The sequence below is a fragment of the Eurosta solidaginis genome, chromosome 3, assembly GCF_040869045.1.
Source record: "Eurosta solidaginis isolate ZX-2024a chromosome 3, ASM4086904v1, whole genome shotgun sequence".
Taxonomy (NCBI): Eukaryota; Metazoa; Arthropoda; class Insecta; order Diptera; family Tephritidae; genus Eurosta; species Eurosta solidaginis.
This window is the reverse complement of record NC_090321.1, coordinates 90,581,345-90,725,523: the sequence shown is the minus strand read 5'-3', so window position 1 is coordinate 90,725,523 and position 144,179 is coordinate 90,581,345. Positions and strand designations below refer to the sequence as shown.

General features: G+C 39.2%; 5 protein-coding genes and 3 long non-coding RNA genes across 8 annotated transcripts; 2 read left to right on the top strand and 6 right to left on the bottom strand.

Moving 5' to 3' along the window:
* Positions 1–8,513: 8,513 nt before the first annotated feature.
* Positions 8,514–14,209, bottom strand: LOC137244152 (ubiquitin-protein ligase E3C). Its single transcript, XM_067772741.1, has 8 exons — positions 13,581–14,209; positions 11,734–12,457; positions 11,268–11,673; positions 11,077–11,198; positions 10,223–11,005; positions 9,983–10,127; positions 9,220–9,919; positions 8,514–9,159 (listed from the first exon to the last, which is right to left on the bottom strand). Exons 1-8 carry the CDS (start codon positions 13,914–13,916, stop codon positions 8,992–8,994), a joined length of 3,384 nt encoding a protein of 1,127 aa, XP_067628842.1. The 5' UTR covers positions 13,917–14,209; the 3' UTR covers positions 8,514–8,991.
* Positions 14,210–51,406: 37,197 nt separating this feature from the next.
* Positions 51,407–52,334, bottom strand: LOC137246530 (uncharacterized). Its single transcript, XR_010951538.1, has 3 exons — positions 52,071–52,334; positions 51,677–51,901; positions 51,407–51,622 (listed from the first exon to the last, which is right to left on the bottom strand). It is a non-coding gene; the product is annotated as an uncharacterized lncRNA (long non-coding RNA).
* Positions 52,335–53,229: 895 nt separating this feature from the next.
* LOC137246529 (uncharacterized) lies at positions 53,230–53,734 on the bottom strand. Its single transcript, XR_010951537.1, has 2 exons — positions 53,489–53,734; positions 53,230–53,425 (listed from the first exon to the last, which is right to left on the bottom strand). It is a non-coding gene; the product is annotated as an uncharacterized lncRNA (long non-coding RNA).
* A 5,653-nt stretch (positions 53,735–59,387) lies between these two features.
* Positions 59,388–105,049, bottom strand: cN-IIIB (cytosolic 5'-nucleotidase IIIB). The gene is made up of 3 exons (XM_067772739.1): positions 104,396–105,049; positions 59,754–60,177; positions 59,388–59,685 (listed from the first exon to the last, which is right to left on the bottom strand). Exons 1-3 carry the CDS (start codon positions 104,788–104,790, stop codon positions 59,563–59,565), a joined length of 942 nt encoding a protein of 313 aa, XP_067628840.1. The 5' UTR covers positions 104,791–105,049; the 3' UTR covers positions 59,388–59,562.
* Positions 67,716–74,802, bottom strand: LOC137244151 (uncharacterized). The gene is made up of 2 exons (XM_067772740.1): positions 71,357–74,802; positions 67,716–68,865 (listed from the first exon to the last, which is right to left on the bottom strand). Exon 2 carries the CDS (start codon positions 68,857–68,859, stop codon positions 68,185–68,187), a length of 675 nt encoding a protein of 224 aa, XP_067628841.1. The 5' UTR covers positions 68,860–68,865; positions 71,357–74,802; the 3' UTR covers positions 67,716–68,184.
* An 18,345-nt stretch (positions 105,050–123,394) lies between the features above and the next one.
* LOC137245928 (uncharacterized) lies at positions 123,395–125,105 on the top strand. Its single transcript, XM_067777110.1, has 5 exons — positions 123,395–123,520; positions 123,603–123,864; positions 124,210–124,347; positions 124,747–125,025; positions 125,076–125,105. Exons 2-5 carry the CDS (start codon positions 123,607–123,609, stop codon positions 125,103–125,105), a joined length of 705 nt encoding a protein of 234 aa, XP_067633211.1. The 5' UTR covers positions 123,395–123,520; positions 123,603–123,606.
* A 2,262-nt stretch (positions 125,106–127,367) lies between these two features.
* Positions 127,368–128,691, bottom strand: LOC137245927 (uncharacterized). The gene is made up of 3 exons (XM_067777109.1): positions 128,328–128,691; positions 128,010–128,263; positions 127,368–127,956 (listed from the first exon to the last, which is right to left on the bottom strand). Exons 1-3 carry the CDS (start codon positions 128,571–128,573, stop codon positions 127,368–127,370), a joined length of 1,089 nt encoding a protein of 362 aa, XP_067633210.1. The 5' UTR covers positions 128,574–128,691.
* A 625-nt stretch (positions 128,692–129,316) lies between these two features.
* On the top strand, positions 129,317–134,171 carry LOC137246528 (uncharacterized). Its single transcript, XR_010951536.1, has 3 exons — positions 129,317–129,394; positions 133,437–133,821; positions 133,881–134,171. It is a non-coding gene; the product is annotated as an uncharacterized lncRNA (long non-coding RNA).
* The last annotated feature ends 10,008 nt before the right edge of the window (positions 134,172–144,179 follow it).

Below are 144,179 nucleotides of genomic sequence, written 5' to 3'. Positions count from 1 at the left end.
AATATTTTGGCAGGCCTGTAGCTTCTTCCAGTGAGTAGTTTTTAGGCTTGGCGACCAATTGCTTTGTATGTGGAAATGAGCGTTTCTTTTTCTCTTCCCCAAGTACTGCCAGCAAGGGATTTGAGGATTTTAGTACGGCTCTGGATTTTAGGTACAATTGCAGCTGCATGATCACCAAAATATAGATCCTGATCAAACGTCACACCCAAGATTTTGGGGTGTAGGACAGTCGGTAGCGTAGTGCCATCGACGTGGATGTTCAAAATGGTCGACATTTGGGACGTCCATGTTGTAAATCAGGTCGCGGAGGATTTAGTCGGTGATAATGCCAGGGTTCGCGAGGCGAAAAAACTGGAGAGTTCAGGGAGGTAGCCGTTTATTCTGTTGCAAAGCTCATCGATCTGTGGGCCTGGGCCTGTGGCTCTTATTGTGCAGTCATCGGCGCAGGAAACGACAGTAACTCCTTATGGTGGCGAAGGTAGCTTAGTTATGTAGAAATTAAACAAAAGTGGGTATAGGACACCACCCTGTGGCACCCCTTGTTTAATTCTTCTTGGTTTTGATGTTTCGTTTCTAAATTGCACCGATGCCTGCCGACTACCCAGATAATTTGCGGTCCACCTTTTAAGACATGGGGGAAGGGTAGACCCTTCCAGGTCTTGCAGTAACGTGCCATGGTTGACCGTATCAAAAGCTTTTGATAGGTCTAGCGCGACGAGTACTGTTCTATGGTGGGGGTATTGATTCAAACCCCAATTTATCTGGGTGCTAATGACATTTAGCGCGGAGGTAGTGCTATGGAGTTTTCTGAAGCCATGCTGATGACAGGCTAGCTGCAAATTTGCTTTGAAGTAGGGGAGCAAAATGGCTCAAGCGTCTTGGCTACTGGCGATAGGAGAGATATCGGGTGATATGACTCTCCTATGTTAGCTGGTTTCCCAGGCTTTAGTAGCGGGACCACCTTGGCCATTTTCCATTTTTCGGGAATGACAAAGGTGGAAAGATACAGGTTGAAGACATTTGCTAAATATTTGAAACCCTCTTTCCCTAGGCTTTTAAGCATCGGCATGGCTATGCCGTCTGGGCCCACTGCTTTGGATGGTTTAGCATGACCGATGGCATCCTCAACCTCTTTGGCGGTGATGGTAATTGGTGGCGCACTGAATTTATGTTTATGTGCGTGTCTGTTGGTCATCCGTCTATCTTTGTCGACCGTAGAATGCATTATATATTGTCGGCAGAAAGCGCTGGGGAATTTTTCGCAACCGACAGCACTTTATCGCCAAAGGCGATGGAAACTTTGTCATTGTGCCCAGACGGATTCCATAGGGACTTTACGGTGGGCCAAAGTTTACCTACACCGACAGAGAGGTTACAACCGCTTAGGTGCTCCTCCCATTTCGCCCGCTTGTGTTCGTCCACTAGCAATCTGATGCGTTGGTTTATATCCCTTATTTGGGCGTCACCCGGATCGAGCTGTCTTATAAGGTCACGTTCTCTTGCTAAATTTGCGGCCTCCGCCGGTAAGTGGGGACGGATTTCCGGAATTCTACCGGCGGGAATGAAGCGAACCGAGGCAGTCGGTTCTATGTACCGGAGCGACTCGGGATTTTTCCCGACCAAGGACTGTCATTTCAGTGTGACCCCATTTAATTTGTTTCGTCCCTCCCACAAATTGTCATCCTCCCAGCAGCTCCTTGCAGCAGGACTGCTACATATTCTCTTACTCCGGGAAGGTATCGAACCCAATCCGGGTCCGTCTCCTGGCCCCGGTCCTGAGAAATGGTTTTGCTGCATTTGCCAGAAAAGAATCTTTTTAGGACGGTCATACTCTGTTCAGTGTGTCTCGTGCAAGGGATGGTTGCATCGGACAGGTTGTTCTGGGCTTGATCCCAAAACCCGACGTCCACGTAACTTTTATAAATATTTTGTGGCTCCTTGCTGCTCACGCCCAAGGGCGTCCCGTAGTCTACGCCTAAGCGTATCCCCACTACCTTCCAGCAGCTTCGCTGCTCAGCAAGCCACAACAAGTACCCGCGGCTGCTCGCGCCCCACGGCGCCAACAACTCAAACAGCTGATACCACTCATAACTACTACCTTCGTAGTAGAGCTGGTAGCAATGCTGAGCATCAGCCCCTGCCCCCGTCTTCTTCTCCCCCCCCCCCTCTTTTCTGGCAGCAATCGTGCAGGTCAGGGAAACGGACTCTTAGTCCCTGCCTCCGTTTGCACCGTCTGCCAGCACAGAATATATAGGTTTGCGACATCCGCTCAATGCAGCTCCTGCCTTGGGTGGTGCCACTTTCCTAGATGTTCTGGTCTCCGCGACGGCAACCCCTCGACGGGTTTCATCGCGCCATGTTGCCAGGTCGCAAACCCAAATCATCCGGGTACCCCAATGCTTGCCCAAGGGCGCCCAGTCCCAAGGCCACAACAGCAATTGCGTCCTGGCCTTCCACAACCTAGGCGTAGTCACCCCTCACTTACCCCTAAAGTGGCGGCGTCACCCCTCATGCACTTCAGGATTCTGCAGTTCAACTGTAATGGACTAACTGGGAAGATTACGGAGATAGTCGGTTTCTTGAAGCGGCACAACATCCGCATTGCTGCGATTCAAGAGACTAAACTCACAGCAAGATCTGCATTGCAGACCTGCTCTGGTTATAATGTCCACAGGAAAGACCGCGAGAGCGGAAATGGAGGCGGCCTCGCGTTTATTATACACCACTCTGTGCAATATCATATATTTGATCCTGGCATCGACCGCAGTGACAATGTCTTAGAACGTCAAGGCCTATCTGTCCGGTCAGGCGATGCAAATCTAGAAATCATCAACATCTACATCCCTCCTGTCACCTGTTGCCCCAGTGGATACCGCCCTAATATCGAGGCCTTACTCACTGGCAACAATCGCATTATCTTAGGCGATTTCAATGCCCATCACGACCTATGGCATTCAAACTTGCGGGCGGACAGTAGGGGTGAGATTTTGGCGGATCAAATAGACGAAACGACGTTCTGCACAATAAACGGAGACGCCCCCACTCGTATGGTAGGAAGCTGTCATAGCTCGCCAGATATCTCAATCGTGAGCGCAGAACTCGTAAACTGCGTCAACTGGCAGCCGATGGTAACATTGGCATCCGACCACCTGCCCATACTTATTTCGTTCGAGCGTACCGCCGACTTCATCGTCACCGAAAAACGCACTTTCATAAACTTCAAAAAAGGAAAGTGGGAAGAATATAAATCTGCAACAGACAGCAGCTTTGCTGCCCTTCCTATCCCGACTGATGCCCGCCAAGGGGAGCGTGCCTTCCGTAAGGTCATTGAATCCGCCTCGGCACATTTCATTCCCGCCGGGAGAATTCCCGAAATCCGGCCCCACTTCCCGGCGGAGGCCGCGAGCTTAGCGAGGGAACGCGACCTTATAAGACAGCTTGATCCAGGCGACCCCCAAATAAGGGATATAAACCAACGCATCAGATTGCTTGTGGACGAACACAAGCGGGCGAAATGGGAAGAGCACCTAAGAGGTTGTAACCTCTCTACCGGTGTAGGTAAACTTTGGTCCACCGTAAAGTCCCTATCGAATCCGACTAAGCACAAAGACAAAGTTTCCATCGCCTTTGGCGATAAGGTGCTGTCGGATGCGAAAAAATGCGCGAGCGCTTTCTGCCGACAATATATAATGCATCCTACGGTCGACAAAGATAGACGGAGAGCCAATAGACACGCACATAAACACAAACTCAGCGCGTCACCAATTACCATCACCGCTAGAGAGGTTGAGGACGCCATTGGTCGCGCTAAACCATCCAAAGCAGTGGGCCCAGACGGCATAGCCATGCCGATGCTTAAAACCTAGGGAAAGAGGGTTTCAAATATTTAGCGCATGTCTTCAACCAGTCTCTTTCCACCTTTGTCATACCCGAGAAATGGAAAATGGCCAAGGTGGTCCCGCTACTAAAGCCTGGGAAACCAGCTAACGTAGGTGAGTCATATCGTCCGATATCTCTCCTATCGCCAGTGGCAAAGACGCTTGAAGCCATTTTGCTCCCTTATTTCCAAGCACATTTGCAGCTAGCCCCTCATCAGCATGGCTTCAGAAAACTTCATAGCACTACCTCCGCGCACCCAGATAAATTGCGGTTTGAATCAATATCCCCACCATAGAACAGTACTCGTAGCGTTAGACCTATCAAAAGCTTTTGATACGGTCAACCATGGCTCGTTACTGCAAGACCTGGAAGGGTCTACCCTTCCCCCATGTCTTAAAAGGTGGGCCGCAAATTATCTGGGTGGTCGGCAGGCATCGGTGCAATTCAGGAACGAAACATCAAAACAAAGGAGAATTAAACAAGGGGTGCCACAGGGTGGTGTCCTATCCCCGCTTTTGTTTAATTTCTACATATCTAAGCTACCTTCACCACCGGAAGGAGTCACAATCGTTTCCTACGCCGATGACTGCACAATAATGGCCACAGGCCCAGGCCCAAAGATCGATGATCTATGCAATAAAATAAACGGCTATCTCCCTGATCTCTCCAGTTTTTTCGCCTCGCGAAACCTGGCATTGTCACCGACTAAATCTTCCGCGACCTTATTTACAACATGGACGCCCCAAATGTCGACCATATTGAACATCCACGTCGATGGCACTACGCTACCGACTGTCCTACACCCCAAAATCTTGGGTGTGACGTTTGATCAGGATCTACATTTTGGTGCGCACGCAACCGCAATTGTTCCAAGAATTCAGAGCCGTAATAAAATCCTCAAATCCCTTGCTGGCAGTACCTGGGGAAAAGATAAAGAAACGCTCTTGACCACATACAAAGCAATTAGCCAGCCGATTACGTGCTACGCGTCACCCATATGGTCGCCAAGCCTAAAAACCACCCACTGGAAGAAACTACAGGCCTCCCAAAATACTGCTCTCAGAATCGCCACGGGCTGTCTTCTTATGTCCCGAGAACACCATCTGCATAATGAGGCGAGAATACTCCCCATCAGGGAGAGAAATGAGATGCTGACCAAACAGTTTCTGTTGAATACCCAGAAACCTGGGCATCCCAACAGACATCTGATTGACGAACCAGCACCGCCTAGGGGCCTAAGGAGTCATCTCCGTAAGCATTTTGAGGAAATACGGCACCTGAGAACCCAGCCGTATGAAGCGGAAAAACACAAGCAGGTCCTTGGTGAACTCCATAGACAGGCGTCGGACCTTTATGTCGGGAATTGCCCGGTGAATCCAGTACTTGAAGAAAAATATCCAGAACTCGCAGAAGAGGAACGCATACTCCCCAGGGAAACGCGTGTCACTCTTGCTCAACTTCGTTCTGGATACTGTAACAGGTTAAACTCTTACCTATCCAGAATCAACCCCGACATACAAAATGTATGCCCTGCTTGCAATGTGTCCCCACATGACACCAACCATCTCTTTAATTGTAATGTGGAACCAACGCCTCTAACACCCCTTTCCTTATGGTCCACCCCTGTTGAAACGGCAAGTTTCCTTGGAATCCCGTTAGAGGATATTGATGACAATTTGTGATCGGTCGCGGCTATTAGGTGGGGCGAGCATTGCTACAACAACAACAACAACAACAAGCGAACCGAGGCGGATTCAATGACCTTGCGGAAAGCACGCTCCCCTTGGCGGGCATCAGTCGGGATAGGGAGGACAGCAAAACGGTTGTCTGCAAAGGGAAGTTTATGAAAGTGCGTTTATCTGTTACAATCGGTACGCTCGAGGGAAATAAGTATAGGCAGGTTGTCGGATGCCAATGTTACCATCGGCTGCCAGTTGACGCAGCTTACGAGTTCTGCGCTCACGATTGATATATCCGGCGAACTGTGACAGTTTCCTACCATACGAGTGGGAGCGTCTCCGTTTATTGTGCACAACGTCTTTTCTTCTATTTGATCCGCCAACATCTCACCCCTACTGTCCGCCCGCAAGTTTGAGTGCCATAGATCGTGATGGGCGTTGAAATCGCCTAAGATAATGCGATTGTTGCCAGTGAGTAAGCCTCGATATTAGGGCGGTATCCACTGGGGCAACAGGTGGCAGGAGGGATATAGATGTTGATGATTTCTAGATTTGCATCGCCTGACCGGACAGATAGGCCTTGACGTTCTAAGACATTGTCCCTGCGGTCGATGCCAGGATCAAATATATAATATTGCACAGAGTGGTGTATAATAAACGCGTGGCCGCCTCCATTTCCGCTCTCGCGGTCTTTCCTGTGGAAATTATAACCAGAGCAGTTCTGCAGAGCATATCTTGCTGTGAGTTTAGTCTGTTGAATCGCAGTAATGCGGATGTTGTGCCGTTCCATGGAATCAACTATCTCCGTGATCTTCCCAGTTAATCCATTCCAGTTTAACTGTAAAATTCTGAAATGCATAGGGGGAGACGTCTTCACTCTGGGAGTAAATGACGGGTGACTACGCCTGGGTTGTGGAAGGCTAGGACGCAACTGCTGTTGTGGCCCTGGGACTGGACGTCCTTGGGTAAGCATTGGGGTACCCGGTGTATTTGGGTATGCGGCCTGGCAACATGGCGCAATGAAACCCGTTGGGGGGTTGCCGTCGCAGAGACCAGAACATCTAGGAAAGTGGCACCATCTATGGCAGGAGCTGCATTGGGCGGATGTCGCAAACATATATATTCTGTGCTGGCAAACGGTGCAAAGGGAGGTAGGGACTAAGAGTCTGTTTCCCAGACCTACACAATTGCTGTCGGAAAAGAGGGGGGGGGGGGGGGGAGAAGACGGGGGCAGGGGCTTATGCTCGGCATTGCTCCCGACTCTACTACGGAGATTGTAGCAGCCGTATGAGTATGATCGTCCTAAAAATATTCTTTTCCGCCAAACGCAGCAAAACCATTTCTCAGGACCGGGGTCAGGAGGACCCGGATTGCGTTCGATACCTTCCCGGAGCAAGAGAATATGGAGCAGTCCCTCTGCAAGGAGCTGCTGGGAGGATGACAATTTGTGGGAGGGACGCACAAATTAAATGGGGTTACACTGAAACGACAGTCCTTGTTCGGGATAAATCCAGAGTCGCTCCGGTACATAGAACCGACTGCCTTGGGGTCCTCCCGGCCTTTTGGGGTGCATTCCAGGGGCTCCCTCGCGGGCCTCCGGGGGTTTTGGTGTAATTTCGGGATTGTTTTTGAGACTCCCTCGGGGTCCTCCCGTGGTATTTTGGTGGTCATTTCGGGATAGTTTCGATACTTCGTCGGAGTCATTTGGGGTCAATTTGGATGGTTTTGGGGACTCCCTCGGAGTGGGTTAGAGTGGCCGTGCTAGCTGGAGGCGCTGTTTGGCACGAGCAGCAGCGGGAAGCTGATGCGTTGCTGTTAGGTGACGGAGATACGCTTGTGCGTGAACCGTGAGACGTCCTTGGACGCGAGCAGTAGGGAGCCACAAAGCTTGGTAGAAATTTCAGGGTCGACGAATGTTGGGTTCTAGCTCAGAGAATGGCTCAGTAAATGGGGTTACACTGAAATGACAGCGAGTGGTATTTACTGGAAATATCTTTCGCCTTCGGTAAGGCTGCCGAAACACTGAAGCGTGTTTCAGGTAGAACTAACGGCCATAAGAGGCTGGTCGATGGGTACTATCTATTAATTTACTTAGACATTCAATCACCGATCAAAGTTCTTGATGGCACCTCTTAGAAGGTAGCAATTCAATCACCGATCAAAGTTCTTGATGGCACCTCTTAAAAGGTAGCAATAGACAGTCGCTAGACAAACTAGCCATGTCACAGTGGTGTACATGGGAGCTGTCTTGCTGACGAACTAGCGAGAAAAGCTACTTATTAAATGGAGAAAATTCAGTTAAGTTCACAACACTCCTCCTCTTGCCACATGGAAAACTTCCATATGACTTTATTTACCGAGAAATATGTCAGATGGGCAATGGAACCCACCTGAGCTGTCTCGAAAAACCTAGCCTCGCCCAAATCTGAATCGGACTATGTTCCTTACCAAACTCAATTATCCCTCCTTAGGTCCATTAATCTGGATATTACGGGAACACTGTCAGATGAGATTACACGGCCAACGCATGGGAGCCCCAACGAAGGACTTCTGCCGAAGCTGTAGGGGAACATAGAGACTGGTGAACATTTCTTCTGCAGATGCCTTTCTTTAACCAAAACAGACACGTAATGTCGGAGCAAGGCCTCGGCTATTTAACGGCTATTTAACGGAGCTTGGCTCAGGTGAAATTTAAGGTATCCTGAGCTACATTAGCCATACAAATTGGTTCAACTGTTTACAAATATAAAGAAGGGGGGCGTTGGCTCATTCAGTGGTATGCCTCACGCCCTTCTGGGGGCAACCATCATAACTTTGAGTCTAGTCCCATGAAGGGCCTCTTTTATTTTGTAAGCCAGTGTAATGGACACTCTAATGCACATTTCTAGGTATGTATTTATGCACGGATTTTTTATAAACTTGGTTTTAATTTATACTGCAATAGTTTTGTTTCGATATAAACATTACTTTATTTAAATAATTTCCTGTGTCCAGTTTTGTAACTAATTATTACAAAACAATGATACATATGAAATAGTATTTATCAATGGGAGTTTTTTAATCGATCAGTTATTTGTGGTAATAATTTATTAGTAAATATTTTAATCTACCTCTATTATGTCCCTCAGAATTTTAAATATATGTATGTATATGTTTACCAACCTGCACTTCCAAGACAGAAAAGTGGTGAATACATATATAAGACGTATATTGGGTTCAAGCCACTGGACTCTGTTTGCAGCTCTCCATATATTGCTACCTTTGTCCAACTAAAATTCATTTTATTTATTAGCATAAATTGTTTAACCCATAACACCTATCCATTCATTGAAAGCCGTCAGACGGCTGTCATTAAACGCTTTTTAATATGATTCATACTCCATTAATCATGATAAAAAAAAGATTAACGCTTAACAACTAAAAGGAGAGAAGCTTAACTCAACTCGAAACCCACCCCTGATTGTATAGCATACAATAGCTTTTCACGCATTTGCTCTTCCGTCTTGAATGGTGGTAGCTTTAACAGATTTGTACAGGTACTCGCAGTTGGTAACCTCTCCATGTCACCCGCATTTTGTATAAAAAACGGCGGATCAAGATCCTATTAAAGTAATAAATTAATCTTATTTTCTTTAATTATATTTCAAATGTATGAACATACTTTGAAACCTAAGAGTGGTGGTCTAGAACAACTAGTCACAAATTTAAGCAACTGCCTCCGTTGCAGATCATTGAAACTCTCCAATACCGACCAGAAAACTATAATTGACGGATGCTCGTTACTGTATTCACCACCATATTTGCAGTGCTTTTTTAAATCCTCCAGATCAATAGGTATTTCAGCACCAGATATAAGAATTTGTAATTCTTTATTACTAAACATATACAGCCATTCGACAGGTAATACATTTGATAGGCCCCGCCTAAATGCCACACAATGTTTACGTATCTGAACATTCAATTTGTAATCAGCCATAAGTTGTAGATATTCAATACGATTAGATGTAGTAACAGGTATGCTCTGTCCGTTAGGTTTTAGTTCAACCACTTGTGTATGGCCCAACGAATTGCTGGCCACAGTAAAATCCAAATTCAATTCGGTCACATCACCATCGTAATCTTTTAGGTATAGCAAATTTTTATAAAGTTCCGGATCGAGTGAAGCCAACTGATGGATATCTACATCAGCATATTTCCCAGCTAACTTTGTTAGAAAAAATTCAGCCAATGGTAGTTCTACAAGCAAATTTTCATAAATCGCTTTACCAAGAATTCGACCAATGAAGTAATAATGTTTCTCATAATCAGGCTCTATATCGGCAGCATCTGGATTCGGATACAATTTATTATCTGTTGTTACCCTATATGAAAAGTTTTGTTTATATAAGTGTAGGCATTAATTTTTTCAAATAAATTTTATTTACATGAAGAATCCCCGATTCGGATCAAATGCAGTCTTAATAAGTTCAGAAAGAAATTCACGAAAGACGCCGCCGCCGTCTATACCAGCTTCCTCTAAACCAAGTGATGAAATAAACTGTACACGAAATTTTAAACGTAAATCTGGTTCTGAAAAGCATGTAAAAACGTCAATTATTTAATAGGAAAACTAAACTCAATGTTGTTCCAAATTGGTTTTCGGTCGAAATTTGAACAAAACATACCATTTTCCGGTCGAAGTCGATCGTAAGCATCCTCATACAGATGTGAACGTCTAACCTTGAGAATAATAGATGGGCCCTGCAGAAAGGCTTGGTAATTACCCTGAACGCGCATTTTATCTGCAGCCACGAGACCTTGCAATATTCCCACACGCTTGCTAAAAGGCACAACGAATGGTATCTCTCTCAATATTGTAATTGAACGTATTTGTTTGGTAGACATTGGTGGACCATTTTCAAAATCTTCACGTGTGAAGTCTCGAATTGGTTGGAATGGGCGAATACCACGTGTACGATTGCCACGTGTCAATGGCAAATCAGTAGGACGATCAAGTGGCAAATCTAAACGACTTACTGTCCAGTGTGATTCCGGACAAAAACCAAGTCGTAAATCACGGGTGTGAATTTGGTTCAAAACAAACACAACCACTTTTAACAAATTCGCCCAAATCTGTTTTTGTTGCCACATCTTTTTATCATCAGATTCTGAACGTCCCAAAACAAATCGATAATGTTCATTTAGATTTGAACGCGTCTCAGGAAAAGCCAAATCAACTAGTCCCAAAGAAATTTCCTTTAGTGTCTTTGACAATTGAACAATTTCAGCTAGGGAGAATGGCATAAGACGTATATGTGTTGGAGCGGTCAATGATGACTGCAGCGATTTGGCTAACAGAAGTTTTTCATCACAGAATTCCGCGTCATGTAATGTTGGCAATAGACGTCCAAAGAGCATACAAAAAGTTGCCAACAAAGGAATTGTCTGTTCAACACCGCTCTGTTTCGCTATGAGAGAGTAAAAATACTAGTCAAATTATATATTTTAAAGCAAAAGCAAAAAAGAAAACTTTACTTACGTACGACACCTTTAGATATCAAGGATAAAGGTGCATTAAATCCAAGTTGGCTAGACTGCGCTGTCAAAGTAAACCAAATAGTACGTACAATATTTGGCATGAAGGCTAGGGTATATAGCAATCTATAAAGTAAATTACTCATGTTAATTAAAATGTGATATATTAAAAAATATTAAATATATAAAACGTACTTATATTCGAATATTGCCTGCTTATTATATATCATAAGATTGTGACAAACTTCACACAAGGCGTACAAAACTCGTAAATCATTAAGATATATATCTGTTAGTTCTGTCAGTATACGCACACGCTGTGAATCATTCAACAAATTGATACACTCTAAAAGTACCGCTTTCTCGTCGCTACTCAGCGGAGGTGGCCCAAGATCTAAGTCAAAATTTGATTTTTGCCTATGGGAGCGTCTTATTATCTCATCTTCTTCATCATCATCATCACTAGATTCATCCGCATCCATGCGTTGGTGATGTGCTGTCGACAATTTTAATGTTGATTTTGGTAGTTGTAATATTTTCCCTGAAATCTCTGCAATAATTTTTATATAATCGCCGACTAGATTATGTTCAAGTATAGAATCTGTAAAATAAAACATTAAATTAGTATGTTCAATAAGTGGTTGAATTACTTTTTGCTTACCCAAGTGTTTGCGGTCAAGTATTAAAATTGCATTAAGAAGATAGCTGCTAAATATACCAGATTGTTCATTGTATACATTTTTCGCTGTCAGCGCAGTTTGTTTGTTTGAAGAGGGTACCCCAGTGAAAGTGGTGGGATGCGATGACGTGCAATCAGAAGGTAAGTCCACTTGCATTTGCTCTGTTTGGTTAGCAGTAGCTAGTTGTTGTATTAGTTGAGAAAATGGAAAATCAGGACACTCCGCCAACGAAGGTAATACATAATTTCTTATGGAATCACTGAAGGGCTTTGCAAGTATATGTTTACAAAAATCTTCATAGATGCCGGATATTTTGCTTTTTAGCAACAAAGGTCGTAGCATAAGTTGAAATAAAGCTTCAGCGAATGGACTTGGCGCATGTAAGGTCTCACCATCCAATGGCGGACATTTTGCTTCCATGAGCTGTCGCAGACGCCCAAAGTACTCATGTCTCATTAAAAAACTGAAAACTACTCCCAAATAGGCCTGCACCCGTGCCTCATCTTCCATATATTGTTCTAAAACAGTTGCTGATGTGAATATTTCAAGCATACGCAGTGGTATGGCGGGTGAAGTCTGTGGTAATGTCATTTGTGTAATACAAATGTCAAGCAGTTTTTTTAGACGATGCAACCAGATGAATTCAGTACTAGAGTTTCGTAGTAGCCGTTCAGGGTGCCGCAATAGTTGTTGGCAAACTTCAATCTAAAGAACAGGAATTTAAAAAATATGATTCATTTATGTAATGGAATACGCACACAAATAATTGTTCAATTTGCTGATCTATTGCTAAAAATCAAACCGGAATTCCACAGTAAACAATTCTACAGCAAGCTATTCGACCCCCAGCTGGTTAGGGGCCTTAGAATATACCCGCGGCAGGAATGCCTGTCGTAATAAACTAACTAAAATACCAAATTGAGTCAAGGGGTTGTGCAGGGCAACTCTTTCAAGGTGTTGCCAGCGCAAAATATAGCTTCTCCAAACCAATTGCCAACCTCACCAACCCGTGGCGAATCGTGTTACTTTTACAGGCGAGGCTCGTCGATCTAGGAAGTGGGAGGGCGGGATGGCCTAGAAGGTCGCATGTGGTCATAACAAATCGTTCCCGAGATGGTCGGGCTTCCTACCGGAACGTACCAGATCTGCATCCGGCAAAGGACCATCAATATCGATAACACTCTCCAAGGCCTTCGGGGAAATGTCCTTATCGATGCAACAAGTCTGGAGGTACCCAACCCTCGAGATTTAAAGGGGGAAATCATCTCTGCCTCACTTGAAACAATAAATAATTAGTTTAGTTAGCAAGAATTATGTGTCCTATCCCAGGCAGTTCTTTCAGTTCAAGATAACCATGAGCAGTATCCTAAGAGACGGCATCATATGTATAAGATCTACACCTTCTTCCTGTAGCCACACATACACTCCCCGTAGTTTTTGGGGAGTTAACGATATTTTGGGGGTTATGATGTTGATGCTTCCAATAGTGTACTGGCCTGACCATCCATGGAACATTCCAATACGACCACATTGAACTTTCAGCCCAACCCCTCTCCCAGTGCCAGTATGAGGAACTTGGGTTCGCCGGAGCCTTACCTGCTAAATATGTGTAAGATACAGGATTCACCTCGTATTCAAGAGATTGGGAATTGGATTCAAGAACCTGAGTAGCTCTGTTTAAACCTATATTAAAAATGACAGTCATACTTAAAGCATTATCATTGAATAATGTTTATTGCATCGGATTGGCTAGGTAAAGTGCTTCTTCAAACACAACCCAGTTTCTCCGGAATGGATTTCAAGTTTTATTAACATAAGCCATACTTACTAATCGTTCACCGTCTTTACTTTCTCTGTTGCTATAGAAAAATATGAGACGTCTCAATAAATATCCCAAACATTCATCTTCAACAACACGCTCACGGTGCGTGCGCAAGTAATCATCGAACGCCTCACGCTCCATGCGTTTTCGTCGTTGTCTATGTATAAAAGATCGTGTGTATGATTGAAGGACGAGGGCTCCATTGTTTTGTAGCCGCAGTTCGTTACGTTTCTGTCGTTCCTGTTGTGCCTTACGTATAATAGTGTCCCGATCGCATGTTTGTGAAGCTCCGCCTAAACTTTGTACCGGTCGCCGGCGGTAATCTCCATCGAAGCCAAACATGACTTGTGTGAAAAAAGTATTCTTGCCTGATATGTATGTCCGACTTTCTGTGTATGTTTTTTCTTATGCAGCCAATTGGATCAGTCACTGACGAAGCAGTTTGTTCTAGACTATTACCAGCAATTTTTCACAATTATGCTCCACGCAAGAATAACCCTTATGTAGAGCCTTTTTCAGTCTCAGTGTTCATCTCCGATCTCGAGTTCCTAATTACGGTATAAAAATTATCTAATGCGTTTTACCTTAATTGATATTACAATTTTCAAGTATTCTTATTGCTCTAATGAATGACATTAAAAAATTTAAGTGATGTTTTCTGACATTTACCAAATGTCAACAACCATCTGTTCGGGACAGTGCAGTTAAGTGTTATCAATGGGGTGCTCAAAAAGTCTATCGATCCACCTAGTTGAACATACATACATATGTATTGGTATTTAATAAATAACCGTTTTTTTTACACGCGTATGCGTTTCGTTTGCGTGCGAAAAACGCCTATCCTCGCTTAGATAATGCTTAGGAGATCCATCTAGCGGCAGTGGTTAAACAACTAGCTACAGCACAGGTTGTACCGAAAAGCGGAGACACAACCCTCTGTTGTATTTCTGTGTATAACATATAGCTGAATCAGTTGTCATAAATAAATAGTGTACGCGCATAGAATTAGTGCAGAGGGCGACACATAGACACATATTTCAGTTACATCTGAGTATAATGCGTATTGAAATTTAGTAGTACTAATTTTATGCGTAGCAATTTCAGAGGTGTATTCAAAGTTTGTCGCCTAGCAGACCATATAAAGTTTAAGCGTAAACGTATATAGATGTGACAAAAAACACAGCTAATATTAATTTTCGTAGCACAATTTAACAAAATTATTCCATAACGACAGTCAGGGGTAGACAGCTCACACGCGTTCAAAAATTTGTACCCGCACAGCGCTGAACCCAGGGTGGGTAGTGCTGTTCCGCTACGAATAAACACAAGTATATACTCGAGTGCCGAGTATTTTGCATAGTCGATTAAATCGTACAAGTAAGGTTGGTGATGAGATTTACTTAAATTTTTCCTACAAATCGACGGAACGGGACCTACACTTGTACTTTTTATAGCGACTATGAAAGGAATTTTCATCGAGAAGCTTTTCATGGCAGTAATACACTTGTAGTTGACGCCTAAGGTCTGCCGAGGAGCGTTTTGAAAAGTGTTTGATATTGTTTTTTCCATTAAATAAGCACAGACCTTCGCTGTGTGCCAAATTAGCCGCAAAATGAAATTGTTCCAGAAAGGCTAAGCTTTGACATAGACCGACGAAATACGCTTCCGAGGACAGCCGATTCTATGTACCGCAGCGACTCGGGACTTTTCCCGACCAAGGGCTGTCATTTCAGTGTAACCCTATTTAATTTGTTGCGTCCCTCCCACAAATTTTCATCCTCCCAGCAGATCCTTGCAGCGGGACTGCGCCATACTCTCCAGCTCCGGGAAAGGGCCAAGAGATACGCACATAAACATAAATTCAGCGCGTCCCCAATTACCATCACCGCCAAAGAGGTTGAGGATGCCATCGGTCAAGCTAAACCGTCTGAAGCAGTGGGCCCAGACCGCATAGGCATACCGATGCTTAAAAGCCTAGGAAAAGAGGGTTTCAAATATTTAGCACATGGACAGGTCTCTAAAACACTTAATTCACCAGCCTAACCTTGCTTACTCACGACGGAAAAGATATAAAACCCTGGAGGCTCACAACTGCTTCAAAGCAGCTAGGATCGCTGCAAACAAAGCCACTAGGTCAGCTAAGCAGATATTTTATAATAACAAGTTTAGTTCTGCTTTGAGTTCGAAGGAAACTTGGAAGTCGATTAAAGATATTGGTATCGGAAAATCCAAATGTGATATTTCTGTCCTCCTTGATGTAGACATTAACGAGATAAATACAAAGTTTGTAAATCTGCCAATCTCAACTGACAATATATGTGCTGACAATTATTTTATTCGTGCTAATTTGGATTTTGGTCCTCTTGAGTTTGTTACTGTCGATGATTGTGATGTCGTTCAAGCCATTCTTTCTGTAAAGTCTAATGCTAGGGGGTTTGATGGTATATGTCCGAAATTTTTAAAAATAATTCTTCCTAAAATCCTTCCTCACTTAACCTACTTGGTTACTCAGTGCTGACGTCCTGTGTATTTCCCAAATGTTGGAAAGTTGCTAAGGTAATCCCAATCCCCAAGCAAAACAAGGAGTATAGACCTATAGCTATTCTGCCTTTCCTTTCCAAGGTCGTCGAACGAATTTTGCACTGCCAGATAAATACTTATGTGCAGGATAATAAACTTCTCACAGATTCCCAGTCTAGATTCAGGTCAAATCGTAGCAGTAAAACGGCGCTCCTATCGGTGATAGGGAATATTCGAGAACAAGTTGACAACAATTTTACTGCTTTCCTAACTCTTCTCGACCATTCAAAAGCGTTTGACTCTGTCGACCACACCGTTCTCTGCAAGAAGCTGGACAACCTATTTAATTTCTCCAACTGTGCAACAGCCCTCATCATATCGTATTTGGCCGACCGAACTCAGGCAGTAAGTGTTGGTAGCAGAAAATCTGACTTCATCAATGTTTTAAGATGCGTCCCACAAGGCTCAATCCTTAGACCCCTGCTATTTGTTTTGTACATAAACGATTTTCCTGGTGTTCTCAAGTATTGTAATATTCACATTTATGCTGACGACGTACAATTGTATATGTGCTGTCCTATAGATCGTACCAGTTCGTGTATTAATAACTTAAATTACGATTTGTGTCAAATTGGTACGTGGGCTTCTATGAACGGCTTATGTCTTAACCCTAAGAATTCGAAATGTATAGTCATTCATAGGAAGTCACTAGATAAAAGTGGAATGGAAAATTTAATTTTACGCAACACTATTATAGAATACGTTGAAACGGCTAAAAATCTAGGTGTAGTTTTTAACAAAATCTTGACGTGGAAAGATTACATCTTCCGCACAGTGGGAAAAGTGAATGAGATGCTTCGTACACTATGGCTTACACAATATTTTACTCCGTTACATATTAGTATACTAAAAGCAAAAGCGTACTTAATACCTACGCTCCTTTTGGTTGTGAGATTTACTCTAATTGTGACTATGTATGCAATAGGAAAGTTAATGTTGTTTATAACAATATTGCTAGATACGTCTATGGGTTGAAAAGACTTGACCACGTCTCTCATCATGCTGACAGGTTGCTAAACATTTCTTTCGATAACATTATTAAACTTAAAACGCTCACTACGCTACATAAATTAATACATATGAAGGAACCTGACTATCTGTATCGGAGGCTAAATTTTCTCCAGTCGTCTAGATCTGTTCTCCTTACCCACTTCAGACATCGTATGCTAATATCTGATCACCAGTTCTTCATTACTTCCATACGTCTTTGGAACTCGCTCCCTTCTAGAATTAGGCTTATAAGCAATGCTCTGCTGTTCAATAAAGAATTAACAGGTTTCTAAACTAACCTAGACAATTAAGATACTGATTTCTGACTAAGTAAATTTACTCTATCATTCGTTTATTTATTTATTTATTATTTATTAAATATATTATTTATTGTAACCTTTTCTTAGTCATAGTCATTAGCTTTAAGTTTCAAGTTTAAATTGTTCCTATTTTATGCCTTTTACCGACTAGCACTATAAAATAATTTTTGCCAAATTGTTGTACTAGGAAGAATTGCCTAATAAATACAAATACAAATATCTTCAACCTGTCTCTGTCCACCTTTGTCATCCCCGAAAAATGGCCAAGGTGGTCTCGCTGCTAAACGCTGGGAAACCAGCTATCATAGGAGAGTCATATCGCCCGATATCTCTCCTATTTCCAGTAGCCAAGACGCTTGAAGCCATTTTGCTCACCTATTTCAAACAAATTTGCAGCTAGCCTATCATCAGCATGGCTGTAGAAAACTCCATAGCACCACCACCGCGCTAAATGCCATTAGGACCCAGATAAATTGCGGTTTAAATCAAACCCCCCACCATAGAATAGTACTCGTTGCGCTAGACCTATCCAAAGCTTTTGATACGGGCAACCATGGCACGTTACTGCAAGACCTGGAAGGGTCTACCTTTCCCCCATATCTTAAAAGGTGGCCCCACTTTTTTTTAACTTCCACATATCAAAGCTACCTTCGCCACCAGAAGGATGACTGCACAATAATGGCCACAGGCCCAGGTCCACAGATCGATAAGCTTTGCAACAAAATAAACGGCTACCTCCCTGATCTCTCCAGTTTTTTCGCCCCGCGAAACCTGACATTATCACCGACTAAATCCTCCGCGACCTCATTTACAACATGGGCATCCCAAATGTTGACCATTTTCAACATTCACGTCAATGGCACTACGCTACCGACTGTCTCTCACCTCAAAATCTTGGATGTGACGTTTGATCAGGATCTACATTTTGGTGAGCATGCAGCCGCAATTGTACCAAAAATTCAGAGCCGCAATAAAATCCTCGAATCTCTTGCTAGCAGAGAAACCTGGGCATCCCAACAGACATCTGATTGATGAGCCAACACCGCCCAGGGGCGTAAGGAGTCATCTCCGTAAGCATTATGAGGAAATACGGCACCTGAAAGCTCAGCCGTATGAAGCAAAATAACACAAGCAGGTCCTCAGCGAACTCCACAAACAGGCTTCGGACCTTTATCCAGGAATTGCCCAAAACTTGCGGAAGAGGAACACACACTCCCCAGGGAAACGCGAGTCACTCTAGCTCAACTTCGATCTGGATACTGTAACAGGTTGAACTCTTACCTATCCAGAATCAACCCCGTCATACAAAATGTATGCCCTGCTTGCAATGTGTCCCCATATGACACCAACCATCTCTTCAATTGTAATGTGGAACCAACGCCTCCAACACCCCTCACATTATGGTCCACCCTGTTGAAACAGCAAGTTTCGTTGGACTCCCTTTAGAGGATATTGATGACAATTTGTGATCGATCGCACCTACAAAAGCACTGCTTCAAAAACAACAACAGTGCTGTCGGAATGGACCTGATTTCAGCAGCTGATATATATTTAACACACACTAAGTAGGGCTGCGAAGTGTGGGAGGTTGGAAAGGACGTGATTCCAAGCCACCCGCCCAAAGTAACTGGAGCTGGTAACAGATTTATTTTAACATGCTAATTTTGAAACAGTTATGAGTTCAAGGCAGTGAGTATATCAGGGCTGTCATGGAATCCAAGTCGGTTTTGCGTTTTGTCGGAATTGCAAACCAATATTGATTTAAATTGGTGTCATAAAACCATATTGGTTTTGCTGTTTTCGAATGTAAATAAATGCGATGTTCGAATCAGCTGTTTTGCAGTCTCTGCACCGGCAATTTTGATGTAAATTTTTTTGGCAAAATTTTATAAAATAATTGTTTTGTGCATCTAACAGAAATAAACAAATTTAGTGATATTAAAATGGCATCAGCAGTTGTAGCATTTATGTTATTTGAAGAAGAAAGTTGCGAGAAGGTCAAAAGCAAAATTGTGAGAGATCGCAGCAATCCATTTGAGTTGCCAGAGACAGCGTAATTAAAAATCTTCTTAAAAGAAATAAACAAATTTATTGACATTAAAATGGCATCAGCTGTTGTAGCATTTATATTATTTGAAGAAGAAAGTTGCGAGAAGGTCAAAAGCAAAATTGTGAGAGATCGCAGCAATCCATTTGAGTTGCCAGAGACAGCGTAATTAAAAATATTTCTTAATGTGGGTTTCTAAATATTTATACAGCCCAATTCTAAACGAAAATTCCGTGCGAGTTTTTTCCCTTCTCCCATTCCTCGTATTCTAAATAAAAATTCCTTGTGAGTTTTTTCACTTCTCCCTTTCCTCCTATTCAGAACAATGTTCGAAAAATAGGAAACCGGTTATGGGAGAAAAGTAGGTATTATGAATGTGAGGGAGAGGGAGATTTCTTTGCCATTTCATAGGAGTTTTTTCACTAGTTAAATTAAAGGGAATGCATCTAAACAGTTAAAGGAAATTGGTTCTTTTAAGAAAGAACACTTATTTTTACAAATTTGTACTAAAATATGTATTTACATTCTACCGCAATATTCTCACTGTTAATACAACAACAACCACAATATTCTTTATTCTAAGTCGAAAAGTATATCATAACCAACGGAAGAGCTCTTTTTGTATATTTGATGCAGCCATCCAGAAATTGCGCAAGAATTTTTTAAGAAGGCTTAATTAGATTTTGGCATATGGCGAAAGGCGAATTCAACTCGACTTGGCCGCCAGAAAATTGCTTTGCAGAATTAAAGCAGGCAACTCCGGCGGATTTGTGTTATCCCGCCGTCTTCTTCTTATGCTCCTCTGTTGATGTTGCTGTGGCACCAATTCATTACTCATTTCAGTGAATACCACATGAAATGCAATAATGTGCATTGTCTATACCTTATTTCTTAATTTCAAACAAATTCGCAACAATAATTAAACTTTTAAATTTTTTAAACAAAATAAGAAATGCGCAACGAAATTTCAATTGACAAAACAGCTGACTTCGAAAATTCGATATTCCTATTCCCCAATTTTTTTTCTCCCTAGGAGAAAAGAATTGGAGGAATTTTTCCGCGGGAATAAAAAAATCCGCGAGAACAAAATTCGGCGAGAATATTTAGAATTGGTCTGATAGTGTATTTGCAGTTGCATTGAATAATATCGCATATACAAAGATGCTTTCCGAATGGTATTGGACACCATTGAAGGAGGCTTAACCCGCTCGAAAGTTCTGCCAGTGCTGCAACTAGCTGCTACCTTACGATTTTTAGTTGAAGGGTCCTATCCAAGATTAGTTGGCAAGGATTCTAGTATGAGTGTGGGAAGAAGCATGGTGTTAACGATTTTAGATGATGTGCTTCTTGAAGCTCTTCGCAATATCTGGATGTTTCTCCATAAACTCAATCAAAATACTATTTTGCATTGAATTTTTATGCTTTCCCCTATTAAGAGTGAAAATATATGAAAATTTACATTTATTTTTATAAAATAAACCTTTATTTACTTACATTTTTAGAAAATATTCAACTGCAAGAGAAAAACAACTATGAACAAGTAAGGAAGGCTAAGTTCGGGTGTAACCGAACATTGCATACTCAGTTGAGAGCTGTGGAGACAAATTAAGGGAAAATCACCATGTTGTAAAAAGAGCCTAGGGTAACCCTGGAATGTGTTTGTATGACATGTGTATCAAATGGAAGGTATTAAAGAGTATTTTAAGAGGAAGTGGGCCATAGTTCTATAGATGGACGCCATTTAGGGATATCACCATAAAGGTGGACCAGGCCTGACTCTAGAATTTGTTTGTACGATATGGGTATCAAATGAAATGTGTTAATGATAATTTTAAAAGGGAGTAGGCCTAAGTTCTATAGGTGGACGCCTTTTCGAGATATCGCCATAAAGGTGGACCAGGGGTGACTCTAGAATTTGTTTGTACTATATGGGTATCAAATGAAAGGTGTTAATGAGTATTTTAAAAGGGAGTGGGCCTTAGTTCTATAGGTGGACGCCTTTTCGGAATATCGTTATAAAAATGGACCAGGGTTGACTCTATAATGCGTTTGTACAATATGGGTATCAAACGAAAGGTGTTAATAAGTGTTTTAAAAGGGAGTGGGCCTTAGTTCTATGGGTGGACGCCTTTTCGGGATATCGCCATAAACGTGGACCAGGGGTGACTCTAGAATGCGTTTGTACAATATGGGTATCAAATGAAAGGTGTTAATGAGTATTTTAAAAGGGCGTGGGCCTTAGTTCTACAGGTGGACGCCTTTTCGAGATATTGCCATAAAGGTGGACCAGGGGTGACGCTAGCATTTGTTTGTACGATATGGGTATCAAGATAGATAGATAGATTGATATTTATTATTAATATGTTTACATATTTTTTGATTTCACAATAAATTTTAAATATCACAAATTCATTTTCAATTCACAGACGTGTATGATATATATATATATTAAGTAATAAAAAGTAAAGAGTAATAAAAAGTATTTTAGCCTCGAATAAGATCTATACATAGCCGTTTAAAATTCATAATATTATTCTCTCGTTTGATATAATCAGGTAACGAGTTAAATATGTTAAGGCCCTTATATAATAATGTGTTTTGGGCTGCAGTAGTCCGCTGTAATCCTAGTCGAAAGTCATTCGCATTCCGCACAGCATATTGGTGTGTATCTCTAACATACTGAATGCAACTTGTTAAATACATCGGCGCCCTGTTCTGTTTAATTTTAAAAATCATTATTAGTGTATTGAGCATCAGTTTTTGCTCAATATTTAGCCATTTCAATGTATTAATGAGGGTTTTAAAAGGGAGTGACCCTTAGTTGTATATGTGAAGGCGTTTTCGATATATCGACCAAAATATGGACCAGGGTGATCCAGAACATCATCTGTCGGGTACCGCTAATTTATTTATATATGTAATACCACGAACAGTATTCCTTCCAAGATTCCAAGGGCTTTTGATTTCGCCCTGCAAAACTTTTTCATTTTCTTCTACTTAATATGGTAGGTGTCACACCCATTTTACCAAGTTTTTTTCTAAAGTTATATTTTGCGTCAATAGACCAATACAATTACCATGTTTCATCCCTTTTTTCGTATTTGGTATATAATTATGGCATTTTTTTCATTTTTCGTAATTTTCGATATCGAAAAAGTGGGCGTGGTCATAGTCGGATTTCGGCCATTTTTTACACCAATACAAAGTGAGTTCAGATAAATACGTGAACTGAGTTTAGTAAAGATATATCGATTTTTGCTCAAGTTATCGTGTTAACGGCCGAGCGGAAGGACAGACGGTCGACTGTGTATAAAAACTGGGCGTGGCTTCAACCGATTTCGCCCTTTTTCACAGAAAACAGTTATCGTCCTAGAGTCCAAGCCTCTACCAAATTTCACAAGGATTGGTAAATTTTTGTTCGGCTTATGGCATTAAAAGTATCCTAGACAAATTAAATGAAAAAGGGCGTAGCCACGCCCATTTTGAAATTTTCTTTTATTTTTGTATTTTGTTGCAACATATCATTACTGGAGTTGAATTTTGACTTAATTTACTTATATACAGTAAAGATATTAAATTTTTTGTTAGAATTTTGACATAATTTACATGTTGACATAATTTACTTATATAATGTAAAGATATTAACTTTTCTTTTAAAATTTGAATTAAAAAATAATAATTTTTAAAAAGTGGGCGTGGTCGTTCTCCGATTTTGCTAATTTTTATTAAGCAGACATATAGTAATAAGTGTAACGTTCCTGCCAAATTTCATCATGATATCTTCAACGACTGCCAAATTACAGCTTGCAAAACTTCTAAATTACCTTCTTTTAAAATTGGGCAGTGCCACGCCCATTGTCCAAAATTTTACTAGTTTTCTATTCTGCGTCATAAGTTCAACTCACCTACCAAGTTTCATCGCTTAATCCGTATTTGGTAATGAATTATCGCACTTTTTCGATTTTTCGATATCGAAAAAGTGGGCGTGGTTATTGTCCGATATCGTTCATTTTAAATAGCGATCTGAGATGAGTGCCCAGGAACCTACATACCAAATTTCATCAAGATACCTCAAAATTTACTCAAGTTATCGTGTTAACGGACAGACGGACGGACGGACAGACGGACATGGCTCAATCGAATTTTTTTTCGATACTGATGATTTTGATATATGGAAGTCTATATCTATATCGATTCCTTTATACCTGTACAACCAACCGTTATTCAATCAAAGTTAATATACTCTGTGAGCTCTGCTCAACTGAATATAAAAAATGAAATCCAACAGCATTTAACTGATTGGTTTGTTTCCGATAGCAAAATCGATATTATCCGATTCTGTGACACCTAAAACCGACACTACTTCCAATTCGAACATTAAACCGATAACATTGGATTTCATGATACCAAAGTAATTTTTTTTGTCGTTTTTAAATCCGATTCTCACAACAATTGGATTCCATGACAGCCCTGTATATTTTTTTATACTTTAAGGTGTGCCACAAGCAAATATTATTGCAGTGATTATTGAAATCTTTACACAGCCAACGAAGAGGTTCATGCATTTGAAAATTCGATCTACATGTAATTAAATATAGCGGTTGGAAATACCGAGAGGGCCTAAAAGGGAAATTAAGCATAGGGAAATAAGCAAGCAGAAATGGACGGTTTATCATCCCTCTTAATAGTTTTACCATGAATAAAACGCCAAGCATCTCCCTACGGCTCTGTAGTGAAGGCAGCTGTAAAAGTTTTAACCGGCTGCAGTAGGGCGGTACATTCCTTGATGGATCCCAGGGCAAATGATTTAAAGCAAAAAGCAAAAATTGCTTTTGGACCGATTCCAATTTTTCGCTATGAATCTGATAACGCGGGTTCCAGATAATGGAAGCATATTCCAATATAGGTCTTACTAACGATATAAAAGAGTTTTAGTGATATAGGGGTCATTGAATTCCTTTGACCACCTTTTTACGATAGCCAAAGTCCCTCTAGCCCTATTCACACACGATTCGATATGTAATTTGAAGTCCAGTTTAGGGCCCATTATAACGCCAAGATCAGTAAAGTTTGTGAGTTGCTTAATGATATAATCGCCTATCAAGTTCTGATGGAATTTAAAAGATTTCCTCGTAAAACACATAAACTTGCACTTCGGTAAGTTTAGTGACGTGAAGTTCACATCACACCACTCAACTAGGTTATTCAGATCCAGTTGAAGTGACCTATCTTGAGGTGAGCGAATGGGCATAACGAGTTTGACATCATCAGCGGCATGCAGCGCTTCAAAGCATTTGGGAGGTCATTAATGAAGAGCAGGAAGAACACTGGACCCTTACTTACTTAATTGGCGCTTAACCGTCTAAACGGTTATGACCGTCCAACAAGGCAAGCCAGTCGCTCCTTCGCTCCGCCAACCGGCGCCAATTGGTCACACCAAGGGAGTTTAAATCGTTTTCCACCTGGTCCTTCCAACGGAGTGGGGGCCGCCCTCTACCTCTGCTTCCATAGGCGGGTTCCGATAGAAACACTTTCTTGGCCGGAGCATCATCTTTCATTCGCATAACATGGCCTAGCCAGCGCAGCCGCTGCGTTTTAATTCGCTGGACTATGTTGATGTCTGCGTATAGCTCGTACAGCTCATAATTAAATCTTCTACCGGTACTCGCCATCGCCAACGCGATTGATGAATTCAGACAAGCAATTGTTAAATACAACGTGTTGCTTTCTTCCTTCCAAGTACGAAGAAACCCAAGAGAGAAGCCGTGATGGGAAACCCAATCGATCGAGTTTTAGCAGGAGTAAGGAATGTGAAACTTTGTCAAACGCCTTACTGAAATCACTGTAAATGAACTTTTTTCCTACTTACTTACTTCGCAGTTCGTCCTAAAGTTATTGGATACAAGGGTTGTGAACTCCAGCAAATTATACAAAGTGGACTTACCCTTGCAAAAGCCATATTGTGACAGGTCCACTGCTGAAGATACTATAAAGGCCAGTTGCTTTGTGATAATTGATTCAAATAGTTTTGGAATAGCACAAAGTTTGGCAATTCCTCTATAGTTTGTGACACAAGATATACTCCCACTTTGATAAAGTGATATTATAAATGACTCCTTCCACTTCTTACGGAATATCCCTTGCCTCAAAGAGGCATTAAATAAGCAAGTAAGGGTTTGACGAAGAAATTGGGCGCAAGTTCTTAGCACAACAGATTGTATTTCATCACGTCCACTGGAGTAGGAAATTTTCAGACTTCCCAGATGCCTTAGTACCTCATCTGTATGAATATATGGGATAACTACTGAGTTAGCGAAGGTAACATATGTAGTGACTACCCAAATCTAACCCTGCCCCAATATGTGGCAACATCATAGAACAGCTGAGTTTTAGCAACTACAGCCAACGTCTAGTAATACTTTGAATTTCAACGCATATATAATTTGGCACTTTCCCTTTTAAGATAAGACATCGTTCTTTTTAGTTTTAGTTTTATTTGAGTTAATAAATATAGAATAATACAACCAACAGAATAGTACAACCAAGCATTGCTGAGGCATTTTCCACATCATGGCCAACGAGAACGAAGAAACATTTCACGAGGCAGTAGCTCCATTTCACGGTTGGCAGTAAAACCGCCACTGTTTTGGAAACCAGATCCGCGTTTATGGTTTGCGCAGGTGGAGGCTCAATTTGCACGAGCGGGAATTACTACAGACGATACCAAATATTTTACGGTCGTTGCCGAAATCGATTCAGCTGTACTGGCACATGCCAGCGACATTATTTCCTCGCCACCCACTGCAAACAAGTACGACATATTGAAAGAGCGATTGATCGAAGAATTTAGCGAATCAAAAGAAAAAAGTTTAGGCGATTATTTGAGTTGGGCGAATCGGGCCAGAGGAAGCCTACAGTTTTGTTACGAGAGATGAAAGACCTGGCGGATCACGAGCTAGGTAAAGAATTGTTGAAATCCTTATGGCTTCGACGACTGCCCTTCCATGTGCAGCAAATTTTAGTAACGATGGAGGGTGAAGTAGAAGAGTTGGGAAAAAAAGCTGATGACATAGTGGCAATTCCAACTATGAGTGGTAGCGTCGATGCTATTTGCAAACCAAGTGACGATGTATCAGCAGCCATTTCAGAGTTGGTGGATAGGCTAGATCGTTTAGAGAAGCGGGAGGTAACGTATAAACAGCAACGGATCGGCGCGCCTCGGCAACAAGCACGACCGACCAGCTCACGCAGTGAGGACACACGGGGTACAAACCGCAATATCTGTTGGTATCATCATATTTTCGGCAAGAACGCAACACGGTGTCGGCCACCATGCGCTTTCACACCAAAGCTTTCGGAAAACTAGTCAGCCCTCCGTACAAAGCGGCTACGTCGGAGGAGGATATGAACTCCAGCCGCCTTTACATTCGAGACAGAACGTCCTCAATGAAATTTCTCATCGACACGGGCGCCGAAGTTTCGGTTGTACCCAAATGCCACGGTGAGAGTATGCAACCAAACGCAATGAAACTGGTTGCTGCGAACAATACTACAATTAATACATTTGGCAAACGAGAGATAACATTAGATCTCGGCCTACGACGGCCATTTAAGTGGTGTTTCATAATCGCCGACGTTGCGCATCCTATAATAGGTGCGGATTTCCTAAGACACTACGACGTGTTGGTGGATTTAAAAACAAAGCTATCATCGATCAAGCAACGCATACTCGGGCGTTTTGCCAAATCATACTGCCGCCACATAGTGTACTCTCTTTAAGGGAGCTAATCCCGCTAATCATGCGATCTTATCACGTTATCCTGATCTTACTAATGACTTACCCAAGGCCAATAGACCCACGACAGCAGTCCAACAGCATATAGAGACACGAGGGGCACCGGTAGCGCAAAGGGTGCGACGACTTTCTCCCGAAAAACTGGAATGTGCGAAGAAAGAGTTTGAGTACCTAACCGAACGCGGGATTTGTCAGCGCTCAAGTAGTCAATGCACATGGTGCAGAAATCAAACCGGACGTGGCGGCCTTGCGGCGATTATAGGAGATTGAACGCGAAAACAGTGACAGATAGCTATCCAATTCGGCATATACAGGACTTAAGTGGTGAATTGTCCGGGAAAAAAAATGTTCGGTAATAGATTGCAAGAAGGCATACCACCAGATCCCAGTGCACCCGGAAGACGTACCAAAGACAGCTATTCTAACGCCGTTCGGACTATTTGAGTTTAAATATATGACTTTCGGCTTAAGGAATGCTGCCCAAACGTTCCAACGCTAGAAAAAGTGGAGTTTTTAGGACACTTAGTCTCGGCGGATGGTATCAGACCGCTGCCACAGAAGGTCAAAGGTATTCTACAGTGCAAAAAGCCGAAGGGAGTGCACGAGTTGAGAAGGTTTCTGGGGACAGTAAATTTTTATAGGCGATTTTTGCCCCATGCTGCGGCCACCGAGGCACCTTTACAGAAATTAATGGGACCATGTAAGAAAAGAGATAAAAATGAGATCCGTTGGACGAGAGAAACAACAGAAGCGTTCGAGAGACTGAAACAAAAATTAGCAGAAGCGGCCCTTCTTGCGTTCCCCATGAAAGATGCCACAATAGCTTTAATGACTGACGCCTCCGACGTCGCAGTCGGTGCCGTGCTACAGCAATTAGTTAAGGGTAAGTGGATGCCATTAGGGTTTTTCTCACAGAAGTTTACCCAAACAGAACAACGCTATAGTGCAAATGATCGTGAACTAACAGCAATTTACAAGGCAATACGGCATTTCCGTTATCATTTAGAGGGAACAGCTTTCATTGTTTTCATGGATCACGAACCGTTGGCACATGCATTGGAACAGAAGTGGGAGAAACTTTCACCATGCCAGACCTTCGGCTAGAACAATTCGAAGTTCCAAAAGGAAGATTTGAGCACGTCAACGTAGACATAGTTCGACCCTTAACTCCGTCAAGAGGTTTCACATGTGTGGACCGGTTTTCAAGGTGGTTGGAAGTGATTCCTTTGACGGGCATGACAGCGGAGACGATTGCCAGAGAGTTTCTCAACGGTTGGATAAGCCGGTTCAGTACACCGGAGTTTCTTACCACAGACCAGGGACGTAAATTTGAAAGCGCTTTGTTTAGGGAGTTGACCAAACTTTTAGGAGTCAAGCATATACATACCACCACCTACCATCCACAAGCAAACGGTATGGTGAAAAGATGGCACCGAGTTGTAAAGGCAGCCCTTAGATGTCATGCAGCGGATGCAAACTGGATGGAAGTCCTGGTCTCGTCCTTCTGGGGTTAAGGTCAGCTGTTAAGAAAGACTTGGGAGTATCTGTGGCAGAGATGATTTGTGGCCACCCTATCCGGCTTCCTAGTGACATAATGGACTCTGAGGAGGAGGGTCCCGTGGATCAATATAATTTTTACGAGAACTACGACGGCATTTCGAGACCGTTCGACCAATACAAACGTCACAGCATGGTAAACCTGCGGTATTTCTTCCCAAGGATCTGCGCTTTTGTAGTCATGTTTTTCCACGCGACGATACAATTAAAAAGCCGTTGAAAGCACCTTACGACGGGCCATATCTGGTTGTTAACAGATACCCCAAGACATACACGATAATGATTGGTTCGAGGCCGGTAACCGTATCCATCAATAGACTTAAACAAGGTTATTTCCCTAGAGAAGAATTAGCAGCAATAACACAAGCCACAAGTATTGATGCCAGCACATCGGCGGATTTTCTGGAAAGGGGGTGGTGTAGTGACTACCCAAATCGAACCCTGCCGCAATATGTGGCAACATCATAGAACACCTGAGTTTTAGCAACTACAGCCAACGTCTAGTAATACTTTGAATTTCAACGCAAATATAATTTGGGACTTTCCCTTTTAAGATACCGCATTGTTCTTTTTAGTTTTAGTTTTAGTTTAAGTTTTATTTGAGCTAATAAATATAAACATAAAGAGCTAATAAATATAAATATAAACATAACATTCTATAAGTGGTGACCCCGACGACAACAGAATAGTACAACCAAATATTTTACGGTCGTTGCCGAAATCGATTCAGCTGTACTGGCACATGCCAGCGACATTATTTCCTCGCCACCCATTGCAAATCAAGTGACGATGTAACAGCAGCCATGTCAGAGTTGGTGGATAGGCTAGATCGTTTAGAGAAGCGGGAAGTAACGTATAAACAGCAACGGATTGGAGCGCCTTAGCAACAAGCACGACCGACCAGCTCACGCAGTGAGGACGCACGGGATACAAACTGCAGTATCTGTTGGTATCATCATATTTTCGGCAAGAACGCAACACGGTGTCGGCCACCATGCGCTTTCACACCAAAGCTTTCGGAAAACTAGTCAACCCTCCGTACAAAGCGGCTACGTCGGAGGAGGATATGAAATCCAGCCGCCTTTACATTCGAGACAGAACGTCCTCAATGAAATTTCTCATCGACACGGGCGCCGAAGTTTCGGTTGTACCCAAACGTCACGGTGAGAGTATGCAACCAAACGCAATGAAACTGGTTGCTGCGAACAATACTACAATTAATACATTTGGCAAACGACAGATAACATTAGATCTCGGTCTACGACGGCCATTTAAGTGGTGTTTCATAATCGCCGACGCTGCGCATCCTATAATAGGTGCGGATTTCCTAAGACACTACGACGTGTTGGTGGATTCAAAAAACAAAGCTATCTTCGATCAAGCAACTCATACTCGGGCGCTTTGCCAAATCATACTGCCGCCACATAGTGTACTCTCTTTAAAGGGAGCTAATCCCTATCATGCGATCTTATCACGTTATCCTGATCTTACTAATGACTTGCCCAAGGCCAATAGACCCACGACAGCAGTCCAACAGCATATAGAGACACGAGGGGCACCGGTAGCGCAAAGGGTGCGACGACTTTCTCCCGAAAAACTGGAATGTGCGAAGAAAGAGTTTAAGTACCTAACCGAACGCGGGATTTGTCAGCGCTCAATTAGTCAATGGGCGAGCCCGTTGCCCATGGTGCAGAAATCAAACCGGACGTGGCGGCCTTGCGGCGATTATAGGAGATTGAACGCGAAAACAGTGACAGATAGCTATCCAATTCGGCATATACAGGACTTAAGTGGTGAATTGTTCGGGAAAAAAAATTTTCGGTAATAGATTGCAAGAAGGCATACCACCAGATCCCAGTGCACCCGGCAGACGTGCCAAAGACAGCTATTCTAACGCCGTTCGGACTATTTGAGTTTAAATATATGACTTTCGGCTTAAGGAATGCTGCCCAAACGTTCCAACGCTACATTGACGAAACAGTAAAAGGTTTATCTTTTGTATTCCATATCTAGATGATGTACTCGTAGCTTCCACGTCGCCAGAGGAACATTTGGAGCATCTCAAACAGCTTTTTATCGTTACCGCGAGAGGGGGTTAGTTATCGACGGTGAAAAATGTCAACTGGGTTTAGAAAAAGTGGAGTTTTTAGGACAATTAGTCTCGCCGGATGGTATCAGACCGCTGCCACAGAAGTTCAAAAGTATTATACAGTGCAAAAAGCCGAAGGGAGTGCACGAGTTGAGAAGGTTTCTGGGGACAGTAAATTTTTATAGGCGATTTTTGCCCCATGCTGCGGCCACCGAGGCACCTTTACAGAAATTAATGGGACCATGTAAGAAAAGAGATAAAAATGAGATCCGTTGGACGAGAGAAACAACAGAAGCGTTCGAGAGACTGAAACAAAAATTGGCAGAAGCGGCCCTTCTTGCGTTCCCCATGAAAGATGCCACAATAGCTTTAATGACTGACGCCTCCGACGTCGCAGTCGGTGCCGTGCTACAGCAATTAGTTAAGGGTAAGTGGATGCCATTAGGGTTTTTCTCACAGAAGTTTACCCCAACAGAACAACGCTATAGTGCAAATGATCGTGAACTAACAGCAATTTACAAGGCAATACGGCATTTTCGTTATCATTTAGAGGGAACAGCTTTCATTTTTTCATGGATCACGAACCGTTGGCACATGCAGAAGTGGGAGAAACTTTCACCACGCCAGACACGACAGCTTAATTTCATTAGTCAGTTTTCTTCGGCTAGAACAATTCGCAGTTCCAAAAGGAAGATTTGAGCATGTCAACGTGGACATAGTTCGACCCTTAACTCCGTCAAGAGGTTTCACATACTGTCTCACATGTGTGGACCGGTTTTCAAGGTGGTTGGAAATGATTTCTTTGACGGGCATGACAGCGGAGATGGTTGCCAGAGAGTTTCTCAACGGTTGGATAAGCCGGTTCGGTACACCGGAGTTTATTACCACAGACCAGGGACGTAAATTTGAAAGCGCTTTGTTTAGGGAGTTGACCAAACTTTTAGGAGTCAAGCATATACATACCACCAGCTACCATCCACAAGCAAACGGTATGGTGAAAAGATGCCACCGAGTTGTAAAGGCAGCCCTTATAACTCATGCAGCGGATGCAAACTGGGTGGAAGTCCTGCCTCTCGTCCTTCTGGGGTTAAGGTCAGCTGTTAAGGAAGACTTGGGAGTATCTGTGGCAGAGATGATTTATGGCCAACCTATTCGGCTTCCTAGTGACATAGTGGACTCGGTGGAGGAGGGTCCCGTGGATTAACATAATTTTTACGAGAACTACGACGGCATTTTGAGACCGTTCGACCAATACAAACGTCACAGCATGGTAAACCTGTGGTATTTGTTCCCAAGGATCTGCGCTTTTGTAGTCATGTTTTTCTACGCGACGATACAATTAAAAAGCCGTTGAAAGCACCTTACGACGGGCCATATCTGGTTGTTAACAGATACCCCAAGACATACACGATAATTATTGGTTCGAGGCCGGTAACCGTATCCATCAATAGACTTAAACAAGCTTATTTCCCTAGAGATGAATTAGCAGCAATAACACAAGCCACAAGTATTGATGCCAGCACATCGGCGGATTTTCTGAAAAGGGGGTGGTGTAGTGACTACCCAAATCGAACCCTGCCGCAATATGTGGCAACATCATAGAACAGCTGAGTTTTAGCAACTACAGCCAACGTCTAGTAATACTTTGAATTTCAACGCAAATATAATTTGGACTTTCCCTTTTAAGATACTGCATTGTTCTTTTTAGTTTTAGTTTTAGTTTAAGTTTTATTTGAGCTAATAAATATAGAATAATAAACATAACATTCTATAAGTGGTGACCCCGACGACAATAGAATAGTACAACCAAATATTTTACGGTCGTTGCCGAAATCGATTCAGCTGTACTGGCACATGCCAGCGACATTATTTCCTCGCCACCCATTGCAAACCAAGTGACGATGTAACAGCAGCCATGTCAGAGTTGGTGGATAGGCTACATCGTTTAGAGAAGCGGGAGGTAACGTATAGACAGCAACGGATCGGAGCGCCTCGGCAACAGGCACGACCGACCAGCTCACGCAATGAGGTCACACGGGGTACAAACCGCAATATATGTTGGTATCATCATATTTTCGGCAAGAACGCAACACGGTGTCGGCCACCATGCGCTTTCACACCAAAGCTTTCGGAAAACTAGTCAACCCTCCGTACAAAGCGGCTACTTCGGAGGAGGATATGAAATCCAGCCGCCTTTACATTCGAGACAGAACGTCCTCAATGAAATTTCTCATCGACACGGGCGCCGAAGTTTCGGTTGTACCCAAACGTCACGGTGAGAGTATGCAGCCAAACGCAATGAAACTGGTTGCTGCAAACAATACTACAATTAATACATTCGGCAAACGACAGATAACATTAGCTCTCGGCCTACGACGCACAGTGGCGCCTCTTGAGTTTTTTCTTTGCAAAAATCATAACTTTTGAACCAATGAAGATATTTTAAAAATTTAAAATGCAAATGAAAGCTAATTATTTGAAGTTTTATTGTGTGAAAGCTCAGAATGTCACATATACAGGGTGCTTCAAAAAAATTCGTCGTGTTTAGTAAAAAATAAAAAAAAATTAAAAGAGATTTATCTTATAATGAGGTATTTAAGCATTAAATAAGATAAACTAATGATTTTGATAAGATAGCGTGGCACTGCACACTTATGATAAAAAGTTGTATCTAAGTATTCACGTAATCAATAACTACCAAAATCGATAGACGTATGTTTTTTTTTTTTAATGGCAATACTCTTATAAAACTCAAATGTCCGTTCTTGGTGCCACAATAACAAGGTGCTTCAAAATTCATCGTAAATTTTACATGTTTTTTTTTTTAATTTACAGGCCAAATATGTATTTTATTAATAACTAAAAGTTATTGAAAGTGGTTCAATGAAATTTTATTTAAGCTAAAGAGTAAACAGCCAACGAATTTTGGAAAGGGGGAGTGGCACTGCCCATTTATGCTAAACAGTTTGATCTTAGTAGCCGCTTTACCAATTTTTACCAAACTCGATAGACGTATTGATTTCTATAAAAATTTAATACTCGTTTGAAGGCGAAATGCCTAAGCTTTAAAATAAATTTGATAAACTTTAGAGAAATGCAATAACGAAAAGTATATATTTATAAATTACTAAATTAATTAATTCTTTTATTTGAAATAAAAAATTAAGTTGTACATAGATATCTTATTTTTCAATAAAGTAACAAAATTGATTAGTAAATCTCTTTTTCATTGTTGTGATAAGAAGTGAGAAACTTATTTTATCTTAACATAGTCATCGTCACTGGAACATATATCTAACAAGGCAACCATTTCTGAGCTATACGCATCTGTAAGATCTTTTTGTGTTCTTACATACCTCATAGATGATATGACTGGATCAGAGATAGCTAACATGTTGAAAAGGTCTTCGTTTTGTCTAACTCGTGATACTTTGCAGGTGTTCATACATCTATGTCCTTGTTCTTAGATTCTTGAGATTCTTCAGACAATTCTCCTAATGGTAAGCACTGGTACTCTATTAAATCTTTTCCATGTGCTAAAATTTTGTGTACCGTTGGTGTAAGTTTCTTCTCAGGATACTTTTGATGCAGCAACTCTGTAGTATTAGATGCATATTCCGCAAATTTGGGTCCATTTACTGGTTCATGCGGCCACCGTGGTGTGATGGTAGCATGCTCCGCCTATCACACCGTATTCCCTGGGTTCGCACCCCGGGCAAAGCAACATCAAAATTTTAGAAATGAGGTTTTTCAGTTAGAAGAAAATTTTTCTAAGCGGGGTCGCCCCTCGGCAGTGTTTGGCAAGTGCTCCGGGTGCATTTCTGCCATGAAAAGCTCTCAGTGAAAACTCATCTGCCTTGCAGATGCCCTTTCGGAGTCGGCATAAAACATGTAGGTCCCGTCCGGCCAATTTGTAGGGAAAATTAAGAGGAGCACGACGCAAATTGGAAGAGAAGCTCGGCCTTAGATCTCTTCGGAGGATATCGCGCCTTACATTTATTTATTTATAACTGGTTCATGGCAGTTTAAAATATTTAAAATTACTCCCAATCTTTTCACAATATCTCTATCAACTCCTTTTATGCGAGCAGTCACTTCATCGTTTTCAAAAAATCTTCTTGAGGAGTTACCATCATTTGTATTTCCGTATTCATACTTTGGACAGTCAACTCTAAGGCCAATCTCTTTATAGAATGCATCCTGAATTATTTTTTTTCTCCTGTTTTGTTTCTCCTTATATGATGTATTGTCGCCGAAAACTTCTCCTTGTTGTGGTAGTGTATAAGCCAGCTTCAAAACAAATCCCATACATCTTATCCTAGCATGCAAAGGAGAAATTCCATACTCATAATTTAGTTCGTCAGTTATTGAATCAAGATTTTCAAAGTCCTTTTGGCTCTTCTTACAAATTGGACATTTCATTGTAGATGTTCTGTTATTAAGTCCAAAACTTTTCCATCGACCATTGTTAGAAGAAAATCATGCTTTATTGTAATGTTGTTGTTGTTGTAGCAATGTAAACATTGCTTTATTGTAATGACATTCCCCTCTTCAATTTCAGTTATTGTTGGTTCTAATTTGGCAATTGGTTTTTTCTATCACTCGATGTAGCTTTTATGAGTTCCGAAGACTCCTTCTCGTATTTAAATAATATCGGGCGGCACAATATAGTTGATGACGGACGTGGATATTTCCAATATTCTGAAGCTTCATCTTTTAGTCGTAATAGAACAATAGAAGCCATAAACATATTACTATCTGTAATTGTTTCATCGTCTACATTTATTCTTTGTTTATATGAGCTTTGTCCTGATGATCCATCACAGCCCCACTTAGTTATCAATGCTAGCTCCTTTGCCAGTGACTTCAACTTTTCTTCAGTAAAACTTTGAAGGAGTCGTGTAGACGTATGTACCATTAGGTTTTGTAGCTCAATTTTAGCTGATACTTCGGTTATTTTGCGACTTAGAGGAACTGCTTCTTTCTTGGCTTGAGTAATTTTTTTGTATCCAGGTAAAATACCGGCATTACGTTGCAATAATGACTTACGCAATATATTTTTTTTTTCGTTAAACCGATATCTATAAACAGCGTCAAAGCTTCTTCGGGAGTGTATTTCCTAGGTAGCGCATTTGGTGGTGTGGGAATGCTGTTTTTGATCCTCATCAGTCGCACTGGACTTGCTACCGCAACTGCTTCTTTTATATGAAACTTCACGTTTTCTTCGTCTTTTTTATATTTAATAGCCAGTGCTTCTGAAAGATGAGTCGTGGCCATAGCTTTTGTGGTATCAGACAGCTTCCTTTTCCTTGTGTAGGTAGAACACTCTTCTATGGGTTTTGTTGGTCTCCCTCTAGTTGGATTGGTTGACGTGCTAGGCGTTTCTTCGTTCAAAAAAGTTTTGTCAGCTAGAACAGGTAGAACACTCTTCTATGGGTTTTGTTGGTCTCCCTCTAGTTGGATTGGTTGACGTGCTAGGCGTTTCTTCGTTCAAAAAAGTTTTGTCAGCTTTTCATGCATACTTAGAAATTTTGAATTGTTACGATAGACGTCCTTCCATTTTCTTTCTATCATAATGTATTGTAAACCAATTTTTTCTTCCAGGCCTTCCTTTTCTTTAATGCTTGTTTCACCCGCTAATTCTCTCATAATAGCCTCAACGAAGTCCCGTCTTGACATTGTAGATTTAAACACCGCAAATAGTTTCGAGTTTTCTAGATACATATTAGAATTGGCTTCGAGTGTATCTGACTAAATATTAAACTGTGAACTATATTTAAAAATACTATTCACTTTATTTAAGTAAACATTGTATGATGGATAGCTTTATATACCTACTCAAATTATTAAAATGAATTTCAGGTATACAGTTTGTAACTAAAAAAATGTATGTTATTAACAAGTTCCAATAACAAAAACGACCTTACGGCCGTACTGAATTATATATACCTGCTCAGGCGCGTAGTTATGCCCATGGTTGTTTAACTTTATTTGATGTAAAAAGTGAAGTTGCAGCTGGACGCAGGTAGACTTTATGAATTTAGGTTACTGAATATTTCACAAATAACTACTGTTAATTTGACGGAGCACATTTTTTTTCCATCAAAGTTTTAAAAAGGGCCTAAAAATAGGCATTTCGAAAAACAGGTACGTCCGCCAACTTTTAACAAAAAAAAAACAATTTTTTTTTGTTTCAATCCTAAATTAAATTATCTTTAATTGCTATACAAGAAAACGACAACCGGACGCCTTATTTACTCACAAAACCATTTTAAATACAACGAAAAAAGAAAAATTTCAAATTTTTCCCAATGTTGAAAATTGGTCAACTTTGAGCGGCTCTACCGCTATTAGAAACATGTATTAGATTTAGCGAACGCTTTCATGTTTTTTTGATTTTTGCCATGCTTTAACCACTTTAGCCACTGTGGGACGGCCATTTAAGTGGTGTTTCATAATCGCCGACGTTGCGCATCCTATAATAGGTGCGGATTTCCTAAGACACTACGACGTGGTGGATTTAAAAACAAAGCAAAGAATCGATAACGCATACGCAAACGCATACGCAAACGCAAACGCAATTCTAAACACAAACCAAGGAATTATTTCCAAATAACCAACATAATTTTTACGAGAACTACTACACTACGACGGCATTTCGAGACCGTTCGGCCAATACACACGTCACACCATGGTAAACCTGCGGTATTTGTTCCCAAGGATCTGCGCTTATGCAGCCATGTTTTTCTACGCGACGATACAATTAAAAAGCCGTTGAAAGCACCTTACGACGGGCCATACCTGGTTGTTAACAAATACCCCAAGACATACACGATAATGATTGGTTCGAGGCCGGTAACCGTATTCATCAATAGACTTAAACAAGCTTATTTCCCTAGAGATGAATTAGCAGCAATAACAAAAGCCACAAGTATTTATGCCAGCACATCGGCGGATTTTCTGGAAAGGGGGTGGTGTAGTGACTACCCAAATCGAACCCTGCCGCAATATGTGGCAACATCATAGAAAAGCTGAGTTTTAGCAACTACAGCCAACGTCTAGTAATACTTTGAATTTCAACGCAAATATAATTTGGGACTTTCCCTTTTAAGATACCGCATTGTTCTTTTTAGTTTTAGTTTTAGTTTAAGTTTTATTTGAGCTAATAAATATAAACATAAAGAGCTAATAAATATAAATATAAACATAACATTCTATAAGTGGTGACCCCGACGACAACAGAATAGTACAACCAAATATTTTACGATCGTTGCCGAAATCGATTCAGCTATACTGGCACATGCCAGCGACATTATTTCCTCGCCACCCATTGCAAACCAAGTGACGATGTAACAGCAGCCATGTCAGAGTTGGTGGATAGGCTAGATCGTTTAGAGAAGCGGGAAGTAACGTATAAACAGCAACGGATTGGAGCGCCTTGGCAACAAGCACGACCGACCAGCTCACGCAGTGAGGAAGCACGGGATACAAACTGCAATATCTGTTGGTATCATTATATTTTCGTACAAAGCAGCTATATACTCCAGCCGCCTTTACAGAACGTCTTCAATGAAATTTCTCATCGACACGGGCGCCGAAGTTTCGGTACTATCCAAACGTCACGGTGAGAGTATGCAACCAAACGCAATGAAACTGGTTACTGCAAACAATACTACAATTAATACATTCGAGACAGAACGTCTTCAATGAAATTCGTCATCGACACGGGCGCCGAAGTTTCGGTGGTACCCAAACGTCACGGTGAGAGTATGCAACCAAACGCAATGAAACTGGGTTACTGCAAACAATACTACAATTAATACATTCGGCAAACGACAGATAACATTAGCTCTCGGCCTACGACGCACAGTGGCGCCTTTTGAGTTTTTTCTTTGCAAAAATCATAACTTTTGAACAAATGAAGATATTTTGAAAATTAAAATGCAAATGAAAGCTAATTATTTGAAGTTTTATTGTGTGAAAGCTCAGTTGGTGGATAGGCTACATCGTTTAGAGAAGCGGGAGGTAACGTATAAACAGCAACGGATCGCAGCGCCTCGGCAACAAGCACGACCGACCAGCTCACGCAGTGAGAACACACGGGGTACAAACCGCAATATCTGTTGGTATCATCATATTTTCGGCAAGAACGCAACACGGTGTCGGCCACCATGCGCTTTCACACCAAAGCTTTCGGAAAACTAGTCAACCCTCCGTACAAAGCGACTACGTCGGAGGAGGATATGAAATCCAGCCGCCTTTACATTCGAGACAGAACGTCCTCAATGAAATTTGTCATCGACACGGGCGCCGAAGTTTCGGTTGTACCCAAACGTCACGGTGAGAGTATGCAACCAAACGCAATGAAACTGGTTGCTGCGAACAATACTACAATTAATACATTTGGCAAACGACAGATAACATTAAATCTCGGTCTACGACGGCCATTTAAGTGGTGTTTCATAATCGCCGACGCTGCGCATCCTATAATAGGTGCGGATTTCCTAAGACACTACGACGTGTTGGTGGATTTAAAAAACAAAGCTATCATAGATCAAGCAACGCATACTCGGGCACTTTGCCAAATCATACTGCCGCCACATAGTGTACTCTCTTTAAAGGGAGCTAATCCCTATCATGCGATCTTATCACGTTATCCTGATCTTACTAATGACTTGCCCAAGGCCAATAGACCCACGACAGCAGTCCAACAGCATATAGAGACACGAGGGGCACCGGTAGCGCAAAGGGTGCGACGACTTTCTCCCGAAAAACTGGAATGTGCGAAGAAAGAGTTTGAGTACCTAACCGAACGCGGGATTTGTCAGCGCTCAAGTAGTCAATGGACGAGCCCGTTGCACATGGTGCAGAAATCAAACCGGACGTGGCGGCCTTGCGGCGATTATAGGAGATTGAACGCGAAAACATTGTCAGATAGCTATCCAATTCGGCATATACAGGACTTAAGTGGTGAATTGTTCGGGAAAAAATGTTCGTTAATATATTGCAAGAAGGCATACCACCAGATCCCAGTACACGAGGCAGACGTGCCAAAGAGAGCTATTCTAACGCCGTTCGGACTATTTGAGTTTAAATATATGACTTTCGGCTTAAGGAATGCTGCCCAAACGTTCCAACGCTACATTGACGAAACAGTAAAAGGTTTATCTTTTGTATTCCATATCTAGATGATGTACTCGTAGCTTCCACGTCGCCAGAGGAACATTTGGAGCATCTAAAACAGCTTTTTATCGTTACCGCGAGAGGGGGTTAGTTATCGACGGCGAAAAATGTCAACTGGGTTTAGAAAAAGTGGAGTTTTTAGGACACTTAGTCTTGGCGGATGGTATCAGACCGCTGCCACAGAAGGTCAAAGGTATTCTACAGTGCAAAAAGCCGAAGGGAGTGCACGAGTTGAGAAGGTTTCTGGGGACAGTAAATTTTTATAGGCGATTTTTGCCCCATGCTGCGGCCACCGAGGCACCTTTACAGAAATTAATGGGACCATGTAAGAAAAGAGATAAAACCAAGATCCTTTGGACGAGAGAAACAACAGAAGCGTTCGAGAGACTGAAACAACAATTAGCAGAAGCGGCCCTTCTTGCGTTCCCCATGAAAGATGCCACAATAGCTTTAATGACTGACGCCTCCGACGTCGCAGTCGGTGCCGTGCTGCAGCAATTAGTTAAGGGTAAGTGGATGCCATTAGGGTTTTTCTCACAGAAGTTTACCCCAACAGAACAACGCTATAGTGCAAATGATCGTGAACTAACAGCAATTTACAAGGCAATACGGCATTTCCGTTATCATTTAGAGGGAACAGCTTTCATTTTTTTCATGGATCACGAACCGTTGGCACATGCATTGGAACAGAAGTGGGAGAAACTTTCACCACGCCAGACACGACAGCTTAATTTCATTAGTCTGTTTTCTTCAGCTAGAACAATTCGCAGTTCCAAAAAGAAGATTTGAGCATGTCAACGTGGACATAGTTCGACCCTTAACTCCGTCAAGAGGTTTCACATACTGTCTCACATGTGTGGACCGGTTTTCAAGGTGGTTGGAAATGATTCCTTTGACGTGCATGACAGCGAAACGGTTGCCAGATAATTTCTCAACGGCTGGATAAGCCGGTTCGGTACACCGGAGTTTATTACCACAGACCAGGGACGTAAATTTGAAAGCGCTTTGTTTAGGGAGTTGACCAAACTTTTAGGAGTCAAGCATATACATACCACCAGCTACCATCCACAAGCAAACGGTATGGTGAAAAGATGGCACCGAGTTGTAAAGGCAGCCCTTAGATGTCATCCAGCGGATGCAAACTGGGTGGAAGTCCTGCCTCTCGTCCTTCTGGGGTTAAGGTCAGCTGTTAAGGAAGACTTGGGAGTATCTGTGGCAGAGATGATTTATGGCCAACCTATTCGGCTTCCTAGTGACATAATGGACTCGGAGGAGGAGGGTCCCGTGGATTACATAATTTTTACGAGAACTACGACGGCATTTCGAGACCGTTCGACCAATACAAACGTCACAGCATGGTAAACCTGCGGTATTTGTTCCCAAGGATCTGCGCTTTTGTAGTCATGTCTTTCTACGCGACGATAGAGATGAATTAGCAGCAATAACACAAGCCACAAGTATTGATGCCAGCACATCGCCGGATTTTCTGGAAAGGGGGTGGTGTAGTGACTACCCAAATCGAACCCTGCCGCAATATGTGGCAACATCATAGAACAGCTGAGTTTTAGCAACTACAGCCAACGTCTAGTAATACTTTGAATTTCAACGCAAATATAATTTGGGACTTTCCGTTTTAAGATACCGCATTGTTCTTTTTAGTTTTAGTTTTAGTTTAAGTTTTATTTGAGCTAATAAATATAGAATAATAAACATAACATTCTATAAGTGGTGACCCCGACGACAACAGAATAGTACAACCAAATATTTTACGGTCGTTGCCGAAATCGATTCAGCTGTACTGGCACATGCCAGCGACATTATTTCCTCGCCACCCATTGCAAACCAAGTGACGATGTAACAGCAGCCATGTTAGAGTTGGTGGATATGCTAGATCGTTTAGACAAGCGGGAAGTAACGTATAAACAGCAACGGATCGGAGCACCTTGGCAACAAGCACGATCGACTAGCTCACGCAGTGAGGACGCACGGGATACAAACTGCAATATCTGTTGGTATCATTATATTTTCGTACAAAGCAGCTATATACTCCAGCCGCCTTTACATTCGACCGTCTTTACATTTGAGACAGAACGTCTTCAATGAAATCTCTCATCGACACGGGCGCCAAAATTTCGGTTGTACTCAAACGTCATGGTGAGAGTATGCAACCAAACGCAATGAAACTGGTTGCTGCAAACAATACTACAATTAATACATTCGAGACAGAACGTCTTCAATGAAATTTGTCATCGACACGGGCGCCGAATTTCGGTGGTACCCAAACGTCACGGTGAGAGTATGCAACCAAACGCAATGAAACTGGTTGCTGCAAACAATACTACAATTAATACATTCGGCAAACGACAGATAACATTAGCTCTCGGCCTACGACGCACAGTGGCGCCTCTTGAGTTTTTTCTTTGCAAAAATCATAACTTTTGAACCAATGAAGATATTTTAAAAATTTAAAATGCAAATGAAAGCTAATTATTTGAAGTTATTGTGTGAAAGCTCAGAATGTCACATATACAGGGTGCTTCAAAAAAATTCGTCGTGTTTAGTAAAAAATAAAAAAAAATTAAAAGAGATTTATCTTATAATGAGGTATTTAAGCATTAAATAAGATAAACTAATGATTTTGATAAGATACCGAGGCACTGCCCACTTATGATAAAAAGTTGTATCTAAGTATTCACGTAATCAATAACTACCAAAATCGATAGACGTATGTTTTTTTTTTTAAATGGCAATACTCTTATAAAACTCAAATGTCCTTTCTTTGTGCCCCAATAACAAGGTGCTTCAAAATTCATCGTAAAAGTTTACATGTTTTTTTTTTTAATTTACAGGCCAAATATGTATTTTATTAATAACTAAAAGTTATCGAAAGTGGTTCAATGAAATTGTATTTAAGCTAAAGATTAAACAGCCAACGAATTTTTGAAAGGGGGAGTGGCACTGCCCATTTATGCTAAACAGTTTGATCTTAGTAACCGATTTACCAATTTGTACCAAACTCGATAGACGTATTGATTTCTATAAAAATTTAATACTCCTTTGAAGGCGAAATGCCTAAGATTTAAAATAAATTTGATAAAATTTAGAGAAATGCAATAACGAAAAGTATATATTTATAAATTACTAAATTAATAAATTCTTTTATTTGAAATAAAAAATTAAGTTGTACATAGATATCTTATTTTTCAATAAAGTAACAAAATTGATTAGTAAATCTCTTTTTCATTGTTGTGATAAGAAGTGAGAAACTTATTTTATCTTAACATAGTCATCGTCACTGGAACATATATCTAACAAAGCAACCATTTCTGAGTTATACGCATCTGTAAGATCTTTTTGTGTTCTTACATACCTCATAGATGATATGACTGGATCAGAAGAGATAGCTAACATGATGAAAAGGTCTTCGTTTTGTCTAACTCGTGATACTTTGCAGGTGTTCATACATCTATATCCTTGTTCTTAGATTATTGAGCTTCTTCAGACAATTCTCCTAATGGTAAGCACTGGTACTCTATTAAATCTTTTCCATGTGCTAAAATTTTGTGTACCGTTGGTGTAAGTTTCTTCTCAGGATACTTTTGATGCAGCAACTCTGTAGTATTAGATGCATATTCTCCAAATTTGGGTCCATTTACTGGTTCATGCGGCCACCGTGGTGTGATGGTAGCGTGCTCCGCCTATCACACCGTATGCCCTGAGTTCGCACCCCGGGCAAAGCAACATCAAAATTTTAGAAATGAGGTTTTTCAATTAGAAGAAAATTTTTCTAAGCGGGGTCGCCATTCGGCAGTGTTTGGCAAGTGCTCCGGGTGTATTTCTGCCATGAAAAGCTCTCAGTGAAAACTCGTCTGCCTTGCAGATGCCCTTTCGGAGTCGGCATAAAACATGTAGGTCCCGTCCGGCCAATTTGTAGGGAAAATCAAGAGGAGCACGACGCAAATTGGAAGAGAAACTCGGCCTTAGATCTCTTCGGAGGTTATCGCGCCTTAAATTTATTTATTTATAACTGGTTCATGGCAGTTTAAAATATTTAAAATTACTCCTAATCTTTTCACAATACTCTCTATCAACTCCTTTTATGCGAGCAGTCACTTCATCGTTTTCAAAAAATCTTCTTGAGGATTTACCATCATTTGTATTTCCGTATTCATACTTTGGACAGTCAACTCTAAGGCCAATCTCTTTATAGAATGCATCCTGAATTATTTTTTTTCTCCTGTTTTGTTTCTCCTTATATGTTGTATTGTTGTCGAAAACTTCTCCTTGTTATGGTAGTGTATAAGCCAGCTTCAACACAAATTCCATACATCTTATCCTAGCATGCAAAGGAGATATTCCATACTCATAATTTAGTTCGTCAGTTATTGAATCATCAAGATTTTCAAAGTCCTTTTGGCTCTTCTTACAAATTGGACATTTCATTGTAGATGTTCTGTTATTAAGTTCAAAACTTTTCCATCGACCATTGTTAGAAGAAAATCATGCTTTATTGTAATGTTGTTGTTGTTGTTGTAGCAATGTAAGCATTGCTTTATTGTAACGACATTCCCCTCTTCAATTTCAATTATTGTTGGTTCTAATTTGGCAATTGGTTTTTTCTATCACTCGATGTAGCTTTTATGAGTTGCGAAGACTCCTTCTCGTATTTAAATAATATCGGGCGGCACAATATAGTTGATGACGGACGTGGATTTTTCCAATATTCTGAAGCTTCATCTTTTAGTCGTAATAGAACAATAGAAGCCATAAACATATTACTATCTGTAATTGTTTCATCGTCTACATTTATGCTTTGTTTATATGAGCTTTGTCCTGATGATCCATCACAGCCCCACTTAGTTATCAATGCTAGCTCCTTTGGCAGTGACTTCAACTTTTCTTCAGTAAAACTTTAAAGGAGTCGTGTAGACGTATGTGTTATGCTCTTAGTATAACCAATTAATATAAATTTATTCCAGTAATAATAATATAATTTATTGAAAATAAGTTTAAGGAAAAATGATGTTTTAAAATTGATAGAAAATTGATATATGAAAATTTTTAACATTCATTGAAATCAAAAGAAAATATAACTAATAAATTTAATTTTTCGTATAACATATCTAAGTGGTACAATAAACAAGTACCACTACATTTACTCCCCCTCCAGTGAAACATATAAATAAGTATTAAGTATATTCTTTAAACAAAAGCAACAAAACTAATTAATATTAAAAGTAACCTTTTTAATTGTTTGTGCAGGTTCAGTTGAAAAATTAGATGATATATGAGCAGGTTTTAAATGATTTATTGACACAGCTTTAATAACATTAGCTTTCTGAATTCTAAAGGTATTTTTATGTTTCGATACGACTTTATAAGGTCCTTCATAAGGCGGATTAAGTCCTGAAGTCTGATTAACTTTTACAAAAACATATTCACATTCCTCAAGAGATTTTGGAACATAACTCACATCTTTATTATGATGTAAAATTTTTGTTCTAACTCTTGAAAAATGATCTCTTAATTTTTTAATAGTATTATGTACGGAATTTTCATCATTTCTAGAAACGACTAATTCTCCAGGAACTCGAATAGTTTGTCCATAAACTAACTCAGCAGGGGACGATTTTAAATCCTCTTTCACTGCAGTACGTAACCCTAATAAAATAATAGGTAATATTTCTGTCCAATGAATTGAATCTCCTGAAGCTATAATTGAAGTTTTGAGTTGACGATGGAATCGTTCTATCATTCCATTAGCTTGTGGATGATAAGCAGACGTTTGAATTTTATGTGAACCAAGAATTTGAGTGAGTTCATTGAATAATTCAGATGAAAATTGTGCACCTTGATCAACAGTAATTTTAAGAGGAACACCAAATCTAGAAATATAATTTTGCACGAATGCTTTTACCACCGTATGTGCAGTTATATTTCTAAGAGGATAAGCCTCTGGCCATCTTGAATGTCTATCAATAATCGTCAGAATATATCTATAACCATCAGATGGTGGAAGTGGTCCAACTAAATCTAAATGGATATGTTCAAATCGGTTATTGGGTATATCAATTTTCTGTATAGGAGGCTTAGTATATCTTGAAATTTTCGATTGTTGACAAGAAATACATTTTGAGACCCATTCATTTATATCCTTCCGCATATTAGGCCAAAAATATTTTGATTGAATTAAACGCCTGGTCGCACGAACCCCTGGATGTGCCAAAGAGTGTAATTTTGAAAAAATTATTTCTCTCATGGAATTCGGAACAAAAGGACGTGGTATTGAACCCGAAATATCACACCAAATTTTAAAATTATGGATTGGAATTAAAATTTGTTTTAAATTATTCTTCGATAGTGGAGAAGACACTTGAGTTTTAAGAATCTCATCAGTTTGTTGTTCAACAAACAAAGTATCAAAATGAATATCTTTTGCTGAAAGTGAATCTATGTATTTCTGGAAACCTTGATAATGCATCCGCTACAATATTATTCTTTCCAGATATATGTTGTATATCATTCGTGAATTCTGCTATATATTCTAGATGTCGCGTTTGTCTGGGAGATCTTTCAGTCTTTGAATTTAACACATATGTCAATGGCTTATGATCTGTATATACTGTAAATACTTGACCTTCTAAAAAATGTTTAAAATGTTTAATAGCTCTATATATTCCTAAAAGTTCCCTATCAAAAGTTGAATATTTACATTCTGCAGGACTCAGCTTCTTAGAAAAATAAGCCAAAGGTTCCAAAATATTATTTTTTAATTGTTGTAAAACTCCTCCAATTGCAACATTTGAAGCATCAACAGATAAAGATAATTTTGAATGCCCATCAAAATGATTTAATAATGTATTTTGAGCAAAAAGATTTTTCACTTTATTAAATGCTTTAATTGATTCATTAGTCCAGTTAAAAGTTTTACTCTTATTTTTATTTGCTATAGTTAAAATTTGATGTAAAGGAATAAGATCTTCTGCAATCTTTGGAATATAGCGATGGTAATAATTAACCATTCCAATGAATTTCTGAAGTTTATTAATATAGTTAGGTTTCTCAAAATTTGTAATTGTTTCTATTCTTTCAGTTGATGGTTTAATACCATTTTCTGAAATTTCATAACTTAAAAAATTGATAACAGGAGAACCAAAAACACACTTTGTTGGTTTAATATTCAATCCATACTTTTCCAAACGTTTAAAAACAATCTTTAAATGTTCAAAATGTTGTTCCTCATTTTCACTCGCTATTAATATATCATCAACATAAGCAAAAACAAAATCTAGTCCAAAAAGAGTTTCATTTATAAACCTTTGAAAGGTTTGGGCGCTATTTCGTGTTGTAATAGCCGTTTTATGCACGTCTTCAGGTGCCACTGGTATTTGATGATACGCACGAACCAAATCTAACTTTGAAAATATAGTTTTGTTTTTGAAATCTATGCTCAAATCGTGTATATGTGGAAGTGGATAGCGATCTGGTACTGTAACAATATTCAGCCCTATTCTGCATTTCGACTTGGATTGGAATTTTTTCGATTTGGCAATTTTGGTATTCTGTGTTCCAATCTCTTTCGATCCAACTTCGAATCGTTCGATTTTTTGTATTCTGCATTTCGATCGTAGTTCCGTTGCTTCCCAAGGCAGTCGGTTCTATGTACCGGAGCGACTCGGGATTTTTCCCGACCAAGGACTGTCATTTCAGTGTGACCCCATTTAATTTGTTTCGTCCCTCCCACAAATTGTCATCCTCCCAGCAGCTCCTTGCAGCAGGACTGCTACATATTCTCTTACTCCGGGAAGGTATCGAACCCAATCCGGGTCCGTCTCCTGACCCCGGTCCTGAGAAATGGTTTTGCTGCATTTGCCAGAAAAGAATCTTTTTAGGACGGTCATACTCTGTTCAGTGTGTCTCGTGCAAGGGATGGTTGCATCGGACAGGTTGTTCTGGGCTTGATCCCAAAACCCGACGTCCACGTAACTTTTATAAATCTTTTGTGGCTCCTTGCTGCTCACGCACAAGGGCGTCCCGTAGGCTACGCCTAAGCGTATCCCCACTACCTTCCAGCAGCTTCCCTGCTCAGCAAGCCACAACAAGTACCCGCTGCTGCTCGCGCCCCACGGCGCCAACAACTCAAACAGCTGATACCACTCATAACTACTACCTTCGTAGTAGAGCTGGTAGCAATGCTGAGCATCAGCCCCTGCCCCCGTCTTCTTCTCCCCCCCCCCTCTTTTCTGGCAGCAATCGTGCAGGTCAGGGAAACAGACTCTTAGTCCCTGCCTCCGTTTGCACCGTCTGCCAGCACAGAATATATAGGTTTGCGACATTCGCTCAATGCAGCTCCTGCCTTGGGTGGTGCCACTTTCCTAGATGTTCTGGTCTCCGCGACGGCAACCCCTCGACGGGTTTCATCGCGCCATGTTGCCAGGTCGCAAACCCAAATCATCCGGGTACCCCAATGCTTGCCCAAGGGCGCTCAGTCCCAAGGCCACAACAGCAATTGCGTCCTGGCCTTCCACAACCTAGGCGTAGTCACCCGTCACTTACCCCTAGAGTGGCGGCGTCACCCCTCATGCACTTCAGAATTCTGCAGTTCAACTGTAATGGACTAACTGGGAAGATTACGGAGATAGTCGATTTCACGAAGCGGCACAACATCCGCATTGCTGCGATTCAAGAGACTAAACTCACAGCAAGATCTGCATTGCAGACCTGCTCTGGTTATAATTTCCACAGGAAAGACCGCGAGAGCGGAAATGGAGGCGGCCACGCGTTTATTATACACCACTCTGTGCAATATTATATATTTGATCCTGGCATCGACCGCAGGGACAATGTCTTAGAACGTCAAGGCCTATCTGTCCGGTCAGGCGATGCAAATCTAGAAATCATCAACATCTACATCCCTCCTGTCACCTGTTGCCCCAGTGGATACCGCCCTAATATCGAGGCCTTACTCACTGGCAACAATCGCATTATCTTAGGCGATTTCAATGCCCATCACGACCTATGGCATTCAAACTTGCGGGCGGACAGTAGGGGTGAGATGTTGGCGGATCAAATAGACGAAACGACGTTCTGCACAATAAACGGAGACGCCCCCACACGTATGGTAGGAAGCTGTCATAGCTCGCCAGATATCTCAATCGTGAGCGCAGAACTCGTAAACTGCGTCAACTGGCAGCCGATGGTAACATTGGCATCCGACCACCTGCCCATACTTATTTCGTTCGAGCGTACCGCCGACTTCATCGTCACCGAAAACGCACTTTCATAAACTTCAAAAAAGGAAAGTGGGAAGAATATAAATCTGCAACAGACAGCAGCTTTGCTGCCCTCCCTATCCCGACTGATGCCCGCCAAGGGGAGCGTGCCTTCCGTAAGGTCATTGAATCCGCCTCGGCACATTTCATTCCCGCCGGGAGAATTCCCGAAATCCGGCCCCACTTCCCGGCGGAGGCCGCGAGCTTAGCGAGGGAACGCTACCTTATAAGACAGCTTGATCCAGGCGACCCCCAAATAAGGGATATAAACCAACGCATCAGATTGCTTGTGGACGAACACAAGCGGGCGAAATGGGAAGAGCACCTAAGAGGTTGTAACCTCTCTACCGGTGTAGGTAAACTTTGGTCCACCGTAAAGTCCCTGTCGAATCCGACTAAGCACAAAGACAAAGTTTCCATCGCCTTTGGCGATAAGGTGCTGTCGGATGCGAAAAAATGCGCGAGCGCTTTCTGCCGACAATATATAATGCATCCTACGGTCGACAAAGATAGACGGAGAGCCAATAGACACGCACATAAACACAAACTCAGCGCGTCACCAATTACCATCACCGCTAGAGAGGTTGAGGACGCCATTGGTCGCGCTAAACCATCCAAAGCAGTGGGCCCAGGCGGCATAGCCATGCCGATGCTTAAAAACCTAGGGAAAGAGGGTTTCAAATATTTAGCGCATGTCTTCAACCTGTCTCTTTCCACCTTTGTCATACCCGAGAAATGGAAAATGGCCAAGGTGGTCCCGCTACTAAAGCCTGGGAAACCAGCTAACGTAGGTGAGTCATATCGTCCGATATCTCTCCTATCGCCAGTGGCAAAGACGCTTGAAGCCATTTTGCTCCCTTATTTCCAAGCACATTTGCAGCTAGCCCCTCATCAGCATGGCTTCAGAAAACTCCATAGCACTACCTCCGCGCTAAATGTCATTAGCACCCAGATAAATTGCGGTTTGAATCAATACCCCCACCATAGAACAGTACTCGTAGCGTTAGACCTATCAAAAGCTTTTGATACGGCCAACCATGGCTCGTTACTGCAAGACCTGGAAGGGTCTACCCTTCCCCCATGTCTTAAAAGGTGGACCGCAAATTATCTGGGTGGTCGGCAGGCATCGGTGCAATTCAGAAACGAAACATCAAAACAAAGGAGAATTAAACAAGGGGTGCCACAGGGTGGTGTCCTATCCCCGCTTTTGTTTAATTTCTACATATCTAAGCTACCTTCACCACCGGAAGGAGTCACAATCGTTTCCTACGCCAATGACTGCGCAATAATGGCCACAGGCCCAGGCCCAGAGATCGATGAGCTATGCAATAAAATAAACGGCTATCTCCCTGATCTATCCAGTTTTTTCGCCTCGCGAAACCTGGCATTGTCACCGACTAAATCTTCCGCGACCTTATTTACAACATGGACGCCCCAAATGTCGACCATATTGAACATCCACGTCGATGGCACTACGCTACCGACTGTCCTACACCCCAAAATCTTGGGTGTGACGTTTGATCAGGATCTACATTTTGGTGCGCACGCAACCGCAATTGTTCCAAGAATTCAGAGCCGTAATAAAATCCTCAAATCCCTTGCTGGCAGTACCTGGGGAAAAGATAAAGAAACGCTCTTGACCACATACAAAGCAATTAGCCAGCCGATTACGTGCTACCAAACAGTTTCTGTTGAATACCCCTAAACTCTTACCTATACAGAATCAGCCCCGACATACAAAATGTATGCTCCGCTTGCAATGTGTCCCCACATGACACCAACCATCTCTTTAATTGTAATGTGGAACCAACGCCTCTAACACCCCTTTCCTTATGGTCCACCCCTGTTGAAACGGCAAGTTTCCTTGGACTCCCGTTAGAGGATATTGATGACAATTTGTGATCGGTCGCGGCTATTAGGTGGGGCGAGCATTGCTACAACAACAACAACATCGTAGTTCAGTTTTTCTAAGTTGCAAAGTAGTTGGCGGAAAAATATTTTCTTTTTATTTTTTTATTAATTTATAACAGAATTTTAACAAAAATGTAAGTAAAACTTGTTAAGAAACGTAGAAGGCTTGATGATGATTGTTTTTTATATGTTTCCAAGTCAAAAACAACATGTTGATGTCGAAGTCCTTGGACGTATTTGCCCCGCAAAAGTATCTAACACATACTTAAAAGCATCCTTATTAAGTCGAAAGTTTTTTTTGAACCTAAATAAGATAATAAGTCATTAAACTTTACCACTTTTAAGTTCAATTTCTTACAATTCGTCACTCATCTCAAATGGATTACACAAATCTCGCTATATTTGCCTTTCCATTCTCGCCTGGCAATTTTCGTATGCGTTGCTTTCCAACTCCATAAATAATGCCGCGACTATTGATTCCATTATAATAGACAGCTGTAATTTGTGTCTGTTCGTTGGGTCCAGTTATATGCCAAAGCAAGCTGCCGGCGTAGAGGAAGGTGAAGCGAAAACGTAAACAATCCTTGGGGAAAGAATAAATAATCCTTTATAAAGTACTTTAGGCCAGTGCAATGAAATTAGCATCCTTAAAATTCAGAAAATGTCAACTATATTCGTGCAGGAATCCGTTTTAACAAAACTTGGTGGCCACGGCAGGGAATTGGCCAAAAGAACGACAAAAACACACTTACAATTATGAAAGCAGTTCACTCAAAAAAATATAACACTGTGGCAATATATTCTATTGCTTTTTTTATACAAAATGGCGTGGATAATAAAATATAAACGTTTTTCAGTGTTTTTTACAAATTTTCTTTAATTTATTTTGTTCCAATGTTCACACATTCCGTACAAACAGCTGATTTCGAAAAATCATTTGCTCTTCCTCTTCTCTTTACGATTCCGTCGTAATGCAGAATACTAAACTTCGATTAAAGCGGAGCGTAGAACGGGAACGTAATCGAAATGCGGAATAGGGGTGATTAAGTCTTCTATAATCTCCACAAGGTCGCCAATCATCAATTTCTTTTTTAGGAACCAAATGCAAAGGTGAAGCAACAGAAGAACTTGAAGGTCTACAAACACCAATTTTGACTAAATATTCAAATTCTGTTCTGGCCACTTTAAGTTTAATTGGATCCAAACGACGTGGTCTTGAAAATGGTAAAACTCCTTTGGTTTCGATTCTATGAACAGCATTCACCCCTATTCTGCATTTCGATTACGTTCCCGTTCTACGCTCCGCTTTAATCGAAGTTTGGTATTCTGCATTACGACGGAATCGTAAAGAGAAGAGGAAGAGCAAATGATTTTTCGAAATCAGCTGTTGGTACGGAATGTGTGAACATTGGAACAAAATAAATTAATGAAAATTTGTAAAAAACACTGAAAAACGTTTATATTTTATTATCCACGCCATTTTGTACAAAAAAAAAGCAATAGAATATATTGCCGCAGTGTTATATTTTTTTGAGTGAAGTGCTTTCATAATTGTAAGTGCGTTTTTGTCGTTCTTTTGGTCAATTCCCTGCCGTGGCCACCAAGTTTTGTTACAACGGATTCCTGCACGAATATAGTTGCCATTTTTGAATCTTAAGGATGCTAGTTTCATTGCACTGGCCTAAAATACTTTATAAAGGTTTATTTATTCTTTCCGCAAGGATTGTTTACGTTTTCGCTTCACCTTCCTCTACGCCGGCAACTTGCTTTGGCATATAATTGGACTCAACGAACAGACACAGATTATAGCTGTCTATTATAATGGAATCAATAGCCGCGGCATTATTTTTGGAGTTGGAAAGCAACGCATACGAAAATTGCCAGGCGAGAATGGAAAGGCAAATATTGCGAAATTTGTGTAATCCATTTGAGATGAGTGACGAATTGTAAGAAATTGAACTTAAAAGTGGTAAAGTTTAATGACTTATTTTCTTATTTAGGTTCAAAAAAAACTTTCGACTTAACAAGGATGCTTTCAAGTATGTGATAGATACTTTTGCGGGGCAAATACGTCCAAGGACTTCGACATCGACATGTTGTTTTTGACCTGGAAACATATAAAAAACAATCATCATCAAGCCTTCTACGTTTCTTAACAAGTTTTACTTACATTTTTGTTAAAATTCTGTTATAAATTAATAAAAAAATAAAAAGAAAATATTTTTCCGCCAACTAATTTGCAACTTAGAAAAACGGAACTACGATCGAAATGCAGAATACAAAAAATCGAACGATTCGAAGTTGGATCGAAAGAGATTGGAACACAGAATACCAAAATTGCCAAATCGAAAAAATTCCAATCCAAGTCGAAATGCAGAATAGGGCTGATTATGTTTAACTAGTTTAGTATAATTTGGTTCGGTTGTAATTTCAGGAAATTGTTTGAACAATTCAGAAAATTTGTTAATTTTCAATGGTAATTTAAGCTCGAAAATTTCACAGAATCCAAAAGAACCTACTACTTTTAATTTTGTTTCTGAATCTATAACCAATTTATTTTTAATGTCCACTAAAAGTCCAAATCTTTCAAAAAAATTTGGAGTTTTAATATCTGCCAAAATGAAAGGAAAATGAAATTCACGCCTTAGTCCTATATCTATTTTGAGTAATTTTGAACCAAAAGTGTGGATAATTGCTCCGTTTGTTGCTGATAAACTTAAATCGGACTTTCTCTTAAATTGTTTAAATTTTGAAAGAGGAATGACTGAAACAACAGCTCCTGTATCTATTAAAAAATTAAGTTTGTTTTGCTTATCAAAAATAAAAAGGCGGCTAGATGGTTTGACAGTTCTTCTATCATCAGCCACCGGCATGATAGAACGATTCAATTTAAATGATTTGGTTTTATATCAAAAAATTTACATGGTTTAATACACTTAACTGCATTATTCCCAAATTTCAAGTGGTACCAGCAAATATTGTTTGGAGAATTTGATCGTTTCCTTAAAATTCTTTTATTTAATTTGTTAAAATTATTTCGTTCATTAGATCTCGATCTTGTTTGTAATTCACTTACATCAAGAGTTAATTTATTTAAATTTTCACAAAGTACAGAAGTTAAATGAGTTAAATTTTGAATAGTTTGTTCCAAAGAAGAGTTTTGAGAAATTGAGGAAACCTGAGGTTTAATATAAAGAGTATAAATTTTGTCAGCAATAATAATTTTATTGTCTATGGTTTCTTTTTCACAAGACATTAAATGTGCTTGAACTTGTTGTGGTAATTTACGTAACCAAAGCTTAAAAAGTAGTTCTTGTCCAACAATGGAGCTAGAACCGACTAAACATTTCATCAAGCTGAGTATCAGAGAATAGTCGTTCTAGTCGACTATCTTCAGATTTAGTTAATCTCTCACACAATATCCTTTTAATTGTTTTATATTTGTTTGTCATTGGTGGAGGATTAATGACATCTAGTATTTTAGAAACAATTTCTTGAGGAAGAGAAATTAAAACATTATGAAATTTTACTGAATCTTCAAGTATATTATTTATAGAAAATTGTGCTTCTGCATGGATAAACCATACTTCAGGATTTTCATACCAAAATTGTGGTAATTTTAACAACCTGTTAGCTTGTTGATTGTTTGAAAAAGATTGAACTGAACTTATAGGAACTGATTGGAAATTTGCGACAGTTGGTGTTGTAAGTGTATTTTGTGTTATTAGAGATGTCGTAATTGTTGGAAAGTTAGAAATAGCGGTTGTTTGCGTTGCCATTGATGTGACTATTTGACTATTAGTGATTGAAGTATTTGATTGTAAGCGGCATACTTTCTATAAAAGTAAGTAGATTTTCTTGAGATCTGGTCAGAACCATAATATTTAAAAATGAAATAAAATAAAAACCACTGTTAAAATAAATTCACTGGAGATGGATTTACAATGAATAATATATATACAATATAATATTGTAGAGAAATTACATATTTGTATAGTCCAAATGACTTAAACTAATTATTGAATTTTTTTCAATTATGTAAATATAAAGACAATAATTGAAATCACTTTCTTTGTAATTCTTTTAAATTTTTTTAAAATGATGAAACGTTTGTATTAGTTAGAATATTAGAAATATGCCTTTAATTATTATAAAATTTTTCTGTTGATTTGCTGATGAGATTTGCAATCAATATAGTATGTATATAAATTTTATTTTTTAAATATTTTTTAAAAAATGTGTTTTGTTTACTAGTATCTAGGGATACCTGGACAAGTCCAATTGATGTATTTTACAGCGCTGTTGTAGTTTGTCCACTAATAGTGTTTGTTTAAATTCCTGTAGTTCCGCAAATATTAACACCACAATAGCCAGGTTCCATTGCTTCAAAATTGGTAACAAAAACATAACCAGTATAATATTGACTTTTATCGCTGATATCAGCGCGTGTTTAGTAGAAATTTAATAAAAGAATATCCTTTATAATGTCACTTGAACCGACACAACTAATACCGCCAATTATTTAAAATAATTGTTATATTGTTCGTAATAAGCTGGTTCGCCATATTTTATGCTCTTAGTATAACCAATTAATATAAATTTATTCCAGTAATAATAATATAATTTATTGAAAATAAGTTTAAGGAAAATGATGTTTTAAAATTGATAGAAAATTGATATATGAAAATGTTTAACACTCGATGAAATCAAAAGAAAATATAACTAATAAATTTAATTTTTCGTATAACATATCTAAGTGGTACAATAAACAAGTACCACTACAGTATGTACCATTAGGTTTTGTAGCTCAATTTCAGCTGATACTTCGGTTATTTTGGGACTTAGAGGAACTGCTTCTTTCTTGGCTTGAGTAATTTTTTTGTATCCAGGTAAAATATCGGCATTACGTTGCAATAATGACTTACGCAATATATTTTTTCTTCGTTAAACCGAGATCTATAAACAGCGCCAAAGCTTCTTCGGGAGTGTATTTCCTATGTAGCGCATTTGGTGGTGTGGGAATGCTGTTTTTGATCCTCATCAGTCGCACTGGACTTGCTACCGCAACTGCTTCTGTTATATGAGACTTCACGTTTTCTTCGTCTTTTTTATATTTAATAGCCAGTGCTTCTGAAAGATGAGTCGTGGCCATAGGTTTTTTGGTATCAGACAGCTTCCTTTTCCTTGTGTAGGTAGAAAACTCATCTATGGGTTTTGTTGGTCTCCCTCTAGTTGGATTGGTTGACGTGCTAGGCGTTTCTTCGTTCAAAAAAGTTTTGTCAGCTAGCCACTTTTCATGCTTACTTAGAAGTTTTGAATTGTTACGATAGACGTCCTTCCATTTTCTTTCTATCATAATGTATTGTAAACCAATTTTTTCTTCCAGTCCTTCCTTTTCTTTAATGCTTGTTTCACCCGCTAATTCTCTCATAATAGCCTCAACGAAGTCCCGTCTTGACATTGTAGATTTAAACACCGCAAATAGTTTCGAGTTTTCTAGATACATATTAGAATTGGCTTCGAGTGTATCTGACTAAATATTAAACTGTGAACTATATTTAAAAATACTATTCACTTTATTTAAGTAAACATTGTATGATGGATAGCTTTATATACCTACTCAAATTATTAAAATGAATTTCAGGTATACAGTTTGTAACTAAAAAAATGTATGTTATTAACAAGTTCCAATAACAAAAACGACCTTACGGCCGTACTGAATTATATATACCTGCTCAGGCGCGTAGTTATGCCCATGGTTGTTTAACTTTATTTGATGTAAAAAGTGAAGTTGCAGCTGGACGCAGGTAGACTTTATGAATTTAGGTTACTGAATATTTCACAAATAACTACTGTTAATTTGACGGAGCACATTTTTTTTCCATCAAAGTTTTAAAAAGGGCCTAAAAATAGGCATTTCGAAAAACAGGTACGTCCGCCAACTTTTAACAAAAAAAAAACAATTTTTTTTTGTTTCAATCCTAAATTAAATTATCTTTAATTGCTATACAAGAAAACGACAACCGGCCGCCTTATTTACTCACAAAACCATTTTAAATACAACGAAAAAAGAAAAATTTCAAATTTTTCCCAATGTTGAAAATTGGTCAACTTTGAGCGGCTCTACCGCTATTAGAAACATGTATTAGATTTAGCGAACGCTTTCATGATTTTTTTGATTTTTGCCATGCTTTAACCACTTTAGCCACTGTGGGACGGCCATTTAAGTGGTGTTTCATAATCGCCGACGTTGCGCATCCTATAATAGGTGCGGATTTCCTAAGACACTACGACGTGGTGGATTTAAAAACAAAGCAAAGAATCGATAACGCATACGCAAACGCAAACGCAATTCCAAACACAAACCAAGGAATTATTTCCAAATAACCAACATAATTTTTACGAGAACTACTACACTACGACGGCATTTCGAGACCGTTCGGCCAATACAAACGTCACAGCATGGTAAACCTGCGGTGTTTGTTCCCAAGGATCTGCGCTTATGCAGCCATGTTTTTCTACGCGACGATACAATTAAAACGCCGCTGAGAGACCTTACGACGGGCCATACCTGGTTGTTAACAAATACCCCAAGACATACACGATAATGATTGAGACGAATTAACAGCAATAACACAAGCCACAAGTATTGATGCCAGCAAATCGGCGAATTTTCTGGAAAGGGGGTGGTGTAGTGACTACCCAAATCGAACCCTGAAGTAATATGTGGCAACATCATAGAACAGCTGAGTTTTAGCAACTACAGGAATTGGAATTGGATTGGAAGAGATCCGATGCTTAATCTTCCTCAGATAATTCTTATAACATCTTATCTGTAGCCTGTTGTACTTAAGGCGCAAGATGGAATATGCAGCATAATCACTATTAGAAGCAGATAATTTGAAACGCTTGAAGAATCGTGTTTTTTTTTTTTTTTTTGTTTTTTAGATAATTAAGTTCTCTAGAGCTCCAAGCAGTAGCTGGAGGTGTTGAAGAGGTTTTGGAAAAAGGAACACATTTGAGAAATATTGCATGTAAAACCGTTGGTGAAATGAATGGAGCAGAACCGTTGAAAGGATAAGCAATGCCAATTTGGTTTTCGCTACAACCGATAAAAGTGAAAGCTTCTATTCTATTTTAATATGTGGTGGCATATGAATGGCATCGAATATAAAAAACGAAAGCAGTTATCACCTATATAAAACGAAATGTATCTAGTATTTACGTGACCCAGCTTAACTTATTTTATACATTTTTAATTCGTCATTCACGCCCGGGCGAAGCAACATCAAAATTTTAGAACAAGTTTTTTTAAATTCGAAGAAAATTTTTCCAAGCGAGGTCGACCCTCGGCAGCGTTTGGCAAGCACTCCGAGTGTATTTCTGCCATAAATCACTTCTCAGTGAAAAATCATCTGCCTTGTAGATGCCATCCCGCCAGACGATTTAATTCAATACAATAAAAATATCTTATTTCTATTATAATCACCTCTAACCAGGCATGCTTAACCAACGAACCGATATCATTTCGTTACGATAATTAACGTTAATAAACGAAACAAAGTCGTTTTCTGCCATATCAAAACGAAATCAAATCGTTTATGTTGATTATTAATTTCAAACTATGCCGGCAAAGCTGATTGATGGCGGAGTCATTAAAGGTGAAAGCATTACCCAAGCTGATTGCAACTTTTCTCACGAATTTTGACAGTACGAACATTTCTCAGAGTATTTTTGACATTTCCACCAACGAATTACACAAACAAATTACATGGAGTTTGTGTGTGTATGTGCGCTCGCTGTTACCACCTTACGGCTTCACCATGGCTATAGCATTGCCAGCACAATTCAAACATAAAGTATCACGTTTTTGTTAACGTTTTTAACGTTAACGAAAGCTTTTCGTTTCGGTTAAAAACGAGATACAATTTATCTTCATAATTTCTTTATCGATAATATTTCGAAGTGTTTCAACGGAAACGGTGGAAATTTTTTGATAAACGATTAGCTTAACGTTAAAGTGCATCCCTGCCTCTAACTTTTTCGGTTTTTACGAAAATTGACATCCGTAAGTTTATAAATTTCTTTGGCCGTGCTTTTATTTGAGCTTGAGTTAAATGGACAACACGATTTTTCTATACATATTTTTATCTTATGTAAGTTGTTTCTTATTGATTGGTTAGTTATAAATTGATTTTTTTTATTAATCTACTTTTAATTTTGTGACTTTAAGTAATCAAAAACTTAGACGATTGTGGGAAGTTTTCTTTGTATAATTTCCAACAATTTTAATGGCACATCCATTGTTTGGTCGTCTACCAAGACAATATCAAAAGTGTCCATATACTGTTCCATATTTTCTTGTACCTAAAGTAATAAACAGAGCATACCAACAATAAAAAATATAAAGAAATGTACACGACTGTAACACTTACATGATGGAATAGGAAACCGATCTTCATTACATGAGACGATGCAGGAACACCATCCGCCATACCCGAATCAGCTAATGTATCACCCATGAGAATTATGTGATCACGATTATGGACCAGATCGTAGTAATCACTGCCTTCCAACATTGTTTCATTTTTATTGAAAGTGTGTATAATTGGCTCTTTAAATCCATCTAGCATACTATCCTTGAACTGGAGGAAATTTGATATAACCTTCACGTTAGGATACATAATTCCTGCTTGTCGAAGCATAGCTATAACACAATTCCCCAGACCGGCTGAGAAAACCAGCACGGGAACATTGAGTTCATTTAAAATTCGAAATAGCTCCTGAGTATTATCACGAACAGAGTGTGCATATTTTTTAGCGATTTCATCGATTTCGTTTACATCAAATGGAAAACCGCTGAAAAAAAATTAAAATTATATACTCGAATGTACGTACATATGTATATATTTACTGCATACTATTTTGTACAACAGAACGGAAAAACATTTTTTTTACAGTTTGCAGATTACACCGTTTGATACCAAAAAAATACCTGGGAGGTCGTACAATTTTTCTGGTAGATCTCCAAGATTTAAGAATGACTGAATACAAGATTTTCTCTGGACACCCCCAAGTCTATCAGTCAAATAATATCCTTCTCAGAGAACAGTTCACTACCAGTGTGCGTCAATGTAATGTCCTTGACAAATTCCTTTATAATCGCTATATGGGTAGGCTCGAAAATGAGCTTAAATAAAATCCTAAAGCCTTTTGGAACTTTATCCGCTCCAAACGTGGTTCGACGAATATCCCGATCTCCATGAGCTTTAATGGAGTAAGCTCCCAGTCCCTACCTGAAACAGTTGAGCTGTTTGCTGATTTTTTAAATCAAACTTTGCTGCCGATCTGAATGACTCTTTTTCGCGATCCGGGTTCTATGATCGTCTAGATTTTGGCTCCCTCGTGATCTCCGGCGATGACGTCAGCAATGCTCGTTAAAATGTGTCGTTAAAATGTGACAGTGACGGCCTCTGTGCCTTTGTCCTGAAGTTCTGTTGTTGTTGAAGTTCTCTAGTTTATCTTTGTGATACCTCTTTGGAATATATTCAATTTATGCGTGTCAATGTGACATGTAAGTCCCAACCTTTCTTGGCAACGTCCGGGGTACCTCAGGGTAGCATTCTTGGTCCTTGGACATTGGTTCCTGCTTTAATTCGTCTGATTTCCTTTTATATGCAGACGTTGTCTGGAATCCTATCTATAGTGGCCACTCTGCCAGAATAGAGAGGGTTCAAAGAAAATTCATTAGATTTTGCTTATTTTCTATTAACTTTGACGATCCAACCCCATCCTATTACTCGCGCTGCATACTTATCAATCTCCTGTCTCTTGAAATCCGGAGAGCTGTGCATCTAGTAATGTTTGTTTATGATCTCATCACTGGCTCTTTGGATTGTTCAGCTCTTCTAGCTAAAGTTAGTTTTAATGTACCTAATAGGTGTCTTCGTACGTTCCTGCCCTTTTACTTGCGTGTCGGTAGAGCTAACTATTGCATGTTCGACCCGATTTTCCGCGCACTTACCGAATTTAATAGACTCTCAGGGAGTTTCCTTCTTGATTTCTCTTTGTCGAGAAGTACGTTCAAGTCTTCTCTGGAATTGTGCCTGTAATTTATTTTTATATACTTATTTAACTCAATGTTATTTTTTTTATTATTATTTACAAGTTAATTACGTATATAAGTTTTGCTATATAGTTTTTATATCTTTCAATTCATTTGTTTCTAGTCTGTAAGATTCTTTTCGATCATAGACTTAATAAACTAAACTAAACTATCATTAGTAACGTGCAAAAAAAACATTTTTTCGTACCTTTGGACTTCTGCTAGCCTATAACTTTGTTAGCTATAAACCGATATTCAGTTTTTGGTGGGATCGTATAAGAAAATATTTAGACCTTTCCAACGAATGTGAAAATTTTCTCAATGAAACAATTTTTTCACTTTTTTACGGGGTTGGTGCTATCTGTATGCACCAATTTTTATGAAGGCTATACGAACTCTGAATTGCATCAAAGGCGGCAATTAGTTGTGAGTTCAATTAGTTTTAATTTTCTTATACAAGTTATAAGGTGACTGAGTTAATAAAATTGTAATGAAAACTTCGTACTTCCTGCAAAACACTGAAAACCCTCCAGCGGGTTAGGGTGTCAGAATATACCCGTAGTGTGGTATGGTATCATAGTTGCGTTGTAATTAAGACAACTCAACTCCTATTTGGTATTACGAATTGCAACTTATTTCAGTTGAAGTTGAATTGGTGTTGTCAACCTAGGAAGGTGATGATTTGACAGATAAATGAACAGCATTTGCGTTTAAGCATTTGCAAAAGTGATTTTGTTGTTACAAGTTATTATATGATATGAAATCTATTTTATAATGGCGAAAATGTTGGTGATTGACATGTCGCGAATACGGAAAACATTCGCGTGATCATTCCAATCCCTTGAAACTACAAAGCACCAAGTAAGAAAATGTTTATGTGACAAATGAAGAGCTTCTAATGAAGTTATTTTTGCAGATTTGAAAGGAAGCATTTTACTCATTACTAAACAAAATTAAGGACCATTTCCGCAAATGCTTTCGAGGGAAAGCTGTACCCCTATTTTAAAATTATGCGCCACACTCAGATTCCTTGCTGATGGCAGCTATCAAAAATGCTGTGGAAATGATTTTGGTGTTGGACTGGTTTTAGATATTATTGAGGAGCATATTTGTGCGAGGTGGATTAAAACCCAAACAGCAAAAATTGTATTTTACTCTAAAACAGGATTCCCAGGAGTAGTGATTAGTATCATTGGGACTCATATTCGCATAATTTCACCTATTTTGACTGCATCCGAACAGCCTCGTCCAACTTCGGAATGTCGCTATAAATGTGTATAAAATTGTTGATTATTGTTTGATTAAAAAAGGTTAAACTACAATCTTTAAATTTTTTTTTTTTTTTTTGTAACGTTTTATGAGCCCGTGCACCATCTAACTCTTATCAAAGGTGGTATCAAAAGCCGCGTTTCGTTTTTAGGATTCGAAAGCGGAAATTAAAAATTTTATTTCTGTCGAAAAATATTTACAATAACCCACAAAATGACCAGAGGGTCCGAAATATGAGGTCCGACCCATAGTTTTTTTGCACAGAACACCTTTCTGCGTTGGCGGCCTTTGGCCGCGATTTGTAAAAATAGCCCTGGGTGGGTCCAACACCTTTCTGCATTCGTGTGTACAAAAAATTTGGCAAAATACAACAACCACATGACAATTTGAACCGAAATGATATGACAGAAATGAAATTTTTAATGTTTGCTTTCGGATTCTAAAAAAGGAGGTCGAAACGTGTCTTCTGATACCAACTTTGAAAATTTTTATTAAAAATTAGGTGGTGAACCGTCTTCTAAAACGTAACATTTTTTCAAAAAAACTGCAAAATTGTATGAGACAACTGCTAGTAATCAGTTGTAAGATTTTGACGTCTTTGACAACTACACCAACATAAAGTTGTAAACGGTAATTCCACAAAAAGACGTTAAGACTAGACAACTCAACCGACATTTTTTTTTACAGGTTGAGTTGTAATCTGTAATACCAAATTGGCAATTTTCAACCCAACCAGAGTTGAGTTGTAAACGGTAATAGGAGTATTAATGAAAATCACAAGTATATTCGTCATAACACAATAACAACAGTGGTACAACAAAGAAAGTTTGATAATATAGCTACCAACAACAACCGAAAATCTCCCGCCAAGTCCTGTGCTGAAAGCTTTCAGTAATTCAACATTCGCATTGCACCATCTATCGGTTGGTAGCCTAAAATAAATTATACCATCTACACCTGTGCTGCCACCTGGTTCCAACTCATCTATTTTTCGGAGTATTTTTTTTGGAACACCATGTCTCAAAATTCTGGAAAGCGTCGTGGCGAGACCTTGGGCAATGAAGCTGAAATAATTAAAAAGGCTCCTCGTCTAAGCGATTCATCTCCTAACCTCATCCGTACAATCGACCAACGACTGATAAAGTACAATGACTCGTTATCCAATAAAATAATGGAAGCAGAAAAGTGTATGATGGAGTTTACATACAGAAAACTGGAAGATAAATTTGAAGGCCTGAAGAAGGAGTTAAACGAGTTAAGTGGTAGAATTAATCGCATGGAGAGTATGTTTGAGAGGATTAGGCACCTCGAAAATGAAATAGCCACACTAAAACAGAGAGTATGTAAGCAGGAAAACTGTATATCTAAGCAGGAACTGCAAATTGCTGCATGCGACGTCCGAGTTCATAGGATTTCCTTTGAGGAACGGGAAAACTTACAAAAGATTTTCCAACAAACCCTGCTTCACGCTAAACTTACAGCCAAACTCTCTTGCTGAGTCCGTTGAGTCGGTTGAATGGAGCTTGATTCGTACGTTAACATCGGTTGATGACCAGACAAAGTTTCTGCAGGATAACATAAATAAGTTATTCGATGATCACGTTCCACTAAAAATAAAAACACCTAAATACAATAATAGCCCTTGGTTCAATTCTACATGAAAACACCTTATCCACCTTCGTAACCAAAAGCCTACTCACGGTGGAAAGGGTACAAAGCAGTCGAAGTGCATAGCTGCTTTAAAAAAAACTCGGCTTACTGCAAACAAATCCAAAAGGCTGCCCAAGGCAAATTATATTAAGTATAAGTTTAGTTCTGCTTTGAATACAAAAGAAAAGTGGAACAAAATCAAACAAATAGGAATTGGTAAGCCCAAAAGTACCTGTCCCATCCCCCTGATGTAGACATCAACGAAATAAATACTTTTGTAAGACTACCAAACTCAGCCGACAATGTGTGTATTGATAACTACTCCGTTCGTGTTAATGTTGACACTAGCCCTTTTGAGTTTGTTTGTGTCGATAATTGTGATGTTGTCCAAGCCATACTTTCTGTGAAGTCTAACGCAGTGGGGCTTGATGGTATATGCTCAAAGTTTTTAAAAGCCATTCTTCCCAAAATCCTTCCCCACATACTTGGTCAACTCAATTTTGACGACCGGTGTCTTCCCAATATACTGGAAAGCTGCAAAAGTTATTCCAATCCGTAAACAAAATAATGAGTATCGACCAATAGCCATACACTCTTTCCTCTCTAAGGTCGTTGGACGTATTCTACATGGGCAAATCGCATCATATGTACATGAATACAAGCTCCTGTCAGTCCCGTTTCAGGTCAAAGCGGAGCTGTACAACGGCACTATTATCTGACAGAAGAAATTCGTGAGCGAGTGGATGAAAGTTACATTGCCTTCTTAACACTTCTTGACCACTCTAAAGCTTTTGATTCTGTAGACAACTCTCTGCTCTGTAGGAAGCTGGAAAACTTATTTGACTTCTCTGGTCATGCAGTTGCCCCTATAAGATCATATCTTGGCGATAGGACTCAAGCAGTACGTATAGATGGTAAAAAGTCTGACTTCCTACAGGTCTTAAGAGGCGTCCCTCAAGGCTCTATCTGTTGTTCTGTATATAAATGACTTACCCGATATCCTTAAGTATTTGTAGTGCCATAGTAAATTGCATTAAATTAAATTGTAGCTGGCAACTCCCTCTTTGGAAAAGTGCAAGATGCAACCATGCATCAGATGCACTTGGCATCACTAAAAATGTTAGAGTCGAGCAACGCGGAGATTTTCAGATTGGTTGAAACTGCCGTTGCTCGACGCCATCATTTATTTCGTTGCTAAGCAACCTAAAGAAAAGCTGCCTAGCCACAGTTGCGTTAGCGGCAGTTTTTAGTTTTAAGTGAACCAGCCGCCGCGTAAGTTGTAATAAAAATCAAAAAAATTTAAAATATACTTACGCACTTAGCGTAACAGTAAAACTTAAACTAAAGTTAAGTGACAATAAAAGAAACAAAAGTGTTAGAGAACTAATTAGAATTAAGTGCTAAAGAACTAATCATAAATAAAAGTATTAAAGAACTAAAAGTTTAAATAAAAGAAAACTATATTTAAAAACTAAAAAAATTTTTATTAATATAAAAAGAAACAAAAGACAAAGAATTAAAGGGAAAAGTGCGTGTGCGTAGCTCTGTGTGTGCGCGCAGACCGTGGGCCGAAGCCCTGTAAATACGGCGAGTGGCCGGAAGGAGGTAAGCCTCCCAACAGGCGTGGGTGCTCAAATTAAAAAGAAAAAAAAAAAGCTCAACACAAAATTTCAAAAATGTCGAAATAATGAATAATTTACAAAAAATAAAAAAGTTAAAAAAACATCTATCAATAAGTTATATAGTCGTTGGAAAGGTGACCCTACGGAAACAGCTTGGGAGTTTTATCGCCAAGCCGGAAATAATGCTACGCTGCTAATTAAGAATTCTAAAAGAGAATTTTGTAAAACGAAGCTTGATACTGATTTGCCGGTTAAAAATCTGTGGCAAAATTTAAGATCCCTAGGTATCGGGTCAAAAATTAATTCAGGATGCGATTTAAATCCAGATATGAACAATTTCTTTCTACAGTCATGCAAACCAAATAATTACGGGAACTTCAAGATTGATGAAAGTTTACTTCATACACCAGAAAATGAATCTCAGTTCAATGCAGTAACAGAGGTCGATGTCATGAGAAGTATGATTGCAATTAAATCGAATGCAGTTGGTGAGAATGGTGTTAGTCTTAGGTTTTTGAAACTGATAATGCAATACATAGTGCCAACTCTGACTCACATAATTAATTTTTCAATTACGTCAACCTTTCCCGATGCTTGGAAAAAAGCAAGTCATATTCCTGTTGCTAAAAAACCGTCGGGTGCTGTCTCAACAGATTATCGTCCTATAAGTATATTGCCAGTCTTTTCAAAAGTCTGGGAGAAACTAGCGGCTGCCCAAATTACAGAATATCTTAATACAAACAGGCTCTTGAGCGAATTTCAGTCTGGTTACAGACCCTTCCACAGTTGTAATACCGCCATGCTCAAAATTATCGTAGATATCCGCCCTGCCTATGACAGAGGTGAATTAACTGTGCCGGCGCTTTTGGGGTTTTCCAAAGCTTTCGACACAGTGGATCACTCTATTCTTTTACTAAAATTAAGCAAATACTACGGATTCTCTGATAGTTTCGTAAGATTGCTTGAAAAAAATTACAAAACTTAAAAATGTTTACAAAAAAATACAAAACTCGGAAAAATCAAAAAAATACAAAGACATATAAAATATACAAAAATTTAATCATTTTCAAAAAACATACAATAAAAAGCTTCAATTTTAAAGAAATCAATGCAAATATGGCAGTAGTTGTGGCTAATGGCAGTGGCTAGTGAGAGAAAAAAATGTAATTGAAAGACATTTAAAGAAAATATATACGCATAACACAAAGAGTTAAAAAAAACGGAAATAATAATAGAAATTTCGGAGTTAATAATAAAGAAAAACTAAACGGAAGCAGAAATAATATAATTCGATAAACGTAAAACCAAACCTTTTGAATAAACTGTACAAATTTCTTAGCGGAAAAACATTAAACGGCACTAGCCACACCACATTAATAACGGTACTAGCCACACCACCATCATAACGGCAAACCAGCGTACATCAACAACAAGAACAAGCGGAAGACAAGTGACGCCATCCAACAACAGCAGCAGCAGAACAGCAGCACCAGCAGAACAGCAGCAGCACCAGCAGCTGAACATCAGGCACAGCAGCAGGTACAGCAATGGTATGGTGTGCGAAAAATTTGTATTATCTACATTATTATAAAATATATTTCACTTTTCTTTTTATAACTAATTTTCAATTTTCAACTATTTTTCAAAACTTATTAATAAACTTACAAACATATTTTAATTAATTAAATTAAATAAAAAAAAAAAACGTTTTTCTTAATTTTCATTTTTCGATATCCACTTACCATACTCATTAAAATGTAAACACATTTTATTTCACTTAATTTTCCCAATTTTTAAAAAAATACTTACCATACGTATTACAAAAAAAATGTTTGCATTATATTCAAAAATTTTAATATACATACATATTAGATAAACTTTAGCCCTTTTTTGCACTGTTCACTGCACTCACCTTGCACTCAAACGATCGAATCAAATCCGCAAGACAAAAAAAACTGGATGACCAAGGAAATGGGTTAAATAACAAATTTGGTATATTTAAATATGTTGCGATTGCGCGCCAAGATCGACTGTATCGTACAAAGTTTTACAAGATTGTGATTTTGTTTATATATGAATGTATATGTGTGGTGTGACAATTTATGTGTGTGAACGTGTTAGTGTTAGTGTGTGGTGTGTTAAGTGGGCGGCAAGGTTGCACCTGCCAGTGTGCTGGTGTTGCCACGCTCGTTTAGCCATCCCGGCCCCCTAGGCGAGTGATCAGCCTAGCAATCGTTGTAGCTGCTGCAGGGTTGCCACGACGTTACTTAGCCCTGATGGGCGACGGCTGCGCTGCGTGGTTGATGGTCGACGATGTGATGCTTGAGGGCGATAGCGGGCCCCTGGGTGGGTCCACTGCCTTGGATGCTGGTTCTGCTGCCAATAGGGAAGTGGTGCTTGTGGTTGATGATGAGTGCGTGGCCGTTGACGCACGTTGTTGCGTGGTGATGGCACGACGGCGACGTTTCGCCTTGATGTCCGGTGGGGCAGGGTATGGTGTGGCCTGTCACACAGTTGGCATAATGTGCTGGAGGTACACTCCGTCGTTGCATGCCACAATGCCAAGCAATTTAGGCAATGACCGTGCGCTTGTGCCACCTGCTGCCGTTGAAGCGGTTGCATGCCACGAAATATTGCGCATAGGCGTAGCGCATGTTGGCGGCGGCAGAGTGGGCAGCGCACGCCATGTGCCACTACCGGATCCCTTTGTGGCGTTTGCGGAGTGGCCGCTATGTTAGGCCTCTGCGATGCAGGACGAGGACTTTGGTCCGGTGGGCCCGTTGCTCGGGATGCAGTGTTGCGCGGCGCTGCTGTCGGGGTTGCGCGTGCTCGGGGAACGGTAACCGCTGAGCGGATGGTGGGTTTTGGGGCGGCTTCATCCACTTCCATGTCCATGATACCCTGTGTGGAGAAAGAACGGACTTTAGTGTCTCATAAGGGCATATTGAGTGCTTGATAGAAGCAGCTTTATGGACATATGTGAATATATCAATATAAATATCTTATTTATCATTTAAGCGGGTTTTCGATTGGTTTTTAAAGCATATTCGTTTAGATCGGTTAACTTGTTTAGGTTTGGTTTATTTTTATGTTATTAGATATTTGTGTGATCAATATTATCGGTGTTAGGGTCGATAGGTAAAAAGAAAAGCATTACGAGCGGTCGAGTGTCCAAAATCTTTCAAGGGATTTTTCTTTTACCTCGAGAACCGATTCCGTGTTTTCCTCTACAGGTAATGAGGAGAATCTAGTGCAGTATTTTATGACACTGCCACTTTCTGCAATGAACTTTGCAGCTGAAAAGTCTTTGGCTTTTTTGGCTTTTGAACCCTGTTTTGCGCGTGTAGCGTCTGCAGGGGTACCTTGGGGTTTTTCTTCATCACCCATTTTTGGTGGAATTAAAAGAGGCGTTTTAGGGTCAGTTGACATTTATTGTCGAAATAAATTTAAATGTATTAATAGGTTTCCTCCTTCTTTCGCTTTAGAGGTTGTTTATTATTCGCGTTTTCGTTTATTGGATTTTCAATAAATTTATATAGGTTTATCTATATATATGTATATATTTAATGCTTTTATTTTGCTCGCGAGTGTGTCTTCTAACGCGGTATTAATTTAAGTAATTAACTAGTTTACTAACTATACAATCAAACAGATTTTGGTTTATGTTTTATCAAACTTAATGCTTTTATGCTAAAAAAGTTTGTTGGGTTGCGCTTCAAGTAAGGCCGGTTATTACCTTACTTATATATATGTATGTTTGTCTATTAAGCTATTGCGGGGGTGGCTAAACACAAGTTAGTGTGTTTGTTTATTTGTATGCCTAGAACAACAGATAAATAATAATTTTTGGTTTGTTTTGGTTTTCTTTCCTTTAAAGTCAAGGAACTGGTGATTTGGTTTTTTTTCTTATATTGCAGCTTTGTCGCTGACGAAACGTTTATTTGTTTGTGCAAATCTTACCCTGAATATGCTTTTTAATATATGTATTTAAGAAATAAGTAGGTAAAGTAAAGTGCGTTGGAAATGATTATTATTTTTCCTTTTTCTTGTGCCTACTGCTTATTTAGTTTACAAAATCCTGCCTTTGCTTGACTTATGGATATGTTAAGAGACGCATGCAGAGGGGGTATTGCGGGATAAATTTGCAAGTGAAAACTTGAATGTTAATTTGTTTTTGTTCTATAGAGATTAAGTTGCGCTTAGCAACAAGAAAAATAAGCAGTAGATGGGTTTTTTTTTTTTTGGTGTTTTGTCCTTTATTATGGATCTATATTTATATGATTTGTATATGGGCTCAAGAGTTTATTTTACCGTATGTTTAGATATAAGGTTGATCAAAATATGTATATTATGTTCTTTTTGACTGCAAACAACGGGACGATAAATTTATATTTTTATATGTAATATCGAAATATGTGATATGTATATATATAATATAATGCAAATCCTACTTTTTGCCGCAATTAATTTTTTATACTTATATATAGGTATATATATATATATTTATATATATATTTTTTTTTTGTTAAGCAATCCTGCTTCGAGCTCTTTTTTTAAAAGGCGAAGGGGTATTGCGGGACAATATTGGCAAGTATGTATATACTTGCAATTATAGCGGTCTTTTTGGATTTGCTATTGTGCTAGCACAGGAAAAAATTTATTAGCCGTTAGGGAATAACAATTTATTTTTAAAGTATTTGCTTCCTTTTTTTTTCTTTTCCACTAAGGCAATTCTATTATTGGTTAGATAAAACTTACCGCAATCTATCAGGGGTTAGAGTGGGTACCTGTGTTGTTGGTATTAGTTTTTAAGTAAGTTTTAATGTATTTTTTTTTTTTTTTAATTTTTGTTTGTGTTATAAATACACGACCGGAATTATTTTTAACCCTCAATTTAATTTTTTAAGCGTTTAATAAATATTTTTAAAATATTGTGTTTTGCGGATTTTTAATAAAATATTTTTTTTTTTCACCCTAATGTGTATCCAGTTTCACTGTAGTTATATATATATATATATATATATATATATGTTTTATATGTTTTTGAGGTTTTCGCGCCCGTTCTGTTTGTTTTATTTTATGTGATTTTTTGTGTTTTAAGACCCGTATATGCTTTGTTGTTTTTGTAAATATTTATCGCGCCCGTATTATTTTTGACTTATTAATTTTTTATGTTCAATGTATGTATTTTATGTATATTTTGTTAGTGCACTTGTAACTATTTTGCACTTGGGCTTTTGTATAATATTTATGTTATTTAATTTTTTTTGTGTGGACTGTATTGTCTCTTGTTTTTTATTTTTTGTTTTCACTGTCCATAGGTGCCTTTCTTTACGGCTTGATGGACCATAGATAAACTTTAGCCCTTTTTTGCACTGTTCACTGCACTCACCTTGCACTCAAACGATCGAATAAAATCCGCAAGACAAAAAAAACTGGATGACCAAGGAAATGGGTTAAATAAAAAATTTGGTATATTTAAATATGTTGCGATTGCGCGCCAAGATCGCCTGTATCGTACAAAGTTTTACAAGATTGTGATTTTGTTTATATATGAATGTATATGTGTGGTGTGACAATTTATGTGCGTGAACGTGTTAGTGTTAGTGTGTGGTGTGTTAAGTGGGCGGCAGGGTTGCACCTGCCAGTGTGCTGGTGTTTCCACGCTCGTTTAGCCACATATAATACATAAATTAATTGAATTTCACATACTTTTAGGTATATGGGTAAGATTTTGGGTAGGCACTGTGGGACAGGGTGGGACAAAAAAAGAACAAAATTTTTTTTAATTTTTCATTAATTGCTTCTAGTCCCACTTTGCCCTACAGTGGGCTCCATCAAAAAAATTAGAAACAAAAAAAATTTGTTTACTTTTCTTAAGCGGTGCGTCCGCGTAATAATATGATTACAAATTTTCTTTAAAGCGGTGAGTCCGTGAAAAAAATATGACATACATTTTTTTTTTAAATCCCGGTGCGTCCGAGGACATTTATATCACAATTTTGGAAAGATGCGGTGCGCCCGTATCTATAAAAATAAAACCATACAATTTTAATAAAAGTGGTGCGTCCGTTTCGGGCCTTATATAAAATTATTTGCCATTCTTTAATTTTTGCATTTAGATAATAAAAATTCCAAAATTATAATTTGTTCCATACATTTCAAATTCAAACATTTTTTTCACATTCTGTACAATTAAAAATTCGTACATTTCAATAAGTATATTCGTATACAATATTCAACATCTTTTAAATTCTTTCAGTTTTACTCTCTCAAATCCCACTAGGCTTTCAATTCTGCATAACTTTTCTAATCAGGCACAATCCATTTACGAATAATTCTCTCGTTCAAATTTAATTTCCTTTAAATTCAATTTCTATTCAATCTTCATAAACAAATTCCACATATCTTGTTCCAATAAAATTTTAATATTTCGTTTTCGTTTCAACACGTATGGACCTAAGAAACGGGAAGGTAGTTTCTAAAAATTCACATCCAGGTTCAAATTCCAAAAACTCAGAGCAAGATTTAGATTCCAATAATTCAGATTGCGTCAACAACCTTCAAAGATTCAAAGGACGTTGTAGCGAAAATGATTATAGAGAGAGAACAGGAAGTTAAAGGACGGCAAGTGTTAGGGTTTCGGTCACATCCGATAAGATATAGTAATTTCCGTGGAAATTCCAGAGGCAACAGTAATTTCAGATACAACAACAATAGTAATTTTCGATTTAACAATAACGCAGATAGGCAACACAATAATACAAATTTCCGAAATAACAATTATAACAGAGGCAATAATCGAACTTACAATAGAGGCAATAGCAATTCCAACAATAACAATAATAATCGGTCCGTAAATAACAGAAATTCCAATAATCAGGGTTCAAATTCTAGAAATTCAGCCAATGTTCGTTCTTTAAATGCCGAAGCCCCTCAGGCGCGAACACTGAGGGAGCAGAAGCAATTCGAATAAATACTTCTCAGTCAATATATTGTCTAAATTTAAATTTTTCTGATTTCGTCGAAGTCGCTTGTAGCGATTCTCATAAAATATGTTCTTTTCTAGTAGATTCACAGGCAGACATTTCATTAGTACAAATTTCCAGTTTGGCAAACGATGTAGAAGTAGACGATAGTAGCGTAATAAATATAACAGGCGTAACAACAGACACGGTAACAACACTAGGAACAGTTAATACAAGTATAACTGCATCAAATACATTTTTTCCACTGACTTTTCACGTTGTCAATGACAACTTTATTATTCCTTCGGACGGTATAATAGGGAAAGACTTTCCAAAAACGAACAAATGCATAATCAATTATGCTAATGACACAATTACATTCGGACAATGGACAGAAAAGGTAAATATTTCAATTTTGCATAGCACTTCAACAAATACTCTTGTAATTCCACCAAGATGCGAAGTTTTTCGTGTTTTTAGTTTGAAAAAGTCGACAAGTCCAGTTTTTGTTGATTCTCAGGAACTTTGTAACGGTGTTTTCACAGCCAAATGTATCGTTGATACAAAAAACCCAATAATAAAAGTTATCAACACCACCGACGAGGTCAAGTACGTAAAAGATTTCAATATTCAAACTGAAGACATAAAAGAATTCAATAAATTTTAGCAAAACAAATGCCTTCTTATGCTGAAAAGAAATTACTTGATTTATGTTTGAAATATTTTGATATTTTTGCATTAAAAACCGACTTAATGACGCTTAATAATTTCTACGAACAAAAACTTAGATTAACTGACAAATCTCCCGTCTATATTAAAAATTACCGTTTGCCATACACACAACGCGAAGAAATAAATAAACAAGTCGAAAACCTATTACAGAATGATTTAATCAAACCTAGTTTTTCAAATTATAACAGTCCTTTAATTTTGATACCGAAAAAAAATTCAACAGGCAAAAAGTCGTATCGTATGCGCGTTGATTTCAGAGCAGTCAATAATAAGCTTAAAGCTGACAAATTTCCACTAGCACGCGGTGATGACATACTCGACAATCTTGGCAGAGCCAAATACTTTTCAACTCTAGATCTTTTTTCTGGTTTTCACCAAATACCCCTTCACCCTAAATCTAGAGACGTAACTTCTTTCAGTAGAGATCGAGGAGCTTTTCGGTGGAAAGTTTTACCTTTCGGGTTAAATATAGCACCAAACTCTTTTTCTCGTATGATGTCAATAGAATTTTTAGGTATTTCGCCAAATCAGGCTTTTATGTATATTGACGACGTTATCGTCATTGGTTGTAGTGAGACACACCACCTTAAAAATTTAGAAAAAGTTTTCGAAATCTGTAGAAAGTTTAATTTAAAGCTGAATCCAAACAAATGCAATTTCCTTCGTTCCGAAGTAACTTTTCTAGGCCATAAATGCACGTCAAAAGGTTTGCTGCCAGATGATTCGCAAATAGACGCTATTAAAAGGTATACTAAGCCAAAACACAAAGATGTGGTTAAGCGATTTGTCACGTTTGCAAATTACTACAGGCGATTTATACCGAATTTTGCGTCACTCGCAGCGCCTTTAAATCGTTTAAATCGGAAAAAAGTTGAATTTGTTTGGGATGAAGCGTGCGAAAACGCTTTCAAAAACTAAAACTAGCGTTAATGTCTCCTCAACTACTACAATACCCTTACTTCAAAAAATAATTTATAATTACAGTAGATGCTTCTAAGAGTGGGTGTGGTGCTATACTGAGCCAAAAGCATGGTGATAACGATTTACCAATTTGTTTCGCGTCAAAATCCTTTAATAAAGCAGAACAGAAAAAAGGAATTATCGAATTAGAACTCCTAGCAATACATTTCGCTATAAGGCATTTTCTTCCATATGTTTACGGTACAAATTTCACAGTAAAATCCGATCATAGACCACTAGTTTATCTTTTTAACATGAAATACCCTTCGTCTAAACTTTCTAGAATTCGATTAGAACTGTCAGAATATAAATTTACGATTGAATATATAAAAGGGTAATTTAACGTTGTGGCTGACGCTCTTTCACGCATTAGTATAGACGAAATAAAAGAATCTACAAAGCATGTTTTAGCAGTCCAAACGCGATCACAAACCAAACCAAAGGAATTACAAAATAAAGACGATAATTTTAACGATACTTTTTGCGATACGCCTAAAGTACAAGTTTATGACAAATTTTCATAAGATTTTTAAAAAAAGATACCGCGAATAAAGTCGACTATACAATTTAATAAAAATAATGAGATCTCCAATACACAAATCTATGCGCATTTAAAACATAAAAAACTAAATTTACTTAATTTTGTGAATGCTAACGGAAAAACAAATTTAGATGAGTTACTTTCGAGGCTTGAAAAAGCAGCCAGCAGCCACAATATTAAGCAGTTAGAATGGCCAAAAAATGGTATATTTTCCAAAGAATTTTCAATTAGAAATTTTAAAATCAGCGGTAATAAAATTTTAAAATCATTACAAATAATACTAACAGACCCTGTAGAAACTCTAACAGAAACAGAGCAAAAACAGAAACTTATGACAATTTATCAAGAGGACCCTTTGTTAGGCGGTCATTGCGGTACAAAACGATTATATTTCAAATTAAGAACAAAATACTATTGGAAAAATATGACTCGTGACATAGCTATGTTTCTCAAAAATTGCAATAAATGCCTTTTGAATAAAGTAAAACCAAAAACAAAGGAAAATCTTGTGTTGACTCCAACACCCTGCAAACCCTTTGACATAGTAATTGTCGATACAATAGGTCCACTTCCGGAATCCAAATATGGTAACAAGTTCGCTGTTACTATAATATGTGACTTTTCTAAATACCTGGTAACAGTAGCTGTACCAGATAAATCAGCAAAAACTATTGCTTGTGCTATTTTTTAAACCTTTATATTAAAATATGGTACAATGAAAGCTATTAGATCCGATTTAGGAACGGAATATAAAAACGAATTATTTTCTGAATTGACAAAACTTTTAAAGATTGATCATGATTTCTCAACAGCTTACCACCACGAAACTATTGGTACTGTTGAAAGAAATCATAGAGTCTTTAACGAATACTTGCGTACATATCTAAATGAAACGTATTCAGATTGGGATACATATTTAAAATACTTTACATTTTTACACAATACTACAAGTAGTTCGGTTTTTGATAATAAATTTACTCCGTTTGAATTAATATTTGGCAGAAAGACTGCAATGCCACACGAATTGCAAAAAGAGCAAATTGATCCGATCTATTACGTAGAAAATTACGCGAAAGAGCTTAAAATGCAAACATCGCATCAAATGGCAAAAAATTTGATTAATAAGCATAAGATTAGAAATAAAGATTTATACGATAAAACGGCTAAGCCTTTAGAAATTAAAATTAATGATAGAGTTTTAGTAGAAACAGAACCTAGAAATAAACATAAAAATATATATCAAGGTCCCTACATCGTAAAGAATATTGATGGACCAAATGTAACAATTTGTGAGATAAGTAAAGAAAACGAAAAAAATTTACATAAAAACCGAGTACAAAAAATTAATTAAATTGTTAAGTTCCGTACTTCCAGCTCTTATAAATTTAACTAAATAATCTTTAAGACATAAATCTATTTTAGGAATACGCCAATGAAGGCTAAAGAAAACAATTTTTTAAGCTACCAAATAAATATAAATTTACTAACGTAGATCCTACAATAAGAATAGAAAGCAAAAAACCGGTTCATTTCAAACTATAAATCAATTATTTTACAACTAAATTTTTTAACATATCTCATTTTCTTTAAAAATTCAAATTTTAATTCTCTTTTAAAAAAAAAAAGTTGCACTGTTCTGAACCAACGAATCCCGGGTTAACAGCGTTCATTCAAAACATTACAACAAATTACTAAAGCCCAAAGAAGAATGTGGCAAGATTAATTACTAATCTTACCAAATTCTCCTTTTCTAAAGGGGGATGATGTAGTGCCATAGTAAATTGCATTAAATTGAATTGTAGCTGGCAACTCCCTATTTGGAAAAGTGCAAGATGCAACCATGCATCAGATGCACTTGCCATCACTAAAAATATTAGAGTCGAGCAACGCGGAGAGTTTCTGATTGGTTGTAACTGCCGTTGCTCGACGCCATCATTAATTTCGTTGCTAAGCAACCTAAAGAAAAGCTGCCTAGCCACAGAGTGCGTTAGCGGCAGTTTTTAGTTTTAAGTGAACCGGCAGCCACGTAAGTTGTAATAAAAATCAAAAAAATTTAAAATATACTTACGCACTTAGCGTAACAGTAAAACTTAAACTAATGTTAAGTGACAATAAAAGAAACAAAAGTGTTAGAGAACTAATTAGAATTAAGTGCTAAAGAACTTATCAGAAATAAAAGTGTTAAAAAACTAAAAGTTTAAATAAAAGAAACTATATTTAAAAACTAAACACAGTTTTATTAATTTAAAAAGAAGAAACAAAAGACAAAGAATTAAAGGGAAAGTGCGTGTGCGTAGCACATAAAATGGATCCTCGATATATTGTAATGTTCATATCTACGCTGATGATGTGCAGTTGTTTACGTGTGGTCATCGTGATCAAACTAGCTTGTGCATAAGTAACTTAAACCACGATTTGAATCAAATATTTTCATGGGCTACTATGAATGGCTTATGTATAAACCCGAATAAGTCAAAATGTATTGTTATTCATAGAAGGTCTTTTCCCACTAATGATTTAGAGAATGTAGTGTTCGACAATTCCGTTATAGAATCCGTAGATACGGCGAAAAACTTAGGTGTAATTTTTAACAAAACATTGACATGGAAAGACCATATTTTTAGAACGGTTGGAAAAGTGTATGGAATGCTTCCTACACTATGGTTAACACAGTATTTCACGCCTTGGCACATAAGACTACTTCTGGCTAAAGCGTACTTAATACCTACGCTACTCCATGGTTGTGTGATTTACTCAAACTGTGACTATGTGTGCAAGAACAAACTAAATGTTGTTTACAACAACATTGCTAGATATGTTTATGGGTTGAAAAGACTTGATCACGTATCACAACATGCTGAAAGCTTGTTAAACATTTCTTTCGAAAATCTTTTAAAAGTCAAAACACTGTCCTTCCTCCATAAATTGATTCACACGAAGGAACCTGACTATATCGTAAGCTTATTTTTCTGCAATCACCAAGATCGGTGCTTCTTCTTACGCACATTAGATACCGCACGCTAGCCTCTGAACGCCAATTCTTTGTTACTGCAATACGTCTTTGGAACTCCCTACCTGCAAGTCTTCGACTCTTGAGTAATGCTCTGCACTTCAAAAAAGAGCTAACATCATTTTTTTACGACTCTTAAACTGGATCTCAAATTGTTGTTGTTAAAATGTTCATTTCTAAGTCCTTTTCCTTTCTCTGTGTTTTCTTTCTTTATTTGTTAAATGCTATTCGATCTATAATAGCCAAAGGTTATCATCACTACTGCTGTCTTTTAATATTTATTAATTACTTTTCTTTAGTTTTAAGATTTATATCTACATACATAAATATTTAACTATTATCCGTTACATTTAATTTAATTTGATTAATCTAATTTGTTATTATAAATGTTCAATTTTTATAGCTCATGCTATTCATGACTAGCCCTGTTAAATAATTTGTTAAAATTGTTGTGCTAGGAACAATTTTTCAAGTAAATACATACATACATACGTACATACATTTTATTGGTGACAAAGAATCTCAGCATTTGCTATGAGTAAAGCAAATCTAAGGCTATCACCCTAGGGTAGAATTAAAACGAATATGAATACGAATGCAACATGCATAATGTCCGAAGGAAATGAAAGTATAAAAAAAAAAAAACCAAAAAAACAATTCTTGTTGTACGTTCGAAATTGTTGCATACTGAAACAAAATTAACAAACAAAAACAAAGCATATCTTAATGGTCATAGGTGTGCAATTTATACTGCCTGTGAAACAAAAAAAAAAGTGTTTCAGGTATTAAAATTTGCTTTGCGTTACGGTAGAATTTTACTATTACGTTTTTTAATTGATGCAATCGTTGCGGATATGATTTTGGAATGAGCAAAAAGTGTTGATATTGTTTCGGTAAGGAATAAAGTTTTATTGGTAATTCAAGTTCAGTTGCATTATCAGTTAAAATGCATTAAATCTATATTAAGAGACGCAGATAACAAGTAATGCGGATTAGCTTGCGTTATCAAAACAAAGACTTTTTTTTTGTATACATTTTTGTTGACTGAGTTGAACTAAACCCGAAACAATACCAACCCTGACTGTTACATGTAAAACAGTTTACGTTTCACTTGAACAAGTAAACCGATTTCATTAATTGTACTATAAGTTTAAAAGGTTCATGTTTTACCTGAACCTGTAAAACAATTTCGTCGAGTTTACAATAAATTTAAAAGTTCACGTTCTACCTGAACTGGTGAATGACTCCGGTAATTTTTCCAGGAATTTAAAAGCTTACGTTTTACTTGAACTTGTGAAACAATATTTTTTTGAGGGTTAGGATTTACCCCAAGTTTAGTCCTAGTTGCGTTTTTAACAAATTTCTTAGTGCATAGTACATATTAGTGTCATTATACTATGTGTAATACCAAATTGATGTTCTGTTAAACTCAAAGTAAGTCTAATACAACAACCTATTAATTTTGTAAGGGGCCCCCAATTATCAGAAGTTGTATACAAACTGTACAGCCCTAAGATAGGTTTGTAAAAAAAAAAAAAGAGAAAAGGGCATTTAACCAAATTCCTACAAAAAAAAGATTTTTTTTTATTACATATATAGTATAGTAGATTATAAAACAAACCAGGAGGAATGCGGAGAGAGATGGGGTCAATTAGAACCAATATGGACCAGCTCAACGCCGCTCTCGAATCGGCGCAGCAATCAAATCAGCAAAACAGGAACGCAAATAGGATGGACCGTAACCCATTTCCAACGGTAGTACCGCCAATATACCCTGCTCCGAGCAATATAGTAGTGAAGCCGCAGGAGTGGAGAATCTCGTTCGACGGCACTGGGAGCGTAGCCGATTTCCTTTTTAAACTGAACACCTTGTGTGAGCGCACACAATGCACGGACGAACAAATAATGGCTAGTTTCCACCTGTTTCTTTCCGGGCGGGCCGAAGAATGGTACTGGCTTTTCACGAAACAAAACCCAAACGCGATTTATGCCTTTTTGTGCTACTCATTGAAAAGAGAGTTTGGCACTTTGAAAACTGACCACGAGATCATGATGGAGATCTTCATGCGGAAGCAAAAAGCAAATGAGTGTTATGACGTGTTTCACACGGACATAATCTCCTTGAACGCGCGCTTAAGAGAGCCAATGTCGGAGCTTTTACTGATTGACATAATAAAAAGGAACGTCAACAGTAGCCTTAAGCTAATGCTTTTTAATGCGGACGTAAGGACCCTTCATGATCTACGCGATGTAGCACGCAGAGGTGAACAAGTGCTGAAAGAAAGCAAGCTGCTGGGAGCCACTTACCCAGGACGGCATGTAAACGAAGCACGCGCGACAACCCCAGACATGAGGAGGGAACGCGGGGACGGCGAAATGGATCCACAAATAGAGGCGCTGGAATATCGACGCAACAGAAGACCGGACTATTCGGGAATCCAATGCTGGAATTGCCAGGGAATGGGGCACTCCTATATTTATTGTGAGGAACCCATAAAAAATCCTTTTTGTTTTAAATGTGGGTATAAGGGTGTATTTACTCCTAAATGCCCTAGGGACCATCGCAGGCAGGGAAACCAGTACCCGACCGAGAAGGCGGGGGAACCTCGTTCGGCGAGGTGATACGCTTCCGAGGTGCAGTAGTACCCTGGCAGAAGAGCCCTCAAAAGTGATAATAACTTACCCTGACAGTACGGACAGTTCGAATAGTTCTGAAGCCGAGAGTCCGACGTCTTCATCCGCGATGGGCGAGCCGACTAAAGTTCTGTGATGCCGGCATAGGGATGTCGCTTGCCAGACGCAACTTTCACCAAACCTAGAAGAAAGGGAACATAGGTATGGACAAATAAGACATACCATTTTTGAACACTACCCGGTATCGGAAAATATTTTGAAGTGTAGGAAGAGATACCACAGGAGAGTACAGGAGCGTAGACTGCTGCAAGCCACCACGTTAACGCTTACAGAGGACGAAAGGCCTTTAGTAAAGGCCAAAATTAAAGATAGTTTTCTTGTAGGGTCTCCATCTTAGGGAAAAATGGTGTAGAATTCCTAGAGGATAACGGCTTCGAATATCAGCCCTTACACGCGTTCGTATATTCCGCGGGCGGCAACAAGCAAAAAATTTTAGGCTCAGTATCCCTACCAGTCACCTTCAAAAATATCACAAAGGTTATTCGTTTTTACCTTGTTCCCTCATTGCTCCAAGAAGCATACTTCGGGGTAGATTTTTGGAGAGCATTTGCGTTAGCTCCCGAAATATTCCCAAGCGTAGAGTGTTTAGAGGTTAGACTTGAGAAGGAAGAAGAACTTAACCTGCACGAATTGTCACCAACGCAAAAATTAGAATTGCAAAAGGTCATCGAGACGTTTCCTTCATACGAGAAATTAAGCCTAGGGCAAACGAAATTAGTGGAGCATCACATCGACACCGGTGATGCTGTACCTATAAAAAGCAGACATTTCCCTCTTTCGCCACCGAGGCAAGCCGAAGCTTTTAGAGAACTAGACAGGTTACTCGAATTAGGAGTTATAGAAGAATCCAACTCCCCGTGGTGTAGTCCTGTAGTACTGGTCCGGAAACCAGGTAAAGTTAGGCTGTGCCTAGATTCGAGGAAGGTCAACGCGGTGACTAAGAAGGACTCATACCCCCTGCCTCATATCAACGGCTTATTGAGCAGACTCAAGGACACGCATTTTATTAGTGGCATTGATCTGAAAGACGCGTTCTTCCAGATCAAACTGACAGAGTCCTCCAAGGAAAAAACAGCATTCGCAGTTCCGGGGAGGCCTCTGTACCACTTCAAGGTGATGCCATTTGGTCTGTGCAATGGACCGCAGACTATGAGTAGCCTGATGGACAAGGCAATCCCTTCGCGTCTGCGAGAGAATGTCTTCGTCTACCTAGATGATCTAATGGTGTGTAGTACAAATTTTGAAGACCACCTGAAATTGCTGGCGGAAGTGGCTAACTGTTTGAGAGACGCAGGTCTGACAATAAGCGTCGAGAAAAGTAAATTTTGCCAGAAAGAAATACGCTATTTAGGGTACCTGATAGGCAGCGGGTGTTTGAAAGTGGATCCGGGAAAAATAGAAGCAATGCAAAACTTCCCGATCCCTAAATCCCCTCGGCAAGTGCGTAGGTTTGTGGGCATGGCGAATTGGTACCGAGCGTTTATTACCAATTTTGCTGACTTGGCAGGTCCCTTGACCGACTGTCTCCGCAAGTCAGCAGGCCCGTTTAAGCTTACTCCTGAAGCTATAGAGGCATTCGAAAAACTAAAAGTAGCCTTGAGTTCGGCGCCTGTCTTGGCCCAACCAGACTTTTCCAAAGAATTCGTAATACAATGCGACGCTTCCAAAATAGGTGTTGGCGGAGTGTTGTTCCAGGTCGATGATGAGGGCGCTGAGCATCCAATCGCGTTCGTGTCGAAAAAGCTGAATAATGCTCAACGCAATTATACAGTAACCGAGCTGGAATGTCTTGCCGCCATAATCAGCGTGAAGCGTTTCCGACCCTATGTCGAAGGATTACCTTTTCGGATTATTACGGACCACTCCAGTCTCAAGTGGTTGATGACACAAAAAGACTTGAGCGGGAGGTTGGCGAGATGGTCACTCTTACTGCAAAGATACGATTTTAGAATGGAACATCGTAAGGGCACCCTGAATGTAGTACCTAACGCGCTGTCGCGTTTTGATGCCGATGAGTTGTCTTTCACTACCACACCCGGAGAAATAGATTTAGTCTCTCCCGAATTTAGCAGCAACGAATATTTAGACTTAATTCGGACCGTCACCGAAAACGAGGAATCACTTCCGGATTTACGAGTTGTGGACGGTGTAATTTTCAAAAGAGTTAAGTTTCATAAGGGGATCGAAGGGGAAGAAGACTCTCTGTGGCGTTTATGGTTGCCAAAAGGGTTGACTAAGGAAGCAGTGAGATTAGCACATGACGCTAACCGGAGTTACCATGGCGGATGGCAGAAAACCTTAGAACGTGTCAGGCAGAAGTGCTTCTGGCCGCAGCAGGCTAAGGACGTCAGGGACTACGTCCAGCGTTGTGACACCTGCAAAACGGTAAAACCCACCAATCAGCAGTCGAGACCACCTATAGAGAGTACCTTTGAATCCGAAAGGCCATTTCAGCGGTTGTATTGCGACTTTCTAGGGCCGTATCCAAGATCTACGTGGCGTAATCAATTTCTTTTTATAGTATTAGACCATCTTTCAAAATACGTTTGGCTAAAGCCCATGCAAAGAGCCACCACTGTTAACGTTATAAATTACTTCGCCTCCGAAATTTTTCCGACTGTAGAGGTTCCTGAATTTATCCATAGTGACAATGGTAAACAGTTTATCTCGAAGGAAATGAACCAATTTTTGTAAATTACGGGGTGACGCACGTGAGGACGGGGCTATATTCTCCCCAAGCGAACGCATCCGAACGCGTCAATAGAGAAATTGTTTCTAAGATTAGGATTTTCGTGAAGGATAAGCCTGACCACACCGATTGGGATAAGCATATACCCGAAATTTTATCAGTTTTGAGAAGTGATTTTCATACGGCGATTCAGTGTTCTCCATACTTTGCATTATATGGCCAAAATATGGTCCAGCATGCCGCAACGTACAAAATTTTAGCAAAGCTCGGCAGCCTTCGGGAAGACCAAGTTACTATAGTAAGCCGAACGGACAAGTTGACTAATATTCGTGAGCAAATCCGTAAAAATTTAGATCAGGCTAAGCATAGGGGAGTAACCACCTATAACAAGCGCTCTAGGCAAGTCAACTACAAGGAAGGTCAGGAAGTTTTCCGAAGAAACTTTGCCTTAAGTAACTTCAAACAGGGCATTAACGCCAAATTCCTGCCGAAATACCTTAAGTGTCGTGTGCTCCGAAAAATAGGCAATGCATTGTATTATCTCGAGGACCTAAACGGGAAATTGATAGGTCGCTTCCATGCTTCGGACATTCGTTCGCAATGAACCAACAAGGGCGTTTCTTTTGCTAAATTACAATTGGATCTTTTTTTTATCTACCAAGCGGACTTTTTTTTTTTGTCTGGGCGTTTTGGCGGTCGGGGACATCTCGCCCAGTATTCTCCCCGAGCACTGACTTCATAGGATGTTCACGCGCGTACTCACCGAGGACCGTGAACACCCTGGCAGTCCACACTTAGGTCGGACTAGCCTTTCGGAGTTTTGACGAGTTCTCCAGATCAAAATGTCTACACCTTTTTTTTTGATTTTGCATTCCTGTGGGAGCGATACCCACTAGAAATCATCTTTCGGAGTTTTGACGAGTTCTCCATAACAAATGTCTAATTGCCGCAAAGCCCTTTTAACTAGGAAACAGAAATTATTCCCAACTTGACTTAAATTTTTTTTTGATAGACCTATGTTGCCCGGCTAGCTTCGTAGTAGGACTTTGAGACTCTTATCTCAGGGGTGAGTCGTGCCCCACGTTGCTTGTCGTCGGAGATCCCTGGCAGTAGCTTCCCACAGATGATCCGGTTTCCTGTTCGCTTCATCGTCAGGTCTTCAAAGCGAAGCAGGTTTGTTACGGTCTGCTGCTATGGTCTACGGCTACGACCCACTTGGGAGCGTGTTCACGCGAACACACCTAGCGATGTGGCGAAAGTTGCGATAAGAAATTATCGAAAACAAGAAAAAGACAGACCGGCCATCACTAGAAAAAAAAAAAAAAAAAGGCAATTAAGTTTCCGGCAAGAACAGGTGGAGGTACGAAAAATTTTTAAGAAGGATCGGAAAACATCCTCACCGGCGGTGCATTTACCCGAGGATCGGTAAAAAAAAAGCGAGGAAAGTCAGTAGCGCAAAGCACCGAAACAGTTCTTTGCGACAAATCTCGCTGTGCAAGGCTATTTTGGGGTGATGATAAACGCATACAGGTTATGTTGAGTGGACACAAAATCCAGTGGAAGTAGGTCGGCGTTTGCAGCATACTTAGCGAGATAAACCTTTTCCTCTACGTTTACTAAGGACACTACCACCGGCGTAAAGGCCAGCACGAAGCTTTATCGCCACCCGGGTCATTTGGTTACCTCGGACCAAAGCGCCAACCACCACCAACGGTGCCTACTATTACCACGGGCATCACCATCGGTAGTACCTCCCCCAACTCCTTCATAAGCGCCAACCACGAGCGCAACAACCACCAGACGTACCGCCACACCAGTTGCAACGCACGTAGCGGGGCCACGTACATAGGCCTGCGGCCATTAATGTTAACAACAACAACAGGCGGTACCACCGACCCCAATACTAGCCGCATCTTTATCGGCTGCTTTCATACCGGCGATAATACTACTAGCGCATCTTTATTAGATGCGTTCATACCGGCGATAATACTACTAGCGCATCTTGATTAGCTGCGTCCATACCGGCTATAACCATACTAGCGCAACCCTTATCCGCTACGACCATATGGGCTACAATAAACCAGCTACAATGACAATCAGAGGGCAGCGAATATAGGCCTGCGGCCATTCCAATTGCGATAACGAACATCAGCGGTTAAAACGGTGAGTTCGTTCCAATACTGAACTAAAATTATGTATTTGTAGCCTTAACCTTGTCTTTTAAAATTATATTTTTGACTCTGCAACATTATATAATGTTAATATACCAACATACGCAAATCTAAGGCTATCACCCTAGGGTAGAATTAAAACGAATGTGAATACGAATGCAACATGCATAATGTCCGAAGGAAATGAAAGTATAAAAAAAACCAACCAAAAAAACAATTCTTGTTGTACGTTCGAAATTGTTGCATACTGAAAAAAAATTAACAAACAAAAACAAAGCATATCTTAATGGTCATAGGTGTGCAATTTATACTGCCTGTGAAACAAAAAAAAAAGTGTTTCAGGTATTAAAATTTGCTTTGCGTTACGGTAGAATTTTACTATTACGTTTTTTAATTGATGCAATCGTTGCGGATATGATTTTGGAATGAGCAAAAAGTGTTGATATTGTTTCGGTAAGGAATAAAGTTTTATTGGTAATTCAAGTTCAGTTGCATTATCAGTTAAAATGCATTAAATCTATATTAAGAGACGCAGATAACAAGTAATGCGGATTAGCTTGCGTTATCAAAACAAAGACTTTTTTTTGTATACATTTTTGTTGACAGAGTTGAACTAAACCCGAAACAATACCAACCCTGACTGTTACATGTAAAACAGTTTACATTTCACTTGAACAAGTAAAACGATTTCATTAATTGTACTATAAGTTTAAAAGGTTCATGTTTTACCTGAACCTGTAAAACAATTTCGTCGAGTTTACAATAAATTTAAAAGTTCACGTTCTACCTGAACTGGTGAATGACTCCGGTAATTTTTCCAGGAATTTAAAAGCTTACGTTTTACTTGAACTTGTGAAACAATATTTTTTTGAGGGGTAGGATTTACCCCAAGTTTAGTCCTAGTTGCGTTTTTAACAAATTTCTTAGTGCATAGTACATATTAGTGTCATTATACTATGTGTAGTACCAAATTGATGTTCTATTAAACTCAAAGTAAGTCTAATACAACAACCTATTAATTTTGTAAGGGGGCCCCAATTATCAGAAGTTGTATACAAACTGTACAGCCCTAAGATAGGTTTGTAAAACAAAAAAGAAGAGAAAAGGGCATTTAACCAAATTCCTACAAAAAAAAAGATTTTTTTTATTACATATATAGTATAGTAGATTATAAAACAAACCAATTATTATTACTTTCAATGAACCGTCGCAAAACGCGGCTCACAATAAATTTTTCTAAAAACTTACAAAAAGGAATAGAGTTCCTCTTCAATTAGGCACGCATTTTCGATTGCTATATTTTTTTTATAAAATTATTTATAAGCATAAATATATTCAGAAACCTTGCAGTAAGAAAAGAAAAAGAAAAGCTATGTTAGCAATAATGAATATTGAATAAATTTGTTAACAATATGGGAATGCTGGCGTCACCATTCATTTGGAAGGCACGTAGGGTTACCAGGTAAGGGGCCACCGGAATTTTAGGTGCGACGGTGGCCATGGATTTTGAGGGTGGGCATAGCACCGAGCGTCGCAACACCATCCGCGGCGCCCCCTACATATATTCGGCCTTTTCATGTTTCCTTTTAATTTTTCAGCGTTTTTTTTATTTTAAATTTTACCCGTTAGTAACCGGTCATTTCCGGTTCGGTTAGCTTTGTCTTCTTTTGCGTTAGATTTTTTTTTGAGTTTCTTTTTTTGAATTTTGGATTTTAAATTTTGAATGTTGTAACGGTCTGTCCGTGACATCCGGTTCGGCCGGATGTTGTTTTAGTTTGAATTTATAAGCGTTTTGAGTCGGTCTCTGCGCTTCTGTCGGTTTATTTTAAATTTGAAAGCTTTTAGTTTTGATAGGCATGATATGATTTTTTTTCTGTTTATGGCGCAGGAACAGTAAGGTTGGCAAGGACCCGCCCCAGCCGACAATGACTAGCCACTGTGCACCACAAAATCATGCCGACCGCCTTCCTTACTGCTTCCACTGTAAATGCGTATCGATAACACAGAGTCTCCTTGTCAACTGATTTTACTCGTTTTTCTGGGAGTCAGAGGTGGGTAGGCGCCTTGAAGGATATAGGCTCTGTCGAGTGACCTGATGTCGTACGCCATTTCTAAGCCCAGAGTATCTATGAAGGTGGCATCGGCCAGGGCAGGAACTGCATTGAACTGCGATCATAAATATTCTTAGCTTGCACACGGGCCACATGATGTGGCAGACTATGACTCCTTACGCTAATGCATGTGTCGGAAAAGTATGGATGGGACAATGGTAAAAGCTGGTGATCGGCATTGCTACTGTCCATGCTACGTAGATGAGTGGAGCGGCCGCGTTTGGCGCGAGAAACAGCGGCCTATTAGCCAGCGTTGCTGCTAGAAAGTGGCGGAGGTTCCCTTGAGAGTGAACCGCGCGACGTCCTTGGACGCGAACAGCAGAGAGCCACAAAGGTTTTCTAAAAATTTCTTGCGCGACGAACATTGGGTTCTTACCCAGAACAGGCCGAACGGTGCAACCATCTTTTACACCTGACACACTGGCAAGAGTATGACCGTCTGAGGTATATCCTTTTCCGACATATACAGGAGAACCAGAGAATGGCACCGGGTTCAGTACCTTTGCGGAGCAGGAGGATATGGAACAGTCCAGCTGCAAAGAGCTGCTCCGAGGATGCCAGTTTGTGGGAGGGACGCAACAAATTAAATGGGGTTATACTGAAATTACAGCCCTTGGCCGGAACAAAACCCCAAGTCGCTCCGCTACATAGAACCGGCTGTCGTGGAAAACGTACACAGCAAGGTGCTTTGGAGTTCAGCTAAGCCCTCACAGCAGTGATAACCTGGCAGCTCTATCAACGGCTTAAATTACAATAGTGGTGGAGTCAAGTTCAGAGCATATGTTATGTTTATCCACATTAGAACGATCAAGGTACTTATTTTTCGGCACATACAGTTCTTGTAGGTTACTGGACAGGTGTTGGACTCAATACCGGAGTTGGATTCAAATACTGGCATGCATAAGATTGCGTTGAAAGCATCTAAATGAAAAACTTAATTGTAGCTCTTGAAAACTTCATTGGTGAGTCGGCAACGTGGTAAACAAACAATCTGCTTCTTCGGAAGTGTTGCGATTTGTTTGAAGCGAACTCCTTACTTAAGCTAATCATCCCGAAGCATATTTATTTATTTATTAGTCTACCAATTTTACAATTAATCAGACTAAATATAATTACGGATTACAGAATAAATTACAGAAGCATACATAGTGAGCAAAATTATATTATAAAATATGTATATGGGGTATTCCATCCCATTTCGACCAATTTTGAACCCGACCCCTTTAGAATTGGCTGAAAGTGTTTCTTCTTTTTCTAGCTTACGAAGACGTTTTTCAGAATTTTTTCATCCAACTCAAAAAAAGTTATGAATTTAAAAAAAAAACACCGTTTTTGTTTTCAAAATGTTATAACTTTTTCAAAAATTGACCGTTAGGGATCTTTTTTTTTTAATTTGTTTTTAAATGTACTTTTCGGAAAAAATACAAAAAAAAATTTTTAAGTTTTTTTTTGTAATTTTTCAGTTTTTCGAGATTTTTCGAATTTCGCCATTTTTTTTCTCATAAAAAACTTCAATCAATTCTGCAATCATCCCCACTAATCAATTAAATAAAAAAAAGAAAAATCGGCCCACTCCGGGATTAGTGGGGATGATTGCAGAATTGATTGAAGTTTTTTATGAAAAAAAAAAAATGGCGAAATTCGAAAAATCTCGAAAAACTGAAAAATTACAAAAAAAAACTACATTTAAAAACAAATTTTAAAAAAAAAAAGATCCCAAACGGTAAATTTTTGAAAAAGTTATAGCATTTTGAAAACAAAAACGGTGTTTTTTTAAAATTCATAACTTTTTTTGAGTTGGATGAAAAATTTTAAAAAATTCTGAAAAACGTCTTTCGTAAGCTAGAAAAAGAAGAAAAACTTTCAGCCAATTCTAAAGGGGTCGGGTTCAAAATTGGTCGAAATGGGATGGAATACCCCATATACATTATCAAATCAGTTGTCGGGATGGACTGTGATGGACTGTGATGCCGAGCAGCGGAATTGATTATTAGTGCTGTCGGAATGGACGTGATTTCGAGCAGCTGATGTATATTTAACACACATTGAGTAGGGCTGCGATGTGTGGGAGGTTGGAAAGGAAGTGATTCCAAACCACCTGCTTAACGTAACTATTAATTATTAGTGCTGTCGGAATGGACGTGATTTCGAGCAGCTGATGTACACACACAATGAGTAGGGCTGCGATGCGTGGGAGGTTGGAAAAGACGTGATTCCAAGCCACCCGCCCAAAGTAACTATTGATTATTAGTGCTGTCGGAAAGGACTTGATTTCGAGCAGCTGATGTACACACACAATGAGTAGGGATGCGATGCGTGGGAGGTTGGAAAGGACGTTATTCCAAGCCACCCGCCCAAAGTAACTATTGATTATTAGTGCTGTCGGAATGGACGTGATTTCGAGCAGCTGATGTACACACACAATGAGTAGGGCTGCGATGCGTGGGAGGTTGGAAAGGACGTGATTCCAAGCTACCCGCCCAACGTAACTATTGATTATTAGTGCTGTCGGAATGGACGTGATTTCGAGCAGCTGATGTACACACACAATGAGTAGGGCTGCGATGCGTTGGAGGTTGGAAAGGACGTGATTCCAAGCCACCCGCCTAAAGTAACTGGAGCTGGTAACAGATTTAGTTTAACATGTTAATTTTGAATAAGTTATGAGTTCAAGGCAGTGAGTATATATTTTTTTATACCGTAAAGTGTGTCACAAGTGTCAATAATATTGCAGTGATTATTGAAATCTTGACACAGACAACGAAGAGGTTCATGCATTTGAAAATTCGATCTACAGGTAATTAAATATAGCGGTTGGAAATACCGATAGGGCCTAAAAGGGACATTAAGCATCACCTCGCCAAGCAGAAGAGGACTGTTTATCATCCCTCTTAATAGTTTTACCATGGATTTATTGGCAACCCTGCTCGTGTTAAGTCCGCAAACAATACGTCTGCCGAAAAACAATCAACAAATTGTGTAAATAAATAAAATTTAAATTAAATACAAGGGTCAATTCCATAAGAATTAAATATAGTGCCTTGTACTGTGATACATGTTATAAAAAGCGTGTTTTGATATTTTTCCGACAGAATTTGTAAGTTTTTTAACTTCGTTATATACATACATAACTCTGTAATAGCGCCAAATAAATTCGCTTAAGTGAATAGCGACGTAAGCAGGTGTGCAAATACTTTTTATTCGTACAGTGTTCAGGGTTGCCACCCAGCTAACATATATTAAGGTGACCAGGTGCGTCTAAGTTGTTTTCGATATTGGATCTGGTGTCTTCGCTTGGGTAATATGCCAAACATTACTCCTCCCGCAGTAAAACGTCGTTTGAGCAAGGGCTCCCCCGCCGCGAAAACACAAAAAGTTGATGGGGCTGCAGCTATCACCCTCTCAGCAGTGTACAACACCCTGAAGGAATTCGAGTCGAAGGTGCATCAACAGACTGCCCAGTTGCGGCTTTTGGTAGAGGGCGTCTCTCAAAGATTAGATGAAGTGGAGAAAAAAATAAATAAACGTATCGAAGAGGAGATCTCGTTACTTACCAACACTCTGTCTGCCTCATCCACGCAGATTTCTTTGTTGACGGAGAGATTAGAAAAGTCTGAGTCCGAAATAGAAAATCTCAAAAAAGAGTTGGCAAAAGGACTTCAGCAAAAACTGACTGCTGATGTCGCTGCTGATGCTGTCGCTTTTGGTGTCCCGTATAAGGAGGGCGAAAACCTAAAAAGTATTTTTAACGTGGTGTGCATGTCCATTGATTTTCAGTCACCGCAAATAAGGGACATTTTCCGCACGAGACCCTCACGTGCAGGCAACAACGGTGCGATTGTGATCAAGTTCCATTCGCCGCTGGATCGCAATCGTACTCTCCGTGCGTTTGGGGAGCACCGTAGGCGTATGAAAAGCGCTGTTTCTCTGGAACCCCTTGGTATCCAGGGAAACTTCCACCTATACGAGAGCCTTACCAAGGAAAATAGGCTTTTGCTACATGCGGCTATCCAATTAAGGCGGCAGGGAAAGCTGCAGGCGGCATTCACGCTCCGTGGCTGCGTCTACGTTAGGCATGGACTTGATACATCCGCACAGCCAACAAAAGTTACCAGTGAGGCTGTGATCTGGATCGATTTCGCCAACCTTAAGTTCATATGCTTATTCATTGTTTTTTGTTATGTAAAGATGGCGCAAACATTAATCTATTTTTTTTCTTTTACTTCGGCTTTGTCTATAACTTACTTTAAAGTTGCTTTTAATTCGATTGTACTCAGTGTTTGGAGATAGTAGAAATGCGAATGGCATTGCGAATAATAGCCTAGCTTTGCTTAATGTCCTATGCAGGCACCATAAAGGTTTCAACGTGGTGCACTTTAATGCTCGTAGTTTAAATGGTGAAAAGATGGATGTAGTCAGAGCGATATTTGAACAATCTAGTGTTGATATCATTTGTGTTTCCGAGACTTGGTTTAAACCTGAAATACTTGATGACCATTTTGGCATAAAGGGATACGTACTCTATAGGATGGATAGAAAGGTAAAGAAAGGTGGTGGTGTTGCTATGTATTGTAAAAAACATCTCAAGTCGAGAATCATATCAAGTATAGCTGTTGGCGTCACTGAGAACTTGCTAGTTGAAGTGTCTAGTTCAATGTCCAAAGTCCTTTTTTCGTGCGTCTATAACCCTAATAAATTGTACAACGTGAAGTAATATTTTACAATGTTGTCCTCGGTCGCAGTTGATTACACTGATATAATTATCTGCGGAGATTTTAATGTTAATCTCTTATGTAGTGACCCGTATACCTGCCGTTTGTTAGACAATGTTTCAAGTGTTGGTCTTGAAGTGGTTAATGTGTGCGTACCAACAAGGTATGGACAGAACTGCTGCCCCAGCCTTCTTGACTATTTCATTGTGTCCGATACGTCTAAAGTCTTAAAGTTTGATCAATTATCCTTTATCTCAGACCATGATCTAATTTTCTGTTCATTTGATGTAGTGCTCGATAACCACAGTGCAGTAGCTAGACCATCCATTTCACCAGATTATCGACGACTGGACGTAAATAATCTTCTTGGAGACATCTCCAGCATAAATTGGTCTACTTGTTGGAGCTTGAGTTCGGTGCATGAAAAGCTGAGATTTTTAAATGAAATTATTTTATACCTCTATACAACTCACGTTCCATCTCGGGTATATAGCAACAGATCTTCCTCTTGCCCTTGGTTTAATAGATCCGTCCGTGCTATGATTATCAAGCGCAATAAGCTTTATTCCCTTTGGAAGAAAAACCGAAGCGACGCAAATTGGCGTGCATACAAACTTACACGAAATGAGACCACAGCCTATATTAGGAGAGAAAAATGCAGATACTACAGTAAAATGTTGAATATATCGTTGCCTAATCATGTTTTGTGGCGTAATCTGAAAAAACTTCGTGTACATGTGAGTGAGAGTTCTGACTGTTCCCTTAATCCTGAAGATCTTAATGCAGCTTTTGTGAGCCAAGCTAACCCGTCTTGTCTTAATACCAGTTTCTCAACCCCTCCCTTATATGTGGTTCCTGTTTGTCAAGTATTTGAGTTTACAGCTGTTTCGGAACTTGATGTGGCGAGATGCATAAATAAAATAAGGTCCAACGCAATCGGTCAGGACAATATACCGCTCAAATTTGTTAAAATAATTGCCCCGTACATTCTTCCTACATTGACGCATATTATCAACCACAGTATTACTACCTCCTGCTTCCCTGATATGTGGAAGATTGCCACGGTTATACCTATTGCAAAAACTAAGTTTGCAGATTGTCCTAGTGACTTTCGGCCTATCAGCATTTTGCCAGCACTCTCAAAAGTCTTTGAGATATTGTTGTCGGAACAAATTCAAGACCATGTTTGCAAACATAGTCTGCTATCACCATTCCAGTCAGGCTTCCGATCAAAGCACAGTTGCTCCACGGCTATCATAAAAATTTTAGACGACGTCAGGGCACCCTTTGACAAAAACCAGTTGACTTTATTATGCCTGCTTGACTTCTCAAAAGCCTTCGACTCTGTGAACCATGACCTGCTGTGCTCAAAATTAAAAAATTATTTTGGTTTTGATGACTCCGCAGTGCGGCTCATGCGAAGTTATCTGACAGGTAGATCCCAGCTTGTCAAAGTCGGCTCCGAAACTTCAGGTCTAAAACCACTACCCCAAGGCTCTATCTTGGGTCCACTACTTTTTAGTATTTTTATTAATGACATATTTAATGCATGCCAGCATGCTCATATGCATGCATATGCTGATGATGTCCAACTATATTTGTCGGGAAATCATGAGGGGACAAACGATTTATGCTCAAGATTGAATAATGACTTAACATCCATATTTGAATGGGCTAGGAAAAATGACTTATGCATGAACAGTGAGAAATCATACGTGTTGCCTATATCTAAAAAACGAATAAGTTTCTCAAGTATTCCGCCCTTGAGCGTTGCCAGTAAATGTCTCAAACTCGTTTCAAAAGTGACTAATCTTGGTTTTGTTATTAACACGACGTTGTCCTGTGATGATCATGTAAATTCGGTGGTTAAGAAAGTATACTATATCTTAAGAAACTTACGAATGTCTGCTATTTATACTCCGGTCAATGTTAGAAGAAAACTTGCAATTCAATTGATTATGCCGATCATTTGCTACTCTGAGCTAGTGTACAGTAAACTGAGCTCCCAGTCTGCTCATAAAATTGATGTAGCATTTAATCATGTTACACGTTATGTATTCGGCTTAGCCAGATTTGATCATATATCCAGCTGGAGTGCGCGTCTACTGGGCTGCGAAATCTTCGAATATCTTAAAGCTAGGAACAGCATTTTCCTTTGTCAACTTATGTATAAGGAGCCTAGTTACCTATATGATAAGCTAATATTCCCCAGGTCTGCTCAAATCAACGACCTAATAGTACCAACTTATAACTATCTAACATCTGGACGGCTATTCTTTGTCAATGCCATTCGCCTATGGAACTCTATTCCAGTATCCGTACGTAGTAGTCTAAATAAAAGCAACTTTAAAAATGTTCTTTATGCTCATTTTAGTTGAAACCATTATACTTCTTGAGTTTTCGCCATCAATATGTATGAGTGTATACAATGTTTTGTTATTGAATTTAATTATTTGTTTATTTTAGATACTAGTAAATTACGATAATTCTCTATGTTTGATGTGATTATTTAACCTACATAACCCTCTGTTATGACTTTTGTTCTTTTTTACATTGCGATTTATCTTTTTGTTGTACTATAAAAGATCCTAGATCTTATTGTACTAATACTATTTTTGCAATAAATGATGATGATGATGATGAATAGAACGCCAAGCATCTCCCTACGGCTCTGTAGTGAAGGCAGCTGTAAAAGTGTTAAACGGCTGCAGTAGGGCGGTAGATTCCTTGATGGATCCCAGGGCAAATGATTTAAAGCAAAAAGCAAAAACGCGAGTTCCAGATAATGGAAGCATATTCCAATATAGGTCTTACTAACGATAAAAAAGAGTTTTGGTGACATAGGGGTCATTGAATTCCCTTGACCATCTTTTTACGAAAGCCAAAGTTCCTCTAGCCCGATTCACACACGATTCGATATGTGATTTGAAGTCCAGTTTAGGGTCCATCATAACGCCAAGATCAGTAAAGTTTGTGACTTTCTTAATGATATAATCACCTTTCAAGTACTGATGGGATTTAAAAGATTTCCTCGTAAAACACATAAACTTGCACTTCGGTAAGTTTAGTGACATGACGTTCACATCACACCACTCACCTAGGTTATTCAAATCCGATTGAAGAAGTGCCCTATCTTCAGGTGAGCGAATGGGCATAACCACTTTGACATCATCAGCGGCATGCAGTGCTTCAAAACATTTGGGAGGTCATTAATGAAGAGCAGGAACAACACTGGACCAAGGTGACTGCCCTGAGGAAATTCAGAAGATACCTTGATGAATTCAGACAAGCATTTGTTTAACACAACGGTTTGCTTTCTTCCTTCCAAGTACAAAGAAACCCAAGAGAGAAGCCGTGATGGGAAACCCAATCGATCGAGTTTTAGTAGGAGTAAGGAATTGGAAACTTTATCAAACGCTTTACTGAAATCAGTATATGACATCAACTTCGCAGTTCGTCCTAAAGTTATTGGATACAAGGGTTGTGAATTCCAGTAAGTTAGACACAGTCTTACCCTTGCAGAAGCCATGTTGTGACAGGTCTACTGCTGAAGATACTGTAAAAGCCAGTTGCTTTGTGACAACTGATTCAAATAGTTTTGGAATATCACAAAGTTTGGCTATTCCTCTATAGTTTGTGACACAAGATTTACTCCCAATTTTATTAAGTGGTATTGTAAATGACTCCTTACACTTCTTAGGGAATATCCCTTGCCTCAAAGAGGCATTAAAAAAGCAGGTAAGGGGTTGACAAAGAAATTGAGCACAACAGATGGTATTTCACCACGTCCACTGGAGTAGGAAATTTTCAGACTTTCCAGATGCCTTAGTAACTCATCTGTATGAATATATGGGATACCTACTGAGTTAAGCGCAGGTAACATATATTGATAATCCACCAGAGGGGAGTCAAGGATAGTCGAATAATTAGATTTAAAAAAGTCAGCAAACATATTTGTAATCTCGGAGTCATTACTAGAAATCTGATCGTTATACTTCATCACAGAAGGAAACCCTTTTAACTTTTCTTTTGGAGTTGACGAAGGAATAAAATGATTTTGGATTGGAAGAGATCCTATGCTTAATCTCCATCAGATAATTCTTATAGCATCTTATCTGTAGGCTGTTGTACTTAAGGCGCAAGATGGAATATGCAGCACAATCGCTAATAGAACCAGATAATTTGAAACGCTTGAAGAAGCGTGTTTTATGTTTTTTAGATAGCTAAGTTCTTTAGAGCTCCAAGCAGTAGCTGGAGGTGCTGAAGTGGTTTTGGAAAAAGGCACACATTTGAGAAATATTACAACGTTGGTGAAATGAATGGAGCTCGCTTCAATATCTCCACCGCACTCATGCCACATTATTTTAGAGACTTCATCGATTAGTAAAGATGATAAGGTTGCTCCCCGAAGGCTTTGGGTGAGTGTTATCGATGTGATGGTCCTTTGCCGGATACAAATCCGGTACGCTCCGGTACCATAGCACCATTAAGGTGCTAGCCCGACCATCTCGGGAACGATTTATGTGGCCACATTAAACCTTCAGGCCTGAAAGTTGCGCTACACAGCTACTTAAATCTAGTATTTTAGTCGCCTCTTACGACAGGCATACCTACCACGGGTATATTCTGATCCCTTAACCCGCTGGGTTACAACATTAGTAAAGACCAATTGGCCTTCCTAAATAGAAACCGGCGAGAATACGCATTCGGATCAGTAGTATTCCGCACCGGTAATCTGAGGCGATCCAGGCATATTGAAAGTGCTGGATGATAAACATCCTCAGGCAACACCACTGGATCACATCGAGTTAGAGAACAATACGATGTGTCGTCTGAAAAAATTAAATCAAGTTATTTACCAAATTTATTATAAATTCTGTTAAGTTAATAAAGACCAATGTCTGCAAGGCCATTTAAAAACTCGTAGAATACAACATTAGAAGCAGTGGGAACTAGCATTCCGTCAATAAAATTCCACGACACAAAGGGCAGATTGAAGTCGCCTGCCACTAACACAGAATCAACAGACCTAGACATAGTAAATATAACTTTTAATAGGGAAGAGTGTTTTAAGTATATATAAATAACTGACTGGGGCGGAATATAAGACGCTACAAAATATTTATAAGTAGATAAGAGTTTAACCCGCCACGTAGTGGATTTCAACATCAGCAGAATCATCGAAATACACTTCCTCACCAGAGAACCTGGTATGTACGGCGATTAACATGCCTCCACCAACTATGTTTTGTCGGTCTTTTCTAAAGATCTCATATGAGTCTGCTAATATCTCAGAGTTAAACAACCATGTTTCAACCATGTCTCAGTAAAAACCAAAACGTCATAACACAAGTCATGACTTCGGAGAAAAAGATCTATGGGGATAATGAATCTACGTGTTTAAGGCTTTTATGTGTTTACTTTAATTCACTTTGTAAATGCTTACTACACTAAGACAATTTTAATTTATTTGCATGTTATTTACTAAAAGTAAGGAAAGCTAATTATTTAATAAAGGTATAAATTTAATGTGAATAAATGCGCGTGCCGGCGTTTCGATGACGAGATGATATAATGATATAATGATATTGATTGCAAACTTTTTCTTCTTTTTGCCAAGAGCACTTGTATTTCGTTTTGTTTCGTTCTTTCGCTTTTGCTGGGTTACCAGCGTAGTTCGATTGTTTAGGTTGCCACAGAGGTCCCCCCAGACTTTACGTCCTGAAACGGACGGGAAGTCTTATTTTGCGACCGCGGCTATTAGTAGGCGTTTCATTTGTGGTGATCGTCGATGAGCTGGTCGCTTGGGTGGAATTCTGAGCGATTGGAGTCGTTTGAGATGGGATGTCTGGTTTATCTGGTGATGGTGTTGCTGCAGCTCCTTGGGTTGAGCTTTGTGGTGTTATGACTGTCGGCGATTGCGTATGTTGTTGTTGTACTTCCATAAATGCGGGTTTTAATCTATCTATCGATTGTGATTTATATCGACCTTAAAATACTTTGGGTGTTTAGAAACTACGAGATACGGGCCATCGTACGGCGGTTGAAATGTTGGTCTGGTTTTGTCGTTGCGCACGAATACATGAGTTGCGTCGGCTAATTTGCTGAATACAAAAGCTTTCGTAGCGTCGTGATTGCCGTTTGACTTGGGCGTACCTTCTGCATTATATCTGTGAGTTGTCTAGCGAAATCTGATTGCGGTATGTGGTTGTCGCTGTCATTGAAAAACTGACCTGGTAACCGTAGATTAGTGCCATAAACGAGTTGCGCAGCTGTGGTTCTGATGTCAGGTTTAAATGCGGAGCGAAGGCCTAGTAGCAATATAGGCAGATGATCAACCCAATCATTTCGTTCGATGATTCCGTTCGCCTGTGGATGATATGCTGTTGTACGCAGATGTGTTATGCCTAGCATGCGTGACAGCTCCTTGAAGAGTTGGGACTCAAACTGCCTTCCTTGGTCGGTAGTGATGCGGGTTGGTATACCAAATCGTGAGAACCAAATGTTGACTAGTTTTTTGGCTACTGTTTCTGCGCATATGTCGTGAATCGGTATTGCCTCAGGCCAGCGAGTGTACCTGTAAATGATCGTGAGGCAGTACTGGTAATCGTTAGATGGCGGTAATGGACCTATTGTGTCCACATTAATGTGCTCAAACCTGGTTGATGGTAACGGTATTGGCTGTAACGGAGATCGGACGTGTTTGCTAACCTTAGATCGTTGGCAGCTGAGGCATCGTTGAACTATGTTCGCTATTTCCTTTCCCATGTTCGGCCAGACGAAGCGTGCCTTGATGAGCTTGGTGGTTGCTCGAACACCACCGTGCGATATACCATGCATCTTGTCGACGATATTCCTACGGAATGATTTTGGTATGAATGGACGTACCTCTGCCGTGGAGACATCGCAGCAGATTTTATATTTCGTGCCTGGTAAGCGTATCCATTTCAATTGGAGGGAAGTATTACCTTCTATTAGCGTTTTTAATTCCGGACATTTCTTTTGTTGTTCGGCGATATGATTAAAGTCGATTGTTATTGGCTCGATTGCTTCTATACGCGACAGTGCGTCGGCGGTTGTATTTTCAATGCCAGAAACGTGAACGATGGTCGTGGTAAATTGCCCTATAAAATCTAGTTGTCGCAGCTGCCGTGGTGACGCCTTTTCCGGCTTTTGCTTAAATGCGTAAACGAGTGGTTTATGATCGGTTCGTATCTCGAAAGGTCTCCCCTCTAAAAAACAACGAAAGTGCTTTATGGCCCTATATATATTGCGAGCAACTCCCTGTCGTAGGTGCTACACTTCCGTTGGGTATCGGTCAACTTTTTGCTATAAAATGCCAGTGGCTGGAGATTATTGTTAACGATTTGGTGGAGTGCAGCACCAATAGCAGTATCGCTGGCGTCTGTGCACAGCGATATTTTAGCGTTTGTCGCTGGGTGAACGAGGAGGGTTGCGTTTGCCAATTGCTTCTTGCACTCATTAAAATGGATCGTGGTTTCGTCATTGAATTTAATAGGAGTGTTATCGTTTTTTCGGTTCCCCGGAATTAAAGTGATTAAAGGTATTTGATGACGTACTGTATTGGGAACGAAACGGCGGTAAAAGTTGATCATCGCCAAGAATCGCCGTAGTTCTTTGGCAACTTTTACAGGCAATGGTTTAATGCCTTCCGCTGTGACAACGTGCCCGAGAAAATCTATCTGATTTTGCATGAATTTGCATTTTTTGAGGTTAATAGTCAAGTGAAATTGCCGTAAACGTTCAAAAACTTGTCGCAATTGGATTTTATGTTCGTCGACGCTTTCTGAAGCGATGCACACGTCATCGATGTAAACAAAAACAAATTCCAGTCCTCGAAAAACAGCATGCATGAACCGTTGGAATGTTTGTGCAGCATTGCACAGACCAAATGTCATGTGCGTAAACTTAAATAGCCCGAATGGCGTGGTTATTGCCGTTTTCGGGATGTCGCTGGGCTCGATTGGAATTTGGTGATAAGCGCGGTTTAGGTCAATTTTGCTGAAAACCCGTTTTTGGTATAGGAAGTGTGTGAAGTCTTGTATATGTGGCAATGGATAACGATCCGGTACTGTTTGGGCGTTGAGAGCGCGATAGTCGCCACATGGTCGCCACTCGCCACTTGCCTTCTTTACCATGTGTAGTGGGGAAGCGTACGAACTTTTAGACGGGCGACAAATTCCGAGTCCGGTTAAGTATTCAAACTCGTCTTTTGCCGCTTTGAGTTTGTCTGGGGCGAGTCGTCTAGGTCGGGCAAAAACAGGTGGACCCTTTGTTTCGATGCAGTGAGTTACACCCGTTTGAGTTTTGGAAGGAGCTGGTGCGTTCATGTCGGTGATTTCACCAAACTCACCGAGCAGATGTGCGATTTCGTTGGGAATTTGGCACTCGTTGATTGTTGGCTGTTCGAGGCTACATACGCGCGGTGGGTTCGTTTGTTCGCGATGTCTACTATGAGGTTGAAATGACGAAGGAAATCGACGCCGATAATAGCGTACCTCGTTTCTGCGATGACGAAGTCCCACGTAAATGTTCGTGTGAGACCTAAGTCGAGTGTTCGTTGTGTTACACCATATGTTTTTATGGGTGTGCCATTAGCTGCGAAGAGTGGGCTGCCTTTAAAATTTGACAAACGGCATGCCCGGGTTGGGGGAATCACAGAAACCTCTGCTCCGGTGTCGATTAGGAACAGCTGCTTCGATTTCCTATCGGGTATAAAAAAACGTTTAGATTTAATGAATTCTGAAAACTTTACCTCTAATTCGCATTGGGACCGATTGTTTGATGATTTTATTTTGCCGCAACCGTCGAAAATGCCCGTTGCGGCCGTGTTCAGTTTTTTGTTGCCTTTGTAGCTTTCGATGAAAAATCGCAAGGACTGCGACACTTACGAGCTTGCGTTCCGTATAGGCGATGATACCAACAAGTCGGAGATTGTTCCACTTTTGCCGTGCCGTACGGTGTATTAGTGCGTTTAGCTGTGCTTCGTGAACGTTCACGTGGTCGACTGCGACTGTTGAGTGTTAACTGATTTAGCTTGCTGTTGATGCTGTCAAGTATGGCTTCTTGCTTTTCCGCTCGTCTTTCTAGCTCGGACACACGATTGGATGATGTTTCGACAGCGTTGATGGCGCATCCCCTAGCTGGTGGTGATGCGTTCGAGTCTCGGCTTAGTGCATCTAGTACTGAGTCTGCGATGATTGCGAGTTGATGCAATGGCGTGCTGGGTTGTGCCTGTAGCATGCCGGCGATAACGGCGCGTGCTGATTCAGGTAGCTGTTTGAGCCAGTATTGCTGGATAACTGACTCGTCTTTAGTGGCATTCGTTCGTTGCATTTGGCTCAGCAAATGGCTTGGTTTACTGTCGCCAAGTTGTATGCCGGTTAACTTATCGAGTCGCGCCATAGCAGAATCGCTGAATTTCTCAATTATGGCTTTTTTAAGCGTAGCATAAGGGGCTGTTGTGGGTGGGCAGCGCACTAAATCAAAAACTTGGTCTAAAATGAAGTCGTCCGCATGTGCTATAATAGCTGTGTACTTATCCTTTTCCTTACGTACGCCAAAACCATGGAGTTCAAACCACGCGTCGATTTTAATAAACCATGACTCTATGTTGTATTTGGAATTAAGCTTGGGAAACGGTAACTTCCCAAATACCGCATTTATTTGCGGTCTATCGGCGTTTTCGTCGTTAGCACCGCCGTTGGCGCCGACGTTGCTGCCGCCTCCTGCAGCCGCTGCGACTTTTGCTGCTTCGTCATCGCTCATTTTGCCAGAGGTCGAAAGTGTCGTTGAGAACCGTTATGATGTATGCCGTTATGGTCACGTTGTAATACCTACGCCTTTCTGCTGTGGGTCCAAATGCCGGTTCGCACACCGTACAATCTCACTTGAATCGTGGTTTGCTTTAAGATTCACTATCACCGCGTTTTTATTTCGGGGTCACCACTTTATGGGGATAATGAATCTATGAGTTTAAGGCTTTTATGTGTTTACTTTAATTCACTTTGTAAATGCTTACTACACTAAGACAATTTTAATTTATTTGCATGTTATTTACTAAAAGTAAGGAAAGCTAATTATTTAATAAAGGTATAAATTTAATGTGAATAAATGCGCGTGCCGGCGTTTCGATGACGAGATGATATAATGATATAATGATATTGATTGAAAACTTTTTCTTCTTTTTGCTAAGAGCACTTGTATTTCGTTTTGTTTCGTTCTTTCGCTTTTGCTGGGTTACCAGCGTAGTTCGATTGTTTAGGTTGCCACAAGATCCACTAGTTTAGTATTTAGACCCCTAACATTCTGATAATAGACATTGAGGTCATAACGAAAGGAGCTCGCTTCAATATCTCCGCCGTACTCATGCCACATTATTTTAGAGACTTCATCGATTAGTAAAGATGATAAGGTTGCTCCCCGAAGGCTTTGGGGAGGGTTATCGATGTGATGGTCCTTTGCCGGATACAAATCCGGTACGCTCCGGTACCATAGCACCATTAAGGTGCTAGCCCGACCATCTCGGGAACGATTTATGTGGCCACATTAAACCTTCAGGCCATTCTCTCCCTCCCTACCCCCAAGTTCCATGAGGAGCTTGGGGTCGCCAGAGCCTCGTCTGGTAGTGAAACAGGATTCGCCGCGGATAGGTGAGGGTGACAATTGGGTTTGGAGAAGCTATATATTGCGCTGGCAACCTGAAAGGTTGCGCTAGACAGCCCCTTGAATCTGGTATTTTAGTCGTTTCTTACGACAGGCATACCTACCGCGGGTATATTCTGATCCCCTACCCCCTGGGTTACAACATTAGTAAAGACCAATTGGCCTTCCTAAACAGAAACCGGCGAGAATACGCATTCAGATCAGTAGTATTCCACACCGGTAATCTGAGGCAATCCAGGCATATTGAAAGTGCTGGATGATAAGCTGCCAGCTGTTCGATCAGAATTCGACAAGAACAATATATACTACGAGGGATTGAGAGAGTACAATGATCTACCATTTGAAATAAAACAATGTCCAAATATCAATAAATTTAAGAAATTATTATATAACTATTGCAAAGCACTACCATTTAGATAATGATCTCATACATACATGTACCTAATTTAGGTCTACAAGACTGTAAATAAATAAATAAATAAAATAAAATAAATAAACATCCTCAGGCACCACCACTGGATCACATCGAGTTAGAGAACAATTCGATGTGTCGTCTGAAAAAATTAAATCAAGTTATTTACCAAATTTATTATAAATTCTGTTAAGTTAATAAGGACCAATGCCTGCAAGGTCATTTAAAAACTCGTAGAATACAACATTAGAGAACGGTATCAGACAAATCTACCTTTCGTAATGACCTCAATGTCTATTATCTGAATGTTAGGGGTATATATACTAAACTAGTGGATATTTTTCTCCGAAGTCATGACTTGTGTGAAATTAGTTATTGCTTTTATTTGCACATGCAACAAAACATAAGGTCATGAGAAGCATCTTTGGGATTCCAATATGTTTGAATTGAAATTGCAAACGTCGAGCGCCAGCAAATACCATACTTGCTTACGTACACATAAATGTACATATGTACATATGATCCAGGTTAAGCTTTGCGGTAATAGTCAAGTTGAGGTGTCGACTGCTAATACGCTACCAAAATTATTGTTCTCGATATTAATACGCGTCTTTTGACACCTCACTCGATATTTTTGGTAGCGTATTAGCAGTCGACCCCTCAACTAGACTATTACCAAGTTTGCTAATGATTATGATTATACTAAAGCAATAGACGTAAACAAGAAAATTTTTATTTAACTTACGTTAAGGTCCGACTCGATTTTGTCCACCATTCAATCATAGCATGTGTTTTCTCTTCCCGTGATATGTGCGGGTCAACTTCAATAGGACGATAAGTATCATGAAGCTGACGCGCTGCTTTAACAAAACCTGGCGGCAATGATTTACATTCTTCGAATATACCAAAACTACTTGGCACAGGTAACCCACTAGAGGTCCGCTGTTTTGTAATAGTAAAGTCAAAATCCGAAACAACTTGCAATCTTTCATGGCCTCCAGCCATAAACTCGTTTAAAATTTTTTCAACTCGCTGCCGATTTTTAATTTTACAATTTTCATTGTTTAGAATTGGTATATCTTCTAATCGCAATGTTTTAATTGCACTGTCATAAATGCCTGGAATCTTTTCATCACCCATTTTATCCAAAAGCCTTGTAATGGCAATGCGTATTCGACGACGAAACAGTTTTTTGCTTTAAATTCTCTACCAAACTTTCTTACTTCTGGTGAACTGGAAAGTATTCTCTAGATATCCTCTCGGCGGGCTTTAACTTTAGTAATGGCGATTAGTTAATTTTTTTGTTCAATAATTTTGTGTTTATGCCAAATGTTAATGTAATATATTGTGTTCCATAACTATATTATATATAAAGCTGGAGACATTGGTGCTTTATCGGTAACCGTATCGATAACCTTTTAACAGCTGATTCGGCCAACCTTATGAGAATCAATGCAATCGATTATTGGTGCCGCTAAGGTCGTAACCGTATCGTAGCCAACCAACTGGGTTTTGGTTTACCGTCGTAACGATAAACAGCTGATGACGTTAGGGATACGGATACAGCGATACGACATACGGCACCAATGACTCCGGCTTAACCAAATTGGCGAGAACTGGTACAATTTTTAAAAAACGCATCGTCCTACAAGAATACAGACTATCATATGACTATCATCTGATTGTCAGCAATGTCAACCTAACGATCAGCGCCTCGTACAAACTTTCTATCACAAACTTAAGGGGACTTGCGCAAATGTGATGTAAACAACTGTGTACGTGTGAGTTTTTGTCTCCTTCTTATACACCAACGTGGCCTACTGATTAAGTATATAGCCGTACTGCTCACTCTCATTCATTTTCCTGGATCAGTGCTGACACTCTAACTATCAAAAAGTGTCATAAATGATAGTTTACTGTAGATATCAGGTTTGACTGTTATACTATCATAAATGACCATTGTTATATTCCGCCAAAAATGAAACAATGCTTTTTGCTTTTTATTTACTTTATTTCATTACGGTTTTAATTTTGTACATGATAAAAGCATACGTGTTTCTTATTTGTTTAAAATAAATAATAAGAATTCGAGTTCAGAATGTTCAATTTCAATTCAGAATATAACAAAACAACAGAAGAGCGCTTTCCTCATGCGGAAACACGTTTAAAAATTAATCACCACTAACCACTATTATTTTTCGCGTATCAATTTTTTGAGTGCGCCCCACACATTCCGACAGCTTTTGGTATTTTTTAATATTATTTTAGATTTTTTTTCTTTTAGCATGGAGCTTTGAAATGCTCTCTTTTTCATTTTTTAAATTTATTTTTTATATGGTTTTCGTCGGTTGAAAATGCGGAATTTAAAAAATAACAAAACAACCGTGATAATCATTTGATTGTCATATGACAGTCAGTAGTGACAACATGATTAAATCGGATAAACTGTTCTCGCATACATAAAATTCCGTTGAGAATTATGTATCTGTCTCACATGCATAATGGTATCTGCTGTATGTTCTTTTGTTCTGTACCAGGTGTCCGAAGCTTTCCCAGTTTGAGTTCTTTTTCATAATTATAGGCTGTCGTTGGGTACATGCGGACATGCGTGAGCGAACAAAGGAATATACATAAATTTGAGTATCAATGTTTACGTCATCGCAGGATCAGCATTGTCAATTACAAGTGTGAGTGTATTAGTAAAACTATCAGCGTTTCTTGTAGGGCGGTTTACCACAGTGTACCTATACCAAGTGTGTCAACTAAGCGATAAACGTCAAAACTACAAACAGCCTCGCTCACCTGATGCAAATCTCAGGTCTAGAGTTGCATTTTTGGTACGTAAGAGTACTTCAAGCTGAGTTGCATTTAATAGTTAAATAAAACTTTGTAGTATTTACAGATGTAATAGTTGCATATATTTCCGCGGAAATAAGAATACTAGATTTGTAGCCTGCAACAATGCGGAAATATACGGAAAGCAAAATTTATTTAAATTTGAGTCAAAATATAAAGCGCCACACGTGTAACATGGAATAATTTCACTTCTAAGGCTGTTTACACAAATGCATAAGGGCAAAATTATATAAAACGCTTTGGTCACTTCAAAAGCATATATGACACTACTTTATTTTTGCTTGGATTTCAAGCTAAAAAAAACTAACGAAACTTTATCGGAACTTCAAAACACAAAAAAAATTTCTATCATGAAAAAGCAAGGCCACTATTCCCCCATAATTAGCGAGTTTGTCATGTTTTTGTTTATGTTTTACATTTTATTTTTACATTAACATTTTTAACAATAAAACAATGCAAATAACACGCGCAAATTATTTCTTTCTCTAATGGTTCACTTTTTTCACAAGAAACTTGATTCTAATTGTGTTTTTATGCACCAAATTTTCAAACTAAAAAAAAAACTTTCATTGGTCTGAAAAAAATAAAGAAAAAACCGCGAATGTCAAAAAATCTTATCGAAAAACAAACTGGCTCGTTTGTTTTTAATGAAAGGTTGTATTTTTCTTGTATTTCGTTAGTTTTTTGAAATATAGTTTCGCGTAGGCACGCAACCAAAGCATTTATGTAAATTTTTCGATACTTCGCCCGACAGATGAATTAATGAATGCAACGCAACCAAAGCGTCTGTTTAAATCCGCCTTAATTTTTTGTAGCTGTGAAAGCCTCCTGCAAATATAATGGTGCTGTAATTGCAAACAAATCAAACTCCTATATGACGTTACTTTATTTTCTATGTATTTTTCTTGTATTTTCTCTTATATTTTTTGTCGAGGGAGCCAATAAGGTTTCAATACTGGTGAAAGTATGTGAACTATATTTGAAAAAACTAATGAAATACAAGAAAATTCAACGTAGTTCATTAAAAACAAACAAGCCAGTTTGTATTTCGATAGGGTTTTTTGACATTAGGCAGTTTTTTCTTTATTTTTTCTGACAAATGAAAATTTTGTTTTTAGTTTCAAAATTTTGTGCATAAAACACAATTAAATTCAAAGTGTAAATTGTGTGTGCAAATGAGTTTTCAATAAGTGTACATTTTTAAGTTTTCATAGTGAACTTGGGTACAGAAATTCAATTTAAAAAGTTTTTCACAATAATTTGAAAAACTCTACGTTTTCTCTGCTTTTTACAATTAAAGGAGTAACCCTCCCTAACAAATTAAACTTTTAATGAATATCAATAACTCTGAACTGAACACTTTTCGCCATGATATAAAATTAAAATGCTGTGGAACAGGAGCAACACTTTTGTGACTACATAAACCCTGCTTCAATCTTTTACGTCTCTGCACAGAACCCTAATTGACCTTTTTCAACCGAAACAACAATGGCAACCCAGATTTTCCCGTTATGCCTACTTAAGCGAGTGCCTGTCAGAAAGAAGTCAACACACTTGTACTTGTACACTATGCGGTTTACGGGCTAAAAGTGTATCAACGGACGAGTAATGAAACATGTATAAATTAAATCAGCTGGATGTCAAAACTTAGGTGTGTTTCATAATTGTAGTTACCCCATGATGAAATTATAGAAGGTGGCGCATTGCGCATGTAAGCATTAGTTCAGCTGTTTTTTATGGGCAATTTCACGTCATTTTCCTTAAGCTCTTGTTTTTTTCTCTCTTTCTTTCAGTCGGTGAAGCAGTCAAGTGTGACGTCGGTGCGCAGAAAGAAGCAATATACATCAATTTTGAACTCGTGAATGCAAAATATTCTGTGTGTGATTTGTGTAGTAATCCCAGCAGCTGTTATAGCTCCGACACATGAGCACTTTTTCATATAGATGACTTTAACACAAGCGTATGCATTATGAGTAGATTTTATTTATTTATTTATTAAAAAGTAGCCTACGGCCATAAATGTAATACTCCTATATTGCTACAAAAGGCTAGGTACATTCCCAAACATCATAGTGCTGATATATTGCTGTTTAACCGTTTTTGTTTTTGTATTCAATAATCGAATGTACCTAAATTTTAACTTTTTCTTGTCACATTTATGTTGCTACAATATTAAGAATTCGAATTAAAAACCCATTGAGAGTATTTTCTGTTAGCAATATAGGAGTATTACATATATGCCTACTGCTAATTCAATTAATTTCTATACAATTATTATATCTTATTAAGTTTAACAGCCAGCTGTATATAAAATGTAAAGTTAATTATAACTAAAACAAATAGATTTATTAAATATTATTTTATATCACATTAATCATCCGCCATTGCATTAGCATCTAACCAGAGACCTATCCTTTCCCTAAACAATCCAACTGCTCTTACATTTTTTATTTCATCTGGGACAGCATTATACATTGCTACTGATTTTAAGCCCTTAGTTGTACGTACAGGCTCCAAGTGAAACTGATTTGCCTGTCTAGTTTGGTACTGATGTACATCAGAATTTCTTCTAATTAAATATTCTAAATATTCAGGTATTAGGCCATTTAAAACTCCAAAGATCAAAGTTAGTACACCTCTTTTCACTTCATTTTCTATAGATAAATATCCTAAATCTCTTGACATACTTTGAACACGTTCAGTATGACTTTTGTTCAGTACTGTCATCCCTTTATTAAAATTTTTTTGCAACTTGGATATTGCTTGTTTACTTGCCATCAATGGTATTGAAGAACAATACTTTATATGAGTCACCAAAATCATTTTAAATAATGTAGTTTTTCCTGCTTTCGAAATATTTTTTCTCAATCTACGCATCAAGTTGACTTTCTTTGCTATTTTGCCATTTATATATTCAACGTGTTCTTTGAAACTCAAACTATTATCTATAATTACCCCTAGATACTTGTATCTTTGGACCCATTCCAGCTGTGACCCTGAAAATAAAACTGATCTCATTTCAGCTTCCTCCCTAAATCTAGTCTTTCCTACTACCATACATTTTGCTTTTTGTACATTAACACACAATTGGTTCATACACAACCATTCGTTTACAGTAAGTAAATATTCATTAATCTTTCCAAGCCCAACTTGCACATCCTTTTCCTTTAAATAAATCAGTGTATCATCCGCAAACATATGTATTTTGCAATGATGTAATACACCTGGCAAATCATTAATATACATTATGAACAACAACGGACCTAATTTACTTCCTTGTGGAAAACCATGTTTTACTTCTATCTCCTGTGAAAATTTTTCATATTAAATCCTATAGTTTGATATCTGTTACTTAGATTATCCTCTATCCATTCATAAACTCTTCCAGTGATGTTATATAATTTCCTGAAATGAAAATAATCAAATCAGCTGATGAGAAGAGCCAACCATATAGTTGAGCCATGCGTAACTGACGTTTAAATCTACTTAATAAAGACACTGTACAAGGTTGCATTTCCAGTTTGAAACAATTTTTTTCAAATTAGCAATTTATTATAATAATTTATTATATGATAAATTGCGTCATAAATTGCCCAAATGGTATAAATTGCCAATTTGGTGTGAGTTTGTACATAGTATTATTATGGAGAACGGTAGAATGAGCGACACTGGCGCCATCTGATATTGAAAAGTAGCCATCTCCCAATTTTTTTTCCAGGCAAATCATAAGAAGAATTTGACATTTGCTTTAGCTAAGGCTGTTGGCACACTTTGCAAGTGAAATTATTTTTCCCACTGGTTAGTAAATTTTCTAACATTTTTCGCAATTAAAAACTGCAATATAACAATCGAATACGACGCAAAATATGTTAGCAAGTGTTCATATGCAATAGTGAACTATTAAAGTTTGTGGACTGTATAATAAAAATGTGAACTGCACGATTCAATTGTCGGTTGAAGACTGTCTAGACAAGCCAAATTTTATTAGTTTCTTTCTCCTTGTTTACATAGTTGCATTTTACAGGGTTGTATTGATAATGTACATTACAGGATTATAATTTTATGTAGTATATCTAAAGCTTAGGTATAAAAATGGATACAAACTAGTGAATTAAATAGAACAATTACAGACCATCAAATTTTGTGAATACTTCGTATATCGATAGACAACGGACGCAAACATACCGCCCCTCTTGAAAGTATCCACTTTCAATAGTCCATAAATAACGGGCATAACTTAACGATGGGACATTTAAATGTTCCCCTTGATGTTTTGACTGAAACAACTCTTACAAGTTCATCTTTGCCTGGATATGTTTCTACAACTTTGCCTATACTCCATTTGCTTGGTGGCAATGTATCATCTTTGAGGAGTACAATGTCACCACATTGGATATTTTTGAGTTTTTGGCTCCATTTTGGGCGTTGTTGTAATCGACTTATGTATTCTAACGACCATTTTTTCCAAAATTGTTGAACTAATTTTTGTAAATACTGCCAACGGTTTAAACTATTTACCTTGGATTGAGTGTAATTAGTTTCTGGGATAGTCGCCATTGATCTAAGAATTAAAAAATGCCCTGGTGTAAGGGGATCTGGATCATCTTCGAATTTTGTGCAGAGTGGCCGTGAATTCAAACAACACTCTATTTGGCATAAGACCGTGCATGTCTCTTCGAATGTTGTATTAGCATCTTCGAGAACTCTCTTCAAATGGTATTTTGTACGTTTGACCCCTGCCTCCCACATTCCTCTAAAGTGATGACCAGTTGGGGGAATGAAATGCCATTGAATTTCTTGTTCTGCCATACCTTTAACAATTTTCTCCTGGTTATGCCTTTCATGTAAAAAATGCCACAATTCCTTCAATTTTTGATTACAGCCTACAAAATTGGTACCGTTATCTGAGTATATGTTCGACGGTTTTCCTCGTCTAGCCACAAATCTAAGAAGGGTTGCCAGAAATGATGCAGTTGATAGTTCTGATACCAACTCTAAATGTACTGCCTTTGTCACTAAACAAACAAATATTGCTATCCAACATTTGTAAGTTTTGCTTCCCCTACCCTTCCACGACTTTACGTGTATAGGTCCTGCAAAATCTATGCCTGTATTCACGAAAGCTAATGCTGGTTCCACCCGATATCGAGGTAAGCTACTCATCTGCTGAGACAATGGTTTATTTCTGAAGCGCATACATGTGGTACACTTGTATATACATTGCTTGATTATTCGGACCACTCTTGGAATCCAGTACCTTAATCCGAGTACATATTGCAATTGTCGATTACCTGCATGTAAATATTTCTTATGATGATATCTCACTAATAAGTGTGTCAACGAACTATCCTTGTTAAGAATTATCGGGTGTTTTTGGTCAAACTTTATAACTGCGTTCTCAACCCTTCCACCTACTCGCAACAATTGCTTTTGATCGATAAATGGTGTTAATGCAGATAGACTGTGTTTTACAGGCAGAGATTTTCCAGCTAATAACATCTGAATTTCTGAATGGAACGAATCCTTCTGAGCCTGCCTAACTAAGACATCATGCGCATTATCCAGCTCGTGCACACTTAAAAAGCCTGTTGTTCTGGCTACTTTATTTGTTCTACAGTTTGTTATGAATCTCAACATGTATGCTGTCACTGACAATAACTTTCCAAAACTTGAAAAACGTTCAAATAAATCATCTGTTGAATTTTCAACGGCATGGCATATGACCATATGTTGCCTTTCTTCTAGATGCGTTTCCTCTGGCGGCTCTGGTGCCACTTATTCCCACTGATGACGTGTTCTCAGTATGTTAGGCCCGTGCCACCAAAGCTCGTTATTTATTAAGTTACAAGCGGTAATACCTCTTGTTGCTAAATCTGCAGGATTATTATGTGAAGAAATATGACGCCAGCTTTCTCGTGGTAATATATTCAAAATGTATGAAGTTCGGTTAGCAATGAATGTTTTCCATCGACGTGGATAATCGCTTAGCCAAGCTAAGACAATAGTTGAATCAGAATACCCGAATATGGGAACCTGATCAACGTCAAGTGCTTCCTTTACTTTTACAACCAATTTGGTCATGAGCTGTGCAGCGCACAACTCAAGTTTGGTAATGTTATTTGTTTAATAGGTGCTATCCGGCTTTTGGAGGCAATAAGATTTGTTGACACTAACCCATCTAAATGGCGAACTTTAATATAAACTGCGGCAGCATACGCTACCTCTGATGCATCTGCAAAGCAATGAAGTTCTAACAACTCACCGTTTGTAAATCTAATCCATCTTGGAATTCTCATTTTCAAAATGTCATTGATGCCACTCCTCAACTCGTACCATCGTGTGACCACATCATTAGGCAACTGCTCATCCCAATCAATGCCCCTCAACCATAACTGCTGCATTAAAAGTTTCAAAGAAATGACCACTGGTGCTAACCATCCTAATGGATCAAATACTTTCGAAATATCTGATAAAACTGTTCGTTTGGTAATTTGCTGTTGTATTTCGTTTAGAGTTACCTTATATTTGAAGGAATCACACGTTGTGTTTCATAACAATCCTAAAGTTTTGACTGTCTGCGTATCATCGATAATCGTTTCCGCTGACATTTCTGTATCATTTGCATCGATCGTGGACATAAATTCTGATGAGTTCGAACATCACTTGCGTAAATGGAATCCTGCTTGAGTAAGTAGATCACATAACTCGATTTTTAACTGCACAGCCGACTCTACATCTTCGAAGCACCACATGAAATCATCTACATAAAACCCATCTAGAATTGCTTTACTTGCTCTGGGAAATAAGGCCGAATTTTCAATTCCTATTTGCTTGAGTGTCCTTGTTGCTAAAAAGGGTGCACATGCAGTGCCGTACATAACTGTTTTTAGCTCATATGCCTTTACTTCATCTTCACTGGTTTCCCTCCATAAAACTCCTTGATAGCTTCTGTCGTTCTTGTTGACCAAAATCTGTCTGTACATTTTTTCTATATCACCTGTGAACCCTACCTTAAACTTGTGAAATTGAATCAATAACGAAAATAAATCTTTTTGAACCGTGGGTCCTATGAGTAGTTTATCATTCAGTGCCTTCCCATTTGTAGTTGTACTTTCTGGTTTCAACACGGCGTGATGTGGGAGATAATACTCGACCTGTGCCTTTTCATCTACCACTTCTTCCATATGATTCATCAATTTTTACTCTTGCATAAATTGTTTGTAGCTATGTGCTAATATTTCATCTTTATTAAATCTCCTTTCCATTAAGCATAATCGATTCCATGCTGCTAACCTCGAATCGCCAAATTCTAATTTTTCTTCCCTGAGAGGCAGCCGAACTACATATCTACCATCTTTTGCGCGTGTAACATACTTTATGTAATGATCTTCTGCTTGTTGTTCCTCAACTGTCAGAACCTGTGTCAGCGGCTGTATTTCTTCGACTTCCCAAAACCTTTGTAACTGATTAGTTGCATCAAGTGATGCAGTACCCACAAAAATATGAAATGATTGACTCGACTCTATTTTGCCAAGTATCACCCAACCAAATATTGTTTCCGTGATCACGACTCGATGACGATCGAACAGAGTTGCCAAAAGTAAAATATTGCATACAAATAACTGATAATAAAATTCTACTATGGCAACTCTGATAAAATGCGCACTGGTTTTATGTATACCTTGCAAAAATTGTTGCATTACGTGTTCCATTTTCTTCATGTTGGAGTACTCTAACAATACTCCTTTGCAATGCGTTTGCGGACCACCATCACCCGATCATTGCTCGTTTTTTAACGACCGTGATCACAACACGATGACGATCGAACAGAGTTGCCAAAAGTAAAATATTGCATACAAATAACTGATAATACAATTATACTTTGGCAAGTCTGATAAAATGCAACAGCGCACTGGTTTTATGTATACATACTATAGTATAGAGAAATATTAGTTTCTTTATTCACGCAAATGCTAAATAACATAAGAATATTCGTAGTATAAAATATAAAAAAAAATGTTACTGATTACTCAAATCTTGGCAACACTTAACTTGACTTAGATGTCTGTTGAATTTTCATTTTCTATGTAAGTTCTGAGTGACGTTTACATTTTGAAATGCCATTTGTTTGTTTCCATTTCATTTTGACATTTTGTCATACAAATTGACATTTATTTAAAAATAAATTTCAAAGCTGATTATAATGCCAGATTGTATGCGCTAAGTGGAGTATAATCGTGACTAAGTTGCCAAGTGTACGCCAAGTCAAGTCAAGTCTATGCTAAGCATCAGTAATGTGCCCTTAAGCCATTACTTGAGCACATAAACTGAGATCGTCGACGATGCGGTAAAATCGTCGAAATCGTCCACGCTCACATATGGATCAATTTGTTGCTGCATTTGTATGTTAAATTTCCATTCGTAACTGGATCACGCTTGATCGAAACGCAGCAAGAAACTTGACCATTTCGTAACCAAGAACAGGTGATCGCCGGAAATCAGCTGATGGTATTTTTTTAATAAGGTTTAGGAATACAAAATTTAAAATAAATACATTAATCATTTTACAATTAAACAAAATGCGGTTATTTATAATACAAACAAAACATACTGAAAACTTGAATTATTGAAATTAAAAAATTTATAATCTACATAAATAAAAAAGTTACTACATATACAAAAGTTGTTTGCATTAAGACAGATGTGACGGCCAAAATGACGCAAACCTTAAATGTTAGGTGGCCCTAACCGTTAAAGCCGTTTAATTTAATAGAGCCGAAACCGAAAAGGGATATCTCTGACATCGATACTAATACGTGTGCAGGACATTCAATGATAATCAGGTTAAATCAAATTAATTTTTGTCTTCGCAAAGTCAGCATAAATAAAGGGAGTTTAGTACAGTTTTCCATAGGAAAGAAGTGACCTAGAATGTTGAACCATTGCACATGGACCTGCAAAGTGTAAGTCCCTTTTAGATTAGAAAATCATTGAACTCAAGTTGATCATGACATAGACTAAGAGGGTGATAAAGGGGGGAAGTATTTCAGCAGCGCCCGTTCCAAGCAGTTCTTAAAATTTTTGTTGCTAATTCTTGTTGCTTTCCGTGTTTTATTTAACGCTTTCTTTTAAGAGTAATTCGGAAATGTAAAGGGGAATAGAAGACACAAAAGGAAATGCCAGCAGAATGGAATCAAGAATTCTGTAATGTAATTCAATAATTAGAAGTCGGAAATAAGAAATTGTTCTTTTATTAATAGATATTCACAAAAAACTGAATAATTACCCTCAAACGGCTGCGAAACTGGTGAAAATTGTATTAGTGCAAAACGCCTTTTTAGTTAATTCTTTTCTGAGTACAACAATATCACCACAATTACATCAACCAAATGAAAATCTTAAACTTTTTTTTTGCAAAAATATCTTGACAGAGTAAAAGTACTACTTTGCCGCCTTCGAATTATTGCTTCCGAAATTATAACGCGTCATTTGACAAAAATTTTTATTTAAACAATAATATACATATATGACATTGAAAAGGAATCTATTAAGTTATCAGCGACGTTAAAACACTTGTCCTGTCTGTGTCTGATGTTGCCAAAATGCTCGCTATTTTTTCTTTAGTATGTATATCAACTGTCATGAATTGCAATTTCATCACTCTTTTCATTGCCCAAGCAGAAATTGCCACGTTGACAGAAGTACGAAATTTGACGTTCATCGATTACTGCTGACTTGTCATTCGCAGCTTGACACGTTGGCAGGACACAAGTTTATCCATCATTCATACCCTGCAAAAATCTAGTGACCAAAAACGCACACAGACACACGAATTTTTGACAGGGGTGACGATTTGGAATGAAAAATTCTCCAAATGAAATAGCATGTTGACAAATTTAGCTTTCCCACAATGTATCGTGCTCTCTCGCACCTATTATTTTTATAGGGATAGCAAAATACGTAATTTTTGCGTGCAAAAAAATCCGCCATTTCTAATTCAGCAGAGACAGCAAAACATTTGGTGGTCGAAAATTTTTTCAATTTTGAGTGTTTTAAATGGAATATCTCCGGAAAGATTTAAAATTAAGAGGGAGTTCTCCAGATCACATATATATATATCTTAAAGTGCAAACACATCTTTCGGATCTGTTGGCGCCAATTTTAAATAAATAGGACTTGTCATATGTGTGACCTGCCAAGATTCTGTTTAGTCTCTTCAGTTCCGTAGTCGGAAATTTTAATTTCCTGAACCAGCAGTGATTTTTCCTAGTTCTATGTATGTCTGCATATAAGTTTGGATGTTCAATTGAAAATTCCAAAAATTCGTTGTACCAAGTGTCGTATATTTCATTTCGAATAAATCTAAGACCCTCTTGTATAGTAAGTTTAAAATCTTTGAAGATGTCAGTTCGGTTGCTTTCTTGGCAATTGTATCAGCTCTTTCATTTCCTGGTATACCCATATGACTGGGTGTCCAGATTATGTGTACTTGATTGAAATTGTGATGTTGAATAGTACGAAAGATATTTTGAGCTATATAGTTGTTGGTTCGATGGTCTTTTAAAATGTGACAAACCGCTAGACTATCTGTGAAGATAGCTATACTTTCACTTTCGTTTGTAATGGCCAAATTAATGGCTTCCTCTATGGCTAATATTTCACCAAAGGCAGAAGAGGATTTGAAAGGCAAACAAAATGAGTGTTCGCTGTTAGTGTTCAAATAAAAAATACCACAACCAGTTTTGTTTTCGCCAAGAGAGGCATCTGTAAATATAATGTCAAAGGCTAAATTTTTGTAATTGTCAATTATTTCATGATAGTTTGCAACAGCATATTCATTAGTCATATTGGCTTTTTTTAAGTTTAAAATTTTGTCTCGGATGATGATCTTGGGGTAAGGGAAAGAACAATCCACCGTACCAAGACTGTCGAAAATCCATTTGAATTGGTTGTAAATTGTTGTGTAATTTGTGTTTAAATGCGTATACTCAGTTATGGAAGTTCTTATTGGATCATTTGTAGTGAATATCGTAACCATTTCTTTTGCCATAAGCCACTTACATCTTCCTTGGGGTGGAAGTTCGTTTGCGATAGCATAAAGTAGGGGTACCGGCGTAGACGGAGTGAGGCCTAAAGATCTACGTAAGAATTTGTTTTGCAGTGATCGAACTTTGTTGTGTGAAGATTGAGCAGCATTTACACAGGTTGTGCTACAGTACTCGATTTTGGACCTTACTAAGGACTTATATAAATTTAAACCAGTTTGCGGATGAAGTCCTGATTTGATATTTGTTAGACATTTGAATAAGTTGATATTGGATTTTGATTTTTCTACGACATTTGAGAAATGTTCCTTCGCACCAGGGATGCACCTTAACGTTAAGCTAATCGTTTATCAAAAAATTTCCACCGTTTCCGTTGAAACACTTCGAAATATTATCGATAAAGAAATTATCAAGATACATTGTATCTCGTTTTTAACCGAAACGAAAAGCTTTCGTTAACGTTAAAAACGTTAACGAAAACGTGATACTTTATGTATGAATTGTGCTGGCAATGCTATAGCCATGGTGAAGCCGTAAGGTGGCAACAACGAGCGCACATACACACACAAACTCTATGTAATTTGTTTGTGTAATTCGTTGGTGGTAATGTCAAAAATACTCTGAGAAATGTTCGTACTGTCAAAATTCATGAGAAAAGTTGCAATCAGCTTGGATAATGCTTTCACCTTTAATGACTCCGCCATCAATCAGCTTTGCCAGCATAGTTTGAAATTAATAATCAACATAAACGATTTGATTTCGTTTTGATATGGCAGAAAACGAAACGAAATCATTTCGTTAATTTGACGATCTGACTTCGTTTCGTTTATTAACGTTGATTATCGTAACGAAATGATATCGTTTCGTTCGTTAAGCATGCCTGCTTCGCACTAAGGGATGAATTTATGTACCGCCCTAAGACTTTAATGTTACGGACTTGAGCTATATTGATGCCATTTACTTCAACTCTCAATTCTTTCTTACTGCTTTGGTTTATATACATGGCTTTAGTTTTGTTTGGATTGAAACTGAGATTTAGTAGATTGCATTTTTCCATTAGAATGTCTAATTTTGATTGAAGATTGAAATTTGCTTCAATGAAATTGTTACCTGATGAGATTATAAACAAATCATCAGCAAACTGGTAAATATGTGTGTTGTCATCACTGAGATTGTGTAAGGAGGCTGTATATAAATTAAATAGAAGAGGCGACAGACAACTGCCTTGAGGAAGGCCATTTACAACTTCAGCTTCGTCATTACCTAGCCTTAATTTCCTATATGATAAGAAATTACAAATCCATTCTATGTATGCTTCATTGATTTGCATATCAAAGAGAATGTTTTTAAGAATATGTATATCTACACAGTTGTAAGCGTTACTGAAATCGACTGTACATAAAATGGAGTGAGCTTTATTACTTTTCAGGACTTTGAGTTGATGCAAAATGTGATTTACACATGAGGTTGCCGATCTATTTTTCCTATAAGCAAAAGTTGATAAAGGTAACTTGTTGTGTTTTTCTAAGAAGTTATATATTCTGTCTTTAATGCATGTATTTAATAATTTGAGCGGGACAGATATTAATGAGATAGGTCTAAAATTTTCGAAATTATTCAGGTCTTTTTCCTTTTTTGGGACTGGAACAATTTTTATTGTTCTCCAGCTGTCTGGTATTTTGTTGGAAAGGAAAATGTCATTTAGTGCTGCTCGAAAATTATTTAAAGTAACATCAGGGAGTGACTTTATCATGCTGTAGGAAATTTTATCCGCTCCAGTAGCGGTGTCCTTTTTCTTTTTCTTAAGAGCATTTTGCAGATCTTCGTATGTTATGATTAAGTTTGGATCTGTGTCTATGGCAATGTTCATTTCTAGTCTGGTAGATATTTGATGAACTTGATTTTGTAACATGGTCAGGAAATTTAAATTATTTTCACTGTTCCATGCATTTTTACTATTGGAACTATAATCCCCCCTGATGGCTTTAACGAACTTCCACCCATTTTTATCAATACCGGAGTTGAGTTCTTTAATTTTATTATCAAAATTGACTTTTTTGGCTCGCTTTATTTCTTTTTTCCAACGTTTCCTCGCTTCTGTTAGAGCATGATAGTTTTCAGGATTTGGATATCGTTTGGCTTTTTTAAAAGCAACAATGAGGAACCTATAAATTTTTTCAGTATTGTCATCCCACCAGTTTTTAGTACTTTGGAATCACTTTTTGTGACAGTAGCATTCTTAATTTCTTCCTGGAATTTGTTTTCAAACATCTCTAAATTTGATTCGCATTCAAGGTTACTTAAGTTTTTTAATAACTTTTTTTTTTGACAAAAAGGTGGAAGTGTTTGTTTTGATGTTGTTTATGTCAATAGTTATAGGATAGTGGTGGCTACCCCCAATTCTGATTTTATCCACTGACCATTTAAAAGGGGCATTGAAATTGGAAAAAGCGAGATCGAGTACAGATCCACCTGGTGATCTGTTATCTTTTTGGAACGTGTAGTCTCCATTATTAAGTATTTGGAAGGTAGATTCCTGAATCAAATTGAAAAGATGATTTCCTTTGCTGGAGCTTAATGTGTCACCCCAGTTGCTATGCCTGGCATTAAAATCTCCGATGAATACCGTATTTGGGAGCGAGTCAAGAAAATTTAGAGTTCTTTGAATTTCAATGCTGAATTCGGAGGTATTTACACTGGGTGGAAGGTATGCAGTGCATACAGTTAGGTTTGGTTTAAGATTTGTTGTTTGTATAACTAAAATGTCAAAGTTGGTAACAAAATTTATTTTTTTTGAATTTTATGGTATTTTCGAGGGCTATTGCGACACCCCCATAACCATCTTCTCTATATTTCTTGATTAAATTGAATCCTATAAGTTTTCTATGAGTGCTTACTCTAGTTAAAAAAATTTCATTAAGGCAAGCTATATCAAAGTTATATTTAGATAAATAAAATTCAATGGCATCTAAATTTGCTTTAAATGATTGGCAGTTTAGTTGTAAAATTAACATTAAGGTTTTTTAGAATGTGACAAGGCATTAATTTTTTCCTCGTCCAATTTTATCATCAGTCTGTCATATTTGGATTTGACTTGGAAGAAACTTTCCAAAACCTCCTTGTTATTAATTTGGAGGGAGATTGTTTGGGTGACTTTCATGAGATCAGTCATGACTTTTTCAAATTCTTTTACAATACCTTTTTGGTATTCGTCGGTTTCAAATACAGGTTTGGTAGATAGTTTCTTTTCCCGTTTTTCAACAGATTTTGGAGTTATTTGTCTCCTGACAGCTATTTCATCGCCTTTGCTGGCGATTTCGCTATATAACTTTCTTGTTAGACGTTTGTTTACTACTCCTTCCCTGTCATGAAAATCATCAGAATTGTGTGAAATTGTTGGAAAATGTGTTTCCTCATCCAGATCAAGTATATCAAACCTGTTTTTAGTAGGGAAGTAAGTATTTAATACTTCCTTCCTGCTGAGACTCTTGACTGTCTTGATACGGTTTATTGTAATTTCCCTCTCCCACATTGCACATTTGTTTTTATCTTTGGCACTATGGCCCGTTTTGTCGCATAGAATGCAATTGTTACTTTGGCAATTTGCGTTTTTGCATTCATTACTTCCGCAATTTATGCATCTTTCCTTGGCTTTGCATCCTAACATGGTGTGGCCAATACGACCACATTTTGAACATTGCCGTAAGGGCGGGATGTAGTAATCTACATCGAGTTTAGTATATTCGAAGAAAATTGATTTTGGCAGTTCTCTTCCAGTAAACCCAATTTTTATTGAGTTTAATGAAGTTTGTTCACCAGTTGTGGGATCTTTTCTAATAAATCTGCGTACAGACGCGATTGGTACACTCGACTCGGCTTCTTTTAAAATATCTTGTTCCGAGTAGCATGTGGGCACACCTCTAACTACCCCATATATTTCTAAGGCTGTTCTAGGAACAAATTGCCTTAATCCTCTTTTGGCTAGGCGTTCGTCCATTATGAAAGAGTTTGCCGAATAGGTATTTTTAAAGATTACTTTATAGAGTGTTCTTCCTAAGGCCTTAACATGATCAATGTCACGAAAACGTAAATCTTTTATTTGGCTACATAAAGTAAGCCCAGTTGTAAATTTTTCATTTTTTAAGCTGGGGCATTGGGAGCTATCTACCAAAACAAAAATTTCTCCAGTAAATCTGGGCGGATATAAAATTTTTATTGCGTCATGGTTATAGTTTTTCGGTACATCACTGTGCTGTTGTGTGTTGGCAACACTGCTTTCTGCAGTAGTTTTGTCATTTGTTATGTCCGTTGTTTTTTGTGTTAATGTTTCGTTTGTCTTTGTTCCTATGGCTAACGGAGTCTGAGAAGACGCAACAGAATCCCCGTTACCTACATTTTTTTCCTTTATTCTGACGATGGCGTTATTCGACATTTCAAAGAATCCCGTGACATTTTCATCGTTTAAAATTTTAGGCTTTTTTGTAGGCCCACGTTCACCATCTTTACCTGAAGACGATGAAGATGCCATTTTGGTGTTTCTTTTTCGTGTCCCAAAGGACACTCTATCTTTAAATTTACCCAGGAGTGAGCTTTAGAGCTGCACTCTAGGGTTGAAACTTATTTAATCTTTTTTAGAAATTTACAATTTAGCCACTTCACTTACCCAGAGTTTTAGTATGCTTGGAAAAGTTTAAAATTGCCTTTAGTTTGTAGCACTAACGCGCAGATTATTTAAAAATTATAAAAAACCACTTTCGTGCATATATACGCACTACATTCTTTTGTAAGACTTTATTTTATATATTTTATTACGATTTGCAACATATACAAATTTGCAACTACAAAACCAAAAAATTTGTTCACTTTTGTGTGCCAAAAAATGTACTATACGATTTTACTTTCACAAATTGTTTTAAACCATCCACACTCGCTGAAAGTTGCACTCGGAATGGTTATTTGGTGTTAAAGTTTGCAAATTTCTATACAAATTTTTTATGTGTATACGTATATATATGTGACAGCACAGCTTTGTAATGTCATCAATAAAATATATGTATATATATATATATGTGCATGTTGCTACAAAAGCGTGATTGATTTAATAAAAACATTTATAATAAGTGAAAACTGCAAAAATGAAATGTGAAATATACAAAAATGCAATTTAAGTTTATCGTTGCCAATTTATATAGATATGTATGTGGATTAAGTTTTTGAAAGATGTGTAAATTGTAATTTAAAGTGCTATAGAAATTTGCAAACTTTAACAACAAATACCTTTTAAATTATAAGTTTGCGCACTTTAAAATATATAAATTTGTGATCGGGAGAACTCCTTCTTTCATTTGATACAAAGTTTTACCCCGAACTCGGGGGGTGCTATTCTAAAAATTTCCCAAAGTCTTTAATATACAATGATTTTTGCTGTTTATTTCGACAAACATTTTTGATTTGATTTTTGTGCTCATCGAAAGAATTCACAATTATATAGCACCATGCCGCGAATTATGATAAAAGGTGGTATGTGGAGAAACACCGAGGTAAGCATTTGACGCGACTGGTTACTCTTGGTCGTTTATTAACTAAATTGATAACTTTCAGGATGAAATCCTCAAAGCAGCTGTAATGAAATATGGCAAAAACCAGTGGTCACGTATTGCATCACTGCTGCACCGCAAATCTGCCAAGCAATGTAATGGCTGGTTTTCATTATGTCAAATTTCACGTCAAACGTTGCCATTTTAATGAAAACGGGTTTTCATATAGTGTCATTTGTGTTTGTCGTCACTTTTGACTACGCTGTGTCAATTAAAATGTCAGCTAAATGAAAACGGCCCCATTTCTGTTTGCCAGTTGATATGGCATCATTTGACTGTCAAAATGCATTTGGCAGCATGTTGGCATTTTTCTCTAGGTTTGACATTTACACAGCTGATTTCGTAAGCCAAAAATCAAGTTGCAAATTTAAGGTAAGGAAATTAATTATTTAATATAATATATAAAGATTGATATATGTATTTAAATTGTTTTCGTTTAATTTATGAAAACTAGATAAATGGACGAAATGGAAGCCACGCCACCAACCCCTGCAACCAAAAAAAGAGTGCGAAAGCTAGCGGAACATTGGACAAACGAGCGGACGGAAAAACTAATTAATGAAGTGGAGTCGAGGGAAGGGACCTGGAACTTCTTGTCCAAAGAATATAAGGACAGGAATGCAAGGGAAGCCCTTTGGCAAGAAATTGCTGAAATTATGGAGCTGCCTAGGTCGGAGGTATCCACAAAGTGGAACAGTCTTCGTTGTTCGTTTCGGGTAAGTTATTGTGTTTTGTGTCACCAAAAATATTGTGGGATTTATTGTCGATTTCGCAAAGTAATACTGAAACTACAATTTAGCAGTAGCAGTATCGTGGCAGCGGCAGTGAATTTAGAAACAGTGCTAAACTCGGCAGTATTGCTTCTTACTGCCACTGTGCAAATGTGAGTTATTACTTGAACATTCCCTAAAAAAAAGTAGCCACTGCCACCGTCGCTGTTAGTGCCAAATTGTAATTTCACTATAACGAACTGACTCAGCTTATAGTAATTTATTGTCTTTGGTGTCACATTCAAATACGTTACAGAATAATAATCATATTGTCTTTCTCTACAAATTTAGGCCGCATTTAATAAAATGGGACAGACAAAGAGTGGGCAAGGGTCAACGTCGTCTACAGCAAACCCTATACACGCATCCCTTAAATTTTTAGAACCAATGATGCGAAGTGAAGCGCCAACAACTTCGAACTTGAAACATGTAAGTATATACAGAATTGGAATACTAAAATAAGCCGTTTTCATCATCTCCGGTAAACGCTTACCGACAGTTGAATTGACAAATCGTTCGGTTATCTGTCAAAACATTTCCGGCTAGCGGGTCAGTAAGCGTATACCGCAGATGGAGTTTCTTTTTCCTCTTGGTTGAAACTCAAAGAAATATGCCCTTTTTATGAAATTTAGTTTTTGACAGATCTTTTATATAGGAAGTAGCGTCTTTTAGCAGTTTCCATTGAAGACAACATGTGTAATTTTGTTTTCCGGGCCTATTTCATTAAAATCCCGCATTGAGTGGAAAATGGCAACACGGCCTTTTGTTTAATCACTCCTCATTTAATAATACTGACTCATCCAAAATATGTATATGATTTCAATTTAGAAAAGCCAAATCCCATCACTTGGATCTGCATCTGCTTCCGAACATTCTCCAGAAGAGTCCTCTCCGACACCATCCACATCAGGCACAAAGCGACGAAGATATGACAATTGTCATGAGGATGGTTACGCCAAAGTTGTTGAGCGGTGCTTAGAAACTGTAACTGCTGCTACAAAAAGTGATGCTTGGGATGATGTCGGACAATTTGTTGCCTCAAATGGACGCCTGTGGGAAGCCTCAAATACCCAACATGCACACGACTTTAAATCAAATATTTATGAGGTTGTACTCACATTTCAGAAAGGCTTTACAGGCTTTACATTCTTCTACAGGTCTATCCAGCAGAATATCTGATGGATTAAGGATCCATTCAACGGAAATTTATTTAATTTATAAAGGACTCCAATTAACATACCGCGTCTGACACCTTGTATTAAATAAAACGCATATGTATATCGTCCCCTTGATTCACAAAGGCCCTAACCAACATATTTCAAGTTTTACAGCAGAAGCAAACATCAATTATTTTTTTTGCTTTTTCGAAAAAAATGTAGGTTATGGCCTTTGTGAATAAAGGTAACAATTTGTATTTACGACAGTAATTTTAATTTTTATTAATATTAATATTGTGGATACCTCTGATCTAGGCAGCTACATAATAACTGCAATTTCTTGCCAAAGGTCTTCCCTGGCATTCCTGTCCTTATATTCTTTGGACAAGAAGTTCCAGGTCCCTTCCGTCGACTCCACTTCATTAATTAATTTTTCCGTCCGCTCATTTGACCAATGTTCTGCTAGCTGCAGCGTACTAAAACAGTTTTAAAAATTCTTAAAAAAAAAACTTTACTTTTTACGAAAATTCGACGGCTTTTATAGAAAAGTAGTTGAGTAATTTTATTGTAGGCAAAATTTGTGAAAATTACAAAAAAAAAGAAATACCTGTAAGCGGACTTAAGTTATATTAAAGAAAAAAGTGTACGCAAATGGTTCCACCATTATAAATGAATTCAAATCTATTTCTCTTTCTAATGAAGTAATTAATTTATTTTATTTTCTTTTTATGCGTAATTAAACAAACTGTAAAGCTCAGTACTTAGTGTTATAACCATACCTGGACACAGTGTACAAATTTTCATTTGAAGTACCACTACACTTTTTCCAGTTTAAGTTCAGAAATTTACAATTCATATTCAGAAAATTACAATTCAAGTTCAGAAATTTCCAATTCATATTCAGAAAATTACAATTCAAGTTCAGAAATTTCAAATTCATATTCAGAAAATTACAATTCAAGTTCAGAAAATTACAATTTAAATTAAGAAAGTTACAATTCAAGTTCAGAAATTTCCAATTCATATTCAGAAAATTACAATTCAAGTTCAGAAATTTCCAAATCATATTCAGAAAATTACAATTCAAGTTCAGAAATTTCCAATTCATATTCAGAAAATTACAATTCAAGTACAGAAATTTCCAATTCATGTTCAGAAAATTATATTTCAAGTTCAGAAAATTACAATTTAAGTACAGAAAATTGTTCAGGTATTTTTATTTCATCCAAAGGAAATCTGTGCATGCAAAATTGTTTAAACATATATGTTAATTTTATTAATTCGTACATAAATACATACATAGCTTCCTCTTCAAAAGAGCATGTGGCTTTTCCAAAATAAATATGTAAACAAAAAACCCTTCCATATGAATATCAGAGAAACCTCGCTACATTCCATTACGCTTCGCTTTTTATATATTATACTTTGTATGAATGTGAAAAAATTTTTTTTACCTTGGCCGCGCACGTGTATTTACATTTACAGAATGAAGTAAAATCATAGGAATTTTGACTCAATTACTTTTACGAACATGTGTGAAAAAAAGTGTGAAAAAAATTTTCAAAGCACAAAGTAAAATTTTCTGAAGTTGAATTGTAATTTTCTGAACATGAATTGTAATTTTCTGAATATGAATTGTAATTTTCTGAACTTGAATTGGAAATTCTGAACTTAAATTGGAAATTCTGAATTTGAGTTGTGATTTTCTGAATTTGAATTTTAATTTTCTGAATATGAATTGGAAACTTCTGAACTTGAATTGTAAATTTCTGAACTTAAACTGGAAAATGTGTATACCTTTTAGTGATAGCGGAATTCTGAGTGCACTAAAATTTTAATGCACCCTGCCCAGATATGGTTATAATTATGTTACGAAAAATTCGAAATTTGTTGTACTGTGTAACCAATATGCAACTAATTTGTTTATTATTAAAACTAAATAAAATTGCAAAATCTTATGATTATTTAAGTTTACCTAAATTTTGTACTTCTTACTTAGGCGCTTTTAAAAAATTTCAATTATGCAGGGGTGGCTTTCCGTAATTCGATATGGAACAAAAACGAGTATCAAATAATCGTTTTTGGGTTCCGTAACACAAAAACTTTGAAACTTTAATTTGTGTGGTTTCTATATTTAAAATGAAATTTATTAAAAACACACAAATATATGTACATTCGCTACGAAAGTGATATAGGGAAAAGTATAGATTATATGCTGAAATAACAGCTCTTGGCCGGGTAAACTCCAAGTCAATCGGGTACGTGGAATTGCCTGATGTGGGGTGGTATTCATTAACAACTTTGAAATGAGTTATGCAATATGGTCCTGTTATACTGCCATGCCACTTCACCGTGGGGCGTCATAAAATACTCCATAAAATTTTCGCGCACATTCATCGCGTTGTCTGTCCCTCTACCTAATGTGCTGCTTGGCCTAATTGATGGGAGTATCCCGTTTTCCCCCAGCTCTGTTCGCCAGCTACCTCTCACAGCAGTTCCCTCAGTATCATCGTCAACATCACATCTTTGTATGTATATGGATTTTCGTGTCAGGAGAAAGTTATGTAGCACACAAATCACGAGGACAATATCTTTCGCATGCTCCGGTTTCACATCCATTGGTCTTCTGAGAATTCGAAAACGAGACGCACATATTCCGAACACATTCTCAATTACATTTCTTGCCCGCGATAGCCTATAATTAAAAATTTTGTGCGACATCACCTGTTCCCGATAGCAAAATGGTTTCATTAAGTATGTTTTTATGGGAAACGCGTCATCAGCCACAATCACAAAAGGCATTTCAGCAATTTCTAGCGGAAGTTGCCTTGGAGGCGGGAAATTTAATGTGTTGTCAGCAAGAGCACTTGAAAGAGGGCATCTGAAATTTTGATTAAGTTATGATAATTCTGGTGCAACATGCATGTGATTTACCTTGCGAAAACGCCCCCGTCAGACTCACGGCCATATGCCCCAACTTCAACAAACAAAAATTTGTAGTCAGCATCCGCCAAAGCCATCAGGACAATGCTGTTATACTTTTTGTAATTGAAATACTCTGAACCGCAGTTTGATGGAGCTTGAATAGCAATATGCTTTCCATCTAATGCCCCGCAGCAATTAGGAAAATGCCATCGCTCGTTAAAACGGTCAGCTATCTTCGTCCATTCGTCATGGGTGCTCGGAACCTTCACGGAAGATAAAACATTTTTTTAACGCTTTTTGCAGGAATACACATGTTACGCTCCCCACCTTTAAAAATTCTTCTCCTAAAACAGTATAAAAAGTCCGACATGTCTCATGTATTATCTTACAAATGGTGGTTTTCCCCAGAAGGAAAACACTCATCAGACTAGAAAAGCTGTCGCCAGTTGCTAAATAACGCAAAGTAACAGCAATTCTTTCGCCAACCGAAATAGGTTTTCGAAAAACTGTTTTTTTCTTGCAAATATATGGAGTGAGGCGCTCCACAAGAAAATCAAAATCTTCCACAGACATTCGCAAAAAATTGCTTAGCCACTTTGGATCCCGCTTGACCAGCTTAGTGCGCAACGTAGAATAAAACCCACATGTCTCTCTATTCCGCAGACCGGGTCGAATCCACCACTGTTTCGGGTTTCTTTGATTATACCTTTTATTTTGCCAAGCTCGTAGCGATGTTACCAAACAAAGAGCGGCAGTAGCTATACTAATTTTTATATTTTTACGCATTTTATTTTTTTATATTATTTTACTTTCTAATATTCTTTATATTTATATAAAGCTGATCATCTGCCAAAAAATGACGTTTAGGCTTTTACAACAAACATGAAAATGGAATGTCAATCAACTGACACGTAAGGTTTGACATCAGAAATGAAAACGGAAGGTCAATCAATTGACGCGTAGTTTTGACGAAGGCGTTTGACACTCATACTTTGTGTCAGTTAAGGAGATGTAATGAAAACGCTTTTGACACCAAATGACCAGCTGTCACATGATGTCAATATTTGATGTCAGTAGTTTTGACATAATGGAAACCAGCCTTAAGGCACGCTGGTACGAATGGCTTGATCCTAGCATAAAGAAGACAGAATGGTCACGGGAGGAGGATGAAAAGTTTTTGCATTTTGTTGTTGGTGAACGTTTCAACATTTTCCAAGGTTTGGCATTAATTTCATTTTTAGAGTTTATAATTATTTAAAGGTTGCGTTAATGCTAGAACAAGTACATCGATTTTACGTGGCAGTGTTGAAAATTTTTTGGAAGAAACTGGGCTTCGTTACATGATGCTATAATGCTTGTGCGGCGTACAATTAAACATGATTCTGTTGTTGCTGGTAAGTCAAAATACAAATTGAAAAAAAATCTTAGGGCCTCATTCTCTATTACGAAACGAACTTTCGATGCGGATCAGAGACGAATCGCTAGTGTATTTGCACTATGTTAAACAATTGCAACTTATCACTTGACAATTACTTTTGCCTTCCTGTTTGTTAGAAAGGTAAAGACCGAACGAAAATGATAGATAATACCATTGCTAGACGAAATCGTTTGGAGGTGAATCGTTCGGTAGGTGGGTGAGTAGAGAGGGATGGCCTGAAGGTTTAATGTGGCCACATAAATCGTTGCCGAGATGGTCGGGCTGGCACTTTAATGGTGCTGTGTTACCGGAGCGTACCGGATCTGTATCCGGCTAAAGGACCATCACATCGATAACACTCCCCAAAGCCTTCGGGGAGCAACCTTATCGCTACAAAAACAACAACAACATTGTGTCCAAATCCCGAAAAAAAACTATAAAATTTGTATCAGTGAAATGATAATTATTGCTTTTGGTTGTTAGTTTTGAGGCATCGTCATCGAGTTCCTTCTGATAGTATATGCCGGTTCTTTTGCAGTCTTTTACATGCATAAAGTGCCGTTGAAGCCTTCCTCACCCTCTCCTCCACGTTGAGCTTCCATGACAGCTTACTGTCTAGGATCATTCCTAGATATTTTGTGAAAGGTTTCTCCCGTAGGTTCGCCCCTCCTAATTAGGGACCTTGTACCTCTTTGTAAACAAGACCATATGCAACGTCATCTGCGAAACCGTAAGTTTTTCTGGTCCCTCGTAGAATCCCCTAAGCAGTTGGTTAATGACCAGCGTCCACAGCAGAGGTGATAGCACCCCTCCCTGCGGAGTGCCCTGTCCACTAATTTCGTGGCTGCGTACAATCCCCATTGCGATGTAATCTTACTGCAGTTTAACATGCAGTCGATCCATCTGGATAAGGCTGGATGTACTTTAACGTAATTAAGACCATCCATAATCGCCCATTTAGAGATATTATTTAAAGCCGCGGCAATGTCTAAGAAGACTCCTAGAGCATATTCCTTATATTCCAGGGCTTTCTCTACGCTTATTACCACCCTATGCAATGCGGTGTCTACCGACTTGCCTTTGGTGTACGCATGTTGTGTTGTGGAGACCAGCTTTTCATCCACGTTGGACTTTATGTTCACATCTATCAGCCTCTCAAAGAGAAATGATGTTAAAATATTGGGTCTATAATCTTTGGGATACACGTGACCGATCTTCCCCGCCTTTGGTAGGAAAGCTACACGAGCAGTTCTCCAAGAGTGCGGTACATGATTCAGTTTATGCACCCATCGAATATTATTTTAAGCCATACCACGACCGCCCTACTTGAAACTTGTAGCATGGCCGGACATGTACCATCTGAGCCCGGCGATTTCACCACAACTACGAGATCCTCAGTAGTGTAATTAGGCAGCATATATGAATACAGCTGTTTCCTTACCATTACTACAGCTCGCACCCGTCCTTCCGTTTGCGCATAGTAAACGCCAAACCTGCGCACGCTAAGTCCAGAAACCTTTCCTCCCAATGGAAGCCACGGCTCCTGGATCAGCGCGTTAGGAGGAGGAGTTCGCTCGACGCCACTTTACTGTGTTGGAGGTTTATCTGTAGGACTCGCAGCACCAATGGGCTGCTTGTCCCACTCCAGCACCTTCATCGTGACGTCGTCGTCCTCCCCTAGCCCTTTTGGTTTAGAGTGTTCGAAGCCCCCTTCAGCCTCTTGTACCTGTTGTGCCGGGTGTTCCTCTGTGCGACTCACAGCACCAACTGGCTGTTTGTCCCCTTCTAACACATTCGGGGTGACGTGGGCTACCTCCACCTGTCTTTTTTCCCTTAGGCTTTTGAGGTCCTTTTCGACTTCTCCCACGTCCAGTGTGTTAGGACTTTAATACCCGCGACTTCTTTTCCTGAGTCGCATATAAATTTTGCCTGTACCTAAGGACATTTTTCCAAGCTGCGCGTACAATATATCCTCCGCCTGCTTGTTTATTTGGAAGATGTATAACTGACCTTCCTCCGTAGGCCGAGATACAGTAAGTACCTTCCAATCCTGTGTCAGTATGTTCGGATTCTGATTCTGCAAAAGCCGCAGTGTATCCTCCGACTTCATCACGCATGGTATCCATACCTTAACTTTTGGTACCTTGGGGATTTGCGCTTTATCCACCATCTCAAAACGCGCGTTCGTGCCCTGCCTTTGGAGGTTTGGAACCACTTCCTTCCATTATACCATCCCCCGAATCAAAGGTTGGAAGGAGCTTACTTGGTTATTCCCGCATCATCTTAAGCATTAAGCTAATAAGCTCCTTTTCTACAGATATCCACCTTTCACTAGTCATCTGTTCGAAAGGACTGCTACGATCAACCAGCGCCACAGTCAGTGACTGCTTTGCCACATCACTCATCTTCTCGGGAAAAACCGGCGCCTTTGGAACCTCCGAGAAAGCCGGAGCCTTAGCTCCCTCTAGCACTTCTGAGAAAGTCGAAGTCTTAGCGTTATCTCCCTTTGGCTTATCTCCTACTTCCATAGTTGGAACTTCCCTCTGACTCGCAGCCTTCGAGGTAGTTGCTACCTCGCTATTGGGGCCCATCTGTCTTACAGCTTTGGGCCTACTTGTCTTGTCTATGGGACTGCCCTGCGTCGCGGCTATGGGACTGGACCCTTTCTGCCTCTTGAAAGCAGGCTTGTCGCCTTCCGCCGAACGTTGCGTTTTCATTCTGCCATTCGACGCTTCTTCCTCCTCATACCGGTTGCAGAACCGAGGGTTTCTCGCAGCAAACCTTTTGAACTGCCTTCGACCTACTTCTACCGCCTCATGAGCCCATGCCAAGCGCTCGATCTCCTCTTCTGTTGGGTCCACCACTGCTCCCAAGCGTTGTACAATTCTTAGTACTGCACGGTACTTCGAGAGAGCTCTTTGCTCCGTAACCTTCTCCACTCTTCTACTCCTTTTTCATTTGTGTGCTTCTCCAACACGGAGTTCATTGAATTAGCACTACTCTCGCTCCCCGAGTCCGACGCATCGCTTAATGCGTATTTGTCGGCCTTGGCTTGCGGCTGAGTCCTCTTCTTATCATCGTCCTTATGAAAATTAGGTAATGAGTCGATCACCTTGGTCGTACGACCACCAGCCCGACAAGGCGGGCTCAGCGGTCCAGTATTATATACGGGGAAAGAACCGTCAGCCACAGCAGCGCCCCTTACTGTGGTAAGGCCATCAATACTTCCCGAGGTGGTCCCGTATCGGGAAGGCTCCGTTCGAATACAGCCGAATTTATCCCCTGGCTACAAATCGTTCAATAGGTACGGTTCGCATAACACCCTGGATTAGGGGGTTGGCAGTTCTTGGTCACCGACATCCCGCCGCCCTCCTATGAGGCGAAACGGCGTAGATGCCAGTCCTAAGCAGCTCCTCCTCATAGTCGGGCGCTATGGAGATCGGCTAAGCCCTCACACCAACGACGATTATCGTTACAATTGCTAGTGCATGCTCTCCAAGATGTAGATCCTGATCGAAAGTCACACCCAAAATTTTAGGGTGTAAGACAGTCGGTAGGGTAATGCCATATGGTCGACATTTGGCGCGGTCATGTTTTAAATAAGGTCACCGATGATTTGGTTGGTGAAAATATCAGGTTTCGCGAGGCGACAAAACTGGAGAGATTGGGGAGATAGCTGTTTATTTTATTACAAAGCTCACCGATTTAGGAAACAATAGCATAGGCGTAGAAGCAATAGTGACTCCTGGTGGTAAAGGTAGCTATTGATATGTAGAAGTTAAGCAGAAGTTTGAATATGAGTTTTTTTAAGTTATAGCAAAAAAAGCGTTGAGGATTTTTAATATCTTACCAGGTACATGTTTCTAAGAATGAAGAATAAAACCTATTCAAACTCAATTTTCACCAGGACAAAGCCGCTGAGACTTCGCTATACTTTAACATACAATACGTTACCCCATTTTAGCACAACTATCATTTATAATTTTATTAAATTTTATAAAATGTTTCTTCCTCTACAGTTCTATTTCGGTATTGGATGGTAAATATGGCTTTCGCATTTTCTCCATCAATAACTGTGAAAAGGTGGAAGAAATCTATGCGTGTAAATCTCACATATTATCTTGGTCGAGCGTTTCTTCAATAGCTCTCTAGTGGTGATGGTGACAGCAGAGAAACCCAACTGTTTACAAATGTTACACTTCAAAAAGAAGCAAAATATCTGCCATTGCGTCTACGGCTCAAATACCCACAGTATATGAATGAATCGATTGCACCTAATTGTCTGCCTAACGGATAGTATACATATTCATCAAATCGAAAATATTGCACCAAACGAACTGGGTGTGAATACTGAAACAGTACACATATTCAAAATCGATGAGGAGGCTGTGATGATGGTATAGGGTGAGTTGTTGAATAACATACGAAAACCACTTTAACCCATCTATATATTTGCAATACAGCTAAAGCTTTACAAACAGCAAAAATTGCTGGCGCCAAGCAATTGGAAAGGCAGTGAAGCATTCATCACACTGTACGGATGGTGTAAAGTTAGAAACTGCTGTTGTAACAGCTGCCACCGACACAACGGTCATCTCTACTTCGCCGAGTAGCGGCTCGTCCGACTATCTATCGAAGACAGTATAATCATATCTTTTGCCAACACAGGTTAGCGATGTGCTTGCACAGGAAAAGATTTCAATTGGAAAACAAAACCCAATTAAGAGAGTTTATTTATTATTAAAGTATTTACTTTTCTTTATATTGTTATGGTATCGCATTTACAGTGGAAGCAGTAAGGAAGGCGGTCGGCATGATGTGTTGGTGCACAGTGGCTAGTCATTGTCGGCTGGGGCGGGTCCTTGCCAACCTTACTGTTCCTGCGCCATAAACAGAGAAAAGTTCCTATCATGCCTATCAAACTAGCAGCTGTCAAAATCAAAATATACTGACAGAAGCGCAGAGACCGACTCAAAACGCTTATCAATACAAAATAAAACAACATCCGGCCGAACCGGATGTCACGGACAGACCGTTAACATTCAAAAATTTAAATTCAAATTCAAAAAAAAAAACTGACGCAAAAAAAAACTACCGAACCGGACATGGCCGGTTACTAACGCTGAAAATCAAATTCAAAAAAAACTGCGGAAAAATAAAATTGCAAAAAAAAGCTGAAAATTAAAATGAAAAAGAAATGGGCCGAATATACAGAGGGGCGCCGCGTGTGTTGTTGCGACGCCCGGCGCTTAGCCCACCCTCAAAAACCATGGCCACCGACGCACCTATTTTTCGGTGGCCCCTTACCTGTTCACCCTACGTGCCTTCTAAATGAATGGTGACGCCAGCATTCCCATATTGTTAACAAATTTATTCAATATTCATTATTGCTAACATAGCTTTTCTTTTTCTTTTCTTACTGCAAGGTTTCTGAATATATTTATGCTTATAAATAATTTTATAAAAAAAATATAGCAATCGAAAATGCGTGCCTAATTGAAAAGGAACTCTATTCCTTTTTGTAAGTTTTTAGAAAAATTTATTGTGAGCCGCGTTTTGCGACGGTTCATTGAAAGTAATAATAATTGGTTTGTTTTATAATCTACTATACTATATATGTAATAAAAAAATCTTTTTTTTTTTGTAGGAATTTGGTTAAATGCCCTTTTCTCTTTTTTTTTGTTTTTACAAACCTATCTTAGGGCTGTACAGTTTGTATACAACTTCTGATAATTGGGGTCCCCTTACAAAATTAATAGGTTGTTGTATTAGATATACTTTGAGTTTAACAGAACATCAATTTGGTATTACACATAGTATAATGACACTAATATGTACTATGCACTAGGAAATTGATTATAAACGCAACTAGGACTAAACTTGGGGTAAATCCTACCCCTTAAAAAAATATTGTTTCACAAGTTCAAGTAAAACGTATGCTTTTAAATTCATGGAAAAATTACGGGAGTCATACACCTGTTCAGGTAGAACGTGAACTTTTAAATTTATTGTGAACTCAACGAAATTGTTTTACAGGTTCAGGTAAAGCATGAACCTTTTAAACTTATAGTACAATTAATGAGATCGTTTTACTTGTTCAAGTGAAACGTAAACTGTTTTACATGTAACATTCAGGGTTGGTATTGTTTCGGGCTTAGTTCAACTCAGTCAACAAAAAATGTATACAAAAGAAGTTTTTGTTTTGAAAATGCAAGCTAATCCGCATTACTTGTTATTTGCGTCTCTTAATATAGATTTAATGCATTTTAGCTGATAATGCAACTGAACTTGAATTACCAACAAAACTTTATTCCTTACCGAAACAATATCAACACGTTTGCTCATTCCAAAATCATATTCGCAACGATTGCATCAATTAAAAAAATGTAATGGTAAAATTCTACCGTAACGCAAAGCAAATTTTAATACCTGAAACTCTTTTTTTGTTTCATAGGCAGTATAAGTTGCACACCTATGACCATTAAAATATGCTTTGTTTTTTTGTTGGGTAAAAAATTTTCTTTTTTGTATGCAACAATTTTGAACGTACAACAAGAATTGCTTTTTTTTTTAAACTTTTCATTTCCTTTGGTCATTGTGCATATTGCATTCGTATTCACATTCGCTTTAATTCTACACTAGGGTGATAGCCTTAAACTTGAGTATGCTGGTATATTGACATTATATAATGTTGCGGAGTCAAAAATATAATTTTAAAAGACAAGGTTAAGGCTACAAATACATAATTTTAGTTCAGTATTGGAACGAACTCACCGCTTAACCGCTGATGTTCGTTATCGCAATTGGACTGGCCGCAGGCCTATATTCGCTGCTCTGTGATTGTCATTGTAGCTGGTTTATTGTAGCCCACCTGGTCGTAGCAGATAAGGGTTGCGCTAGTATTGTTATAGCCAGTATGAACGCAGCTAATAAGGATGCGCTAGTAGTATTGGGGTCGGTGGTACCGCCTGGTGGTTGTTGCGCTCGTGGTTCGAGGTGATCGAGTGAACCTGGTGACAATAAAAACTTCGTGTTGACTTTTACGACCTGGATGACTTGGTGCTAATTGGGTGTTCGTTGTATTACGCTACAGCGTACTGCTGGCCCTGGAGGCAGAGGTGTTGGTTTAAAAGTATTCTAGTAATTCGCTTGACCCTGTACTACTAAAAGGTTGTATTTGGATTCGGACTTGTCGATGCTGTCGTATCAGCAAGATTCGTTAAATGTTCCTTAAATGTCCTTTTTGGTCCGCAGGAAATTGCAAAAAAAAACGGAAGATTCCAAACTGTTCGATACTGGTTAAAAGCTTCGCCACAATTAAAGGGCGTAAAATTATTCACAACACTTATTTTACCAATGTGCTGACCGGGTAGTTGGTCGATAAGAATGTGGGACTCAGTCAAACGGGACCGTGATACTGGTTAAAAGCTTCGCCACAATTAAAGGGCGTAAAATTATTCACAACACTTATTTTACCAATGTGCTGACCGGGTAGTTGGTCGGTAAGAATGTGGGACTTAGTCAAACGGCAAGCAGTGGGCAATTAATAGGTTTTTCACTGCCGTCGGCTTTAAATGTCGCTTCTTTTCTTTATTTGTTTCGGTGAATGTGGCTTTTCTAATATTTCTTCGTTTGCGTTTTCGTAAAGCAAAAAGGAAATATGGATGTCTTCTATATTTCTGGCTTCACAAAAATTTTTTTCCACCTTTCTCGTTTTAAGCCCGGAAACGCATGCATTTTTTTCGCTAGTGATCGCCGGTCTGTCTTTCTTGTTTTCGATATCTTTCTATCGCAACTTTCGCCACATCGCTAGGTGTGTTCGCGTGAACAGACCGTAACAAACCTGCTTCGCTTTAAAGACCTGACGATGAAGCGAACAGGAAACCGGATCATCTGTGGGAAGCCACTGCCAGGTACCTGCGATGTCAATCAACGTGGGGCACGACTCACCCCTGAGATAAGAGTCTCAAAGTCCTACTACGAAGCTAGCCGGCAACATAGGTCCATCAAAAAAAATTAAGTCAAGTTGGGAATAATTTCTGTTTCCTAGTTAAAAGGGCTTTGCGTCAATTAGACATTTGTTATGGAGAACTCGTCAAAACTCCGAAAGATGATTTCTAGTGGGTATCGCTCCCACAGGAATGCAAAATCAAAAAAAAAAGGTGTAGACATTTTGAGCTGGAGAACTCGTCAAAACTCCGAAAGGCTAGTCCGACCTAAGTGTGGACTGCCAGGGTATTCACGGTCCTCGGTGAGTACGCGCGTGAACATCCTATGAGGTCAGTGCTCGGGGAGAATACTGGGCGAGATGTCCCCGACCGCCAAAAGGCCGAGAAAAAAAAAAGTCGGATTGGTAGATATAAAGAAAAAGATCAAATTGTAATTTAGCAAAAGAAACGCCCTTGTTGGTTCATTGCGGACGAATGTCCGAAGCATGGAAGCGACCTATCAATTTCCCGTTTAGGTCCTCGAGATCATACAATGCATTGCCTATTTTTCGGAGCACACGACACTTAAGGTATTTCGGCAGGAATTTGGCGTTAATACCCTGTTTAAAGTTACTTAAGGCAAAGTTTCTTCGGAAAACTTCCTGACCTTCCTTGTAGTTGACTTGCCTAGAGCGCTTGTTATAGGTGGTTACTCCCCTATCCTTAGCATGATCTAAATTTTTACGGATTTGCTCACGAATATTAGTCAACTTGTCAGTTCGGCTTACTATCGTAACTTGGTCTTCCCGAAGGCTGTCGAGCTTCGCTAAAATTTTGTACGTTGCGGCATGCTGGACCATATTTTGGCCATATAATGCAAAATATGGAGAACACTGAATCGCCGTATGAAAATCACTTCTCAAAACTGATAAAATTTCGGGTATATGCTTATCCCAATCGGTGTGGTCAGGCTTATCCTTCAGGAAAATCCTAATCTTAGAAACAATTTCTCTATTGACACGTTCAGATGCGTTCGCTTGGGGAGAATATAGCCCCGTCCTCACGTGCGTCACCCCGTAATTTACTAAAAATTGGTTCATTTCCTTCGAGATAAACTGTTTACCATTGTCACTATGGATAAATTCAGGAACCCCTACAGTCGGAAAAATTTCGGAGGGCGAAGTAATTTATAACATTAACAGTGGTGGCTCTTTGCATGGGCTTTAGCCAAACGTATTTTGAAAGATGGTCTAATACTATAAAAAGAAATTGATTACGCCGCTTAGATCTTGGATACGGCCCTAGAAAGTCGCAATATAACCGCTGAAATGGCCTTTCGGATTCAAAGGTACTCCCTATAGGTGGTCTCGACTGCTGATTGGTGGGTTTTACCGTTTTGCAGGTGTCACAACGCTGGACGTAGTCCCTGACGTCCTTAGCCTGCTGCGGCCAGAAGTACTTCTGCCTAACACGTTCTAAGGTTTTCTGCCATCCGCCATGGTAACTCCGGTTAGCGTCATGTGCTAATCTCACTGCTTCCTCAGTCAACCCTTTTGGCAATCATAAACGCCACAGCGAGTCTTCTTCCCCTTCCATCCCCTTACGAAACTTAACTCTTTTGAAAATTACACCGTCCACAACTCGTAAATCCGGAAGTGATTCCTCGTTTTCGGTGACGGTCCGAATTAAGTCTAAATATTCGTTGCTGCTAAATTCGGGAGAGACTAAATCTATTTCCCCGGGTGTGGTAGTGAAAGTCAACTCATCGGCATCAAAACGCGACAGCGCGTCTGGTACTACATTCAGGGTGCCCTTACGATGTTCCATTCTAAAGTCGTATCTTTGCAGTAAGAGTGACCATCTCGCCAACCTCCCGCTCAAGTCTTTTTGTGTCATCAGCCACTTGAGACTGGAGTGGTCCGTAATAATCCGAAAAGGTAATCCTTCGACATAGGGTCGGAAACGCTTCACGCTGATTATGGCGGCAAGACATTCCAGCTCGGTTACTGTATAATTGCGTTGAGCATTATTCAGCTTTTTCGACACGAACGCGATTGGATGCTCAGCGCCCTCATCATCGACCTGGAACAACACTCCGCCAACACCTATTTTGGAAGCGTCGCATTGTATTACGAATTCTTTGGAAAAGTCTGGTTGGGCCAAGACAGGCGCCGAACTCAAGGCTACTTTTAGTTTTTCGAATGCCTCTATAGCTTCAGGAGTAAGCTTAAACGGGCCTGCTGACTTGCGGAGACAGTCGGTCAAGGGACCTGCCAAGTCAGCAAAATTGGTAATAAACGCTCGGTACCAATTCGCCATGCCCACAAACCTACGCACTTGCCGAGGGGATTTAGGGATCGGGAAGTTTTGCATTGCTTCTATTTTTCCCGGATCCACTTTCAAACCCCCGCTGCCTATCAGGTACCCTAAATAGCGTATTTCTTTCTGGCAAAAATTACTTTTCTCGACGTTTATTGTCAGACCTGCGTCTCTCAAACAGTTAGCCACTTCCGCCAGCAATTTCAGGTGGTCTTCAAAATTTGTACTACACACCATTAGATCATCTAGGTAGACGAAGACATTCTCTCGCAGACGCGAAGGGATAGCCTTGTCCATCAGCCTACTCATAGTCTGCGGTCCATTGCACAGACCAAATGGCATCACCTTGAAGTGGAACAGAGGCCTCCCCGGAACTGCGAATGCTGTTTTTTCCTTGGAGGACTCTGTCAGTATGATCTGGAAGAACGCGTCCTTCAGATCAATGCCACTAATAAAATGCGTGTCCCTGAGTCTGCTCAATAAGCCGTTGATATGAGGCAGGGGGTACGAGTCTTTCTTAGTCACCGCGTTGACCTTCCTGGAATCTATGCACAGCCTAACTTTACCTGGTTTCCGGACCAGTACTACAGGACTACACCACGGGGAGTTGGATTCTTCTATAACTCCTAATTCGAGTAACCTGTCTAGTTCTCTAAAAGCTTCGGCTTGCCTCGGTGGCGAAAGAGGGAAATGTTTGCTTTTTATAGGTACAGCATCACCGGTGTCGATGTGATGCTCCACTAATTTGGTTTGCCCTAGGCCTAATTTCTCGTATGAAGGAAACGTCTCGATGACCTTTTGTAGTTCTAATTTCCGGTCTGGTGACAATTCATGGAGGTTAAGTTCCTCTTCCTTTTCAAGCCTAATCTCTAAACACTCTACGCTTGGGAATATTTCGGGAGCTAACGCAAATGCTCTCCAAAAATCTACCCCGAAGTATGCTTCTTGGAACAATGAGGGAACAAGGTAAAAACGAATAACATTTGTGATATTTTTGAAGGTGACTGGTAGGGATACTGAGCCAAAAATTTTTTGCTTGTTGCCGGCCGCTGTATATACGAACGCGTGTAAGGGCTGATATTCGAAGCCGTTATCCTCTAGGAATTCTACTCCATTTTTCCCTAAGATGGAGACGTTGGCTCCCGAGTCCAACAACCCTACAAGAAAACTATCTTTAATTTTAGCCTTTACTAAAGGCCTTTCGTCCTCTGTAAGCGTTAACGTGGTGGCTTGCAGCAGTATACGCTCCTGTACTCTCCTGTGGTATCTCTTCCTACACTTCAAAATATTTTCCGATACCGGGTAGTGTTCAAAAATGGTATGTCTTATTTGTTCTTACCTATGTTCCCTTTCTTCTAGGTTTGGTGAAAGTTGCGTCTGGCAAGCGACATCCCTATGCCGGCGTCGCAGAACTTTAGTCGGCTCGCCCATCGCGGATGAAGACGTTTGACTCTCAGCTTCAGAACTATTCGAACTGTCCGTACTGTCAGGGTAAGTTATTATCACTTTTGAGGGCTCTTCTGCCAGGGTACTACTGCACCTCGGAAGCGTATCACCTCCATGCAGAGATTCACCCTCTGGCTCTCTTAAGCGCGCGTTCAAGGAGATTATGTCCGTGTAAAACACGTTATAGTACTCACTTGCTTTCTGCTTCCGCATGGAGATCTCCATCATGATCTCGTGGTCAGTTTTCAAAGTGCCAAACTTCGTTTTCAATGAGTAGCACAAAAAGGCATATGTCGCGTTAGGGTTTTGTTTGGTGAATAGCCAGTACCACTCATCGGCTCGTCCAGAAAGGAACAAGTGGAAACTAGCCATTATTTGTTCGTCAGTGCATTGTGTGCGCTGACACAAGGTGTTCAGTTTAAAAAGGAAATCGGCTACGCTCCCAGTGCCGTCGAACGAGATTTTCCACTCCTGCGGAGCAGGATATATTGGCGGTACTACCGTTGGAAATGGGTTACGGTCCATCCTACTTGCGTTCCTGTTTTGCTGATTTGATTGCTGCGCGGATTCGAGAGCGGCGTTGAGCTGGTCCATATTGGTTCTAATTGACCCCATCTCTCTCCGCATTTCCTCCTGCGAAGCCTGGAACAGCTGGTGTAGCACGTCCACCCGCGAGCCTCCACGAGTGGCTTCTCCCTGCATTCCTAGGGTATTCGTCCGATCACTTGTAGCGTCCCCAAAATTTCCCGTCGCCTGATTTGGTGGTAAAGCACCAGCTCCTTCAGGTGCATAGATCGATGCATTGGTTATTAGCCCCGAGATATCATGCGCGTTTAATAGGGGCGCGTTCAATTGACTGTTGCTTCCCGGTCTGTCCAATTTTTCGCGAGGGTCAGTCAGGTCCGGGCCCATATTCGGCCCCGCGGGATCTACATAAGGTCCACCTACTGCGGTGTGCACCACCAAGGGACGCCTTGCCTTGGGGAAAGCCCCCCTATTACTACCGCCCCGGTTCTGGCTCCCACGGAAGCTTCCCGCACTCCCAAACGGAGTAGTTCGGCCCGGTTGGCCGTACGACTGCTCGCGTGATATAATAATTAAAAAAAAACTTTTATTGGTTAGGTCGTAGTTTGTTAAATCCTAGTATTTGGAAAAAGGCTTTTATTTACTGCCAAACGTAAGGCCGTTAGGGGTTAGGTAAAAGGTCTGAACTCACCTCCCTTCCACCCTACATTGTAGGCGAGGAATTGTTCAAAAAAAAAAATGTGTATATATATACATAGGCGAGAAAAAAAAATTTTGTGCGGGAGAAAAAATCGCGCGAACACGTATTATTGTCCTTTGTTCGACTATCGTATCGACAAAGAAATTCAAAGCTGGAAAAAAAAGGTAGTTAGTAAAATATACAATATAGGTGGTGATGGGAATGCTGACATCCCATCATTAGAAGGCAGCAGGGTTACAGAAAAAAAACACAGATACATTCATGCATGTCCCTAGTGCTCCCAACCGCAATGCGAGGGGGTCTTAAGGCCCCCCTCCGAGACTGGTTGGGGCCACTAGGGTCCGCTCCAGGCACACACGGGTCGGTCTCAACACGCCCAGCCGCAACGCAGGGGCAGTCTCCATGGGCTCGCCCCTGGGACTGGTTGGGGGTGTTGAGGCCGCTCGTCCATTCTTACCGGACACCCCTCCTGCCTCCGCCGCAATGGGTGGAGCGGTTTCGGAGCCGCTCCCCAAGTCTGGTGGGCCAGCAAAGGGTGCCGCTTTGAATCCCAGCTCAACCCGTCACAGTCCAGGTGGTATTCTAAACTACCACCTGGGACGTGGGATGAGCTGGGGTTCTTTCAATACGTACACACACGCACTCACACCAACGACACAAATTCGGCAAAAAAAATATTTTAAACATTAAAAGAAAAAAAAATCCCAATTAGCGGACATTCATTTTCCAATGCCGACTAACGGACCACATTCCGGGAAAATAAAAACCCCACTTACAAACAAAAAAAATAAAGTGCGTGCAGCACTGCCTCATCGGGTGAAAATAAAAAAAAAATCCCGGAGACTGACGTGAAGTCCCGTGACCCCTTTGGCCACTGCCCCCGATGACCAGCCCGGACAACCTGATCCGTCCAACCATCCCACCGCAACGTAGGTGGCAGCTTCTGTGGCTGCTCACTCGGACTGGTGGGATGGTCAACTTCACAGGTTGACCCGACTGACCCTCGCGGCCAGCGCCTCAGGCGCCACGTTGGGCGCCATCTGTTATGGCGCCCTCAGCAACTGTCATCGATGGTCATTCTGGACAACTTGATCCGTCCAACCATCCCACCGCAACGCAGGTGGCTGCTCCTGCGGCTGCACACCTTGGACTGATGGACTTGTGAAGTTGACCAAAATGACCAGCGCGACAGCGCCTCGGGCACCAAATCCCGTTGGGCGCCATCTGTTATGGTATCACATTTACAGTGGAAGCAGTAACGAAGGCGGTCGGCATGATGTGTTGGTGCACAGTGGCTAGTCATTGTCGGCTGGGGCGGGTCCTTGCCAACCTTACTATCAAACTTCCAAATCAAACTCCAAGCCAAACTTCCTATCATGCCTATCAAACTAGCAGCTGTCAAAATCAAAATAAACTGACAGAAGCGCAGAGACCGACTCAAAACGCTTATCAATACAAAATAAAACAACATCCGGCCGAACCGGATGTCACGGACAGACCGTTAACATTCAAAAATTTAAATTCAAATTCAAAAAAAAACTGACAAAAAAAAACTACCGAACCGGACATGGCCGGTTACTAACGCTGAAAATCAAATTCAAAAAAAAACTGCTGAAAAATAAAATTGCAAAAAAAAGCTGAAAATTAAAATGAAAAAGAAATGGGCCGAATATACAGAGGGGCGCCGCGGGTGTTGTTGCGACGCCCGGTGCTTAGCCCACCCTCAAAAACCATGGCCACCGACGCACCTATTTTTCGGTGGCCCTTACCTGTTCACCCTACGTGCCTTCTAAATGAATGGTGACGCCAGCATTCCCATATTGTTAACAAATTTATTCAATATT

Coding starts and splice junctions, on each gene's coding strand:
- LOC137245928 (XM_067777110.1), top strand. CDS start 123,607: ATGGACGAAATGGAAGCCACGCCACCAACCCCTGCAACCAAAAAAAGA. Junction 123,865..124,209: donor GTCTTCGTTGTTCGTTTCGG/GTAAGTTATTGT, acceptor CTACAAATTTAG/GCCGCATTTAATAAAATGGG. Junction 125,026..125,075: donor TTAAATCAAATATTTATGAG/GTTGTACTCACA, acceptor ATTCTTCTACAG/GTCTATCCAGCAGAATATCT.
- LOC137244151 (XM_067772740.1), bottom strand. CDS start 68,859: ATGGACATGGAAGTGGATGAAGCCGCCCCAAAACCCACCATCCGCTCA.
- LOC137245927 (XM_067777109.1), bottom strand. CDS start 128,573: ATGTCTGTGGAAGATTTTGATTTTCTTGTGGAGCGCCTCACTCCATAT. Junction 128,264..128,327: donor TAGGAGAAGAATTTTTAAAG/GTGGGGAGCGTA, acceptor TCTTCCGTGAAG/GTTCCGAGCACCCATGACGA. Junction 127,957..128,009: donor GACGGGGGCGTTTTCGCAAG/GTAAATCACATG, acceptor TCAAAATTTCAG/ATGCCCTCTTTCAAGTGCTC.
- LOC137244152 (XM_067772741.1), bottom strand. CDS start 13,916: ATGTTTGGCTTCGATGGAGATTACCGCCGGCGACCGGTACAAAGTTTA. Junction 11,006..11,076: donor GATATCTAAAGGTGTCGTAC/GTAAGTAAAGTT, acceptor ACTCTCTCATAG/CGAAACAGAGCGGTGTTGAA. Junction 10,128..10,222: donor TCGACTTCGACCGGAAAATG/GTATGTTTTGTT, acceptor CATGCTTTTCAG/AACCAGATTTACGTTTAAAA.
- cN-IIIB (XM_067772739.1), bottom strand. CDS start 104,790: ATGGGTGATGAAAAGATTCCAGGCATTTATGACAGTGCAATTAAAACA. Junction 60,178..104,395: donor AAATCGAGTCGGACCTTAAC/GTAAGTTAAATA, acceptor ATTTTTTTTCAG/CGGTTTTCCATTTGATGTAA. Junction 59,686..59,753: donor TCGGTTTCCTATTCCATCAT/GTAAGTGTTACA, acceptor TTATTACTTTAG/GTACAAGAAAATATGGAACA.